A 104,267-nucleotide genomic window follows, 5' to 3' on the forward strand; every position below is an offset into this window, starting at 1 on the left:
GGAGCAGGAGTCTGCTCGAAGGGGCCCAAGCTGAGGGAAGCATCTCATTGCCATTGTGCTGCTTGTGCTGTGCAGCACGCTGAGCACCTCACACCACAAACCAGAACATAAAGACAAAAAGGTGATCTGTGAAAGGATTATTAAATTCCTAAGTGGGCTTGTCCTTTCACACACTGGTGCATATTGGCCAAATTGGAGAGGCTGAGCTCTGCTGATAACCTGTGTCCTCAGACCAAGCCCCTGCTTCTTACAGAGGTGATGAAATGAGCAAGGGAACGATTGTCTTCAGTCCATCATGAGAATTCAGAGCCCTTTTCTCCCAGCAGGCTGCTCATGGTCTCTGTTCTTTTGCTTGGCACCGTGTGCAGTGGGAACCAGAGGCGTCCTGTGGTGTCTGACCAGGTGGCACAGACATTTCCTAGACTGCTTGTGGAAAAGAGCTTTCTCCACAATGAGTACTCTGGGGCAGCCCAGGACTTCCAGTAGGAATTACCTGAGTGCTAGGGAGAGGATTTCTCAAAGCTTAGGTGGCAGTGTATTAGAGGCAGATACTAAAATACCCTCTGGCAGGGCAGAGCAAACCCCTTTGAAGGGAACGGTGCTGGCTCTGCATGGCGGGGAAGCCCAGCTCCTGCCCAGCCATGGGAAGGATCCTTCTGATTAACCCAAAGTCCAGATTTCTACATGAGGGTTCCCATAGCAACCAGGCTGCATAGATTAAATATTTAAAAATATGGAAGTGTGTGAGGCGAATGCAAGAACTTCAGGGCAAGTGGTATCTCTCTGTTCCATCCACGTGGATGGGTTGTGGCCCACGCCATTGTCCTGCAGCCCAGCTGCTGCCATCTCACCTGGCAAGGCTTCTCCAGGCTGGGAGCAGCCACTCTGCCCATCATCCTGCCCATCAGCATCGCTGCCCACAGCCTCTGTGGGACAACCCCTCTCTCCAAATGATTTTCCACACCAAAAACTTCAGGACACAAAGCCGGCCCCTTTTGGCAGCTGCTTCCTTTGCTACCAGAGCTCTTTAGAAAAGAAAGATGAAAAATGCAATTTAAGTGCTGAACAAACCTTCCCCAGGCTTCTGCCCAGTGAAACATTATTTGTGGAGAACTTCAAAGTGGTTGCCAATAATTTGGGGTGGGAGGGGAGAGAAGCAAAGAACACTGCTGATTTGCCTTCATTGTACAGCTGTTGGAAAGCACTTGCTGGTAAAAAGCAAATGCTCTATGGGAAGTGATCGGCTCAATGATATTTTGATGGAAGATTTCTAATCTACTAGAAAGAAGTAATCTGCTTTGACCTTGTTTTTTTTGTTTTCCACAAAGTGCGTGGCTCAGGTGGCACCGGCCCTGCTCACTGTGCTAAGATTATTCTGCCAGCTCCAGCAGCACCATCCTGTGCTGAACCAAAAAATACCAATCACAGCAACACAGGATTTTCTCTGGGAGTTGCACATTTCAAGCTCAGTGTAGCCATGTCTTTTCCCACTAGTCAATGTTAATTTATTGATCCAGCAATTGAGTACTAGTGGCAATAGGGAAGGAGGGCGGTGCCAGCATCGGGGCATCCGCAGGGAGGTGCAGATGGCATCTCCAGGCACGGCGGAGCCTTAACGGCACCGCAATTCCAGCTCCCATCTTTGGAAAAGAGATATCTCATCTCTGAAATGGCTGGAAAGTTAGGGAAGTTGAGTTTTTAATGGCACCCACCATACCTATATCCACTTTTAACATTTCAGCCTTGTCTCTAAGGTAAAGAAGAGTGAGGCTCATTAGAGCCCTTTTCTTAATTAGCTGCTGCAAACAGATTTTATTTTATAAATGCCTGAATGTAAAGTTATTTGTGTACCTAATTTCTTTTTTATGTTACATTTATTTTTAAGTGTTATTCACAAAGGCTTCGCATTTATAATTCTTTCAGGGGCATTACAAACAGCGATGCACATTTATTACAACCCCTTAATTTGCTGCATTTTATTTCCATATGCTTTTGAATTGCTATTGAGCTTGTTTCATGCTCTTCCCATCGTCAAATTGTATTTTTTTATTGTACATAAATGGTAAATAATTGATACCTGCCATCTGGAGCTAATCATCGTGCCAGCCCTATGTCTCCACCCTGTCCTTTCATTCCTTGCTAGCCCTCCCCACCAGTTCTTCCCCTTTCTTTCCCAATTTTCTCTGCATCTTCACCCCTTTGCTCCCTGGAGGTGCTTGCAGTGATGTAGTGCCAAGAAATGTGCTGCCCTTCATCTCTGCTCAGTCCAAATATTCCTGACACCTTTCAGGGGAGGCAGTTTCCCTAGGGATACCCAATCTGCCATCCCTGCTCAAGCTCCCCTCATCCTCACAGTCTGTCCAGTCCCATCACCCAGGGATCACTGCAGACCCCTCAGTTGGAGCCACTCTGACCCAGCAGCGCTGGGCTTTGCAGCATATCTCCTGTGGTGTCCATGCCACTGCTTCCTTGCCAGTATTTCCTCCTGCATTAGACACCCCAGAGATGAGCACTGAACTGCCAGGCTGGGTTTCTCTCAGTATAGACTGGGCTGGGTAAAAAAGCAGCCAGACATCAGAGATTAATAGCAGCAAACCTCCAGTGCTGGTGGCTTCACAGAGAAGCAGCAAGCCACGATGCTGTGACTACCTCCTGCCCTATCACAAAGTTCCTCTGACTCCAGAGATTGCTCAGCAGTGAGTTACATGGGCTCCAAAAATCACATTTGCAAAGTATCCAGTTGCCAAAGTAGGGAAAGCCCAGAGCTACCTAAAACGAGAGAGTGCTTTCCATGAGCAAAACCATTTCTTTGTCTTAGACTGAATCTTTTTAGACATAAATAAAACCTCCTTGTAGACAGATTCTTGGGATGGAGAATGTCTGTCTAAATGGTTAAGAGTTCAGCAGCCTTGTGAGTAACCAAAAGCAAGGCTTCAAGATGGGGAATACTTGGGAAAATGAGGAGCCAGCATTACTACCAGCCCAGCCGATAATAACAGCTGGCACTGTGCAGATATGTGACCATCCGTGCTGAGCTAATTGTTGATAAAATCCTAGGAGTTATAATTAGCCCCTGTGGGACTCCTCATGCCACTAAAATGAAGCACATGCCTCCCTGTTTGCAGGGGAGAGCTGCAGGGCAGGGGGTGGCCCAGCACCCTCAGGGCACGGGCACAGCCTGGCCGTGCAGACTCTGCTGGGCACTGCTGCCCCCAGGGCGGGGAAGGCTGGGGCTGTGGAAGGGCATTGGGAATAAATTAACCAGCACCTCCCACCTTTCCACAAGATGGCCAAAAAGGGCTGTTACAGGACACTCTTTCCCTTGCCAGAGCACAAGGACACAGATTTTGGGATGCTGTTCCTGTGCGCCCATGTGTGCTGGGGCTCACGGCGAGCTCTCCAAGGGGAGGGCACTGCCAGCCGTGGGTCAGTGGCAGCAGCCTCTGTCGTGATGGAAAACCAGCTGAAGGCTAAAGGCACCACTCCTGAGGGACTGATGCCTGCAGTGTATTCAGTAAAGAACCAGGCTCCTTCCATACTGCCTGTATTTTAGTGCACAGAGAACAGCCCTACTAAATGTGCCTCGAGCAACTAACACCCAGAGAGACACAGATGGGCTTTGCTCTGTCCTGAAGCCTCCTTTTTGGCAATCTCACTTCACTGGGGGACCAATCAATCAATAATTAAAACACGGGGTAATTAAAATCTCATAAAAACCTTCTCTGAGTCTTCAAAGTGAAATATATCGGTTTTCCACTAGCTATGCTGCTTGTCCTGATTTTGTGACATCCCCCACACATGGTGATCTGACCACAGTTTCTCGCTGCTGTGGAGAGCAGGACCTGACAGCCTCCAGGAGCACCAGTGGCTCCCTCCTGGGCCCTGATGCATTTCCAGCAGTGGTTGCATCATTTGCAGCGTGGCTGCGTGCAGTGTGGGGATGTGCTCATGTGTGTGGCATGCCAGCTTTTGTATGGCAAACAGGGCGGTTTTAGCTGCTACCATCTACCAGAAACCGCAAGCTCTGGGTCCCCTTGCAGCCAAGTAAAGCCCCCACCAGACCTGAACAGAGTCACTGTGGGAGCACAAAGTGAAATCCCCCCAGGACAGAGGAAGACTAAAGGTATTTTACTGCCAGGTTAAAAGGTGACCAGTCAAAGAGCTGAACTTGTAACATGGGTCTTTTTTTTATGTGTCCATAAAGCTAGTGATGGTAGTTTTCCTACAGAAGACACAGACCTTTTCCAGGCATCTAAGGGTTAAAACACATCAAGCACACTTTGAACCCTGAAAGAAAGCCCCTCTGCCCAGGGAGCTTTCCTGGGCGAATTCAGGCCTCTGACACACTCTGCTAAATGGCATTCATTAGTTCAGAGGAATTTCTTTAGACTAAAAAACCCTGTACTGGAGCCAGGTGCTACCAACGTGTGATTAATAGCAAGTGGTGGGGTCTGTGCTCGTCAGCCGAGCAGGCGAGCATGGGGGGATAGAAATCTCTTCCCAAATGTCTTTGGCACAAGCCTCAGCAGCTCTTTCTAGGCTTTTCCTGAAATGTAGCCCACTTGTGGGATTAAAAAATGCTGCTGCATGACTAGCTCTGCTCACGGGAGCAGGCGAGACACAGCACTGGCATTTCGAGGTTATCCAGGCAGGACAGTTCCTGACCGGAGCTTTGCCGGGATGCTAACGCTGCCTGCCCGGCCGCATCCCTGGATCCCGCAGGCACGCAGGGGAAGGAGCTGCGGGCTGGGGACTTGTCGCCCCCCTCCAGCCCCAAGGCCACTCCTGCGGGTCCCCCGGACAGGGTCCCTGGGGCCGGGTCTGCGTGCCCTGCAGGCTCCGCATCCCTGGGGCCGCGGGAATCTGAAGAAATGGCTGTCAGTGCCAGAGCTGCTGGTGCCCAGAGCTGGCACGGAGGCTGCTGCCACGTCCAAATCCTCCCACGCCCCCGGCGAGGCTGCGAGGCTGGCACGGTACCCGGCGCGCTCGCTCGCTCGCTCACGGGGAGGGGACGTGCCGGCTCACGGGCCTGCATTTCTCACTTGTGTCTGATGGGCTAATTATTATTGATTGACATTTCTGGAGTTTTTGGGGCACTTTGGGGAAGCGTAGAGTGTGGGAAGAGGAATATGTTGACAACTTTTTCACATAATCCTTTCCAGCCCCCTCATTTTTCAGTCAGCCATGGAACGCGTCCAAATATCTGGGATTTTAATGAAATTAAAAGCAAGTGGACCCAAAATCCCTTGAAAAATGCAACAAACCGTACACAAATTTCTGTTTCCTTCCTCTCCAGCCCCCATACCATAAGGCTGGGATGGATATCCAGGGAGGTTTGGTGGTGATCTAGGGAGGCTGCCCTGGCCCTTGCTTCCAGCTCCAAGCTGTCCTGGAGCCATGGCACTGCATGGCCACCCTACTTGAATGATCTTGTGGTCTTTCTGAGAGCATCTTCCCCTCCCTCCATGCTCTGCCACCAGGTCCTGTGTTAAGGACTGTACTATGTTTATGTGACAGTCCTGCCCACATCAAGAACCTCACAACATCCTCAATCGTGTTCCAAGGGAAGGTCCAGCACCCCTGTGTGCTGAGCTGGCTTAAGCAACGTTTCAGGAGTTACAGCTGCTGGTGTGTACTTATCCTAAGCCCTGAGTGAAACCCCACCGGGAGCTGCACCTCAGCGCACGGTGCTCAGGATCCCCAGAGGGCTTCAAGCATGTTTGTCACAGGAAAAAAACACAACTCTTGATATTAATAAGTAACAGTCTAGCTTAACTGAAGTGAAGCAAGCAATTTGTATGGCATGTGCTGTAACAAAGCAGTTAAAGGTGGTTACAAGGGACGAGCAATCCCAGGCTGCAGGCAGCAGTGTCAGCACGTGCAGCCTCCACCCCGGCTGCTGGAAATGCGTTCGCACAGGTTTGGCCACCACTGCGGGAGGCAGCTCTTGTACTGCCTTGTGAATGATGAAAACTGCTGTACAGTAAATACCTCACTGGCAAGCTGGATTTTAAACAAATTTTCCTCGGAAATGGCATCCCAAACTGCCTGCATGGCTGGGAGCATTGCTGCTTCCTCGCTGCCGTGGCTGCTGGCGCCAGGCAGAGCCAGCATGGCGACGTCTCCAGAAGATGCTCCCGTTGCGTGCTAACACTGTGAAGGTACAATCCAGACACAGCTGGAGCTCTGGCTCCTACAAGATATTCAAACCTCAGCCTGCAAACACATAGTCTTTCTATTTTCCCCGGGCAGCTTGCTTAGCCCTTAGGCTTCCTGGGTTTTGAATTGACTCTGCCTTTTGAGTGGGAGTTTTAAGAAAAAAAACAAACAGCAGGTTGAAAGCAAAGGAGCTGGCTATGCTGACTAACCTTTTTGATTTAAGGCAAATGAGGGGAATATTGAGGGGAGAAGCAAAGCCTGTGCTTTGTGAGCAGCACAACAGCAGTGCAGCATGCACTTAAAATGGATCCCCATACCTGCTGTCCTCAGCTCAACATTATTAATGTGATTTAACCTAAACAAGACTGGACAGGAGGATTTTCCCCCAGCATGGATTAGTGAGTCAGGAGAAAAACGAAATTCAGCAGAAATCCTCTTAGTCATTTTTATCAGGGGTAGATTTTCACATCTGAATCTCAGCTGCCAATTTGCATGGATAATCTCAGATTAGCTTTAGTCCATGGTTCATTTTTTTGTTTCTCCCCTAAATAAGCCCACTTTTGCAGTGACAAAGGAGGCAAGCAATTTTTTAGGAGAACGGCTGTGACATATAAATAACAATGATAAAAAAGTCCATCTAAAACCGAGCAGCTCGGCACTTTCAGCTCCCCCCTCTTCACTATGCATTATTCATGGTAGACAACAGGACCAAATGTGTATGCTCCCTGTGCAATTACCAGGAGAACATATTCAAAGACATATGCTAGTGCCTCTTAGTGAAAGGAGATGTGCAAGTACCCATTATTTACTAGGCACTGTTATAAAATCTGCAAGTTTGACTCCAAGGTTGCAGCTTAATTGACTCCCCCTGGTAGCTCTTGTCATCCATCTAATTCAAGCCATGTGAAAGCCTGGTTGTTGTTTTGTGTGTGTACAATACACTGGCTGCTTTGGCACATGCTGGTGGAAAAAATGTGGTTTGCATCAATTAACCTTTTTTATAGCAAGGAGAGTGGCTGAATGACAGGGCTTCTGAGAAGCGTGTAAAACTTCAGCGTGTCACTCACAGCAAATCGTCACTGAGGTCATCCCTGTTATCATCATGGCTGCCTTTGGCCCCGCTCCCCACCAGCACAGAAGCCTCAATAAGGATCATCTGCTTGGTTTATTGCCTTCTTGATCCAATAAATATATTTCCTGTGAGAAAACCCTTCTGTGGGATTTATTTAAATCAGCCTCCCCAAATTCATCTCTGCAAACTTCCTTCCTCTTCCTCCCACGCTGTTTCTCTCTGTGTGCTGTAAGCTTTAAGGATCTCTGCACTGATTCCTTTCCATATCCCCTTCCCAGGCAAGCAGTAACCTCTGTGCACATGGAAATAATTTTCCTCTAATCAGACATGGCAGTCCAGCTCCTTTTCATCCCACAGTGCATCCCTTGAAGATGCATGTTCCTTTAGAAATGGTGTGCTGAGGGCAGTGGGAATGGCCCAAAAGGGAAGTACGACAGTTTTGGGAAGAGACTACAATACTGTTCCTTACCCAGTCAATTTAACAGGAGAATCTGTATGGAAACCTTCATCTTAATTCTGAATAGGAACAAATTCAAATAAACAGGTGTATTTTGGAGACTATGTGTGGAATATGCACGCTTTTTCTCAGGCAGTCCCGCTCTCTGTGAGGTGAGGCATCACTCCCAGACTGGGAGCAGTGACAGAGCAGCAATCCGGTGTTCTTTCCACACTAACCCTTAATGTGGACATGCTGCATCACCGCAAAAGGGAATTGACTTCACTGCAAATGAAGCAAGGCCTTAAGTGCTTTGTTGAACAGCAGCCGAGCTCTTTGGTAATGAACAGCAGTGACAAAAGAAATAAAGAAGCAAGCCGTGATAGCCCAGTGTGGTTGCAGTGGAGTAGCTGTTGCGATGGCTGCTGGCGTGAGATGACATGTGAACACAATCTATCTCCACACGCTGCTGCAGCCTTTCACCAGAGGCTACTTTAAAAACCTTGAAGACTTGGCAATTAATAGGACCTCTAATTGAAACAGAACAACGGTAGCATTTTAATTGCCGTGCAGCTCCCCTCCAGAGCATCTTGGTCTAGTAGAAATTCAAGGTTTCCACAAGCAGGTTTAAAAGCAGGTTTTAAAAATCATATGGAAACCATGTCATGTGTGCTTTGCCTCAAGAGCCATTTGACTCCTTGGGGAAGGGATTAGTTACTCCACAACACCACACATTGGGGTAGAAAAGACACGTTGCTTCAGTGGGTGACATGTGCTCTGGAAACCTTCTTGCTGGAGGACACAGACACCAGCTGCAAGTACTAGACAATTTAAAATGCATTAAACCATGTGCTGGAGCCCAGACTGGAGCTTCCTTTAAAAAGAACACTGGCTGATAGTGATTATCAGCTGGACAGGGAAAACTCATTGGTGTCAGTGTCATGCAAACTGGGATGGTGGTATTCTGATGTGCCCTATGGGGGTGCTGCAGAAGTTCAAGTCATATAAAAAAAACCAAAACCAAAACAAGAGAACCAGAATTCTGGATATTCCTTCTCATTACCTGGATTATCCTATTGTTTGCTGGCATTGGCACCAGGCCCTTCAAGGAAGGGACATTCATTCCTCCTATAGCTGGGAAGAGAAACACTCCAGGTAGCACTTAGAATGATAATAAATGGGATTGCAGCAGCAGTCTCACCCCAGGGCAGAGTGTGGACAGGGACTCTTTAGGGAAGGAGGGAGATGCTGGAAGTGCTGGGAGCTCTGCCAGCTTCCCCTGTGGCGGGTGCCAGGGCCCGTGCTGGGCAGGAGCCGCTGGCAAGTAGAGGTTGTAATATATATTAATATACTTTTATAATTCCTTTCATTTCCAAGAGCCCCGAGACATGCCACAGCAGATAATCCTGCTGATTAGCCAAATCAAAGCTTTGTGAGCAAACCCCACACACTCTTTAGGGAGCTGTGCAACACAAAATCAATGTATTGAAGGAGCACTCTCCACAGCAAGTGCTGCTGATTCACAGCCCTCGTGTGCTTCCCGTGTCAGGGTAGGTGACATCCAAGGAATGGTCATGGTGTTGTTTTCCATTATTAATTATATGCTGGTCCTGATCTGTTGAGACGTGAAAGACACCATCCCTTTCCCAGGGAGATGAGAACCAATGCAGAGGGAAAATCAAGGCCAGGAGTGGAGGTTTCTGCTGTGCATCTGTGTGAGACACCCGACCTAGGCTGAAGCAGCAAATGTGTGTTAGGAACAAGTCTGCAAAAAGTGGTGAGCAGGTGTCTGGCACAATGAGGAGAGGAAACACAGAACAACAGATGAAGAATAAAGGTCTTTTCTCTACCCAAAAGCTGTACGAGGACTCTAAAACCAGTCAAAGCCAAACCCCTTGCTGGGAGCTGGGCATTTGCCGCTTGTTTTTCAGGAAACCCCAGTGTCAGGTGCTCCCGCCTGCAGCTGGTTCCCAGTGCTCGCTTCAAAACTTGATCTTGGTCCTCCCTGAGGGAAACAACCGTGCTGGGGGGATCAGCACCCTGCAGGTCCCTGACACAGCCCCCCTTTTCATCACACCTGGGGAGGCTACAGCAGAACCCTGTTTTCATCCCCCCCAGCCCTGGCAGCACGGAGGCAACCTGACGCTCCGCTGCGGGAAGGACCTATTAGATAATTGACTGCATCCCCTGCCAAGGCAGCAGGTAGTCTCCTGACAGAGGCTGTAACAGATATTAAACATACTGCTCTTGATCTCAGCAAAAAAAGGCCACCGGAGTAATTTTTTCTTTAACCCACTAAGTAAAAGCTTTCTAGCTCATCTTAATAGGTTTTATCTGATGAAAACGGTACATTCATCATGGAAAGGCTTTGCTTTTTTTTCTTCCCCATTAAACTTTCGAAGAAATGTTTTATTTTTTTTAAGCTGTCATTGATTTTTTGTAAGCAAAAATGGACATGTTGAAGCAGAAAAAAAATCCATTCCATTGTAAGCCAATTTTCATTTAGAGGAACATTTCAACATACAATTTCCACTTTGGTCTCATCACATCCTCCTTGTCCTGCTGTTACACAGGTCAAAACATTACCAGAGATTGATAAAAGTGCAAAAATGTGAGCTTGTTTTATCAGTAATTGGTACTTTTATACTTGTTTCCAGACAGTTTTGTCTAGCTGCTTTCCTCTTTTTCTGTCAGCCCAAGAGAATAACACCCTCAGGTAGCTGTGTGTGTTGATGCCAGGCCCATGGTGGGGAGATTTGTTTCTCTCCCATTTCTAAACAACCTCCTCAACCAGACAATGGAGTATGACCTGTATTCAGGTGAGCAGACACCAGCACACCAGCAAATGTGATGGCCAGAAAGTAATTAATTTCTCTGTTAAAATCAATGCCCTTGCTGAAACACTGCCTGTCCCACACTCCCCAAAGCCTTGGTGCCCTTGGAAGCCTTGCCCTGCTCCCACTTCCCATCTGGGGTTGTGGGGGATGAAGGGTGGGGTGGGCGGCTTCGGGGTAGATCCCTGCCAGGGTCCTGCCCCCACTGTCTCAGAAGCACGAGGTCACGAGCATGGTGAACCTGGATAACATCTTCTGCTGGGCTTCTGAACATTGCAGCAGTCCTTTGGTGCTGGCAAATGCCAGCAGCGGTGCCAGTGCTGCACCTTTGAGCCCTGTGCACCTTGTGGCCTCATCAGCCCCAAATTATGTCCAGCCAGGGACATGAACAAGCCAATCTCCAGCAGCCAGGGCTTCCTGTTGCCATCTCAGCACCTCTGCCTGCAGCCTCTGACACATTCTGCAGTCGTGTCCGTTCATTACCGACTGAAGGCAAAGAGGGAAAAGGTGAAAAGCAAGGAAACGGCTCCCGCATTGTTCATCTCCAAAGGAGGGAGGGAAGCTGCTGCTACAGCCCGCAGGGGCACCATCTGTCGTGAGTCAGCAACCAGCCAGATTTACTGCCAATTGATTAAATTAACATTTGTTATAAGCCAGGGAAGGGAGGAAGGGGGGAAGAAATCCTCTTCACTGCTCTTGAATTATTTATGCCCTGGAAGCCTCCATGCCATGCTCTGGGCAGGCAGCAGGGACATGAGCTGCAAGTCCCCGTGCAGAGGGACAGCCTGGGCTACTGCAGGTCCTCCTGACCTCTGACAAATTATAGCAACCCAGGGTGGTGTGAGTTGTGCAGGAGGTGCCATTCCAGAGGGTGTTTTCCTCCCGTTGTTTTGGGCACAAGCTTTATTTTCCCAGTAATGGTGTGAGGGATGCTGTCCGTGCCGCCACGCTCCTCATGCCTGCGCTGTCTTTGTGGACTGGTGCAAGAGCAAGGGCAGGTTTGTTTGGGCAGGACAGGCTGGGTGGCTTCACTCCACACCCCTGGTAGGTGTGAGAGAAAAAAAACAAGCTGAATTCCCACCAATTTGATGTGGTATTTTTTTCCTGGGTGCTGAGAGTGAATCTGGATGGAGTGGACTGGGTGCTCTTAGGTCTCATTGAAACAGAAACATATTGCCTCCATGTGCAGCGTGAGGCTGAATTCAGGAAAGGCTCCTGCTGCTCTGCAGGGGCTGTCTGGGCTTGCCATGTGCCTGGCCAGGAGGGGGAGAAAACGTGGTGGAACTGCTGAGAGATGAGTTACAAGAGCCGTGCCTGAGCGGGAGGGACCTGCCAGGAGAAAACATCTGTGCAAACCTGGGCACACAAGCTGCCGAGCCAGCGAGGAACAGGGACTGCAGCTCTTCTGTTTTTGTGGCTCTGAAACGGTGGGTTTCAGAGCCAGCCTGCCCCAATGCAAGGCCACAGCCCTGACCATGTCTCTGCAGAGCTGGCAGCCAGCCTGCGTGAGAAATAAGGCAACTCTTCCCTTCCTCCCGCAGACGAATATCCTCTGCAAACACAGCAAGGATGCGCTTTATTTCTGTTGGCCGGCCTGTTGTACGGGGATGAACAGGCCCTTGTGCCCCCACAGGGTGATGGGTGAGAAGCATGCTCCCCACAGGGATTGGGACACTGAGGACAGGGGAGCTGAGGAGGGAAAGGAAGAGTTGCCAAGGGGTGAAGGCAGCAACAGGGATGACCGTGGGAGCAGTGCCACCTCCTGTCCTCACCAAGCCTTCCTAAAGCCCAGTCACTGCCCGAGCCTTTGCAAGGTCTCACCCCACAGCCCATGCTGGCATGTGAGTTCTCCTTGAGCCCCCAAGGTCCTGCACAGCCTCCCCAGACCTCCCAAATCCCAGGCTGCCACACAACTCCCTGGCTGGGATCAGGGCAGCCAGTGTGCCTGTACCAGAGAATGAATTTAGGTATTTAAACTTCTTTTTACAGTCAGCCATCAAATATTCATAGTAACAAATAAACGAGGAGAGGAGGGGCAAGCCTATTGCAAAAGGGCTGAAAAGGGAAATAACTTTTTACAGCCAGACCATTAAGTTATAAATCTGGATACATCCAGGATTTATTTACGGTGCTCTCTGGATGTAAGCACGCAGAAGCTGCAGCTGCAAGCGAGGGCAGGAGGTGTGTGTGGAGTGTCCAGCCCTAGGATGAGACTCAGAGAGGGTGGGAGGAGGAGGGGAGGCCAAAGAGGAGAGGAGGCTGCTGTTGGGGGTACAGGCAGAAAGTGAGGAAATCAAGGAAAGGCATCCCTGCACAGCCTGCAAGGGGACATGGGGGTGCATGGCAGTGGGGGGTGGCTGAAGGACAGATGTCCACTGATCTGGGGCTCCAGGCAGGTCTCTCCCCTCTCACTGCCCTGCTTTCTCCAAGTTCAGGATGGTATAGTCCTACCTGCTGGGATTTAAGCTGAGGGCTCTGGTTGCTACTGCAGCACAGAGGAAGGTAGAAAAAGCTGAGACAGAGGTGCAGGCCACCAAACACCTCCCACAGGTTCCTAAAGAGCCATTGCCCATGGACCATTTCCCACCACTCTCCCCTGGGAGGGAAAAGACCTTTCTTCCCAATTCCTGCTGCAAGAAACAGCCCTTCTATCCTGGTTTGTAATGGTGCATCTTGAAATATTGTATTGAAAAAGCCATGTTCTTGACATGAAGAGATAAAACATGGCACCAGGGAGGGACCACATCTACTGTCACCAGCCACAAGATGCCCAGGTAGCCCCTCCAGGCCCACAGGAGTGGTTTGGGTTTCCAAGCAGCTGCTCAGCCTGAGCTCACCCCCCAGTGCCTGGAGAGGCACCATCACAACCTGTTTAGCAGAGTTCCTGTTACCAGGGAGAGGGCAGTATAGGAGAGAGCTGCCTGCTCCCTGCCCTTGGGAGCCACGGGCATGCCCAGGTGCCCAGCAGGTACACAGCAGCCCCAGCAGTCACCAGCAGACTTTTCCCCATCACTGACAGAAGAAGGAGCAGGTGGTGTGGGCAGGCTGCTCTCTTACCACACACCCCTTCCCCTGAGCCCTCTCCCTGTCCTCGCTTCCCCCAAGGACAGCGCTCACCATGGGGGCACTGGTTGGTCCAGGAACCTCGCAACAAAGTGGGGGCTTTGCAAGGCTTATTTGTGCCCAAGGATTTTCCCTCAGCCAGGCCAGGATTTCCTAACCCTGCAAGGCCCTTGGCTGTAAAGGTCAGGGCGTATCTGAGCAGCGCAGTGCATCCGGCACGGTGAGCGGTGAGCGGATGCCGGAGCCCGCTCCCGGTGGCCGCTCTGCATTCCTGGACAATGCTGCTCCGTGAAGCTCCAGGCCCCAGGGAGCAGAGCCAGCAGGGAGGGTCAGAGGCAGGCCAGGGGGAGTTCAGTCCCTGATGAAGTTTCCAGTCATATCCTATTTTAATGTTGAGATCCTCCATTTGTTCAGTTCTTAAAGGTGACCCACAAAGGAAAGTACAATTTGGGCCCATGCCCAGTGTTTGCTTCCCTGGCTGAATAAAAAGACCTGGAAGTAGGTATTTTTGTAAAGCTACTTTTTGGCATTAGAAATGTGGATCTTTGCTTTACCTCAATACCCTGGGGAGGCAAAAAGGCTCGCCTATGGTGTGGTTACAGAAGTGATAATGATGTGAGCTGAGCTGCTGTGGCATGACTGGAGCAGGCTGTTTGCTGTCCAGTGTTTCTGTTTGTTTTGTTATTAACATCACTTAATTTCAATGACCAGCTGACATTTTGGATAAAAAGCCTTTGTTGAAGCCTCAGCATCCTGCCTTCTCCTACATTTTCCATGGGTTATCCATTTTCCATGGGCTTACCCTCCATCTGCTTCAGCAAAACTTATCTACTGTCAGTTCCAGCAGCTAAACCAACAAATGGGAAACATCTTTAATAGCTTTTTCCCTCCAGGACTTTTGTCATACAGAGAAGATACCTAAACCCAAATAAGAAAAATCCAGTCTCAGGCCCCAGGCCTGCCCTGGCTGTGCAGGGCTCTTTGCTCTTCCATGAGCTGCAGGCAAAGGCTCTTTGCTCTTCCATGAGCACAGCACAGCCACCTCCTGCACCTCATTTTGAGGCAGAATTTATGGCTGTTCTGCCATCAGAGTCTGCTCATATGAAGCCTGTATAACTCCACACAGGCCTTTGTCTTGATCTGTGTGTGTGTCCTTGGGAGCTGTATCCCTGTCACTCCTGCATGGATGCATGGACACCCCCTCTGCTCTCCTCTCACCTTTCTCTTACTTCCAGACCCACTGTTAAGGGCTGGGGTCACTTCTGAGCCTGGGTGTATGCCTATACAGTTTACAGCAAAAGCACTTAGGGAATCTAATCACTCACAGAAACCCAGTTCCCATGGGGCTGACACCACTCTGATGCATTGAGGTTTTCCTTGCCATGGCCCCACCTTTTCCAGTCCTTGCCCCGGGCCCAGGCTGCTGCCAGCCCCCGGTGCCTGCCCTGGGTGGGTCATGCCAGGCAGGCTGCAGGCGGGATGGTGGCACTGGTGCAGGGCTGGGGACGCTGCTGCGGCTCTGCCTGTGCTGAGTCACACCCACCGGATGCTCCTGCATATCCCTGCTGGAAAGGTACCAAGAGCATTAGCATTGCAAGCCCAACCTCTGCAAAGTAAGACAGCCTGATCGTTGCAGTAGCTCCTGTTACAGCCCGTGGCTCCCTGCCCTGTGTCCTCCAGCCATCCGTCCTGGCCGGGTCAGGCAGCCTCCCTTTGGTGTGTGCTGCCTGCCTGATGTTCAAAGCTACATGCTTGGGTCCTCTCCAAAGAAAGCCTACAGACCTGCTCAGCTGCTGCAATAGCTTATTTACAGACTGCTGTTCTCCTCCCGTGCTCCAGCCCCCCAGCACAGTGATGGCTCCTGCCTTTTTGCTCCATCCCGTGGTTCTGCCTAACTGCGGGCATCTCTGCATCTGTGCAAGCACCAGACAGACACCAAAGAGGCTTCAGCAGCACCAGAGACAGGGAGGTTGGCCTTTTGTCAGCCCTTGCAAGCACAGGCGAGGCTGGGAGGGACTGGCCTGCGCCCCAGAAGGCTCACAGCCCACGAGCTCTCCTTTCCTTCAGCCACAGGCAAGTGATTTATGGCTGTATGTCTCCATTTCCTTGCCTGGGACCCAGACAAGCATCCCTCCCTCTCAAGGCTGCTGTGATGATGGCTGTGTTTAAACCCGAGGTTCCCGGGCACTATAGCAACGTGGCCATACAAACACTTCGGGCTGAGCCACTCTTTGTTTGGCATTCCTGGAGCTCTGCTATGACTGATGAGCTCTCATCAGACCAAAACCATCTCGAGCAGGCTCTGCTGGGGCCAGGCGCTGCTCTTGACGTCAGTGGGTTTTGGAGCCAGGCCCATCTTTCAGAGCAGGAGCAGCCAAAGCTGCTTTTCAATGGTGCTGCTTCTGCCACGGCAGGGAGGACAGAGGAGCAGCAATGGCACATCCTCCAGGGATGGAGCTTGAGCAAATCCTCTCATTGAGTTGGCTGACCCTTCCCACCACCTTGCCCCCAAGGCCCTGGGACTCCTGGTGTGGGCAGCAGACCTGGCACAATCCCTGCCCTGAGATCTCCAGCTGTTTCTTAGGCAGACACGGCTTCCTCTGCCCAGCTCCTCAAGCATCATCCATCAACTCTCCATGTTTTCCTTTCCAGCAAGGTGTCCTGAGGAGACAAGGTTACTGTCACCAAACTCTGCTGACAGCTGGGGGACTGAAAAGCTGCAGGATGAGCTCTGCTTGGCATTCACACTGTGGGAGACAGTGGAGAGACAAATTGCAAGGTGCCACAATCCCAAAAATGTCTCTAAGGCAATACTGCAAATGCCAAATAACCAGTAGTTCAGGCTGTTCCAGAGGGTCTTCCCTTCCTGTTGGGTACCTAAGTGTCTCCCTCCCAGTCTGAGTCCTTATTACAGTGTCAGAGACAAGGAGAAGGTCTGCAGACAGAAAGCAATCTATTGCCCATGGCATCTCCTCCCCAGCTTGCCCTTCCCATGCCCAGGGCTCCTGGCTCTGGCTCCTGCTCCCCCATTTTTGGTCTACACGGGGCCACCATCTCTGTGCTCTCCACACCCCGAGGCTCCTGGGGCTGCCAAGCCACCAGCCCATTTCCCCAGCTGCCAGAGGGACAGTGGGTGTCCAGGGGGGTTCTGACTGACACGGCACAAAGGAAGGGGAAGGCAGGGGTGCCATCCATGGAACACCTGCCAGGATTCATCCCAGACATTCACACAGAGCCAGGCTTCAGGCTCCATGCTCCACATGCCCAGGACAGACACACAGAGCCTTTGCTGATGCTCCAACCCCAGTGCTCCAGGTGCTCTGGATGAACTGGTGTTTGCCAATGGTGGTGCTCCTCTGGGCACGGCTTCCTAGCACCTGCTGCCCAGGCTGCTCCTTTGGCTCTGGGCCTGCCACGTGCCCGGGCTCCTGCTCCAGGCTGGGGTTGCTGGGCAGGATGGAGTGTAATTAACTGCAAATCTTCCTCCTCTCCAGATTTGTTCAGCTCCACTAGGTCTCCCTGCCGCTGTTTCCAGGCACTCTGTTTTCTCCTGGCTTCTGCCTGCTCACCTTCTTCCATCCCAGGGCTGCTCTTTGAATCCACCAAAGCTGCTACATAGGTCTTACACTAATTTTAACAAAGGCTCTTGTTTACCCTGGGGATTTTGTTAGTGTCTCTGTCAAAGCTGCCTTTGAAAGCTTTGCTATTCATGCTCACTAATAATTTAGTGTTTGGCTTCTGCATGGCTTCCTACTGTTCTTCTGGCTCCACCAGTCTCCCTCCTGCTTCACTCATCTTTTTCCTCATGCAGGTTGGGAGCAGGAACCAGTTAATATTTGATTTCCCCTCTTGACTGCCATGTCTGGAAGGCATCAGGGGATCAGCACAGCCGCCCAAGGAGGGAGCAGCAGCCCCCCAGAGCTATTTTCAGCCCTCTCAGATGTCTGACTTTGCTGCCTTTGTGCCCCTTGATGCCTCATCGTCCCCTCTTCCCTCCCCACACCCACCCTCCCAAGGTCTGTTCTCCCTGTTGATAATCCATTATCTACATTTAATGCCTCTCTAAAGTCCTCCCCTTTGTCTGATGGTGAAACCCTGACCAGATGTGAAACCTCTTCTGTTACTAATGGCAAATCCTTTTGCAATAGCTGGTTAGAAAACGGGAAACCTTTTAAACAAAATAAAAATTGAATCACCAGGCTAATTTTCATTCTGTGGGTCTCATCAAGGAGCAGTGTTTTTTTAGCATTATTTTTATCTTTTTACAGAAAATCACTTTTTAGAAGTGTGGCTCAGAAGATGGGTTTGTGTTGTCAGTATGCACACCACTAAATATTTCTTTTGTCGTGCTGGTGTAGATATTATTGCTCTCATGGTCCACTCAGCTCTGGAAAAAAAACCAAGAAAGGAAACAAGAGGTGGAAGGAAAAAAAAAGCCAATACTCTGCTATGGGTTCAGACTTCAGAAAACTGAGGCTACCAGTAGCATTTCCAGAAACAAGACTGCCCTCTGTGCCTGCTGAGCACACCCAGATGGATGCACAGATAGGCTCCAGGAAGGGGGTGAAGTGTGGCTTAAAGGAGGGTCTCCACTTAACCTTCAAACTGTGTTTTTATTTGGCATAATTTCCAGAGTCCTTTTGCAAACCTGCTTGCTGCTATAAGGTGTTAGGCTGTCTCACAGTGCCATGCAAATGACCATTAGAATACAGCAGAGGCAGGTGCTGTGCAGCAGCAGAGCTTTGCAGCACCAGCAGCAGAGCTGCAGTACCCACACAGCCCCTGAGAGCCCACAGACACAGCCCTGCCACAGGGGCCAGCATTTGAATGGAGACCCCAAAGCTGGGGGGATAAAATAAATAAAATGTCAGCACGTGACTCTTTCTGGCAGCCAGCACTAGCACAACATTTTGGCCTTGCATTTGGGCTGCATGTGCTTGGATCTGCATCATTTTTTGCTGAGACACGTGGTAAGAGGAGATCCTGGACCACAGAAACCATGAGCACTGCCAGCAAGCTGGGACAGAGCTGTCCTCCTGACCAAATGCTTATTCCCTTTACTGCACATGTGCCTAGCTATGTTTTTCCTTCAGATGCAAGCACTCATTTTTGCATGTAGTTAGAAATGCACTGACAAATGCCAGCCTGAAATCCCAAAATGTTTCATCTCCAGCTCAATGAACTGTCACTGAACCAAAAAAAAAAAAGAAAAAAATTCACAAGGACATGCCTGCACTCCTTGTGGGTCTGCCCAGAGCCAGGATTTGAGAACTCCCCAAACTCACTTACAACATTCTTCCTCTTGGGAGAAGTCTAGCTAGTTAGCTAGTTTTTAGGTTTCTGTCTAATTCAGAAAGAATTTTTGCTTTTAATTTCTGGATACAGTGGCACATTCTGTGAACTGTAAAGCTTGTGTACTAGCAAAACTGTGTGCTAGATCTGTGGAGGTTCCTGTGTCCTATCACTTGGGATAAAGAAGTTGATGAACTCATCTGATACCCCAAAGAGCTGAAACAATAAGCAAAATATGCACAGCACAGACACACAAGGAAAACCCTGAGAAATCCAGTGGGAGCTGGTGCAACAAAGGTGCTTGGCTGTGACTGTGAAGATGTCCTGGAGCAAGAAAAGCAGGCAGACAGGAAAGCTGTGAGGAATGGCTGTGAGGAAGTGCAAGAGCAAGCTGGCAAAGGAGTCTGACGAGAGAAGAGAAGGAGAGGTGCAGGACCACACACCAGTAAAACCAGCCCTGGAGTTGCGAGCAAAGACATTTTTCCCCACGTGATTTTTCCCTGGCGCAAAGAAGTATTTTTTTGTGAAGGTAGAGGTTGGCAGCAGAAGTGTTTCCTCTCGCCATTGTTTCCCCTTTCCAAGGCCCAGAGCTTGCCAGCCACTGCCTCTTCTCTTCCCCACCATCACCAAGGAAAGGCAGACATACAGAAAATGACTGACTTAGTGAAACCATGGCTCACTGAACCACCCAGCTAAAGGTGGTTTTGGCCAGAAGGAAAAAAACCATGGAAGGAAAAAAAACCTGGAAGGAAAAACCCTTGGTACTGGTGACAGAATCTTTGCTTGGCTTTTACCCTGAAGTTGAAAGCAGTGATAGGAACACAGGACAGCCCTACCTGGGCACGCCATCCTTCAGTCCCTTCAGCGTGGCCCATGGCTGGCTGTGTTTTGCCCTTAACAGCAGGGCTGGGGGATCTCACAGGGTGAGATGGGCACTGCTGGCTGCAGGGTGTCAGCAGGAGAAATTCTTTGTTCCCCTTGCTTTTTGCATTTCCATGTTTGATTTTTTCCTCCTGGAAACTTTAGCTGCTGAGATGCCCTGTCCGTCAGCAGCAGAGCTATCCTGCACGAACAGTGCCACCAGCACAAGGCACACACTGGGCATTGCTCCACCACTGCGGAGCGAAGAAAAGTAGGTCAGGAAAGTAGGTTTGACAGAGCCAAGGACCGGACTTGTCACCTCAGCTGCCATTGGCGTGGGAATTGAGGAGCGGCAGTGCCGGCCAGCGGGCGGAGCGGAGCAGGCAGCACCTGGGCAGAGCGGGGAGCGCTGCCCCTCCCAAAGCACGGCACTGCACGCTGCCCCACTGCCAGCTGCCAACAGCAAAGGTGAACATCATCCCCGTGCTGCACTGCCTGACTGGTAATTGAACTACACTCCTGAGCCCGGAGAGAAGGTGCTAATTGCGAATATCTACTGCTTCTCTCAGAAGGAGTGGCAGGACAGCACTCTGCAGGCTGGTGTGTCACTCCTCAAGGGAAGGGTCTGCCACTGGTCACTGACAGGAGAACAGAAATCACTGCATGGGGCCCCCAATGCCCCATTGGTGGGTCAGAAAATCACCCACCACACTGCTGCCCGCTGCTTTGGAAGGTGCGCTCCTTTGTTTAACACACTTTGTAATGGATGTGCTGCAGTCAGCTCATGTATCTCTGTGATGCCCACTCCAAAGGTCCTCTGAACATTTGGGGACCCCAGTACACTGGGCTCTGGGCTGGGACTGGGCTGTGCTGGTCAGGGCAGCAGAGAGGATTTCTTATCCCTGAGACAGATGGGTTGGTGTTAGCACACAGCAACTTCCTGAGAACAGAAGTTACCTGTGATAAACCCCACATAAGGCAGAGAAGAATCAGGCCTTGTGATCTCCAGAGCAACTCAGTGCGGACACAAGGGTTGTATTTTGGCAGGCAGGACCCTTCTGCCTGAGGTGGGGTGGCAGCGGCAGGCAGCTCAAGAAAGACAGTGCCTATGGAAGCCCCTGTCACAGGCTGCCCCCCTCTCTGCAGCTGCCTGTGCAACTTTTGGGGGCTGTACCCAGCGTCGCTCCCCCCTCGCTGCTGGCCAATTGCTTTGATGCGCTCAGAGCTCGCAGCCGGCTCATCGCTCACGGACAGGCTGGAGCCCCGAGCCGCGCCCCGCTGGCTGTCACACCGCGGGTGGCTGATGTGGGGTGGCTGGCTGTCACCGAGAAGGGTGACATCACTTCTGTGTCGGAGCCAGGCACGCGGGGCCCGGCAAAAGGCTTAGCCCACTTATCTTCCGATGTACACCTACAATTTTCCCTTTCAATCTCCTTCCAATCTGGCTACTCCCACGTGAGTTACTAATATAGGACACGCAACGGGGCTTCTCCCTGCCTGGCCTATCCTCATCTATTTGACTAATTAGCTTGGTTTCGCTGGGGGGGGTGTGGGGGTAGAGAGGGGGAGAAGAGATGAAAGGGAAGTCTTGTCCAAAATCCACCCTTCTGCTCCATCTTCCCTAACGCCTACCCTGGTCAAGCTGAGCACAGCTCTGCTAATACTGTCCATCAGGACCCACTGCAGTGCTCAGTAGCTCTAATGCCATATATCCAGTGCAAAACTGGGGGGGTACATTGGTCCCTTTGCACTCACCCTGCCAAAACACCTGCCCGAGCAGCCCTGCAGGTGCTGGGGCGATACTGCCTCTGCTCTGGGGAAATTACAGCCCCCAGCTGGCCATCAGGGCAGGGGAGAAGGAGAGAGGGGCAAACAACAGATGGGTAGAAATTTGTTTTCCTCCTACCCCTCCTGCAGCTTGTTCCTGAAGCAGGTCTGGGACAAACAAGAGTCTTAGGGACATGTCCCCCTGGGAGGGTGTCCCTGACCTCCCAGCATTGGTCTCATCAGCACCAAAACTACCTGGAACCGGACCTGTGGCATCTGAGAAGCTTTATGAGTTGTTCGGCAGGGAATGAGTGGTAATTACCATGTGCCACTGCTGTTAACCTCTGCAAATAAGTCTAATTATCACAGATTAATGAACAGAGCGCAGGCACATCCGAGGAGCTGTCGCTGAGGGTCTTTCTGGGGCCACATTTCATTATTTTTCTGAATGCTGCTATCCTGTCTCCCACCCTGCCCCCCCAGCCACACATCCTACTGATGCTCCAGCTGCTCCCTGAGAGATCTGGCCCCACAACTCCTGCATGGTCACAGCACCGGAGAGATCCCAGGGGTGGCACAAAATCAGGGTCTGGGACAGCTGCCAGGGCTCATCCCACAGACATCAGTGTGGCCCTACAAGGGTGCTTGCACATCAGGGCCATCTCCTTGCATGGTGTTATGGGGAGCCCCATGATGTTTGGGTTGTGCATAGCCCAGAGATCCTAGCTTTTGTGGGTAAATAATCAGATGACATCTTCCTGTCTCATCTGGGAAAGAAAAAAAAAAATACAAAATCTAAAGCATGTCATTAGCTCTTGTGGTTGCAGGGAAAAGCTCAAGTGAATCTCCCAGGCTGAGAAAGCAGACAAAGAGAAAACAGATCGTGGTTATTGATTTTTTGTTTCTAAAAGTCCACTCTGCCCCAACTGCTGCCTTACAAGAGCCTGTGGCTGGGAAGAGGGGGATCCTGGCACCTGCTGAGGATGGGCAGCAGCCTGGGTAGGTGGCAGGGCACAGCTGTGGGACCAGGCTGAAGACGCCAGGAATGGCAGAAGGCTGGGGATGGTACATGATGTAGCCTCAAAGCAAGGAGCATTAATAAATGATCAGATTTTACGATCATGACAGGAAAGCTTACACTTCCAGCATTAAAATAAATAATGAAACATTTTTTTTTTTTAGCTATTCTGGCTTATTTTCAGCACTTGCTGAATGGCTGATGCTTTCTTATGGTTGCTTACCCAGCACTCAGGAGCATCCTTTCAGATTTGGACCAATTAGCCCACACTCACTTTGACAAGCACTGCTACAACACAGGCACACGACTGCTGTACTGAGGCTCCCGTGCCAGCAAATCGATGGAGCCTTTTTTTGTTACCCTTGGGAAGCTGATAGCTCCATCTTTACGTGTCTGACACCAGGAAGGGTTTGCCAGTGGAGAAAGGAGATCCACACCTGGGCACGTGCTGCCTTTGCAAGCAGCATCTGAGTGGCCCTGCAGAGTAACCCTGCTGGCCTTGACTGTGCTGGGCTCGATGGTGTTCCTTCCATCACCTCCCTCGTGGCAGCTTTGCAGCTGAGCAGCACAAATGTGTCCCAGCTTCGACATACTGTCACGGGGAGGAAACCAGCAGATGCAAAGGAAGCTGAATGGGCAAATGAATGTTAAAATAATTGGAGCCACCATTTCAGACTTGATGAATATGTTGCTCAAATTACAGCTCTGCCTTGAAAACAAAACAAAACAAAAGCCCTGATGAATGTAACATTAATTTAATAATAGTGAAACTTGTAAATAATGTAACGCTCATTTAAATGGTTGCTCTTGCAATATCTCTTGAGAGGAGAGTAAGAGACTTTAAAATGTTGGGGCTGGGATGACACATGTTCTGTAAGATGTGATCTTTTATTCATCAGCTCCCCCAAGAGCTGGCAGGGCAGTGGGTCAGGGCTGAGGCACTCACCAGCAGCCCCCAGCCCTGCCACTGGCCACGCTGGTGCCCCCTTCCCCTCGCCAGTCCCTTGGGTTCCCCCAGCACTGTCCTTCCTTGTGCCTGGGCACTGGCATCTTCTCCAGGGCTCCCTCATCCTGGTGCCTGTCTGCCCCCTCCAGTAGACATCAGCGACACCCACACATCTCAGACTTCTCTCCTCCCTTTGCCAAAGCATTTATTTAAATGTTTCTCTTATCCTTCACCTTCAACTATGAGGCAGAATTAAATTCACAGAAAAGCAAAAAATGCAGTTCACGGCCAAGTCAATAAACACCATCAAACCCAAAAAAAATCAGAGCAGAGATACCCTGTTCCACTCTTTGTCCCTTCAATTTTTTTTAGTTGCCCTTTTTATTTCTCTTTTACTGCTGTAAGAGCCTATTACCAGCATCTACAACTTCCTTTCACCAAGGACCTCTGGGTTTTTCCTTGCCTGCTTCCTCTGCTTTATTTATTGACATATTCAATAATTTAGAGAAATCTTATTTTAAATGCACAGGGCAGAACTCACCCCCAGGTTTAAAAAACAAATCCTGTCACATTTGGCAAACAGCTGCACACAGAAGGCAGACATCAAATATAAATATATCCAAATATGTAAATTCAAAGAATCAATAGATATGGTGTATTATTTTAATTTTTCATCCAGAAATAAAAGCTTATTGCTGTATTGATTTCCTTGCGGTAAGGATCATCCTACAAGATGTGATAAGCTTTCCTCCTGGATTGAAGGTCAGCCTGCTGCCATGAGGACTATTCTTACATGACCAAAAATGCTTGATCAAGAGCTAATTTGCGAGGCTGGGCTCTAACCTAGTGTGACCAGCCTTCCTCCTCCTCCTCTTCCTCAGTGCAGGGTGCACCTCAGTGCCAGACACGGGAAGCCCTTACGCATGGGGCTCTCAGTGTGAGCCCCGTGGCACTCAGTGTTCCCCCAGCAAATACTGGGGCCTGAGCTGGTCACACAGGGGCTGAGCCTGCAGATTGGCACCACCATTCATGCGTCCCCCAGTCTATACTGATGCTGCACACTAAATTTATTCTCCGGTATGCTACTTGGAAGGCTCCCTCTCCTCTTTTATAGCCTGCAGTACACATTTTTTCACCTCTCTGGTGCCCACCATGTTACACAACCTCACAGCTGATCAGCGCTCTCCAGTCAACACCTGCCATCAAACTGCCCCGGTTTATTTGCACATAATTGAGACATAAATGTAAATGCATCAGGATGATGAAGATATACCCAGGTGGTGTCACCAGAAACAGGAAAAAAGAGTGAGCATTCAGTGCATTTGAGAGTGCAGCCTGTGCTGCTTTGTACTGACTCACCCCGGACCGTCAGCATCCAGACCATGCCAAAGGCAAAGAGGCTGCCTTGCAAAACCACCGGGCTGTGCCTCTGGGATTTCTTCATGCATTATCATTTTCATCTTGCTGCTGTTGGCTATAAAATAAATGTGTACATCAATACAGCAGTGGAAAGCAAGCGTCTGTTTTGAAGAGATGTTGGCATTGTTTTATAAATGTCAGCAGCTGAACAGCAGTGGGCTCTGTCACCTGCTACTGCTTCTATCACTTCCCTTCTATTAAAAATACATATTGACAATAAAAGCTCTGGCAAAAAAAAAAGGTCCCTCCCTCCCCAGAAGAAAAACCTTACTCTGCTCTTCTTGGAAAATCTTTAAACATGTGCCCTGTGAAATGACCTTACACATCTTCTCCCCTCCTGTGAATGCCATTGAAGTATCTCTTTTAAACCAGGCAGTAAAAAGTGGGGCTCCTGTAAGTGGTTTAATAGCAGTGCTTCTCACAGCTGCAGCAGCAGCAGCAAATGTCTGAGCTTTCTACAACACTGTATTTTGTCCAGCCCTGGCCAGGCTGTGCTGTGTCTGTTGGTGCACACAGCCCCTGACCCTCCCCACGGGTGCTCTGTGCCACTGGGCACAGACAGGGCTTGTGCCACAGGCAGCAGGCATGGACAGGAGGTGAATTATCACATGTGACCAAGGCACTGCGGGTGGCACTGTTATTGTTTTACAATGGTACCAGTTTAAATTATTTTTTCCTTTTTGGTAGGTAGGTTAAATTTTAATTGAAAATTATTTTCAAAAGCATTTATTTCCTTTCTAGTTAATACAGGAGAGAGAATTTAGAAAAGCATCCCATGAAAACCAATGGATTTCATTTCAGCAGTCCCTGCCTAACACCTCACTATTTGAGTTTCTGTCTCTTCTTTACTGCTTTCCTTCAGCAGGAGTCTTGAGGAAAGAAGGCCAGCAATGTTTACAGCACACAGCCCACTGGCTAATCCAGACTGTCACACATCTCTCGGGTTTGCAGTGGACATGCTGTAAAACACAATGGTCATGCCTGCAGTTTGCATTCCTTTACATCTCTGCATAGGGAACTGGAAAGCAGCAAGTCCCAATGCCTTCACAGAAATCCCAAAGAAAGTACTTTGTTCAGGAACTGAGCACATGAACACTGCCATATAAATGTCAATCACCATGAATCCTACACATTGGCCATTTGTAAACTATCTGACTGCAAGTCAAATTGTTTTATGGTTAGAGGAGCATTTAATATACTATCAACAGTTTAAAGTTAACATTTCATACTCAGAGTGATTAATGGCACCATATTGTATTTCAATTGCTACGCGATACTGCCCCGTAATAAACGATGACAATAATATTCACATTAAGTCAATAAAAAGCATCTCCAAAGTGTGATGTATACATGCCATTACCACAGCCCAATGTGCAAGCATCATACAAGTTACAACAGTGATAACAGAAACCCCAGCACCCAAAGCAAGCCAGATGTCTGTGCCAGGCAGAGGCACTGCCCTCTACCTCAGGAGTCTGCACCACCTTCTCCATGGCTTCTGGGCACAACTTCATAAGTGCCAGCCTGGCAGCTGCTCAGATGGTGCAGCAAGCATGGACATCCTACAGTCATTTCCTAAGCACTGCCACTGCTACACAACAGGTCACACCAAAGCCTTTCATCCTCTCTTTCTTCTTTCACGTGAAGCCTCATTAACTGAAAAGGGAGATGATTTTTTCTCATACTCTTTTTAACCTGCTTGCTTGCTTTTTAATTGCCAGCTCTGATTTGACTGCCCAAGAGCACACTGACTGAAAACAGGCGATTTCCACAGTCTCACACCTAGAATATAGCTTCCCATCATGAAGTGGAAAACTTAAAAAAAACCCCCCAAAGTAAAACAAACCCCCCTCAAATTAACAAAAAAACAAAAACAAAAAACCAACCAAACACCCTCCCCAAAACAACAACAAAAACAACCAAAGAAAAACGCCAAATCTCTCTAAAAACAAAGAAAATTTTTAGTTTCAATAAACATTGAATTGCTTTGCCTTGGAATTTAAACTTAATTTTGTTTCATTTGACTAAAATAAAAAGACACTTGGCTTAGATGTCAAAACATGACAGCATATATAAAAGAACAGATATGATATTAAATAATATGTAGAAAAAGATAGAGATAAATTACTAACTGTTTTGAACAGTGTGTTTATAGTTAGCAAAAAATGTAGTAAAATGAGAAGGTGGGAATAAATTTTTTTTTTCATCATGGAAATCAAAACAAGACATTTCGCCATTATCAAAACAAGAGAAAAACCCAAATAATTCACTTTGACTTTCCTGTGGAAAATTATGTCCAGATTGGCACACTCTCATAAAATGCTTCAATTAGAAAAAACCCTGCGTGTTCTTCAGATGAACATTTCCTTCTGCTGGGGACCTTTACAGCCACTGCTGGTGAAGGGCTCGGGAGAACAGGTATCTCTCATCACACCTGGCACCTTTGTCCCTCCAATTAAGGGTTTGCATCCCCTGCCTGAGACCCACACAGTCCTTCTGCTCAGTGGGGGATCACCTCAACAGGCCCCCCGTTTCTAAGGTAAAATATCAGCAAGTTTGTCTCCCATTCTGTAAAAAGCAAGGCTCACCCTTTGGTGCAACCCTAAGAAGCAATGAGCAATGCACCAATAACAGTAGTATTTCATAAAACTCTACAAGGAATTTTAAAAAATAATAGAAAAAGACAAAGGCGAGAGACAAAGAGAAAAACATTTTTCTTTGTAGGTCAGCTTTAATGCACCTGGTATGAGGATTGCAGGAGTGAGAAAATCTCAGAGGGAGTCATTATCTGTAGATCACTGCCTGGGCAGACCCTAATGGCCTCTCCCAAGCTGTTAGAGGCAATTATTTCAATAAGCATTTGTCCTGCAGTGAATGGCAAGACACATGGCGATGCCTGTCCAGCCTCCCTGCTGGTCTAGTGGGGAGGACATGGCCACCGGCCATGGGTCCCGAGGGGAAAGGAGTCCCTGGCCTCCTCAGGATGGAGCCCCTGGCCTCCTCAGGATGGAGCCCCTGGCCTCCTCAGGATGGAGCCCCTGGCCTCCTCAGGATGCCCTGGCTGGTGAGGACTGTGCTGGTGCCTGTTGCACAGGGGGGGTCTCGCCCTGCAGGGCTTCCCATGCAGCTGCACCCGTGGTGGCCAGTGTCCTTCTGAGACTGGGCAGCTGCCAGCCATGGGCATGTCCCTTCTGCAGTCCTGCTCTCCACCAATGTGCTCTGCAAAGCACGGCTGAGCTGCCCCACACCCTGCACAGCCACAGCCCCACACTACAGACTGTGCTGTTTTATAAATCCCTGACCAGCGGCTTTTACTAAGAAGGCCTGGCTAGAGCTCCCAGCACTGCCTCCTCATGCTGCAGCAGCCAAGGTCTGCCCGGGTCCTGCACAGACACACAGGGTGACCATGTGGACTAGGCTGGGGATCACAGTTGCTCTGAAACCCTCCCACAGTGCCAGCTTCTCTGGGGGCTCGGGGACTTCAGCCACTTTCCTGCAGCCAGCAAGAGCTGAGTCTGGGGACATGCACCATGTCAGCCCTAAGGATCAACTCATCACAGCAACAGCAACAGCAACGTCATTTTATTAACTTTACTCTGCTCTGAAGAAGAAAATAGCAGCTGCTTCAACAAGCCTCTATTAAGGGATTTCTTTCCAAAAACCTCCTTTATTTGTACTCCTAGACTTTTCTACCAGCTCGTCTAAAGCAGGAACAAAATACGTGTGACAAATACAGAGGCCATAAGGCCGGACACACACTCTGTCCAAGTCCAGTTTAAAGTGGAAATTACTGGTGGAAAACAAAGAAACCTCCATAGTTTATCAGTTCTAATCCCATTAATGTTAATAAAATAGGTTACTAATAATAGTATGCAGCTCTCTTTGACACAAATCAAACTTGTACAGCTTAATGTACGGCTGAGAGATGGAGGCAGATGTAGCAGTAAAACTCAAGTTGAGTCTCCAGGTCAAACCAGGCCATGTCCTGATCACGCCACCCCTTGCTTTTCAAGTTCCACATTATTAATTTCTTGAAACACATGTTCCTACTTAAGCCAATGGGAAATTTGCCATTGACTTCAAACGGACCCAGAGTGAGCTCCTGCAGCAGTTGCCTTTCTTAAGGAGAAGGGCTGTGCATCCCCACTTTTGGCAAGGCATGAACAATCCTGCTGGCTTATAAAATCATACTTAACACCACAAGTGCTAGGTGAAAGTTTTTTCAGGAATACTCTGCTAACCTTCATCATGGCAACTTAATGAAAACCACTCCTGAATTTGTGCAGAATTCAGCAAACAGGTTAATAAAAATTATTTTAAAATGTATATACGCATGCTGTAGTAACTCTGCCCAGAAAGGGATTTGTCATGGTTTCTCAGGCCACTCTCTGCAGCAGAACTACATGCTGAAAAATGCAAGAGGGCAGAGGTTCAGCCCCCACAGTTGGTCTCCCTGGGTGGCCCCTGGTGAACTGGAGGGTGGAGGAGCCAAAGAGTGGAAAGTTTGTGGCCGGTGCTTTTCCTTCTTACCCGAACAGGAGAGGGGTCATTTGCCACCAGAATGGTACTGACAGCAAGGGCATGGCAGCTTTGTATGTCACCCATCCAGGCCACGAAAGCTCTTGAGACACCCCTGTCAAAAACTCAGTGATGTCTTTGTGTGTTACCACAGAGAAAAAGTGATGTCAGAGGCTGGGGCAGCCACTGAGACAGATCACCTGTTCCAAGAGTCTGTAAGAGTTTCTGGAGAGACATGTCTCCCTCACCCTTTGCTCCTCCAAAGCTCTGTATCTCTGTCTCTCAACTCCACTCCTGGTTTTAGAAATCAGCAGGGATCCATCTGGCATGAAAGGCACCTGTCTTCTGCTTGGCAAAGCTCTGGAGAGAATGATGAGACCCAGCATCTCTAGGCTTGGCCACCCACAGACCACCTCTCAAGGCAGAGTGTTGCACAACAAGACCCAGATTTTCTTGGCTACCACTTTATAACCTCTTAATTTCTTTCCTCAGAACAAGTTCTCAGCTCAGCTTCTGCAGGCAATTTCCACTTTACAAAATTATTTCCCCCACTCCTTATAAAATAATCTCGTAACATTCCCTGTGGCTTTACCAGTAAGAACAGTTACACACTGTCAGCAGGATTTGCTATGGGTGCAAAGGGCAGGAATGACAAACTGCTTGCCCCCTGTTGAGCACTGTCCCTGAAGAAAGGGCAGGCCAACAGAGCTTCCTCAACTACCAAATCAAGCTGGGCAGCCAGGAATGTTCCCCAGCCAGAGAGCTCAGAGGGAATCAGGTACGATAGCCACTCTGCATTAATCTGCAATTTGAGAGGATATAGGTCACTTTCTGGGTTCTGATGATTTGTCACTTTGGACTAAGCTTTGTCTCACTCGTGTTTAACCTGTGAACTCTGGTGTTCTGCAACCAACACCCCAGGAATAATGGAGTGCTCCTGGAGTTACTGCCTTTTTTCCAGCAGACAGGTATCTGTCTCATACAGCAATGCAGTATTCCACAGGCTGAATGAGTATGAGATGATCTGTTAAGTGCTGCTCATGCTATAGACAGAGCCATGTAGACCCTCAAGGGAAATCAAAGCCAAGAAACAAAGATTGTAGTGGGAGAGAAGCCCAAAGACTGACTCTCCCTCTTGAACAATATCTGTTTTCCTTTCAGCAGTTCACAGTTGCCCAGCAGACAAGGACTGAGCCCCCAGGAGAGTTCATTTGTGAGGAAATTTTTTTTACGGGTTATGTGTTGCAAAGCCTTGTTCAAAGGTCCCTCTTCAAGCAGGATGGGAGTGCAGAGAGGGAGAAACCCTGAAGATGCAGCTGCTGTTGGGATAGGAAGAGGCTGCCCAAGGGAAAAGATGTTTCCATCTTTTTTCATAACAGGAGTCCCCAGTGAGGTGCTCTTTAGAGGGGGAAATGCTGTAGTAGCCAGGTGATGCTCCCGTGGCATGCCAGCAGAGCCGGCAAAGCCCAACCCATAAAGCAGAGCCAGCAAAGCTCAACTCATAAACCAGAGCCAGCAAAGCCCAACCCATAAAGCAGAGCAGAGTTTGACTGCAGTATCTTTGTGTGAATCCTGGACACTGCTGTGCCAAGCCAGGTACTTTACTCTTCATGCACCTCTGTTGGGGAGCATAACAAGCTGGCCAGGGGCGAGCAGCATGGGCTTGCTTCCCTGCATGCCAACATTTCCTCATTAATGCACACATCCGCACTTGACTGTGAGAGCCACACCTTCAGCAGCTTCTCGTAGGAACAGGACTCAAGGGAAACCCCAAGAGGATGTGAAAACAGAACTTGGAGTCTTGCAGCTTCCAGCCAAAGACAGGCTTTGTTCTTAATGCATTGCATCTCCTTCCTCTGAAAGAAGTCTAGAGAGAAACCCCCAGTGACGCTGCTCTAAGCTTGTTTCCAGAGAACCTTCTTCTTCCACAGGCCCGCCATGCTGTGGGTGTTTTCTGCAGTGCCACAGGAGAGCTGTGCACAGCAGGCCTCCTCTTGCTGTGTATGCCACCTCTGCTGCAATTTCAGCTCTTTTTAACAGGGCTCTTGCTGCTAAAGCCAAGTCAAACCAGCATTTGTCCAGAGTAATACCTGTAATAACATAAGCCAGTCCCCAGTTACCATCTACTGAACCATGCCAATGTTCTCATATATTATGGTAAGACTTCCTATAACCTACCAAAGTGTGATGTGACCCCTTCACTAAAAGGGCACCACTCAGAGATGCAGCACCCAAGTGTGTCTGCTGACAGCTGCACAGCATCTCCCAAGGCTTCTCGGACCCCCAGCCCAGGCCGCTCTCCAGCAGCACCACTGCACGGCAACAGCAGCCCAGGTCTGCAGAGTGGACATCTTACATGGAAGCTGTAGGAGTCCAGCCTGAACTTGAGACTCAGAGGGCTTCTTTGCAGCTCATTATTATTTATTATTTGTACTGTAGAAGCACCTGAGAGCTTACTAATATGATCAGAGACTGTTTATGTCAAGTGCTGAACACCAACAGCATAGCAATGATAACTGCCCTTGCAAGAGGTTCAGAAACATACAGATCACTTTGGGCAGAAGGGAGGACTTTAAAGACAGCAGAGAGAGTTGCTAGATACAGCTGGGTTCTGAGCTCTTGGTGGGACACAAAGGAAATTGCATTTCCCACTGGTTCCACTGGGGTTGCACCTCTGCCTCTGGAAGCTTTGCCCCACCATCATACACACACAACCACAGTGCTCTTCTTCAGCATGGTTTTCTGTCCTGGATTTGAAAACTGGGAAACAGAGACTGGTCCTAATGCAAACAGCCACAGCCATAAGGTTAAAGTTATTACAAGAAATACAAAAACCCTAGAGCATGTGAACAAACCACAGCAGATGAAGACTCCTTCCCCACAGTGGAAACTCAATCTTGTTACATGCTGAGCATACTCATTGCCTTTCAGGACTGAGGGGGTCAAAAAAATCCATGACAGATCTGGATCAGACCCATTCAACTATGATTTCTAAATTTCCCTTTAAGCATCAGGGTTTGGTTTTTTTTTTCCTTTCTTTCTTTTTCCTCAGCCCAGAGAATTCAGCTGGATAGTGTTTCTGCTTCAGGATGGCATGTCGTGTTTTCCCATCAAGCATCTTCTGCATTTGGCAAGTGATCAACTTGCAAAGTCCACTGAGACTTTTGGGTATCCTAAGCTATGATTTTGGGTTAGACCCATTCCATCTCTAATCCTGGAGAGCGCTCATTAGCCGCCCTGCAATTAAGCCCATTGCAATGTCCACAGGGCACTGATTTGAAAGAGAAGGTGCGTGTTTTCCAGAAGGAGGGGAGGCACAGGAACCTGCTGTGTCATACTCTCGTGTCCCCTTTTGTTGCTGAACATCTGGGGAACAGGTTGTGACTCACTAGAGACCAGGAGGAACCTCCACCCATTCATGCCCAGCACAGAGATGCCACCACCCTGCCTCAGTGTGTCCCATCCAGGCAGAGTCAAGTGCCACTGATGGCTGCAAGCTACAGCCATGCTGCTCCCCAGCATGGAGACAGGAAGGGCAACAACCTCTGTTCCCTGTGTCTTGGGCTGCACCTGCCAGAAGGAACAATGAAATACTGAACAGCCCTCCACATCACTGAAATGTTGCTGTGCAGGCATGGGGCCAACAGCACTGACCTTTCTCCAGGAACATGAGGTCTGAAGGAGATGAGAGGTTTGGAAGGAGTGAGGTATCCAGCTGGAGGAGGAACCAGGGATTTCTGGGGTCTACATGAGAGAGAGACATGTTTCACTGTAGGAATAGAAGTTGTCTCCCTTTTTGCTGCCTCATGCTTGTTTGGATTTTGTTTCTCATCACATGTGGACATGGATACAGATGCACAGACACATTGGAGTATTGGGAAGGGGCAACACTGAACAGCAAAGTCACCTTTGAGCTCTTCCACTGTGCCTCTGACAGCCACCTGGCCATAAACCACCACCACAAACCCTCTAATTCCCCAGTAGCAGCTTTCTGCATCCACTTCTGGAGAGGCTGAACTGCGAATCCAAGCATGCTCCAGTGCATTTCTCAGTACTTTCCCCCCTCTTTGATCTTTGCAAGGCTTTACAACCAGTGGCAACCTCAACCCTACCAACCTGCAGGCACAACCTCTTCCTCTCCAGGAGGGACAGAGCCTGAAGAATCAACACCTCTAAACAACACTGTCACAGGCTCTAAGCACAGTGAAGCTGTATTAGCTCAGTCTGAGATGGAGGAGAGGAAGAGATGCAGCTGGCAGCCTAAATGCAAATGTGATGGTAGAAAGAACTGGTAGCCTGGACACCTGGGCCAATTTGTCCCTGCAGGAGAAAGTGCTTCAGCACTTCTGTTGACTATGCAGAAGGCCAAAGGGTTTACAATTGCATCATGAGCTGGGTACAGAGTTATCCAGTGTAGCTGTTGAAACATCATTGGTACCAAAGGAGGTGTATTCAGTGAAATGTTTACAGTATGAATTGATATACTCCCTGATTGCTTTATGGTATCTTGTCTCTGCCCAAGCCAAAGCAAAGAAACACAAAATCAACATCTGAAAATCACCTGCAAATCAGTGTTCTCTGGTGGGTCCCCACAAAGCATCCCTTGCCATTACTTCTGGGGCAGTAGAGACACAAATATCACAAGGGAAAGCAATCAGGGCAACCAAAATTGTGCTTCTGTGCACACCAGTGCCTTGCAGGGACCCAGCAAAGTTCTGGGAGTGATTTTACACTCCTTACTTGGAGAGGATAGAAAACATTGTTGCCAGAGGACCTATGGCAGACTGTGATAAATTCAAGCTTCTCAGAGGAAACAGTTAAGATACCTTTCCTCTTGGAGAGCAGAAGAAGCAGGGAAGTATTTTCTTTATTTTCACTAGGACTAACTACTCTCATTGCCCCTTAATGTAAAAAATATAACCACTTCCCCTTTCCAGGTGCCAAAGAGCACTGGTGCTATAGCACAAACAGCCATATCACTTCCCTGCATCTTCCTGACATTTTAGCAAATCACAGGAATGATGAAGTCTTCTTCTCGTGCAAGTTATTTTCTTTGCCTGTTATGTGACAAACCTGTGCTCTGGCTGAAATGCCCATCCTCACTCCCTGCAGGTCCAGCCTGCTCCCTTTGCCTGAATTTTTGTGTAGTCCTCTATGCCCTTGAGCCCAGCTGTGCAGCAGTGAGGAGATATGGCTCCTCCTCCACATCTGATTGCGTTGCTCTCCGTTATGGGTGGCGTGGTGGGCCAGGGCAGAGAAAGTGGCCATCTGCCAGGAGAAAGGTCAGTACAGCCTGGGAAACCAGAGCTTGGCAGAAATCGCCCTCTGCTACCTCTGGGTTAGCACAGGTAGATGCCACCTCTGGTGCTGGACTAACAGCTTTATACCCAGCGTACCACACATTCTTTTTTTGTCTAGGCTTTTCTGCTTCTGCCAAGTGACAACCCCATTCTGCTTTCTCGACTGACCTCCAAAGCAGAGTATCTGAGACAATAAAAATGCAATGTCTGCCTGGAAACCACCCAGGCAAGCGGCCAGATCTGTAGCCCAGCTCTTCACCTCAAGGCTCACAGCCAAAATCCTGCCCTCAGACACAATTCCTCCTGAAGCCAGCCAGAGAAGCAGAGCAGCATCTGCTCATCAGATCTGGCCACCAGTTACAGTGCAGCCTGGGCACAGTCTGGGCTCTTTGCTGGTGTAGAGCAGCTGAGCTCCACAACTGAGAACAACCTCCTCCATGAGGGTGGAAAGCCGGCAGTTCCTACAGGGCATGCTTTCAGCAGAAAGTTCAGGATCAGATAGACAACTAGAAAGATTTTAATTGATTCAAATGAGAGCTTCTCAGTGGCAAGCAGAGGTGACTATCAAGCAGAGAAGACTCCTGGGCTGCCTGTACATCAAGCTTTGCAGTAAACCAAAGCATGAGCAACCCATAGCTTGCAAAGGCCAAGCTAGAGGAGAGCTTGGATATCAGACCACTAACATTTCTACATATTAAAATTGTAGTTATGCTAAACAAGGTCAGAAATAAAGCACCAAAATGTTTTTCAGCTATGGGAATTACCGAATTCAAAGACAAAAAAGCTGAAGACATTTAGATATTTAGGTAGCTGAGAGTATCAACATTCACTGCTTTTGTCCTTTATTTCTCTGCCTAGGTCAGAAAAGCCTCTGCATATGCATTCGGCCTTGTTCTGACAAGCTGTTAAGGATAAATGCTTACAGACAGCTTTTTCTGAAACAGGTATTTCTTGTGTAACCCTCTCAGTACAGGAGTGTGTTATGACACCGAAGTGCTGCTTCTTTCCACAGCTGACCACCTTTGTCAAGTTCTCTCCTCTAGAGTCTTTAAAAGTTTTCCCTTCCCAAGGTGCCCAGGGAAGGTGTTGCTTTGCCAGATTGAGGCATGCTTGGAATGGGTAACGATGGTCCGCAAGACCTCTCCAGCAGTGCTTGCTGCACTAACCTTCCCTCTCATCTTCCCACTACCACATACATTTACACATTTATGGGTATATTTATGAGAAAGAGTGGTTTATTATTCATGTCCAGCCTCACACACAGCTTCTCTGCTAAGCTAAAGATGCCAGGAATGGTCCCGTTTGAGACAACCGATGGCTCCCCAGGTGAAGGCTGGGGATGGCATCGTTTTCACAAGCAGCTCACAGGAGACATTCAACTTCAAGGGAGCTGCCCCTGGACCATCCAGACCTACAGCCTCAGGTCAGCATCTGAGCAACAGCTCCTGCAAGTCATCCTGCTGTTTCTTCAATGCAACCACGGAGTGTTTTTGTAGTGGTGAGATCATTTATTTGATAAAATTGCCTATGTCCGGTTCTTTCCTGATTACTGCAGTTCTTCACTAACAGCCTCATTTCCCCTTTTCCCTCTACATGTTGACTCCTCAGACTAGAGAGGTGCTAACTTTGCTTCATTCTTCACAGCATCTACAAGAACTTGGGATTGGTGCAGCCATTATCTGCGCTTTCTATAGAGGTTTATTCTGACAAGCCTTCTTCAAAATTGTTGACATAGACCCAGTTTTGGAAAAGGCAATTTGTCTTCATTGCCAAGAAACAAAACATACCATGAACTAATCAGCACTGACGAATTCTGTGGCCTCATACTTTCACATCAGTCTGACTGGGACAGCTGGGAAGAGATGTGTCTGTGCTAGTGGCATTTCCCCAATTAACACCAGCCAAAGCCTGGCCCTGGCACATTCATCCAGGTGCAAAGGGAAGAGGAATGCAAGAAGAGATATTTTAGTCATGGCAAGGCAAGTGTGATGCAACTGCTGCACAGAGATAGTTTAGCAATCCCTGGCAGCATCTGCTTGCCCTAGTACCCAGTCCAACTTAGTGTGCTGACAACCTACCATCAAAGGACACCAGAGGGACCCTCATCCTGCAGCCTAGCGGCCAGATACAACCCTGGCAATGCAACCGATGGGACCATAGGGCCCTCTGAATTTGAGAGCAACAAAGAGAACATATTTCTTTTATTACTGGAAGCCCCTCCCCACCCCCATCATCTTCAAATGAGCACTCAGTTCTGCAATCCTTCTAAAAGCAGAAATGCAACTGTGCCCGGTGCCAGAGTGATTTTGGGGAAGCACCGCGCCACACTAACCATTTAAGGTCAAACAGCTCATTAGCCAGCCCAGACAAGAACTCAGAGAGGGCTCAGCTCACATCTCAGCCTGATTAAATGCCATGATAGATGCCTTAGTAAGCACACGTGCATTTCGGGGGACGGCCTGGCTGGATCAGCACTCAGGGGCCGGGCTCCTGCGGTCTGCCCACACGGGCACCGTGCACGTGCTCCTGAGGCCGGCGGGCGTGTATTCGCACTCCTACTCCTTCCAACACCCTCATGAGCCACACATCTTTCTCAGGCTATCCTGAGCCCCAGGAACTCGAGCACTAGAGGCTGGGTAGAGGTGCACACGGTGCGGGAAAGGCAGCTGGGGGGGGTGTCCGGCAGGCACCGCCTGCGGGGCAGCCCCGGGCCGGGTCGCGGCTCGGCCGGCGCCCACAGCCCGAACATGAGCGCCCCGCACCACCCCTCAGCGCGCCGCACTTTGCCACCACCACGCGCCTCGCCGCCCTCTTATATAGCGCCCTAAAAATAGCTCGCCGCGCGCCGCCTCGCGAGCCTCGGGGAAGGGGCGGGAGCAGCGCTCCTGGCCAATCGCCGCCGGCGTCTGCGTTCCGGCCCCGCCTCCCGCGCCCCTCGCGGCTCCGCCATTGGGCCGCAGCGTCTTCAGGCGCGCGGCGGGCCCGCCCCTCCCGCCCCGCCGTTTACCCTACATGGCCACGCGCTGCCTGAGCGGGGCCGCGCGGCTGCGCGCGCGGGGGGGCCGGGCCGGGCTTGCTGAGGGAGGGTGAGAGGGAAGCGGGGAGGGAAGCGGGGCGAGGGGGGGCGGGATGTGGGATGTGGTGTCCCGAAAATAAAGAGGGGAGGGGGCGGCGGGGAAGGCGGTCGCGAACGCGCATGGCCGCGGCGCGGGGCTGCGCGGAGCGCGGCGGGGACGTGCCCCGGTGCGGCGGCCGCGGGGTGCTCGGTGCGCGCCGGCGCCGCTCGTCCTCCTCGGCCCGGCCCCCGAACCTCGCCGTCCCTCCGCGCTGATCCTCTTTCTCTCTCTCTTTTTTTAAAGTGTGACTGAAACAAAACAAAGCCAAAGGGACGCTGGATCTATCATTGGTTGATTTTCCTCCTCCTTTTTTTTTTTATGACCAAAAACAACCCCCCACCCGAGCAAACAAACACACACAAAAGCAGAAAGAAAGGGTCTTGCTCAGCAGCAGCATGGATGTCTTGGCTAGTTATAGTATATTCCAGGAACTCCAGCTTGTCCACGACACCGGCTACTTCTCAGCTTTGCCATCCTTGGAGGAAAACTGGCAGCAGGTGAATCATTTAAATTACTCCTGTAAATCTCTTAAGCGCAGACAGTCGATGCATTGAGGCTGCATTTCTGACTTTATTTTATTTTTGTTCTTTAATTCAGGGTTGGGTTTTTTTTGGTGGTTTTTTTTCTTTTTTTTTTTTTTTTTTTTTTTTTTGCCGCGTGGGTAGACCTTTAAATCTCTGTATTTTTTACCGTGACAAACTGAGCAGTCCATTCAAATCTGTCTGCCTTCAGTCCTTTCTGAGCACACCCGACAGTACCTGAGATCCGGTGGCATTCTTTAGGGTTTTGTTTTTTATGGTGACTACTATTTATTTTATTTTTGAGCTTAGATTTTTTTTTATTTTTCTTTGTCTTGTTCTTTTAAACAATCCTACTTGCTTCTAGCCAGTGCTGACAACTGGCAGCTGGTGGAAATGGAATAGATCGTTCTTATTTTCAGGTAATTAGTATATGTCAATAAAAATCGTAGCTTAAGTCGGAGGTGGAGGGTGGGCAGGTGCCTGGAAGCACTAGCAGAAGCTTCAAGGCTAAGTTCAGTAACTAGGAATGTGACTTATTTTTCTTTTTCTTTTTTTTCCTTTTTTTTTTTCCCTTGGAAGATGAGTAGAAACGCACACTTCTCGCTGTCTTGAAACAATGACGCCTTAGGCTGGTTCCAGTAAACCAGTGTGTTTTGAGGCACTGTAGGGTTAATATGCAGAATAAAGAGAAAGATGGAAATCAATTCTTATGAATGCATTAAAATGATGACTGGCAGCATGAATACAAGTAAGACCAAGGGGAAGAGTAGGTTACAGAGAAGAGCTGTATAAAATACACGATGCACCCAGTTGTTAACTGTAAATAGTTATCAGCTGGGATATTGAGAGAAAAGGAAAAACAGCATTTCTATTTACAACCAAATCTTGTGAGGTAGTCCTGTTTCTTGATGTGGTTTTCTGGCAGAGGTGATACACCAGGTGAAATTCTGGAAACTGGTGTCTCTTTAAAAGAAAAAAAACATCTGGTGGGTAGAAATAGTGGAGTGTGGCTGGGATGACATGTGGTGCTATTGCAGCGCACGGACCGTGGCACTATCAGTGTGAGAATAATGAGCCACAGGATTTCATCTTGCGAGCCTTCACCTGCGTCTTGGCTAGTGTAAGGGTAGCCTGTCAGTTTTGGGATGTTCATTTAATTTTTCCTCAGAAGTGTGCATGGGTGGAAGCGTGGATGGCAGAGCTGCTGGGGAGTACTCGGGCTGTAGCTTTGTCAGCCAGCTGGACGGGGCTGGATCTTCAAAGCTTTACCCATAGTAGAATCATTCTGGCTTCAGCTTTGTATGAGTGTGCACACAAAGCAGAGCTTCATTGTCAGCTACAGGGTGAACACATTCAGGGTTTATTTTGCAAAATGACCGAACCAACTTTGCTTTATCCTCCAAGGGGGAGGGGATGCTTTTTGTTATTAATATTCAGCGCACACATCCATGATGGTCACATCTGCTTTCCTTTTATATTTTTAACATGCTAATTAAACTGAAGAGGTTAATATAATTTAATTTAAAAAATATTTCATAGGATCGTTGCTGGATCGGTTGCATATTACTAACTGTCCAAGCAGTCCAAAGCGACATAGTGTGTTGACATAGCCAGCATGCTTCAGGCAGTGCTGCGAGTGATACTCTGTCTCCTTCTGCCTTCTTTTATGTGTGGAAGAGCAGCAGTTTGTTTTATACAGTAGCATGTACCTACTCAATCCCACGGTTACCATTGCAGAATTTAAAGTCCTGCTCCTGGTTAAACCCCATTGATTCTCCACGTGTGTTAAAAAGAGAAGCTGGAAATAATTTGCAGCATTTTCCCTTATTTCCTCTGAAATCCTGCAACCAGTGCCCAATGTTTCATAATGCATCCTGTATTTACGGTTTGTTCCCCTGTTGCTGCCTGGACTCTCCTTGCAAACAACAGGCAGCAAAACTGATGTGTCAGTGGTGGGAGCAGCTGAAGCTGGCTGTGCAGACACCGTGCTGTTACACAAGCTTGGCAGACCCACTGACACAGAGACCCCAATTTAATTCTTCTGAATCACTTGCAACGTAATCAAGTATTGGGGATTTACTTATTTTAGGCAAACTGTAGCAACTTGGAGACAAAGAATGTATGTGTTTCTAAAGAATCCTTTAAAACTAAAGGCTACAGTTGAGACTCCGGGGAAGAGAGCTGACAGGGTAGTGACTGATTCCTGTGGGATGTGTCAGGAGAGAGAAACAGCAGCTTTAATTTTGAGTAAAAACACTTGAACAAGTCCTGCCTCTGCTCCAGTGGTGCTACAGAGGCTCCAGAGCAGTGCTTCTCCCAGCAGCAGAGCAGCACCCCAGGAGATTACTTCAGTCTCTTAAAAAGGCACAGGTTGAGGGGGAAAATAGATGTGTGGGTTAAGAGCAAGCTTCTTTATCACATTGTAAGCTCCAGTTTTGTGATTAGCAGCTACTAGTGTGTGATGTGCAGAGGTTGGTCAGTGCCAGGTCCTGCTCTGACAAACGATGCTTACTGTGGTACCATGAAAGATGCACCTGCCTCACTGAAAATCAGCGTGCCTTGGGGTGAAAGTGTTGACACAGTCCTGTCTTCCTTTTCTCCTGAGCCTGGAAAACAGTCTGGTAGCTGCTGGCTGAGGAATATACAGCTGGGCCAGTTGCTCGTATTTCAGATTGTGAAACACCCATTACTCACAGAGGGCACTGACAGCACAGGCAGGTTGGTAAATGCTTGCACACAGTCAGCTGATCTCCCGTTTTCCCTTCCCACTGCTAGAGGAACGTGAGCAAGTTTGGTATCTGTGCTTTTGACAATTAGCGTTGGAGTTGAATGAGTGCAACCCAGCAATATGTACAAAACAAACAGATTTTGTGGAGGAACAAATTGTCTCCTTTTGTGTAGGTTTCTGTTTTAGAAGGCAAAAATGCAAACAAAGAAACCCTTATTCCACCCTGGACATAATTTGCATTGTGGAAGTAGAAATACCTAAAGTGGAAGCTGGAAATGAACCTGTGATGCGTTTGATGTTTTTTAAAAACACAGTTTGGGAAGGGAGAGCTTGATTTTTAGGCAACAAAAGCTGAGCTCCTCTCTGATCTTTGGGTGTACTCCTTCAGGCAAAACACTTTTGAGGTGAGGAGGATTTTTCTTGGAGTGGGGATGTCAGAATCTAACAAGTAATCAATAGCACAATTTCATCAGGAGAGAGAACTTTGTTTAGTTTTTCCACAGTGCTGAGCCTCCATGGCAGTGAGGAGGGATTAAAGGAAGAGGTGGGCTGTGTGCATTGGGAAATGAGTCGTTTGCTCTAAGTCAGCTGGCTGGTACCTCGTGTTTCTGCCTGGTGCTTCATCCTGACTCTGACTGAACCGTCCTAGTTCTCTCTGTCCCTGTGAGCTGACTCTGCAGTTCAGGACAGGGCTGGGGGAGATTTCAGCACCTGGTGGCTCCTGCGCTGCTGCAGGAGGACCTCTGGCCACATATGCCATTGCTCTGGGGTGGCTGTCTTGTGTGGCATCCCTGACATTGGAACCAGACTGCTGGGAGAGGCAGCACGAGGCTGGAGGGCACCTCATTACTCTGCAGAGGAAGGAAGTGGGTAGGAGGCTGGTTTTGAGGGAGATAACTCTGAGGAGCATAGCCTGTGCAGCTGCACGTGGTCCCACTTCATGTGCCAGGCTGCAGAGAGGGGGAGAGTGGGGCTGAGAGTTTGGAAGGGGTGGACATGGGGCTTCCCTCTGTTCTTCCTGCTGGGCCTTCACAATGTCATTTATGGGATCATTGAAAGATCAGGGTGCAGAAGGCATCTTTTGTAATCAGATATGCCTCTTCCTAGGGGTGACATTTTAGATAGGCCTATTGTCCTCTGTAGGCCCCTTGGTGGACTCAGAACTCACTGTGCTGTTGTGAAACAGGGGTCTGATCAGGACATTTTGGGGCTGTCTTCATATTCATGGGGAGCATAGGGCAGTGTCTACCATTGCAGTTCCCATAATGTCAGAATATGGGAGCACAAAGAGCAGGTGGATGCACAGAGCCATCCTGTGTAGCTGATGCAGCTGTATGAAAGCAGCAGGGCTTAGGTGCCAAGCCCTGGTTTATTCCGGAGGAGATAGCCTTTCCCACGTGTCAGCAGGCAGCACAGGTCTAATTGGCTGGCAGAAGTGGAAATGGCATTATATTGTTTGCTGATAACCATTGCCTGATAACATTTCCTTTTGCCTTGGCTGACCCAGCTGCTCTCAGCTGCAGCAAACAATGATCCTTTCAAGAAAGATGCACATTTCCTGTAAAGCATAGGCTCGAGGAAGCCTTTGTTTTTCTGTTGATCCTTTCATATAGCCTTCTTTGCCTGTTTTTAATCAATTCTTCAAGCCTCAGTTTCCCTCTTTTCAAAGTGACTGACAACAGCAATGCTAAGGCCTAATGGTTTTTGTGGAGCTCAGAAGGCTGAGTTTTGACTTATCCTGGAAGAGGGCTTTGAGATCCCTGTGCTGTGTAAGAGCAGAGTATCCCAGGGTGACTAATCTAGTAGAATTCTTATATCTTAATGCTGACTTTTGTTTGGCAGACAGGGTCATTTTCAGGCCTATAGGAAAAATTTCCACTCCTACTGGAAAGGAATAAATCACACTGAAGAACATTCCTGCCTCCCCATCATCTCCATTGTTCTAGTTTAATGGCATAGTTGGCCACTACATAAACTAAACCATCTCTTTTAATATTGCTATTTCATCTTTGTTCCAGTCACAGTGTAACAGATTTCTTAAGTGCTTATAGTACATCATGCCTCTTGGGAATAACTTTCAGAAATGGTTGACTTCCAAGAATGGCCACATGTGTAATGCAGTGTATTTCAGACTCTGAACGCTGCTCCATTTATACCTGCCGTCCCTCTGCTTGTTCCATGTGCTGAAAGCATGCTCCTGTCACCTTACAGAAAGAGGTGGACAAAGAGAGGAAAGACAAGCTTGAAACTGCTGTCTCTGTTGTTACATGATTTCTTAATTATAGAATGTATTGTTAAAAGTGATTATTTTTTGGCATTCTGAAAGCATGGAGTCCTGCAATCCACGTTACAGGTCTTAAAATAGCAGATTATGTGAATGACTTGTATCAAGTGATTTTGAAATGGGGTAAATACCTTTAAGCAATGCACAATCATAATGTGGGTACTCAGCTAGAAAATATTTTCTCTTATTTGTTTGGGATGCTTAAATCTACCCTTCCCAAGCCTGTACATTTCCGTATGTCCTACTGAATAGGCAGTGCATAAATTAGAATAGGCTTCATGAAAATCATGATATATAGCTAGTCTGCAGCGTGGTACTTCCATGTAGAAATGGCAGAAGGTTTTCAGTTCCAGATAGTAATTTCATACTTAAGCTTTTCAGGGTTGAGGCAAATGGTATCTTCTGGATATTCTTAGGGGATATTTTGAGGGTTTGTCAAATGATTCTCCACTGAGAAACATCCAGCGTGTTGTTTCTCCATTCTGAGTTAGGAAACATTATAGGGAAACAAGAAGGAAGCTGCTTCTCTTTGATTGTAGCTGCATGTGAACGACCTTGATTGCAGTTGTCTTAATGAAACAAAGGGACTTTGCTCACTGACTGAGCAGTACTACTGTTTAGTACATTAAGCAATAGGTTAGTAGTACACCTTATCTCCTATCAAGTTTGTCACATTTTGCATAGGGAAGAAATATTGTAGACTTTTGATCATCATGCTCAAAACCTCACTAAAAGTTACTCTCAGGCATTGGTAATTGATGGTGGTTTTCTTTTTTGATGCTAAACCTGAATTTTTGGAGAGCTAATAAAGGTGTTTTCAAGAGTAGTCCTGAGTTCCTCTTTCTGCTTCCCTGGACTCTCAAGTGCCTCCTGTCCATTCCTTACATTTACAATGTCCCCACAGTTTCCAAACTCCTGGCAGTGCTCAGGAGCTGGGAGTGCCATTTTTGTGGTGTCTTTGAGACTGACATTGCAGGAATCACTCACCTGAATTACTGAATTTATTCTCCCAACATGGTCCTTTTTGTACTGTGGGTGCTTCTGCCCTGGTCAAAATTAGTGTGGATTCACTCAAACTGCAGAGTTCAGCGGATTCTGTAGCAAGCAAACAAAACAAACCTGCCAGCAAAAGAGCTTCCTCCCAACATTGCCACTGCAAGTTAAAAAATTGTGCCTGGTTCCCAAGACACTGAGATGGTCTTTAAAGTCACAGACCTTTTATTTTTAAATTTTATATTCTTTATACTTTCTTTGCATTTGAGCCACTGAAGACTTATTTTGTTGTCTTTTGTTATTAAAAAAAAAATCCCAAACATCCTTGGATTTCTGACTCTTCCTTGATTCCAGCAGCATTGAGAAAATGCAAGTAAGTGGCATTTATAGGTGTGTACATCAGAAAAAGCTTTGGTCACCAGGCTGTGTTTACCATTCCTGCTCTGGCAGCAGCTGGTGAGGAAGACTGCTTGGCTGCTCAGGTTGTTAGGCTGCCTGTGAGAGTAAGCTGCCTGTGAGTTCATGTTTCAGCCTTTATGCTCAAAGGTAGTTAGACATCTTGGATTTAATCAGGACACCAAACCTTTGCTTCTCAGTTCTTCAGTTACAAGATGTGTTGGCAGCTCTTGTGTTCTGATCTGCTGCTCTGGGGATTCCTGCTCTGGGCTTGTGGTGCTTAGGCACGGTGCCTGGGGCAGGGGAGGGTTGTGTGAAGCCATGGGGATGTGGGCTCCAGCCCCCCTGGAGCTGCAGGCCCAGATCCTGCCACACCAGCCACCAGGACAGCTCCTGGGCAGAGAAGCTGTTGGTGGGCTGGGGTGTTGCCTCAATGAAAAAATCAAAAGAACATTCTGGAAGGTAAGCTTAAATTCCCCTTCCCAGGGTTCTGGGTTGTCTTTGTGACAACCTGTGCGTGGCACTGATTTGACCCTTCTCAAGTCTTTAATAGGGGTTGGAGATGAGTGTAGGATGGTTGGGCAGAATGTATTTAATTTTTTTTTCTTTTAAAGGTTTAATATATCAACTGTGATTTAGTAAGCTGCTCTGAAGCTGTTAATCCTTTTGAAGTAGCTACCCATCCACTCCCTGTTCTTGTATGTGAAGGATCCTTTCCAATCCACAGCATTTCCACTCAATGCAACTGTGTATTCATTACATGTGTTACTTTTTGGAGAAGTGTTAAGAGGTGTGTAATGTACTGTACAATGCACACCAAAGAGTCCCAGTCGTTTACACAGGGATGTTTACATCATTTATGCTTGCTGAAGGCCCACCAACCATACTTAAATAAGTGTCATACTGGTTTTTTTGATCATGATGCTTACAGGCAGCATGTCACATGTCCTAATCCTCTTGTTATTTCCCAGCATTGTGGACCTGAGTGCAAAGCTGGAGTTTAAATCATACATGAGGTCAACAGCTCATACTCTGCAAGGGATAGAGAGGTAAACAGTGACACAGGCAAGCTTGGGAGACAGGGTGATTTATGGGAAAGATGTGAAGGAGAAGGACACTGGCTTGTGAGAGGCTCTTCTAAGACATTCCAATTAGAGTCTTGATTTACAAATCCTGCCCTTTAAACCTGTAGCCTCAGAAGATCATGTTAAAGGGATGCTGACATAGGGTTGATGTTTGACCATAAAGGACCTTTGCAAGGTAGCATATTCTGACAGAAACTGCAGTCAATGGAAGTATCTTCACCTAGATAATCCAAAAAGCCCTGGAGATAGGGTTTGTGTTTTTTGGACAGGATTATCTAGCCCATCTTCTGCCTTGCAGCTCTGTCACTGCAGCCTTCTTCTGGTACCACTGAAGTGACTGGGAATCACAGTGAAAATAAATGTTTATTTAGATTGTGCAGTGAGGAAACAGGCATGTGTCAGGACAAGTAAATTAGATTTAAAAAATGCTTTCATTACTAATAGGCTACTGTGGTGGTAGGCATTTGGTTTTAATCCTGATTCTTGAGTGGGCAAAGTCAACTTCCATGTATAAGGAAAGTTCTTGAGTTCTTGGGAACATTTGCAATTTTTGCTGACTTGCCTTGCTCCAGCCCAGGAGGGGAATCAGCATTGTGCTGAATTGCTTTGTGCTGGTGGGGGTGAAGTGTGGACTGCCTTTAATCACCTGCCTTTGTTTTCCACCAGGGCTAGATGGAAAACAAAGGTTCTAGTGATCAAAGGCCACGGTGAAATTTGTTCTTTGGGTGGCAGAGTTGAAGGGGGTGAGAGATGCTGCTGTCTGCTTGCTTTTTATACCCAAAACACACATCACAGCACTTAGGTGTGGGACCCAGATTTGAGTCACTGCGTGGCTTGATTCAAGTCTGCCCTTACAGATTACATCTTGGATGTATGACATTTCAGTGGATAGCATGTTGACTCCAAAATGAATATATATTCCAATAAAAGATTGGGCAAAAATGTATTTCTTTTCTGAGAATGTTTGGTAGAAATCTTTCAATGAGTTGTACTTACTAGAATTTCCTGAGGGCCTGGCACTTTTCAGTGTGAGACTCAGTTTGGGTGCCATCTTCCACTTTGTTGTCAATTTTAGCTTTTCATTTCAGGTCTTGCACCCCTAAAAGTTGATTAATTTTTCCCAGCTATTAGCAATTTGGTTAGTCAAAGGTATCCAGACTCTCTGCATCCTGTGGCTGTTGCATCTTTGGAGAACTGCATCCACAGCATTATGTGATGCCAGGAGCAATATCTGGATACTTCTGGTCTCTTACCTGGGTGTGTGCTCTCCCTTCCTCAGGGCAAGGCCTGTTGATACACAAGATGCACAAAAGCAGTGCAGTCACACTGTTCCTTGTCTCCTGGCAGCTGCTGCTCTCTCCTCTCTCCTTTGCTCAGCTGCTGCTGCTGCTGCTGAGGTGCTGTGCTGGTTTGGAGTCAGTGCAGTTGCCCTGCCTTGGCACCTCTGGCTTACTGCTGGATTCTGGATCTGAGGTGCCCCACATCCCTGGATGCAGGGTGGGCTGAGTGGCTCAGGGGCTTTGTTCTTTTCCTGTGCAGTGGTTTGAAGTGTGCCAAGCCTGCAGAGCTTGCTGCCTGCTCCAAGCTGGTGAAAAGTACTAAATAATTCTTGTTGGGGTTTTGTTTTTTCTTTTCTTTCTTTTTGCCTTCCCTGTCAGCCTGGAAATTTTGTGCTGCTTTGAAGAAAACATTTCGCTCATCTGCAACCTACTACAGCTGCTGTGTGAGTAATTAAGTATGGAAAGGAGGAATGCAGAGGGGAGAAGAAAGATGGGATCTAGTGTTTCATATGGAAAGCATCAGGCCAGAAGTGGCTTTGTTTCTGACACGTGGACGGTGGAGAGGCTGCATTTGCTGCGCAGTGGAAAATCAGTGCTAGTGGAAAAAGCCTCCCTCATTAGTGTCTACATCAGATGGGGGTGAACTTCAGTGTCTCTTGTTTTTATTTTTAAATTTGCCTACATTTTAAGGTAATAAGGGAGAAGCAAAGAGCAGTGGACTGATTTGAGAATACAGTCAGTTTGGGTAAAATACCTCTTTTCTGGCTCCACCTGATGCTGCTGTCCCAGTTCATTCTGATGGTGTCACAGTCCTCCCCCAATTGTTCATAAGCTATGCCAGCACCTCAGAGTGGTTGTGATCATCTGAAGGTTGCTGTCCATCAGATCCTTACCAAGGTATGTGTTTCTTCTATTTGTTTTTGCATTTTGATCTCTCAGAGTAGTGTTCAGTTATGTTTGTAGGCTTTCCTGGACAATCGAGGAAACTGGGAGCTTGGCTTTGGTGCTGAGAAAGGTGCTTCTGGTGTAGGCAGAAGTCTCTGAGAGTTGGGGTTCTAAGAAACCTGTGAAAGAGCAGGGGGGTTCAAGTCAAATAGAGAGAGTAAGGCATGTTTCTGTCTGGTCAGACCAGAGGAAGAAAGCATTTAGAGTTTTGGAGGTCTCCAGTATCTTGGAGGACAAGGCAGACTGCTTTAAGTGATGTGACCCAATGGAAGAGCTTGTAAGGTGCTTTTCTTTCAGGGTTGAGAATCTCAGGGTAAGTGGATGTCACCTGGAGAAGTTTCCTACGTTTGACAGGAGGAAAACAGTGTAGACTTCCTTACTGGTGCTTCTCTTACCTCTCCTGTGTTTTTAAAGGACAAAGAAAGATTCTTTTAGGCAATGTTTGAAAATGGACGGACCTGGTTTCACCTGAGGGGCTTTTTTAGAGGGAATGAGTCAGTTAAGGTCAGTGGGAGCTTTGGTGCTTGTTACATTGGTTACAGATTGAAACCTTCCACACACAGGCTAAAATACCTGTCTCCAGTGCCTCCTGGATGAAGTTGTGTGCTTAAACCCCCTCAGAATCTGGGTATTTAAAAGATAGTACGAGGGCCTTGGCACCACACTGTACTTCTGAGCTGGCTGCAGAGCTCATGCTTCTCTTCAGGCAGCCTTGATTTCCTGCTCACTCAAGACAGTTTTCTGTTTTCAGGGAGTGATTTCTTTATTAATCTTTCTTGGATGCTGGCAAATAAAGGTGCCCAGTTTAAATACTCTTTACTGACTGTGCCTAGCTTGTCTTGGGCTTTCAGAGTTCTGGGGGTTTGTTTAAAACATGAATAAACCCCAGTAGTTTGAGAGAGAACAGAAGAATTCCAGTGTGGAGTTGGTTTTTGGTGTGAGAGGCTTGGTAGACAGGTGACTGTGTGGGTGACTTCCAGCATTGTTTCTGCGGGCTGAGAATGCCAGTAGGTGCAGAGAGCTCTACAAAGCTGCACTGGGATTGCTTTTTCTCACATGAGAAATGCATTTCTTATAAGAATACATTTGAGGGAGACCAAGGGAAGCAAGGTGTGGGTGGCTTCTTACTCCCAAATACTCTAGTGTATGTGGTTCCAAGTGCTGAGTGCCCTAGCTGCACACTGAGTGGATGCTCTAGGCTGAAGGCTTCTCCTCACTGAGACTGTCTCATGTGAATTATTTCATGCAGTGAGTGCTATGCCATATACCACTCAGTTTTGTTTGAGCAAGCTGCATCTCTGGTCAGGTGATGTTCCACTATGGTGTAAGATGGGAATTTCTGTCTCATTTCAATTTCTTTAAGTAGAAAAGGTCAGGGAGACCTTTGGCATTCAGTTGTGAATAGTTTTTCTCTTTGCAAATGGAAAGAATAGTATCCACATCACATTGGGGATTTCAGATCAGTCAGTGAGTGCAGATCTGCCAAAGTTACAGTGAATTTGCACTGGCCCAGTGTCCACAAAGTCACTTGACACCTTTCAGGAGAATAGATTATACAAATCCCAGATCTTGTCAGGACTTGGACTAAATATCAGGATGTAGGCAGAAAACAGCACACCCATGTTAATGATCTGATTAAAAGAATCTTGCTGCTCCCTAGCTCTCATAAATGTATTTTCACTGGTGTTGGGGAGGAGATACTCTCAAGTGCTGTAATGAGAATGCATTTTTTAAAATATTGCACAATAGGCCACTAAATTGTGCTGTAGCTATATTGACTTACTCTGTTTTATAGTGAGCATGGCCTTAGGCATCCTATAAATACCATTTCTCCCCCGACCTTCAGCTAATAAATAATGGAAACTGTACAGAAAGAAATTTTCTTTCCATGAAGGAATGAGAGGTCCTGAGCTGCCCTCTATAAAACTGAAGGTGAAGCATGATTTGTTTTCACTGGTTTTATAAATGAAGAAAATGTGGGTGTGGGAGGGAACTAGAAAATGCCTCTAAGAGCTAAATGTGGCCTCCCCAACAGTGCAAGGTAGGATAATGTCTGGTGTAGGCACAGCTTCCCCCAGGACAGTCATACCCATCTGTGAAATGATGACAGGTGAGAGAAGTCTCTTGAAAGTCTCAGTGCATGGATAGAAGGAAGGTTCCCATTCTGATTTTTTCCCATTCTGAAGGTTCCCAGACTTTCATATCTAACAGGGGAAACCAACCTGAAAGAGGTTATAAATGAGTGTTCAAGGCAGCTCTTTGTGCACTTCAGTGAACTATGTCATCCAGAGGTGAGACTAAATTACCAGAGTGGCCTTTTTTGACATTAAAATCCACTTCTGTACACAAGTCCTTTTTGAGGCCTTTTTGCTCTGTTTTAATGATGTTGAAGTGCTGCAGTATAAACATGAGTCATGAAGGGTCCCTCTGTGTGCACACAAGGATGGCCAGACATGTTTCATTTTGAGAACCCATCACATGTGTGCTCTGTGTCAGGTTGGAAACGTGTCTCAGAGGAGAGACCAGGTTCATGGAAGTGGGGTCTTCCTCCTCCCCTGGCTGGAATCCAGCATGAGTCTGTGTCATGTTATGGTATATCATGGGGAAAAGGACACATTCACACTGCAGCTTGGTCTCTAAGGTTAGAGAAGGGTCAGAGAAGACCTTGTGTTCAGCACGTGGGTTTTACTGGCTAATTTTGAAGGCAAATGAGATTCAAGAGCAGGGTGCATATGATGAAAAGCATTTTTGGTCTGTCTTCATGCAGCAGCAATAAACTGCATATAAGCAGATCTTATCCAGAAAAAAACAACCAAATTCTGGGAATTGGCATTGTTAGCTCATGAAATTCTGCCCAGGTAGCACTTCTTAATCTATGCCTCAGTGGTGCTTTCCAATGTCCTTTGAAATCTACCTGGTGTGAAGCCTTGTATTCCTTGGAAGCCTGTGCTAAAACCTAATTTAGGGGAGGGATATCTAACAGACTCTTGTCTTTTGCTGCCCAAGTCTTTTCCCTCACATATTCTCTCTGTTCTCCATGAGCAAGTCCGTTGCTTTGTTTGGATTCACTGTGTTTATAGTTGCACAAAGCTGTGATGCTTTTTCCCATCATCATCTATATCACCTATTTAATGGATTTTTTATCTAAATGTGAAATGAGACCCCTGCTCATTGACTGGAGATTACAACTCTGACTGCAGAACAGATGTGATAAATAGTAATAAAGGTGCATGTCCCTTGGAGTTTTGTCATACTTTCCATCTCTCTGTTCCCTCCAGTTTTCCTGTGTATCAGATGCTTAGAATGTGTCCTCGAAGCTATATTGGTCTTCTCCGTGTTTTATCTGTTCTAGGACTCTTGTCAGCCTTACTGGATCTCTCCTTTGTGTTAGGGGTGCATGTTGTGTTGCTGTTTCTTCTATAAATGCACTAATTTGTGTTTTTCCAAATTCAGTCTCAAGGATTTATTTCCTGCCACTATGTGGTTTTCTTTATAAACTGCCTCTTTCTGCTGGCATCACAGAAAAATGTAGCATTTCCTCCTTAAGCCGTTTTCCCTGCTTTTCTTCACAATCAGAGCTTTTTATGAGTTTCCTTAGTTTTCCAATTTGTTTTTATTAAGCATGTTTTTATAACAAGGGCTGTGATCCATCAGAGTAAAGGGAAACAAAAAAAAAATTATGCCAAATTTGTGTTTGTTTGTTTAATGAAACAGAATTTAAATGGGATGAAGTCAAATTGGTGTTGATGACTTGACTTGATGGTAGCTGGTTCTAAGTGCTGGCTTTTGAGAGTGAGTCATGAAAGATCTCAGCATTTCAAAGCACAAATATAACTGTGGGGTGGTATTAGTATTGGGGAAAACTGTTGGGGCGGCTGTGCATTGTTGACCTTTGTTTGGGAAAAAGTATCTGTGTGTTGGTTAGTTAGTTAAACAGCACAGGCTTTGTGGTGGATAGATTTGAAACGGTGTTTAACCTGGACCATAGTTGAAGAGTAAAGGCCCCTTGAATTTGGGTGCCCATCCAGCACACCTCTACCCTTCTCTTCACAGAATGACAGAGTGGGTAAGATTGCAAGGGACCACAGTCTGTCATCTGGTTAATCCAGGGTCATCCTGGAGCACATAGCACAGGACTATGTCCAGGTGGTTCTTGAATATCTCCAGTGAGGGAGGCTCCCCAACCCCGAGCTCCCTCAGCCTTTCCTCATAATAGAGATGTTCCAGTTCCTTGATCATCTTTGTTGCCATCCTCTGGACTGGCTCCTGGAGCTCCCTGTCTCTCTTGTGCTGAGGAGCCCAGAACTGGACACAGCACTCCAGATGTGCCTCACCAGGGCTGAGCAGCGGGGCAGGATCACCTCCTGTGACCTGCTGGCAATGCTCTTCCTAATGCACCCGGGATCCCATTGGCCTTCTCAGCCACAGGGGCTCACTGATGGCTCAGGAACAGCTCATTGTCCACCAGGACCCCAAGGTCCTTTTCCACAGAGCTGCTCCAGCAGGCAGTCCCCAGCCTGTGCTGGTGCATGGGGTTGTTCCTCCCCAGGTGCAGGACCTTGCCTTTGTTGAACTTCTGATTGTTCTTCACTCATTTGAAATGCTGAGATCTTTGTTGAACTTCTGATTGTTCTCCACCTCTCCAGCCTGTCCAGGTCCTTCCAAGGGCTGCACAGCTCTTCAGAAAGGGAGTTGCTCCAATGTGGGCAGGGAGCAGCCTGCCTGAAATGCTGTGTGGTCAGTAGTGGGGTCCCACTCTTGTCCCTCTGGAGGGTCCCCCCACTCTGCCACTGTGCACTGTAGTGGCCTTGAGCAGTGTGGCTCCCAGCACCCTGGCCATGCATGTTAAAAGAGGGTTTGCCAAAGCCCCTCACATAAGGCAGAGGAGCCTGCCTGAGCCAGGGCAGGGATAGAAAGGGGACCCATGAACCTCAGCTGCTCTGGGCTGTGAGGTGCTCTCCATTTGCTTGTCGGGACACCCTGGACTCTGGGCCTTCCTGCTGTGTTTGTCAACTGTGCTGCTTAACCATCCTTTGAATCAGATTGGGCTGCTTGCATGACAAAGAAATATTTTCCTGGTGTTTCAGAACCTTCCTGGTGTTTCTTTCCTGTGTGGAGGGAAGCTGCTGACTCCATGCAGGATCTGCTGGGATTATAACAAAACAATGGGGCCTCGTCAAACAGCAGGGAGGCACACAGCTGGCTGCAGGCACCAGGGCTCTCTGGGTTCTTGGTTCTGCCTCTGTGAAAACTTTTCTCAAAAACTGTAGTCTACCTCCCCTTTATTCTAAAAGCTCTTAAGCTGCGGGTATCTGTGAGGGATTTTTGTGTGGAACATAAGGACTGTAAAAATACAGGTCCTAAGCCATGTGCCATTGCTAATGATTCTGCAGGCCTGTAAAAAGCCAAATATTTTAACAGAAATTGAGGAGTGAAAACAAAGGACCTGCTACAATGAGAGATCACATGGCACCATCCTTATGACTTGATCATGTGATTTCACTGGTCTGCATCCTGGGTATATTTTTTCATCTAATGGCTTCCTGAAAGAGTTGAATATGCAGAAAATTCACTGTCCTCCCAGATGCTAATGAGAACAAAAGTGGGAGTTCAGAAATATGAATGACAAAATTGTGGGAAAGCAGTACTCTCTGCCTAACTCTTACTTCAGTACCAGAACTGTGCTGGCAAGTTTGAGCAGTCTGTAGCAGCAAAAATCCTCAGCAGTACCCCAATAAGTCGGAGAGCCTGACACCTACAGTCTTGGAAGCAAAACTTGCAAGTTGACTTTTTAAAGATCACATTTTCCAAGAGCAATGGCAGAGCTGTTTCAGCAGAGAAAAATACATGCCCTTTCATCCAAGAGCTGGTGGTTAGAGCATTCAGATATCTGTTTGATTTGATGGCTGGGCTTTGAATAGATAGGATGCTTCACAGCCATTGTCCTCAGAAAGCAGAGAAGCTGTAGCATGCTGATTTTACAGGCTGGGAAACTAGGACACCCAAGCTCTCAGTTGTTGGAGAGATGAAGTCAAGAGCAGAGCTTGAAAAGGATACCAGCTCCCTGATATCCATTTTAATTAAATTATTTCTGCAATTGTCTTCCCTGGCAGTTTGACTGGTGGAATGTGGTCTAGCAGAGGAATTTTTGGCTGCAAAGTTTACAGGAATATTTTTCTGTGCCAGATCCTTGCCCAGTGTAAATTAAGATGACTCCACTAGCTACGATTATGGCACCAGCTATTTACTCCTCCCTCTGAGAATCTGTCCTGCTGTGCAGACAGTGGGCAGTGTCATATAAGTTGTTCTTTTTAATTTTAGTCTGTCTAGACACTTCTGCAGCACCCCTTTCTGGAAGAACTTTGTGCCAGTAGCTCTAAGCAGCACCACACTTCTCTGGTGAGAAACACTTAGCAGATACAATGTGGAGGTGCTCTGGTGTGCTCAAACTCAGCATTTTTAACCTTCATGGATCTGATGGTCTCAGTGTATTTTGGTGGAGAGGTGGCAAAGGGAAAGAACAGCAGGATTTCAGAGGGAGCGAGTCTGTTGTTTTCTGGTTTTGACAATGTGTTGTCCCAGATGAGTGCTGGAGAAAGGTGGCTGGTGCAGATGCACCATTCCTATGGCAGGTTTTTCCCAGCAGTGGGTGACACCTCTGTGGGTAAGAAGGTCTTTTTCATGGTTTTAAAGGCTATTTGCTGGCCTTTTTTTATTATTAGTCAGTTCTTCCTCCCATGCAATTTACTACCATTTAACCTTCAGCTTCTCTGATACAGTTTGAGTCACCTGGCATATGGGGGTGGTACCTCTCCAGCTTTCTGCAAACTTGTCACCAGGCACACACAGGACCTAGTTTGTACAAAATTCACAGGTTTGTTGGCTGTGGTGAAGCAGGTGATAGGCTAGGACTGTTTTTCTTTGCCTTCTCATTCTCTTGTCATTCCCAAACTACCAGAACTGTCTATAAATGTGTTTCTCAAGAGCCAAACACAGAAAGGCCATGACTCTGGCTGGGGCTCAGAAGCAGCAGCAAGACATATGTATATGTATCTATATATGTATCTATATATATAGAGATATGCCTTTTTGCTACTAATACTTCTGCTTGAATCCAAATGAACTTAATTGCTAATTCTCATAATAATTTAAAAATATTTGCTAACCATTAAGTCCTACCTTCTGTTGTTAACCACCTACATTTGTGTCTGTACCCAGCCCCCACAATGGAGGGTATTCATGGCTGCAGAAACAAAAGCCTGAAGATAGAGATCCTAAGTTGTTGAAAACAAAATTTCTTTTTGAGAAAACCATAAAGCACATACTATTTCTAGGATTCCACCCGAGCTTGATCAATACTAGTGAAGCAGAAAAGCAAAAAAAGCAGCTCCCAAAAAAGCAGCTTCCATGAAAATGGGTAAGAGATTCTTTGTGCAGGCTTAATGATTTTGAGAGAGACGTTTCCCCTGTGAATTGTTGTAGGAGTTTGCACCCCTTCCCCCACTCTCAGCAGAGGCAAGAACATATGACTATCCTCATGTAAGGCAGTGCAGTGTTAATAATGCTGCTGTATTGATCAAATTGGGCTGCTTTGTCACCAGGGACATCTGGGAGGATTTATTCTGACTCCTAAGGCTGTGCCTCCTAAAGTGCATTTTCCAGGCCTTTCACTAGGAAAGGGTGTGCTGTGCTTGTTGTCTAAGCCTGCAGGAGCAACATTTTCAAAAGATTTCATGGTGTCCCGTCATCCACTGCCTCTATCACAGGGCTCCCACCTCACTCCCACTCACAGCTGGATGTGGCTCAAGTTCAAAATTGCATTGTGGCAAGATCCAGTTGTTGTTTGCCCTTGGAGAGCCCCTGGAGGAGCAGCCACTGATTGCTGGAATGTGGATAAACACGGGGTGATGGGAACAGGAGAGGCTTCCTCTTTGCTTAGAAAGTGAGCAAAACCTCACTAAAAAAACAGCACAGAAGGGAAAACATGTGCAGGATGGTTTTATTTCTCCTCCTGTGCCCTCAGCTGATATCCATGACCTTGTTGAAAAGATCACACTGCTTCAGAGACTGCACGTGGTCATTTTTAAGTGTAGGGAGAAACCGAATGTGGCTTTTATTTTTCCATCTGATAAATTGCCAATTGCAGGTTTTACTTACAGGACACTCTTGAGTAGTCTGAGAACACAATCACCTTGATATTATATTTATGAGTAAAAATGGTATGAGACAAAGAAAGCTCTTAGCTCACATGTAAAGAGGAATTTTAATGCAGTTTTTGCTTCCAGGAATGCATCATTACTCGTGGCAGAGAAGGGACACATTAGCAAGCTTGACAGGAGGACTGAAATGCCTGGGGGTACTCAGAGGCCTGGAGGAGCAATTTGCTATCATGCTTCTTTGACAGGTGTTGGGAGCTTGATGCTGGGGAGTGATGGGACATCTGCAGAGCAGGGAAGGGTTAGAGACACTTGAAATGGAGGAAGTCCCTTGTAGATGTGGTCATGGTCAGAGCACCTCCAAGGTGTTCAGAATTGCTGCCATGTATCCTGCAGGGGCTCAGGATGACAAAAGGCGTGCCTGGAAAATTATCCTGAATGCATAGGCTGCCAGTAGTGCTGGCTATAGCTAAAGAAACACACTTTGAGAGTATTTCTGTCTCTCTCTGAGTTCCAGTTCCTGGACTGCAGGATCTGAAGCAGATCACTCCAGCAGACTAGGCCACCACAAGGCTTTCCCTTGAGCTGTAATATAATGCAGCTGCTTGGGAAGTGCAACTGCTTGGGAAGCTAAGCACTTGGGAAGCAGAGCTGTTTGGAGGCGAAGCAGTAGAGTACTCCCAGGAATGTTCCTGTGATGCAAAGACTCAGCCTGTGGTCTCACATGTGGCTCCTCTCCCACCATAAAGGCTACCTTTGTATGTTTATAACCAAAATAAAATTGCAGTTCCTGAAAGCTGTAATTTGTACTTGGAGGAACATAATGTTTATGTTTGCAACTGCAGGGATTGTACCAAAGCATGGGGACAGAGGTCTGCAGTGTTTGGGATGACAGGAGCTGGCTGCAGACTCCACCTTTGAGGGCTACCAAAAAACAGCTTTAGATACACAGTGTTAATGATAAACAAAATGCCAGGAAGCATTGGCTGTACCATGAGAGGACCCCTCTCCTGCAGCTGGATAGAGGCTGTCCTTCCTCGGTTCCCACCCATCCCCTTCCTGCAAACCATGCCAAGGAACCTGGCTGTAGTCTTCCAAGTTGTGACATTGGAGACTTCCATCACATCTCAGAAAGACAATAGAGGGAAGGAGTGATATAAAGCCAACCCACAAAGGCAGGCTTATCTTGGGAGATGCTGTATGGACTTAAGTAGACTAGAAAAAGGAAACTAGGAAAAATAGGACACTTAAGGTAAACTAGCTAAATTTTTTAAATGTCCGAGTTGGAAATAAGCCAGATAACATGTCCACTGCTGGGCTTATAATGACTACAATATGTTTCCTCTTTTCCTTGTTGCTAAGTGGGTTTTGTTTGTTTCCTTTTTTGAGTGTAGTGGGGGACTGCAGTTCCTTGCAATGCATTTTCAGTAGTGAGCTGGAGCTCACTATGGTGGTTTAGTGGGTAATGCTATAGTGCTGTGAACATGACATCTTCCAATTCCTGGCATCATCATCTGGTCCTTTTCCTCTTAGGGAAAGATGCAATGCTGAGTTTCATTCGGTTTGCTCAAGGAGGATACTTAAGGATGGGGCTGGAAAGCTGAAAGCCATACAGAGAGCCTCTCAGCTGTGTGGGTGCAGGCAGAAGGGATGCCAAGAGCCTTGCCAGTGGAGAGATGCCTTCCTGTGGTATCATTCCTGCAAGGTGTTGCTGAGTGTTGTGCTCAGTGATGCACCTGGAATTAATTTGGACCCTCCCATTTAATTTTAGGGGGAAAATTGCTAACACAAACGAGTCGGGGTCTGGTGTTTTCCACAGTATTTTTCAATACATTTCCAAGGATATTTTTCTAGGAGAAACAGAATCTTTAAAAGAGAACATGAGAGGGGACGGTGACTTGCCTTGACTATGAAACTCCTGCCCAAGTAAAGAGTGTTGTTGAGGAAATGCAGTATGAATAAACAAGGAAAGGAAAGAGTGCTGATAGGGAAAGAGAGGTTGAAAATTAAGAGTCTTTCTGAGGTCCTGGAGGCAACCAGGTTTCTGAGAAGGGCTTAAACAGGTCCTGTTCCATTCTTGTCCTTCCGGAAGAGTAGAGCTTTTCCTAACCTGTTCCTACTGATGCTTTGTAACAGCACCCAGCCTCTGCTTTTCACCAGCCTACTTAAAGTAACAAAGTACCAGCTTTTGGGCCTTTCTGCATTGTAGTCTCTGTGGACTGCTGCAGCGTGCAAGTCCTATGAAATTATGTCATGATGGCTTATCATGCAGTGACAAAAGACAGGCTTGTGAATAGGAAGATCTTGAATTAACCCTGATGGGTTCTTGGATGCTGGGAAGTCATCCTATCTTCCAGGAATGCCAAAACATTGCATTCCTTCTAGACTATTTTCTGGCTGCTTTGCTATTAATAACTTTGCCCTGAAATAGCACTTTCATATTGCAGCATATTAAAATCATAACAACTGGGTGGGTGTCCACAGTCAACAGACTGAAGCAAGTGAGCCAGAGTGCAAGCTGTGGTTGTGTCAATTGGCTCACAGAGGTGTGCTGACTCTGAGCAGCGGGGCTCTGACCTGCTGAGCTTTCTCCAGGCAGCAAATGGCAGGGCCCTCAATGGGATCTCCTGGCTTCCCGTGCCATCTGCAGCCAGTACCGTACAGCCTGCTGGGAGCTGAGCGAGGCTGAGCTGTGATCCTTCCACGGGGACTGAGCCTCGTCTGGTTCTGACAGCACACCTTGTGATGCTAGTGATATCCACAAAAGGCTGTGCCAGATCCCCTCTCTTTTTTGGATCTAATGCATTTTGGGGATACAGATCTCAGATGCCTGTGAGCGGCTGCCTGGGTTGCTGTTGAGCATTTGAGCCAATACTGGCAGGCTCTTAACCAGTGTGCTCTCACAGGTTGCTGTTAAAGAGGACCATGCTGCTTTTATCAGGGTGTGTAACAGCCTGAATCCATTGCTTGTGAGATTTCAAGGCTGATCAAAATCACTGGTGGCTAAGGGTTTTGGAACAAGAGCCTTGGCAGAACAGTGTAGAAATGAAAAGCAATGGAAAAACACCTTTGACTGTAATGTAGTATCCTTTGGAAGGTACCAGGCTTTAAAGTGAGATGCACATTTACCTGCAATGGGATATTCAAGCATGGAGGCTGTTATTTCTGTGCACAGATGATGAAAACTCTGGCCTAGAAGTGGCAGAAACCAGTTTGTGAATACCTCTTAAAGAGGACACAAACTTTAAAAAAAAGAGAGAGACAAGAAACAAATCCAAGCATCAGGATGTCTGAGAGTTGTTGTTTTTAAATTCTTCCTATTTTTCCATTTAGGTCACACTGTCCCTAATAAAGTAGACAAGATTTGTAATAGAAAATAACCATCTCCAGCCATCAAAAAACATGTTGAATTCTTTTTAATGTAAGCCACAGAGTTAAGTGGTGCTAACCAAGAGCAGCATTTCATGGATTTTGAGTGTTGGCAAGGTCCCAAGCTGATGTAAACAGGAACCATGAAATCGGGGCTGCTCTGTGCTGATTTACCCCAACTGAGAATCCGGTTGTGCTTTCCATCACTTTGTTTCTAGTCTGAATTTTTTTTTTCTTGGTGCAACAGCAAAACTCAAGTCTGTTGTCTTCTCTTTTCCTTGCCCAGATTGGCGTATTTATCACAGTAGCACACGCATCTTCTTGCTCTTGTAAGATAACAAATTGCCCAAATGATTAAAAGGAAATCAAAGAAAAAGGCAGCAAATGACTTTTTGTAAATGCACTTGGACAGTTGCTGTGCTCCCAATAAAGTCTAAACTTCAGGCAAACAGCCCACTGCTCCCCACATGGCTGGAGGCAGGCTTTAGTCCTATATGTTTATTATCATTTAGAAATGGTATAAATGCTCCTTTATTCTTTCTTGTTTGGCCCTTATTCTCCAACGCATTCCCCTCCTGCTTCCTGTTTCCCAGACAGGTCCCCACCTCTTCCTCCCCACAGCCAAAAATAATACAAAAGGGAACATACAAAAGATTTTTTGAGCCCTGAGATGTGATAATGAATGGGCAGGGTAGACACAGTAGTCCCAGCACAAAAATGTTGATCACGCAAAGTCAGTATGAGGAATTGCACGTTTGGGGTTAGGAATTCAGTGTTATGCATCCTCTTGTTTAATATATTTTTAGGTCAGAGCAGACGAGATGACTCACAACCCAGGGCTCTTAGGAAATGTGTGTGTACTGAGTGTATTGATCACATCTCCAGGTTTGGTTTAATAAGCTCATTGTGACAGACTGTGCTTATGAACATGCTGTTGTTGCCTGAGAGTGCGTGAACGCAACTGCAGTGTACGTTTGTGTCAGCTGTTGGGAAAGAAATGTTAAGATACCTCTGGATGTTAATAAAATGTCTCTAAAGAATACATTTTTTCATTCATGAACCTAACCAGAGTAATTACAAGGAATCCAATTCTGCTGTGTAACCTCCTTGCAATACTTTCTAAGGATGAATCTTAATTGAGGATCGAGACCTAAAATATTGCTCTTGCTTTGTACATTCCACAGTCGTCAGCATTTGCTCTTGCGTATCCATTTCCTGTGAGAAGTTTACCACACTCTGGGGCATGCTTTGAACCTGATCCTTTGATTTCAGTGGGAGCTAGGATTGACAATTCAAGGAACTAATTGTGGTTTTTTGCTGTTTATAATGCTAAACCAAAGCTGCTTCCAAACTGGATGACAACAGGTTAAATACAGGCTTGATGAAGTTTGGAGAAAAGTTTGCAGTGAGGGCCACTAGCCAGCTCACTGAAAGCCATCCAAGGTTGTTATATAAATAAATGCTCTCTTCAGAAACATTTTGAAACATTCTTACTTTATATATAATTTTTCAAATGGTCATTATATGGCTACTTGCTGTCTTGACTGTATGGCAGCATGCAGGGTATGTGATGGTGTGCCAGCACACATGGCTTTTATCATATTTTGATACTAGCACAATGGATTGCTTGCACTTTTGAATTCTTGATTTGGCTATCCTTAATCATTTGCTGACATTGATGCTATTTTTTATTGTTGTGACTGGTCGCAGATATTTTTTCTGTCTTTTTTAAACGATCAAAAAAACCCAACAAAAGCCCTCCAAAGCCTTGGTTCAGTGTTTGCAGATTTCTTTCATCCTTTTTTTTTTTTCCTATCTAGATGCCTATCAAATTCAGCCACGCTTAGCTGCAGTCCTTTGTTCAGTATCTCATAACCAGTGCACTGCCATTCTCTATGCTTAAGGCCCAAATACCACAGATTTTTATTGAAAAAATTCAGCTTGTCCATTCAAAAGAATATTAGTTAGATAAAGCTGCATTTCATTATCACCAAGTTAGGGAACAAAGCCTGATTTTTACTCCTTGGTCAGAGTTATGGGTTCAGACTTTTTTCCTATTTGAGACATTTGTTACCTCCCATTTCTGCTGGTGAAAATTGGTAATTTCTGGTAAAGTTGATTTTGATCTTTTGATCTTTAGAGTCTGATTAAAATCTTTGATAACCCTGGTTACATCATGCTCCAGAGCAACAGGAAAATGAGTCATGTTTATATGAAAGTAGTGATTCTGTCCTTTATATCCACATTTTTACTTTAAAATTATCTTTGCTGAATGCAGTTGAGGCTTCTGATTTCAGAATTTCTAACACACTGAAGAAGTATAAGAGGAGAAGATCCAGGGACAAAGCCATCTGGGTCATGGTAGGAGGGTTTATTGAAAGTGCTGTTGTGCATGAATAACAGTGAATGGGCTGGTTTGGCTAAATACACTTCCTTAACGGTTCATTCTTTGGGCTGAGACCAAGAGGGAAAATGGGCACAGGCCATTATTGTATTGAAGAAATTAGCACACAGAGACTTCAGTCCTGTGTAGGGGAGTCAAGAATTAATAGACTTGTCCATTTCAGACTGGTGGCTGGTGTGACCCATTCGGACAGTGTTAGGGAGGACTGGCCTGATGCCTGAGGCATATGTTGAAGTTACGACAGGAAAACAAGTCTTTCATATCATATGATCTTTCCTTGCTGACTGTGCCTGTGCCTGCTTTTTGCACTTGGCAAAAGCCTGTTTGCTGAGCATCCAGTTAACTTGATTTCCTTAGTATATACAAGGGATTAGGAACATGCATACAAAAATGTACCACAAGTGAGCTGTCAATAAGTATCTTATTGTGGTACCTGAAAAGTGGTTTTAGCTCTCTTTTTTTTCAATGAACTATACAACACATAGACAAGATGTGCTGTGAAGACATGTGACATGCAAGACATGCAAGACATGTGAATAGTTTTGTCTTAAAACGTTTGCAATAGAAATTATTTGCTATCGCCTGAAACTTTCTTATATACTTTCATTTCAGGCTGCAGTTTTCCATTTTTTCCCCAAGTGTATTTTGCAAAACTACTTATTTTAATACTAAAACTCTGTTTATTTTATTCTGTCCCAAATGTTAAGCTTCTGATGTGCTGCAGCTTTTTCATGACTAGCAACTGCCCAGTAAAAGTTGCCAAGAGGAAAAGCTGGAGGTTTTGGCAGCTGGGTGGGAACAGATGACAATCTTGGAATAGATGGGCAAGAGTACTGGGCTTTGTTGTTGTTGTTCAGGAAGTAATGAAGGCCTTTGGCAGTGGGAAGAAGATCTATCGTTCAAATCTTGTTTTAGGGTTAAGGATGAAAAATAGCTCGGCATTTCAGGGGAGGCAGGTAAGTTTTGAATCTTTTATTCCTCTTAACTTCAGGGCTGCCCCACAACATCCAGTTCAATTTCTGCCTGTGGTATCAGCAATGGAAGTGTTGGTGTCGCTCAGAGCTTTTGCTGTTTTGGTGCACAATGAAACACTGATACTGGCACTGAAGCTGGTGCCACTGTTTGCTCTGAGCCTGAGTGAACAGCAGTGGCACTGACCTTACTGTTACTGTTTTGGGTTGTCTTCAGTTGGAGACACTTTCTCCTCCAATGCAGTCTTGATATTTTCACCGTTTTTTTACAGATGAAGCCCCTTTTTTACATGCCAGTGGAAAGCAATGGGGTCATGATGGAAGTTGAAATTTGACCTTCGCTATTGCATATGTAACTCTGCTTTGCTTGTGTAAATTACAAAGAGAATCCTTTCAAGTATTGTAAACAGACCTGGTAGATCAGACTTGCTTGTCAGCCACATTAGACATTTTCATTTTCTGTCACAGCCTGATCTAAGTATCCAACTTCCTAATTAGGTTTTGGATAGCTTCCAAGTTCAGTGCTTGATGTCCAATTATATCTGCAGTAAAATGGCACTTAGAAGTAACTAGCACTTCCAGATAGGAACTTCTGATGATCTGCTAGAAAAATTCAGAAACAAGACATTATAAAATACTTCAGCATCAATAAAACAGAGGAAGCCAATGAACATATTGATACAGTGCCTTCCCTGATGTGTCTGTCCTCAAATTATTATAAGTGCTTGGCCTTTTTTTTTACCCTTGACAGAACTTTACTGTTGCTATATTGTCCTATCTTTACCTGTGCAAAGCACCCAGAAGTTTGAGTGCTTTAAAGACTTCACAACATGGGCAGGTGCTTATCAAGCGACCTGTTATTTTTCAAAAGTCTGTATGGATGGATGAAATTCCAGTACATAACATGGCTGTCAACCAAGACTAGTTCTTTGCATTTCATTGGAGCAAGTTTAGATTCATAGCCTGAGAACTAGGTGTATATTTTGGTTCATCGGGTGGAATTAGGTTTTCCAGAGCTGTCTGGACCTGAACCTAGATGCCAAATTTGTGTCCCTGCCAAAGCTCTTGGCCTTTGGGCATGTCTTTCCCCTGTCATTCTCTAAAGGGGAGATACACTGCCTTGAGACTTGGCACATTGGTAATGCTGGTGGTCCCAGCTAGAACTTTCCTTCTGGTTCCTCTCTGGGGGAGAGAGATGAAGTCAAACATCAGCATCATGAGTGGTGACTCTAGTTCCTTCATGTCTGGATTTTGAATGTTCTGGATCAACTTTAACCTGGATAGCTGATAGACATCTTAAAATGCAGACTCTGAACCAAGTCAAGTATCTGCAAGTCTGGGAGGGATGCAGAGTCTGAGGTTTGTTTTCCTTGTTGCAGTTAGTGGCAAAACAATCTTGATTTCTGCTGGCTGTAGAGTTAGGTGAGTACTAAGCTCTGCTGAAAATGGTACACATGTATCACATCTCTGCTGTCAGAGGCACACACTGGATTTCTCTTGAGTTGTATTTCATAGTGGTGAGCATACTCAATGTGTTTCATAAATAATCTTTACTTTCATTCTATGAGCTTTAGAGGTAAGAATCCAACTAGATTAGAGCTCATACCTTTCTCAATTGACAAACGTACTGAGCACTGAATTTTCCTGGACCAGTGACTGCCATCTCTGAAAGGACTAACAAGTAGGTCCTTAGCAGGCATAGGATAGCTCTACAGTGCCTGTCCTGTGTGAAGGATCTGGTACTGCACATGGAAGTGTCATGGTATGCAGTTCATGTGTATTCTGCCACTACATGTGCCCCAGAGGACTTGGATGATAGTGTAATATGGGGAGCAAAGAGATGTTTTGAATTACTGGGAGGGAACACACATTTCTTGCAGGTGATGGAAATGTTCCTTTGTTGGGGAAGTGAGACTTTTTGCAACTGTATCTGAAACTGAAAAATCAGACAAAGGCCTTGACAGGATTGTCCACATGCCAAACTGTTGGCCTTTTCTATCTGGCTTACTTCAAGTATGTGGGGTCTCACAAAGTCACATCCTATTATTTGTCAGCCATGAATCATCATTTCTTTTAACTGGTTAAACTGAGGAGCAAGGTGCAAGGAGAATGACCCTCATTAATCAGGGCAGATGGGTTGAATTAGTGGGTCACACTTTTTTATCCCTAGCCAGTGGAACTGGCTTGACAGCCAACAGTAGTCTTATGGCTCTTCCTCTTTTGTTCCTGAAGGGAGCCATTTTCTTCTTCCCTTGGCAATTTTTAGAGTCTTTATTGCTGTGTATCATACAGGCATTGGATAAAAAGTTTAATACCCACCACATTGCCTCATTGCCTGCAGTGTAGCAACTAAAGGGCAGTGGGAATGCCTGTCCTGTGTGGTGTACTCCATCCTTACACAAAGCTCCCTCGCTTGCACCACTGGTGAGGAGAAGCTGGATGTCCAGCAGAACTTTGATAAGAGCATGACAAGAGCAGCTCACTCCTGTCTGAGATATTCTTGAACTATTTTCCTACCAGGCTGGTAGTGGAAGTGGAGATCTATAGGGATTCACCATCATTCAGCAGTTTCGGTTCCTGTCTCTGTAGATAGTGGTCCTGCTCCTCCCACAAAAAAAAAAAAAAAATCCAAACCAAAACAACAGCTACAACAACAACAACAAAAAAACCCAACCCAGTAGCTTTTTATTGCTCAGTAGCAAAAAGCTTTGTGAGAATGATGACCAAAGAACTTTTCTGCCCCTCTTGCTGGTCTACCAGCCTGGAGTGGGGACCTTGGTGGTCTCAGCCTGACTGGTTTCTCTAGGTCAGTGCTCAAGACAAGGTGGTGGGCTTAGTTGGCCTAAAAATTGTCATGCCAGGGCAAGGAGTGAAGAAGGCAGGCTGGTTTCTAAACCCTTCCTCACCACTCCCTGGGAGATTGGGACCACAAGAAGAGAAGGTCACATAAGGTACTTGGAATAAGCTGGGAAGTGCATATAGGGAAAGATTCTTTGTTTCTGCCACCAAAAAAAAGGTGCAGCAGCAGGTAGGGCCCTGGCGGGAGGTGAGGGAAGGGCTGTGGCCATAGCCCCTCGCCAGGCTTTGTCTGCCATGCAGATTAGGTGCGGGGCTTTTCTGGCTCAGCAGTTGCTAGGCTCTTCACTGCTATTGACTTGGTGGAGAGGCTGAGGGGGGTGGGTGGGAGGGACTGCATTACATTGTTTCTTTGAGTTGTTTTTCTCCCCCCTTCTATGGGGAGATGGGCTTGATCCTCTGGTTTTGGATTTCAGAGGCAGAAGGCAAGACATGACCAGCTGGTGTCTTGAAATGGCACAGGTGCAGTGGCTGCGGGAGGGGGGAGCCAGGAATAATTACAGGTTTGTGAAGCATCAGGCTCTGCCTGAAAAGGGCTCATCGAGAAACCGCTCTTTATGGAAAATTAATGGTGAAGCTGGAAAAACTGTCAGGCCCACTATTGTTGTCATGGGGTAGTGATGCCTTAAAGGAGCAGCACCTCCTGCTCGCCTCCCCTCCATGGGCAGCCCAGAGCTGGCATGCAGCTTTCTGATCCCACAGCAATTGAAATTTCATGTCACTGTCATCAGATTTAATGGCCTTGAGTCCTTGTCTCTTCTCCCTGCTGCTGCCCTCCCCCTTTCCACCCCTAATTTGTGATTATGCTTGCTCTTTCCTTTGGAAGCCTTTTATTTATTTGGCCCCTAAACCTGTTTCTGCCCCATTGGATGAAGGCTAAGTGGACCAGAAAGCCCAAATTACATGATGTGAAGAACTCAAAAGCATTGCCTCTCCTGGTGGTGGGGGTTATTACTGAAAGACTATATGGCATGTTGGAAAGCTTCTCCCAAAACCCATTAGGATTTATCTGGGGAGAGACCAGACTCCCAGCTAAAGCTCTTTCTCATAGTCCCAGAAATGCACCTTATAAAGAAAACAGAAAGGTTGCTGAGGCAAGTACAATTGATTGTGTCCCACACCCAGGCCTGTGTACAGACAGTCTCATACCTCTGACTATAACATACATGCTAAAGTGTAGCATGTCTCACCTGCATATCTTCTGTTCTCTTGCTTTTTGTCCATCTCTACAGATCAGATCTATAATCAGCTATTATTTAAAAAAGAAACAACAGTGTGGCAGATATTGTGGTGAACTTGAAAGCCATCCCACCACATTGTATCTCTGCAACCAATAGTGCTGTTTGTGGGAGCTTTGAAAGTAATAATCTCAAATTACCTGCCAGTTCCTAGAGAGCTGTCAGTGGGGCCTCCTTACATTCCTGTTGATGAGACCTTTGTACTCAGAAGGCAGAAGTCTCTGTCTCTCCTCTGGTCATATGAAGCTTTTATTTCTTGATCAGATGCTGGACTCTCCAGATTGAGATGTAGTTGGGTCACCAGCTCCCATAGATTAAAAATTTTCTACTAAAACCCCTTTCTTAATATTGGTAGAAGTGTTCTCTGAGGAGTAGTTTTTAGAGGTTTCTAAAATGTATTAGTTAGAATGTCTCTTTCTCCAAGCCCTGTGAAATCACAGTGGTGGTATTAAACCAGCTATCCTTTCAAGCTGCAAGAAATGAAAAACAGTGCTAATAAACTCCATTAAAAGCTCCTGAAACTACAGCAAATGGTTCTCTATAAACAATAAAAGTTTCTAGTGTTGGCTGTGGAGGACACTGGGGCAGTGCTTTGGTGGCTGAAGGTTTTATTGGAGCAAGCTCAGGACACTTCATAATAAGACACATTCACATAGGAGGTTCATCCCATCCTTGTGCTGATGATCACTGCTGTGGAGGTGCAGGAGCACATTTTTATGTGAAAGCATCTTTGACTGCAACTTCACCTACTTTTTAATAAAGGGGTGAGTGTGTGTTTGTGTGCAAGTCTGGTGTCCTGTACACAGGAAGCTCCGTTTGACCAGATGTGCCAAAACTGACAGAAGTTAGGGGTTTTTTCTGTCACCTTTCCTTCTCTCAGGCCCTTTAAACAAGCTGTGGTCTCACTGGAAGCTTTTCTACCTCCTATCTTAAAATGTCACACTTCAGAATTGTGTTGTTCAAGGATGATTAGGTCCCAGCCAACTACACTGAGTTAAATTTGGAGAGAAAGTTAATGTTTGTGAAGGAAGAGGAAGCAGTTATTTGGAAAGGTGACTTTTTTGTTTGTAAGTGCCAAATGATGAGTCTATTAGGATAGTTTCATATGGAAGTGACAGATTATACTTTAAGTTGGGAAGGCCCTGGTGCCCATGGAACAGCATTGTACAGACTTTAATGAAAATGTAGTGGATACTTTCTGGTTGTTGATCTTCACTTCTAGTATAATACCTGCTAGCGTATGTGGTTATTCCCAGACTATCTCTGAGCAGCCTCAAAGGAGTGCCAAATCTTCATGTCTCCCAGGGTGTGACTATCTCACTGGAAGATGCTGCTGTTGATGAGTTCTGTCTTGGAATGCCTCTGGACCATGTTCTGCCCTCAGTGGCAGCTAAGCTGCAATCTCTCTCTAACAGCGATTTCTCTCCCTCCCATCTCCCTTTCCCTTCTGCAGACATGCCTGGAGTTGGAGCGATACCTTCAGACTGAGCCACGGAAGATCTCTGAGACCTTTGGTGAGGAGTTGGACTGTTTCCTTCATGCCTCCTCAGCCCCAGATGCAGAGGACAATATACGGCGGCTGGAGCCCATCCTTTTACCAGTGGAGACGAGTACATGTGACAAAAGCGCCAACATGGACATCATCTTGTCCCGTGACAAGCTGCTGTCTGAGACGTGCCTCAGCTCACAGTCCACCAGCTCTTCCACAGAAGGCTACACAGCCGTCAACCAGGCCCAGCTCAATGCAGTGACCTCATTAACCCCCCCTTCCTCTCCGGAGCTCAGCCGCCACCTCGTCAAAACCCCACAGACTCTCTCAGCGGTGGATGGCACAGTGACGTTGAAACTGGTAGCCAAGAAAACTTCACTCAGCTCTGTGAAAGTGGGTGTAGCAACAGCGACTGCGGGGACAATAAAAAGTGGGCAAAGTGACAGTGAGCAAGGAGGTGCAGGGACAGAAGCATCCCCAGAAAACAAGAAGAGGGTTCATCGCTGTCAATTTAATGGGTGCCGGAAAGTTTATACAAAGAGCTCCCACTTAAAGGCTCACCAGAGGACTCATACAGGTACTTATGCAGGATGCTTCTCTCATCTTGTCCTGTCACCTACCCGTAACCATCTCTTTTTATTCTCATTTAGAAAAGAAAAAAAAAATCTCTTCTGAAAGTCCAAGCTTTTGTCTATGAAACAGAACAGTGGAAAATATGGTAGTCCAGCAAATGTACCCATTATTCAATAGAACAGAGGAGTTCACCATCTACCATTGACCTGTTGGGGTTTCATATGTCTTATGGGGCTTGATACAGAGTAATTTTAGGATACTTAAGGGATGTAGATGTATCATTCATGTTAAAACTATGTCACTTCGGGTTTTTGGCACTCACTTCCCCAAGACAACTTTAAAAATGTAGAGTTTAGTCAAGTGTTATTTTCTTCAAATAGAAAATAGCGTGGGTAGGTTTTTGGTGCCTTTTGTATGGGAGAAAGAGAAACGTGTTTCAGATCTTAAATATGTGGTTGAGGAATAATCTGTGCATGAGGCAGCGTGTGCATATTCAGATGTGTAGGCATGCAGAGACACATACCCTTCAGACACTCATGATCTTGGACTTCTCCAGTGCTAAAATATAGTGAGAACAAATAAAAGAATGACATGGAGTTTGAATGAAATAGTGTAGGTAGAGAGGGAATGGGCGTATGGATAGATGTGAGGCTGCTATTTTGGGTAACATTTACAAATGTTATATATATATCTGTGTGTAAGCTGGTTGAAGCATACCAAATTGGCTTAGGCTGGCTGTTCAGGTTCCCTCCTCTCATTTGTTCATAGTCCCCAGCAGCTCTTCAGCTGGTATTCATTGGCATTAATAGCTATGCAGTTCACACACGTTGCTGCTTTGTTCTAAGCTTCACACGTGATGAGAGATGATAAATTCCCATTAGCACTGTCTTATCATGTGATTATTCTTGTTTCCAGAGGGATTGCTATAATCAGTTTTCTCAATTTTACTGTAAAATGTGTGGTCTCTTACAATAACTGCACATTTAGTTCACGATCTTATCATGCAGGCAGATTCCTAGAAGCAAGGTTGTTCTTGCAAGGTAGAAAATAACACGTTGGACCAACACAGTAAATCAGATAAATATGTGGGTTGTTAAGAGAGCTGCATCCATCACATACTAGGCAGCACTGTAAAAGTTACATGGTCTGAAGTATAAATCATAGTAAGACATAAAAGGCATTGATCTTTTTATATGGGCTTTCTAGTGCTTTTACTGGGGATAGCTGCCTTGCCAGGAGTGACCTCACCTGTGATTCAGTGATCTGAAAGCAGTGAAAGTAGTACAATAATTTTAAAATCAGCATCAACATGGTCAGAATGCTGGTTCCTTGTAGTGCCGATGCTGCTGTGAGGGCTTCTTCCTGCTGGGGCTGGCCAGTGGGACATCCCAGCCAAGGCCTTCCAGCAGACAATGGAGCTTCCATGAAAGCACAAATGAAGAGTGTGAGAGCTGTTGACCCAGTGATCTTGTCTCTTCAGATATGACCCGCATGTTCGTTCTCAGGCTGGAAGTGATGGGTCTTACACAGCTTTTCCTGAAGTTAGTCAGGGATATTTTACACAATAGTGTGGAAAGGGTGAACTTGTGAAGTTTTACAGGTGTAGTCATGCAAATGGGGATATGGACAAGGAATCATGAGGAGCACTTAACATAACTTCTAATCTCTCAGCACCTCAAGCCTTTGCTGTCAAAATCTTGTAAGAGTTTGCATGCTTTTGATCCCAGCCTTAGGCCTGGTTGAATTTTCTGAGGCCCAAACCTTTCCCCTCTAACATTACCATATGAAATCTTACATTTTACAATTAATCCACAATGAGAAACGTTTCTCACTGGCCCTGTGATCTTTCTGTTGAATAGCCTTGGATTGTAGGTGGTGTCATGACGTGCTGAGCCTGCCCATCCACAGCAGTGTTTCATGTGGTGAGAGAGACATGTCTGCCTTTCCTTGGCAGAGAGGGAAGACCTTTATCAGATGATGAGACTGCAGCTGCCTGGGTGCAGAGCCCAGGCCTCCCATTCCCAGCACTTCACCTGGTGGGATCAGCTAGCTCTGATATTGCCAATTAAACTGTCAGTGGTTTAAACAGCCCCAAATTATGGCAGTGTTTCTGTTTCCATTCACCATGTCCTGAGCTGATAGCTTAGGTTGTTAGGAAAGCAGGAAGGCAAAAAACAAGAGGGAATACAAGCTTGGAATTATGTCTTCTCCTCTCCTAACGGCTGTAAAACCACCCTGCCCCTACCCATGTCCTAGATGTGCAGGGCTTTGTGGAAAGCATGGTGATGAGGACTGAATGCAGCCTTGTTGTTAAAACACATTTTTGATGCAGAACCTGGGAGCAGGAAACCTGTCTCATTTTGTCTGTGGAAAGCAGGTTGTCTAAATACCTGTGAACATTTACGTCCTGGGAGCAACCTGGGTAAATTGAGGGAAGGAGTGTGATAGGCTTACCTAAACAGCTTATTTGAGTCTGGAGCACAAAGTCATTCAGACTCCTTCATACTGCTTGTGTGCTCTGTTCCCTAAAAACACACTGACTGCTGGATGCCTTAAACGAGAGCTGGTACAATCAAGACATCTAATGTGTTCACACTGACCTCTTCAGTGGGGTTCCCCACAGGCAGCTCCTGTCTCTGGTGAAAACGTGGGACAGAGAGGAGTAGCTATGGATATTTGGGACTGAATTATAAATATCAGAGCTGTGTCCTTTCCCATGCAGCCTTCAGGGCATGGGACAAGGGACAAGGAGCCCTTTTTTCCATGGGTGCTTTGTTTTTTTCACGCCTGAACTGAGTGTGCTGTGGGTTGCAAATGCACCCAGCAGTGCCAATGGCTAGTAGCCACTTGGCTTAGTCAGTGGCTGAGCCAGAGGGCCTGAAATGATTGCAAGATATTTTCCTTTGGCTGGTGGTTTGTTAGTGTGTCATGCGAGAGCAGTGTGCCAGTGTGGGCTCTGTGGAACGAGTGTGAGCGCCCCACACACAAAGAGCTCCCAGTGTGGGGCTCCCAGGCACAGAGGCAGATGTGGGCTGGTCACTCAGCTTGCACGTGCAAAGTCCACTTGCTGGATCAAAGGGATTTACTGCAGTGCATGAAAACAAGCAGCCATGGGCTGGGGAGCGGCTGAGGGGTGGAAGGCAGCGGAAGGAGGCTGCATTCCTTTCATTCATATGTAAGGCTGACCAGACAGACGCTGGCTGCTGTTCCTGCTGCTGCGGGATGAGCCAGGCTGGGCTGCAGGCAATGCGGGCTGATAGCAGCTTGCTAGGTTGGGAACAATCCTCTCTTGGGGTTTTACTTTGCTGGGAAGCCCAGGGACCATCAAACCCCACATTTCACTTGGTGCATCTTCCACGTTACTTGTCCCACATCTCATCTGCAAGAGAATCAGGACAGCACTCTAAGGCCCATCAGTGGTCGAACTGGTTATGAAACCACCTTCTGGATGACCTTTGGAGAGGGAAAAACAATCATCTGTGTGGGAGAGAATTTAATCTGGAAGGGAAAGGGAAAAACATTGTCTGTATGGAAAGGGAAATGAAAATATTTGACTGAACTCAAAGCAAGCTGGGGCATCTAAAGTTAAGGGTGTGTGAAGGAACTAAGAGCAGTGGTGGGACTGACTGTCAGAGTGCAGTAAAGAAGCCCCTCGGGGAAGAAATAGTAGCTGGGCCTATAAACAGGAAGAAAAGGTGAGCTAGAGGTTTGGGAAAACCACACTGCTAGTGTAAGGGTGCAGTAAAAATATCTAAAGAAGGAGCAACCAGGACATTAGCAACATGGTAATTCAACTCTGGCACATTCTCTCACAGTTATTCGGGGAGCAGACATCAGTGCAAACAATGGCATTTTCTCTTTTGAGAGAGGAAAATTTTCATCCTGCCTTCACACATGCATGGAGATGAATTGTCAATGTAATGGAGAGTGGAGAGGAAAGGAATTCCAATGAGCCAAACCCCATGTATAATCGTCAGTACTTCCTAAATTAGAAAACAGGATATTGCTGGAGAGTGTTGAATGCAAATAAGTCTAAGGGTGAGCTGGCCTGTGACCTATGGAAAGATTAGTCATGGGATGTGACTGTCTCCCAGATCAGAGACTGCTGGAGATTTCTATCTCCTGACAAAACCATTCCTATCAGCTTTCCTTGCAGTAATTTGCAGGGAAAGGTATAAGATGGCATGGGTACTTTGTAACTGGGGATGATGCAGCACGTAAAAACTGGCCAGGAAATCCTTAAGATTGGGACTATGATTAATAAAATTACCCTTATGGGGTTCTGCTAGGATTTGCATTTTACAAGTATCAGAAGGTTTGCTTTTTTTTTTTTTTTTCTTTATCCATCCAAAACCAGGATTGGATACAACTGGAGCTCAAGTCCGAGAAACAACAGTTGGGCACCACAGATCTGTATTTAGGTTTCTAAGGGCTAAACAAGTGGGAAATACCCATGTAAATAGATGTTACTAGTCTACATGTGATCTTAAGATAGCGCTTCTTAAGTGGGGTTTGTTTCACATTGTCAGGACATCTTATTTTAAATTATAGAGTTCTTTGATCCAAAATGCTGGGTGAGAGTAACTAAAACAAACAAATCCACCCTGCAGGAAAACAAAGTACTACATTTGCAAGAAAAAGATGAGACACAAGAGATTAGAAAGAGCATTTACCAACAGAAGGTTTTTGAGATGGCGTATCAAATAATAGAGAAGAACTTTCACCAAGTGTTGGAGATGAAAGAGAAAATATCTGGAATCTGAAAATTATTGGAGGGGACAAAGTTGAGGAGAGTAGTCTGGGTGATAGGAAAGAAGATTAATACAAAGGAAAGGAATAACAGAGAAAATAAAGACTCTGTGTCAGTGATAGCACATGAATGGGAAGCTGCATTGCTGTATTGTTTTAGTGTAGTAGCATCTGTGAACAGAAAGCCAATGAAGAGAAGGAAAAAACAAGTAGCCAAGCACAGCACCAATTCTGCAGGATTCAAGACTGAATAATGACTTAGGGAAAAGCATTTGGGAGAACAGTATTGGTGACATAGGAGAAATTAAGGCCAAAGCCCAAGGTGTTTTGTTGTACAGAGACCCATGGCTTTGTGGTGAGTCCACAGCTCTGTGTGCAGGACTGAAACCTCCAAGGGGACATGGAGGGACATGGAGGATCCTGAAGCTCCAATGGCAGCAGCTGAAGCAACAGATGAATACACTGCTGGAAGTGAGAGACAGGGAATTGAAGGAGGAAGGGTATGTGAAAGACCTTCATTCAGGGCTGCATTTCTTGGGGAGTATGGTTGCTTAGCCACTTTGGAAAGATTTGTTGTGATGTTGGACTTTTAAAAAGTTTTTTTTGGTGTAAAAACATAACAAGTCTTTATCAAAGCTGATTAAAATAAGCCCAGCTTGATCCTAAACTCCCTATAACTTTCTGATCTTGAAACCTTTTAGCCATTTGGCAAGTTTGGAGGGGAGTGTTGTGACTTTGTTGTGGAGAGTCAGAGCCTCACTTCATTATTACAGCAAGAGCTTAGACTTAAAAAATTATCTTTGAGAACCACCCAGGCAGCAGGAGGATGGCCCCTGCCAAAAGCAGCCCTTGCCATTTAAAACACCATTGGTGTTCATCCATAGGTTAGTTGTCAATACCTGAATTCTCACTCCTGTGTTTCTGCTCCATCATTTGCCAAATCAATAGCATGGGACAATCTTAGTGTTTGGGTTTGAAAATGTAAATAGGTGTTATTTGTTTGTCATGTGAGAAGATTTCTGGCACAAGGTAGACCTAGAAATTGATATTTTCTGTCTGTTCGGCTGCAGGAGGGCAAGTGCAGGTGCCTCCAAGTGTTACGGCAGTCTACCTTGGTAAGGCGCAGAGAAGCCTTCTTGAATTTGTAATTTGGTGTTTTCTTCATACTCATCCACCTGCTCCTGAGCCACTGTGAAGCACCCAGCCAGTGGGCAAATGATAGAGATCACAAAAAGAGACTCAAAGAAAAACCCACCAATTTGTCTTCTGCCAGTTTCCCTTTGTGTTGCTGCTGTCCCGCACTGGTTAGAATTGGCAAGTTAACAAGGAGAAGCTATGATTTTCTTGTCCATTTGTCCAAAAGCACTGTCATTTCTAAACTATTTGAGGTCACGCCAGGGATGAATTGGAGATGTGTCCTCAGAAATGCTGTTTTAGGCTGAGGTGGGCATGACTGGGAGACCTGAAGTGCCCTGGGCAGGAAAAGCCAAGTGTGCTACCTCTCATCTTAAAGGCAGGTGCTGGGTTAGAGGCTTTTCCTAAGCACAGTGTGGGTGTTTGAGTCTGGGTCATATCTGGGCAGATAGTAGCCAGCAGCCTGGATGGACCTCTCCCAGTGCAGAGCCTGTCTTTCCCACCCCATGTGGACACAGTCCCACACACCTGCATACCAGCAGCAGCAACTTGAAAGCAGGAGCAGATGGACTACAAGGCTTCATGGAAGCTGACCTAAATACAGCAGAAGTGTCCGTGCTTTTGCCAAGGATGACGGGGTCCCAAATAAAACCATGGGCACAATGGCATAAGCAGTGCCCACCTTACGGCAAAAAACAGCTGCAGGCAGAGAACCAGCCTGATAGGGATAGGGAATGTGAGATACCCATTCAGTCCCATGCTCTCTGGTCAGGTGTCTGTGAGGCTATTTCTGAAATAAGTTCCATTGTCTGACTCAGGTTCCATGCCACCACAGGACTTGCTTTTCAATGCCCAGGATGGTGTTCTGGGTAGTGGTGTGAGGCACAGGGTACGTCTCCAGCCATCCAGTGGTTGTGTCCACCACTGTCAGCATCTAGTGCCTGGCTTGGTGGGTTTGTGGGAGTGTGATGTAATTGATCTGCCAGGCCTCCCCATACTTATATTTCAGCCATTGTGCCCTTATCACAAGGGCTTTATGCTTGGCCTGCTTGATTGCAGCACATGTTTCATAGTTACTGTCTGTGGTTAAGTCCACCCCTTGGTCATGAGCCCACCATGTTGCATCTCTTCCCTGATGACCTGAGCCATCATGGACCCACCAAGCCAAAACTAATTCACCTTTATGTTGCCAGTCCAGATCCATCTGAGACACTTTCATCTTGGCAGCCTGATCCACCTGTTCATTGTTGCAATATTCTTCAGTAGCCTGACTCTTGGGTATGTGGACATCTGCATGGGGTACTTTTACAGGCAGCTTCTCTACCTGTGGCAGTGTCTTGCCACAATTCAGCAGCCTACATGCATGGGTTTACCTCTACGCGGCCAGTTGTCTAGGCAGTCCCACAGAACATTTGACAGGAACAAGGCATTAAAATTCCTTGGCTACAAGACATAGTTAATATTATTAATTAATTATTATTCAATCTTTTTTTGGTTAAATTATTTGTTCCTTTTGCACAGTCTTCTCCTTTTGAGTTCTTGAATCTGTGCACCGTGAGTCGATGATCATAATCTCCTTCTGCTAAAATTATCCTTTCCCTAGTTTGATGAGTTGGCATTGTTTTTTCCTTGTAATCTGGTCTTATCTTGGTTGTTTTGTCAATTGTCTTTGGTTCCTTGATTTAGAAGAGCACTTTCATGTAGAGGTGAGAGAAAAGCCTCATGGCCCTGTGGGGCAGGCTGGTTTTGGCCTCCACCCTGTAGAACAGTTTGGACCACCTCAAGGTGCTCTTTTCCCAGCAGTCTGTCCGTACTGAAGATGAGGACGTCCATCACCTTCCTTGTCCCTGAGGTTTCTTCACATTTCTCCAGATGCAGAAGGCAATACAACCCATGCTGAGCAGCCCCACAGGTTGCCAGGCTGTACAGAGCAACCAGCTCATGTCAAGGGGGAAGGTGGTTCCAAAACTGGCACAAAGGATAGGGCAGGCTGGAGGCGGCACTCTCTGGGATAATGGGCGATTGCTTCAGTCACTCAGGAGCGATGTCCAGCCTCTCCCTGACCTGGTGCTGGCATTTGCAAAGGCCAGTGGTGCTGGTCCATGCAGCAGTCATGCTCTTGGCGACAGCAGGCGGTTTCTTTGGACCCTCGGGAATGATGCCCATCCTGAACCTCACCCAGTCTGTGGGATTGCAGGGGTCTAGGCTGCTGGTGCGTTCCTTGGCCGTACATGTGGAGGCAGTGAATGACAGAGACAGCCTGTGGAGCACTATGGTCAGGAAAACCACCAGGATGAGCCTCATTCGGGTCCTTTGCAAGGGTGACACCTTGACACGTGAGCTGCCTTGGCGTGCCATGTTGGTCGCAGCTCAGGCTGTGATGTTCCAGGCTGCCCAGTCTCCATGTGCTTGCACGTGTTGGCATTGTGACATCATGGGCCGCTGGCACACAGGGCTCCATGATGTCACAACACATTTTCCGCCTGGCTGGCAGGCAATGAAAGCCAAAATGGAGCTGGGAAGCACCTGGGCAGATGGATTTGGAAGCCTGTCCCACTGCTATGATTGCTGGCAGGCACTGAGCCCAGCAGGGGAGTGGCACTGTGTCCCACAGGATTTGCACTGTGAGCTGTGCCCAGCCTCCATCCAAGCTGCATTCAGTTCTGTGCCCCAGCTGGGCAGCCATGATATGTTTCCACACAAAATCCTCTTGAGGGCAAAGTGTCAACCCATCTTAAGAGGAAAGCCAGATTTCATGCATTTTGACAAAACACCTTAACCCCTCTTGAGCAGGGTCTTGGACCAACTGACCTGTAAGAGGAATAACAGATCATTCTCAACCTGCCATTACCTTTTACCCCACAATGTCAATTGGATACAGTCTACCATATAAAATTTCAAAGGGGCTTACTCCCTTCATAACACATGTTATGATTCAGATTCTCACTAAAGCAATAGGTAACACATTTACACTCTCCTTTGTGGATTTGCCACCCAGCACCCCTTTCTGCACAGAACTGTAAATAAGTACCTTGACTCTGTGTGTGGATCAACTTCTTGCACAGTGGGTGAAGCCACCTGTTTCAGGACAATGACGGCAGAACCAAAATCTTTCCACTGGTCAGCTTTAGACATGATAAGAAGGCTTAATAAGAATCAAAGTCTTTAAAATACTGCAGGCCAGTTTGCAATCCCAGAAGTCCCCATTTGCAGATAAGCACACACATGTTGTGTTAGGTAGATTTGTTCCTGAAGATGTCTGGCTTTCAAAACTCAGAACTGAAAATTGTGGCTGCAAAAACTGAATGCTGAAAAAACATTTGCAAGCATGCTAGCTAAGCTAATGATGACAAACATGAGTTTCAAGATAAAAGCTGATGCCCAGCTGAGTTCTGAAAGAAAGGTGTACTCAACTGTATGGCCATGCACATTCAGAGGCTTAGTGGGGATTTATTCCTTCCTCCTGTACATCTGGACTCTCACCACACACAGAGAGGTCTTAATAGCTTAGTTAATATAAACTTCCATTTGTACATCTTGTTAGTCACCTGTAAAGTTTGCAAAGTCTTTCCTTCTTCAGAGTGAAATTTTCCACTTTTGGGTTTTTTCCAGTATGGTTGTTGTTTGTTATTTTAGAAATTGGAGCATGTGTGTTGGAGAGAGACAGGGAGAAAAGAACTGTGCACAGTGTAAAAAGTTTAGCTAAAAACTTGGCCCATGTGGTTGAAAATAATAGAAGACTTCTATCTGTGAATATCTGGGTAAAAATTAACTTGAATTGATTAAGCTGTGATCCGTTGTAAACTGACTTCCATATGAGTGATATTTTATCATTAATTCTTTATGAGACCGGTACAGAAGATGATTTTTTTCTTGGGCTTTGCTTGGCTTTGAATGTGTGTTAGTAAACATGTTTCATACAGAAAACCTCTTTATTTTTTGATTTTTCTCCCTGAAGACACAGTGTCACCCAGCAATGGAATGTTGTAATACATTTGTGTTCTCCTTTGGTTACTTGCACTCACCTGGCAGCATAAATGATCTGGGTGCTTTCCAGGTGGTTGCATGTAACCCCCTTTAGAGCTAAGGACAGGTAATCCTTTGTGCCTTTTCTGAAATCCAGATGGGGAATCTTCCTAGCTGGTAAAATTAATTATCTTTACTCGCTGCCTTGTGCTCTTGAGATTAGTCTGCTTGGTTCACCAAGGGCTGCCCAGCAGCTCTGCCAAGGCCTTTCTGCTGAGCCCTGCTCAGTGTGGAGCAGCTGGGTGCCCCCTGCCAGCTGTGCCCAAGGACAGAGAAAGCACCAGGAAGGGTGGGATCTCCTTCAGCCCGTGCCTGCCAGCATGTAGGTAGCTCTGCCTTGGCACCAGAGCAGCCTTTAGTGAGAGAACTTGCCAGTGTATTCTTTAAACCCAGGTACATTATTTCCCATTTGCATCTATCCTTAAATCAGATTCAGTATCTGAATGATTGAGATCCTGGATCTTTTTCCATTTTTGTTGTTGACAAAAGTGGGAAATCAGAAGGAATGTATGTTCTTTTCCCCTCGTGTTTTATTCCTGTGCTGTCTCTGCCAGTCTGCATCATCTTTTGGGCATCTTTTCTCTGATTTTCTAGTGACTAAAGGGAGAAGATGGTAAATGCTGAAAAACATCATCACTGCAATAATTTGAATAAGCAAACTCATATTCATTAGCAAAAATATGGAGCAAAACCATTAAAAATGTTAGCATCTGGAAAAGGGGAGTCTGTTCCTCTTAAATTTTTTATCATTTCTCAACACAGTCCATGGTACATGCATCTCATATTTTTCCTGGTCTATTTGCCTTTATCTATAGTCTGGAATTTCTCAGAAACTCTTGACCTAAACTATAGGTTTCCAAGGAGCACATCTTTGATACACTGCTCTGGATTATGTAAATATGCACCATGTCCCTTAAAGGCTATCTCATTGTCCACCCTCTAAGATGAGTTACAGAAAACAAAGGGAAAAGAACATGTTTCAGAGTGCTGGAAAAATCTGATCCAGTGAGCTGCTGAATTTTTTTCCTTTTTCATCTGTTCCTTCTGCCGCTGCCACCTTGCTTTGCATCTTTGAGCTTGCAGAGCTCCACAGAATCTGAAACTAGACGCCCTTATTAGAGGACATTTTAAAAAATTTCTTGCTGCTCCTCTGGGGACCGAAGTAATGGCAGCTTGAAGCAGCAGAGAATGTGTAATTAGGGCAAACAGCGGTGCCTCGCGTGATCGGGAGGAACAGGAGGAGAGGAGGGGAAGCGCAACAGCGCGGCGTGCACAGGCTGTTACTAGGAGACCCCGGCACGAAATGCAGGAGATGCGGGGCGCTAATGGGCCGGCCCCGCCGCCTGGGTACCAGCCGGACCTGCTGCACAGCTGCCTCTGCCTGCCTGTTGCCAAGCAACTCAATTCCTTTTCCTTTTCCTTTTCCTTTTCCTTTTCCTTTTCCTTTTCCTTTTCCTTTTCCTTTTCCTTTTCCTTTTCCTTTTCCTTTCCCTTTCCCTTTCCCTTTCCCTTTCCCTTTCCCTTTCCCTTTCCCTTTCCCTTCCTTCTTTTTTTTCTTTTTTAAAATTTTCCTTCCCCTCCCCACTCACTTACTCTGGAGGTTTAATTGGGTAGTGTTGCTGCTGGTGTTGCTGCCGGGTGCTTGAATGTCCCTATTGCTCTGCTTCTGTCCCCAGGGCCCGGCCCAGGGGAGGATGTGCTGGCAATTAATGGGGCACAAGCTGGGCTTGTGTGCTCAGGCTGGCACCAGCAACTGTACACCAGCCCTGCTCCCCACCATGGAGGAGCTTCTTTCAAAGAGGAGCTGTGGAGAGGGGTTTGAACGGGGAGCACATTGCGAAGGCTTTATCACTCTCAATGGGAGTCGTGCTCAGACCCAAAGAGATAAAGCCGGGCGCTCCTCCCTTCCTTCAGGGCTCAGTATGGAGGGCAATGTGTGCTTGTTAAATGCAGCCTCTTGAGTAGAAAATGGAACATTTCCATTTCTTTGAATGTTGCTACATGCTTTGCTTTTCTCTGCTTTTCAGCTAGGCAAGTGGGCTTTGTGGATGTGTGTTAGGTGCTTGTGTGTGTGTAAGACATAATGCTGCAAAAATTGGATTCTTTTTGTGTCCTGAATGGCTACATGCTGAAAACTGCTGCTGGCTTGGTAGACGAGCCTTGGCAAGGCCCTTAGGAACTAATCCGGAGCTTTGAAGTTTGTAGAAAGACTGATTGGACATTGGGTCTCCTTCTTAACCTCTTTTCCCCCATCTCTAATATAAATATAATCAGAGTCACCTCTCTATAAGGGCATTTCTGACCTTTTTGGATTAAAGGAGCTGTACATCATTCATGGAAATGTACTGCTTTTACACTTGATCATCCCTGCCCTTCTAAAAATAGGTACAACCTTCTCACATTGTGTATTTCACAATCCTGTCACATTCCTCTTCTGCCCCATACTGTCTTCTGCCAGCTTTTCTCTTGTGCTTTGTCATCCTTTCAAAGGCTTTTCCATTTTTCCAGCAGGTGGCAAAACTGAATAAAATGCCAATTTTAATTTTTTTTTCTCTTTTTTTTTGTGTAGAAAACATTGGCGGACCAGTTAAGCACTCACCATTGCCCCCTCCTTTGCATTCCTTTTAAATAATAAAAATATTAATTAGGCTTTCTATTCTCCAACAAAAATCAATTAGGAGTATATTGAGGAATGAAAGGCTCAGAAAAGTATCTGAAATTGATTTTTGTAATTAGTTTTACTGGTTGATGGGTTGCATGCGCATACACTTAGATATTAGCATTGATCTCCAGAGGATGTGTGTATTAAATAGCCTGCTCTTCCTTTTTGCTAAAGAAATGAACTTATTAATCTTAAAAAGAGGCTGATATTGTTGTGCTCTGGACTGCAGCTGCTCACCAGCTTTTTGGTAACCTCCCCAGCAGAGCAGCTGCCTGAGCCACGTGATGGTAATGTGCTGAATGTGGTGTGAAAGTGGGGAGCAGGTCTGGGGCAGCTCCTCTTCTGTGTCTCATATTTGACAAAGTGTGTATATGTAATGAGGGAAGACAGGCACTGGTGTTAAGGAGACCTGTCCTGTTAGACTTCATTTTTCAGTGGTCCTTAACCCCAAATGTCCTTCTGAGATATGTTTCTATTAAATCTCATATAGCACTTGACATGGGAAGAGAGGAGTGACCAGTAACATTTTCTGTTGTGCCATGTGCTGTGTGCTGATGTTCAGCTAATTAGAAGAATTATGGCTTGGCTTCATTGGTATGCCATGTATGCAGCTTGTAAAGCTCTCAGGGACCCTTGGAGATGAAGAGTGCTACATAAATATAAAATATTGGTAATGTGAAGTTCCACATTAGGGTTCTCATTGTGCTGAGGCAGACTTTCATCATAAACTGCAGAGCAGCTAGGAATGCCTGCCTGGCATTTCTCTGCTCTGGGAGGCTGCTTCTCCCCCAAAACCACACCAGCTTCTGGCACTTCTGAGTGACTCCTGTTTGCAGCAGCAGCATCCCCACAGGCACTGGCCTCTGAAGGATGCCTGGGTTCATCCTGCAGTGACACTGCTGCTCCTGCAACAGCATGGTCTCGCTCCCCAGCCCAGGAGCAGTAGGTCCCAAAGGAGTTTCTCAGGAAGGGTAGCAAGAAAAATCATTAAAACACTCTTAGGGTAGCATACAAAGTTATTAAAACACTCTTAAAAAGCACTTGATTCTTCACACATATCAGACCCCCAGAGCTTCCTTATAGGAAAAATACATGCAAGAAATCTTGCATTTAATCCCTTTTTTCAGTTATAATTTTATAGTTTGTCTAGTTCTCTGGGAACATCAATCTTGAAACATGTGTAGCTAAAAGTGTCTTTCAATACATACTTTTAGAAATTGAGACTTTTAGAACTAGTTTCATTTTAAATGGTTTTTAAATTACAGATTATAAAAAGGAAGGAAATATTTGTGTTTCTTTCAGACAACTTCTTCTTGGATTTTGAAACTATATATGAAAAATTCTCAGTGGATTATAACACATGCTAGTTTTTTCCTCTTGTTTTCTTAAATCCACTTTCACATGCTAGCTTTATGTAGCTGTGTAATATTAAGGAGCTCTTCAAACATAGTGCAACTAATGTTTGCTTTGAATAGCCTTCAAAATATGCATATAGGCAGAATTTGGGGGTTTCCCTTCAGTTTCTTTAAACATTTTTGGCTGAATCAAAAAGGAGTGTCAAGGGACTAAAGGAGTCCCGTGACACTACCACATTTTAGCACAGAGAAGTATCAGCAAGGATTTTGACTGTGATTCTCCTCTGAAGCTCACTGCAGGACTGGGAGCTTAAACTACTTGATTGTTTTACTAAGTGCCCTGCAGGAGAGTGCCCGGGAGGGTAAGGAAATAGATACAGATGGATGGATGGATGGATGGATGGATGGATGGATGGATGGATGGATGGATGATCATAATATCTTTGTTTCAATTCCATAAAGATACAGGGTGAAACTTGAGCCTAATGAATATTTTTCCAATGACTTGGATGGAGCCAGGGTTTCACCCCATCACACTGGAACTCTGTGATCTTATTGTGCACATCCCTAAATCTGGAGGGTTTTCTTTTTAAAGTCCCTGCTGTTGAAATTTGGGGAATAGAGAGCAAATTTCTTCCTCTGTATTTCAAAATAAATGTTCCTAGCCTGCAGGGCTGCAAAGAGAGGTTTAAAACCATGGCCCTAGGTTATCTACAAAGCAGAAGGCAAATGATGTCTGAATATTATTGTTTTCTTCTTTAAAATCTCATTATTTCTGTAGAAGAGTGCACTTGACTTTTTAACCCTTGGGACTGGCAATAAATAATGCAGCTATAAGAAGTATAATGTGCCCATTATGTGCTGTAGTTTTGTGGTTGTGTCCTCAGCTGATCTTGAGCAGGTACCTCTGTGTCCTGTAACCTAATGTTTCTACTAATCACTCTGCTGAAACAGCCTCTCTGAGATGTCTTAGCAAACACTGTCTTACTTCTTGGACAAGAAAAATCTGTCTGGGACCTAGAGGGTGCCTGTGGGATGTAGGTGGCAAGGACAGGGGGTCTCTGGATCTTGAGAAGAGACAACATCTCCATTGCTGTGTTTTGTGAGGAAATATTTGTTGGGAAGGTTTGTACAGGGTTTATAATTTAAATATGTGTTGGAGCAAAAACCTGATGTCCTCTGGTTTGTGGCTGGAGAGCAAAGATACCGGTGCACGCAGCTGAGCTGCTTGCCTGGCCCCCTGCACCATCAAAGCAGAGAAATTCACCTCCAATTCCAGACTGCCTGGGTATGATGTGTCACAGCCCACCCATGCCTTTGCCTCCCCATTAACTTGAAAAAGAATGCCATAGGTGGCAGTATCAGATGTTGGCTTTCAATATCTAGAGCTGCATGAGACAAAACTCACCAAGAATTTCTGAGGCTGGAAAACGGAGAGAGAAGGTCCAAATTCCGCTGTGGTGGTCATTAGAGAACCAGCCCTGCTATATCCATCGTGTTTTGCTGGAAACCTAGTGGGTGTTTGCCACAGGAGTGTAAATGGGATTGTGTGCTTGGCTTTTCATACTTCCAAATGATAAATATTTGGCTTTCAAGAAAAAGCTGTACCAATAATTTATTTCTGTAACTAGATGCCTAATATTTAGTCTTGCATTCATCTTAGTCACAAAAGGAACAGTGACCCGATTTCAGGGCTGCCAAAGTCTGATGGACTTTTTGTTATGATTTTATATAATTTTAGCTTCGCTATTGTGTGTTTCCCATAAATTTTCAAAGGTCTTTGTCCCCCAGTTACCAGATTGGACCAGGCTGGATGAAATAGAAGATAGAGGGCCAGACTGTACTGAAGTGTGCTTTGGGGGTACTTTAGAAGAAGAGCTCAGTTGGGTGAGGTGCCATAAACAGAAGTGGATCAGAGAGCCTACTCCCCAGGCATCCCAGTCTCAGGGTATAAAATGTACTCTAGGAACATGAAAAGGTTAAAATGAGGTATGGACCACAGGACACAGCCACAGGGAAGAGAGGCTGCTTCACAGAAGTGTGCAGTCATGATGGACTGAAACCCTAAAGTATATCTGAAGGGCTAATAGCATTTCTGTAGGACTGTTTTGGGGAGTGTGTTTGTAGAAATGTGGATTTATGGATTTGTTTAAGGACTGCATAGATTTTTGTGTTAGATAAAGGTGACTTAAGGAGTAGAGCCTCCTTCCTGGGAGTGGCTTGCAGGCACAAGTTTTGAATGTGGTTTTTAGTTTGAGAAATTAGAAAAAAGTCAGTGTGGCACAACTCCGTGATGTTCCTATTTTAATTGGATTTGCAGCTCATAATTAATTTCTTAAAAAGAGGGAGATCCTGGCCCTGTAGAAGTGAGTAGGAGTTTGCCATTCCCTTCAGCAGATTTCATCATCTATCTTTTTAGTATCACTAATCCTCTGAACAGGAGAAGAGCAGCCTAACACATGGAAAGGATCCTTCCCATTTTTCCTCCCTGCTATTGCCAGTAGTGAGGTAGGAGGACCCTCCCCCCTTTTTCATTCCTATGCTTTCTACATATGTGCACCTTGGCAAGACACACTTCCATTTCATCTTCATGTAAGGTGACAGCAGCCATTGAAGGAGCAGTTTGTTTTTAGTCTTCACATGCAGAGACAGGCAGGTCTCTCTTCTCCTTCCCTCTTGTGTTTTTGAGTAGCTGCAGGAGGGCAGGAAATTGAACCTCTTGGAGGTCTCTGGGTCAAGGAGCTGTCTGACATGGCTTTAAAGGTCACTGTGCTCCTTTGCATTTACCTTGTGCACTGGCAGCCCTGCTATGGCAGCGTGCAGTCTGCAGCCCTGAGAGGTACTGTCTGATGTTTTGCTGAACAGGGCTTGGGTTACAAAGGAGAAACAAAACTCAGCTCAGGGCTGTGCAAGGCCAAAGCTGGAACACTTGGGAGAGGAGCCCCTGCAGCAAGTAACAGAGATATGTGTCATTCTGTGGGTTCACCAGTAATCGTGCTTGGCTTTTCTGTCTCTTGTAACCTATATATATATATATATATATATATATATATATATATATATATATCACTGTCTATTTTCAAAGCTCTTGACAAATTTTAACAAGCCAAACTCCACTTCTGTCCTAGTAGCCTATATAGTTTCCCAGAAAGCCCAGGATGCTTTTTCTTCACTCTTCTGCTCTGTAGATGACTGTATCCTTCAGACAGGCTGTACCTGCCAGATTTGGCTGAGCAGTCATCTTCTGCATTTGCTTTGCAGCATGTGTGTGGCAAATGTGCTGCAAGGCAGTTTCCCTCCCTGGCTGTCTCCACTCTAAGGTAGGCACTAGAGAGCGTCAGAGAACCAAGGAACTACATTATCATCGAGGCTTGTTTACTGACAGCTTTTTAAAATAATCCATGAAATGTTCAGACAAACTGGTGCTCCATCACAGGCACAGGCCTGAGAAATCCCTTTTTTCTGAGGAGAGCAGATGCTGCTTGACAGGTAGGGTGCAAAGGGCCGGAGGAGACTGCTGCAACTGTAGCTCCAGTGCGTGGGGCCAGCACTGGTATGGTACAGTTGAGTAACCAGCCCAGAAACAAGACACCAGCACCCTGCTCACTAAGAACATTCTAACTTCTTATTTTCCTGAAGAAATCCTGTCCAAAGAATAAAGGAACAAGAGGTGAGTCTGCAGAAATGACCAAGCAGGCGCATTCTAAGTGGGGCAGTGTTATTGTTGGCTCAGTTCCTTGTCCTGTTGGGCATTTTCCCATGGGGGACTGTGACTCACAGCAGGGACATCCAGGATGGCCTTCAGGGACTGTGGGATAAATGGATATTTTGGTCTAGTCTTGCCAGTTGCTGCCCCTTCTTCACAACTTCATCCCAATGAATCCTTTAATTGAACTACTGAGCCAAATAAACTTCTCAAAGGCCAATAAAATGGCTCAACTTCAATTGAGTTCTCAGCCCATTCTGCTGTTCTTTCTGGGGCAGATGACCACTGTGCAGCAGAGCTGCCTGTGCAACACGAAGTCTGCAGAAACTCACAAACCAGAGAACAGCACTTTTTCATGTATTTTGCTGCAATTTTCTTTCCCTTTTCACTTTTCTTGCTCTTTTTGCCTCTCCAGTTAATCATCATGATATACATAGGTTTCCCATATCCAGATCTCACTCTTATACTTGCTGAATAGACACACTAAATATAGCAATCTGTGTCTTTGCTGTGGTCAACTGATTGTTTCATGTGACTGGCCTAGAGATTGCAGCCTCAGTGTGGTCTGTGGTGGGTTTTTTAAGATTACCTTCTTAGCAATTTTAAGAACAAATAAATAAGTAATAATCCACTTAAAAGCTTGGTAGCGAAAGTGATTTCTGTCTGACTTTTATCTCAACTGACTGCATGGGGAAGAGTGACATGGAGTTTCTATAGGAGGAGATGCACTGGAGCATTTCTTGTGTGGGGAGATGTTAAATTTGAATGCACACCAATGCATGCGCACTGAAAAGGAAAAGGGAGTCATGATTTGGGATTCTTCAACAGAAAGTGTTAATGACTCCACAGATGTTACACCACGCAGACTTTGATCTGCAGAGACTGATGTGCATTAGGAGATAGTTAGATATGAGCACAGAATCATGAAATATCCTGAGTTGGAAGGGACCCACAAGAATCATTGAGTCCAACTCCTACCAGCAGACTAGAATCTCTCTTGTCTTACCACTACACCATTTCACTGCCTTCAATGGTATTGTTAATATTTTAGGGCAGAATAACAGCTGATGAAGGTGTAGTGCAAGAAGCCTGAAGGACCAGCCAATTCAAAGAAATAAAAATGTATCCTCTCACATAATTTCTCGGTCCCAGGAGTAGATTTTGTTGTCAGAAGCAAGTAAAAAAGGTGCAGTCCTTGGGGACAGCAGGCATGAATGCTTGAGGGGAGCAGATGTGAGGCTGGCCACACAAGGGGTAAACAGAATCACAAGGGGTAAATAGAATCGGGGTAAAGCGTGTGATGCAGTAGTGGTGGTCACTCAGCAGTAGTGCACTCAGTCACTCAGTGTCCAGGTGTTAATACAATCACTCAAATACTGCAGTAATACATCTGACAAGGTTGGAGTGAGCTGAAAAGCTGTTTGAAAATCAAGCTTCAACCACACAGCTGCTTAGACATTTGAGGACACTCTTAAGGCTTCTTCAAAGGCCAGCTGGCTGGTTTTGTTAGAAACAAGATAAAAGGTTGTGCGAGAATTTTAGCTGTGGTAAAATCTGGACTGGAACTATCCCCAGTATACAAGCCCTAAGTTATTTGCATGCCACGCTGACCATGAATTGTGTGAAGGGCTAACTGACTCGAATGGGTTAGAGGCAGGGTGGGAGGACACGGGGCTTTGAAGTTGAGTGCTCAGTAATGCTGCTGCTGCCGCGCTGACTGTTCTCTCCTCCCCCCTGCAGGTGAGAAGCCTTACAAGTGCTCGTGGGAAGGGTGCGAGTGGCGTTTTGCACGGAGCGACGAGCTCACGAGGCATTACAGAAAGCACACGGGTGCAAAGCCCTTTAAATGCAACCATTGTGACAGGTAATGCAGCTCCTAGCATGGTGTTCAAGAAACCTGTGGACTTTTGTGACTAGCATGGAGCTGCCAGCTCCTAGTGACAAGAGACCTGGCTCCCAGCAGAGAGGCCCCTTCTGTCCCACTGCCTGGACCCCTGAACCATGGAGGAACCCTCTGCTCAGCTCCTGTCCTCTCTGCCTTAGTGGCCAGGCAGGCTGGCAGATGGGGAATTCTTCCTAAGCAGTCTAATCCCCCAGCACACAACAACATGTAGGACCAGGTGTAGGCCTGACTGAACCCTACTGGTGTCTGTTGTGGGCACAGGATTCAGTTCATAGGGCAGGTCTTGTTAATACTCTTAAAGCAGAGAAGACATCCAGAGGGCCTTAGACCATTTCAGTGATGGACCTCTCCACAAAGCATCTCCCCAGCTTTCTGTCTCCTGATCCTGTAAGCCTGCTGTGCTCACAAAGGCAAAGCTCCCTCTATTTGCTCTGCTTCAAGGACTACCCCAAGCACCACTGCTGGCTACCCACATTTTGGCAGGGTGGGCCTCACAAAAACATTGGTGTATGGCAGGAGGAATGGGGAGTGTGTGGCTGTGTGCCACAAGTGGCCCAAATCTATAAGAAACCTTTAGGGAAAAAGCATTCAGTTTCCATAACATGGTTGTCTTCTCTCAGCACTGACTCCAGGGCTCCTAAAGAAAAGACAACAAAGGGCACCATTCTCAAAAGCCCAAGAGCGATTTAGACACATTTTACCGTTCAAGTTCAGGGGGTTGTTTTGTGAAGATCAATGATCTCTGCACATTCCTGCTAATTAGTGAATCTTTTCCTACAGTTTTAAATCTCACTCTTGACATCTCTTTGAAGTGGGAGATACTCTGCACCTTCATTGTGAGAGGGCCCAGATGTGAAAGCCTGACAGGTGCACGGGCCGAGGTTCCCGAGGAGCCTGTCAGCAGCAGCAGCAGCGCTCTGGGACTCGGAAATGTGGTGTGAGCTGAGCAGCTCCTGCCAGAGCCGCCCTTGCAGCTCTCACCGCGGCTCGTTGCTGCAGCCTCACCGCTCCAGCTGCTTCAGTAAATACTGAGCTGCTCTGAAAAATCTGCTCGTCCTTGCTTGGTGCTGAGCGTTTTTGAAAGCTGGGTTCTTTCAATTTAGAAACAAAACCAAAAGAACACCCTTTTCCACATCCCCAATCCCAACTGATAAGAAATCAGGGTGGAGCAAAAGCAATTACCCCTGTAATGACTCTTGACAGCACTGACAGCATCGAACAATGAGCACTTCTCCCCCACTCACCCCCCCAGCTGAAGATTGGCAGTGCCCTGGGTGAAACCTGGATCCACTACTGAGTAATCAAATAATGTGCTTGCATCTGAACATGTTATCCAGCTAATCCTTTTTATATATATTTTTAAAAGAGGCTTAAGAAAATTACCCATCTTTTTAATGCAGCACTAAGGTTCTCGACTGTGATAAGGAAACGTTTTGTAATACAATAAAGCCTTTAGGAAGCCTGTGGGTTCACCAGACCAACAGAGAATATGCGTGGAGAGAGGATGTGTGGGACATAAACAAGGGACCCCATCCTTTTATGGGAAGGAAATTTGATCATTTTCACATCCTGTCTTTCCAAGAGCTTCATCTCCTTAAGTGCTCTTCTGCCCTTGTCTCCCCTCTTCCCGTCCCCCTTCCCCCAGGGAGGGCTTCCTCTTGGATTATCTTTTGTTTTATCCCTGGATCATCTTTTGTTTGCTTAGAATGAGGGACAGGATAAGCCAAGTAGGGACCTCTGCAGTTCTGCTTTTGTTTAAGCACTTCTGTGAATGAGAACAATTATATCCTCTGTTTTAAATGTAAAGCATTGCCTTTCTCTTTTCTTTCCTCGAGTGGCCCCACAAACACACACACACATACAGCCCTAGGGTTTCTGTGTCAGGACAAACAATATTTTTAGCAGAGATCTAGAGAAATACAGCTGGTATTTTCAACTCCTTGGTCTCTTTCAGCCATTTGTTAAGTGTTCATTATTCTCCCTCCACATATTATCCCTTTCTACCTGGCTTTTCTCTTTGGCAGCAAACTCAGTCACTGCAGTCAAGAGATATATTCCTGTAATCATCTAATGCATTTTTGCTCTTCTGCTGAATCTGTAGATGAAGGGAAAACATTATTAATAAAATTTAGAGTGCTGGGGATTGTGCACTGTTAAACGCTATGCCCGTACTATTTGTGTGTGGTGATAGGAGGCAGATTTGTCCTTATTCCCCCAGTTAATTGTTACAAGCTTTTAGAGTGACAGTGCCTGTTCTTTTACCCCACTCTGCCATACTACTGTTTTTCATTTTTTTCTCATTCTCAGGCCTCTTTGCTACCACCTACTGCAGAGGTCACCTCAAGCAAGCACTGAAACATGAGCCCAAAACTGCCTTTAGCCATTTAGGCAGGCTTTTAAAGATGTGCCTTCCTGAGCCAGGGTTCCAGCTGGAGAACAGTTTCTCTGTATTTGAACTGCTACTCTTTATTGCACTCCCTGTTATCAGCAGAAGCTGTGACCACTCTCTCAGACATGCTGCCTTGTTAGGTTTTAAGGAGCTGATTGGAGCTGTTTTAACAACACTGATGTAGCACAAATCCTGTGCCTGTTGTTCAGAGCTGAAGGCTGTATCTTGGCAAACAGAGCATGGAAGGGGTGATTCAGATAGCAGAGGGGCATGATGTTCACACAGTCTGGCTGCAGTTCCCTTCCAAGACTGTTTTTAGATGTGCTTGTGTCTCTCACCCTCTGACCAATGTCAAAGGAGTATTAATGTCCTCTGTGTATAAGTAAATTTTATAACAAAAGAGATAAGATGAGATTCTCTTCTCCTGCTGTCCCAGCCCTATCCCAACACCATGCAGCCCACAGATCACATTGTTAGTCACAGCTGGCAAACTACCACTGCTTTGAGTAACATCATATGTACTGCAAGTGGTGTGTGGCTTTGTGGCAGCAGGAGAGAACAAAGAAAAGGCTAAAGTGGTGTGGAAGGCACCCCAGGAAAGTCCTTAGTGCCTTCCAGATGCCAGGGTTATGCTGGTTGTTAGCATTCTCCAGGAATTTTGCTCTTCAGAAATGCAGGCTAGGGTTGTTCCTCACACTGTGCAAGCCCTCAGCACTTCAAGGGGAAGAGTTTGACAGGGTAGTGGCACTTGCTGGTTCTGGATAAATAGGTGTTTAGGAGACAGCAGCTTAGTGCCAGACTGTTGGGATGCATATTCTTCTCTGCATATGTGCACATGTGCTCATGGTTTCCTTGTTGATAGCAAGCTGAGAGTGCACTTAGCTGGAATGAACACATCCCACAGTGGAAAATCTACAGCTGGTAGGAAAGATGGCTGAGCAATATATTCTCTCTCATTGTACTTACCTTCCCTTTTTCCTCCTTCAGAGGCTTCAGTGCCAAGCAGTATTGTGTTGCTAAGGAGATACAGCAAAAAGAGAAAGGAAGGAATCATGTCTGGGAGCAGGGAATTTGTGTATCACACATCCCTGCATGAGTTTTATAATTAGAGTGTCTTATTCTAGCATAAACTGTTCTTTCTAGGAAGAGCTAGACTGAGGGGGGATGATAGAGAAGGCTGTGATGGGCCCACGTGTGATGTGCAGAGCTGGTCTGGAACTGAAAGAGGTGTAGAGCCAGAGGTGCAGAGCAAAGTCTCATGCCATGGGCAGGACTAGAGACCAGCAAGCCCCTGTTCCTTGATTTCTGAAGAGTAGTTTCCTTTGACAGCTTATCCTGTGGAGCCTCTTCCACTGCTGCCTCTAGTCCCAGAAAGAAAAAAAAAGAAGTGTGTCCAGTAATCAATAGGATTTTTGACAGTGTGATTTAGCTGCAAAAATTTTGTATGGACTGTTTTACAGTTGAAAATAAATATCCACATCCACCAGCCTTACCAAGAGATAGAAATAATCAAATTAGTCAGCGGGAGAATGTGAAGAATTAGTATTGTACCACTTTATTAGCTATAAACTAGCAAATATGGCACCATTTTATTACCTATAAAAATATTATGGGTGCTAATATGGTAGTTACTGATGTGAAGGAATGTACTGAATCTATAATTTTAACAGATCTGGCTGTGGTGTGACTCAGCATACACTTTCCTGGGTTGCATCTGTAAAAGAGACAACTGGAGAGGAAAAGCTGTGCTTGGGTGGGGGTCTTACGACTAGTCCTAGGCTGAAGTGCCAGCTGGTGCATGTCTTTTTGGCAGCCACTCAAGCTGTTGTTTTGTTTTGGCAGCCCTTGTAGCCAGAGCATGCTGCTTTCTCAGTTTAAGACTGATGAGAGAGACATTGGCCCAAGGATGTATTTTGTCACTCTAGGGCTAGAAAATTTTCGCTGTGCAGAGCCTGCTGTGTTGAAAGCCCAGTGTCCAGTGTCAGATTCACGAGTGCCTTGCTGTGCCTCATGTAGGACCTCGGGGGAATGCCTCCTCCATCCTATTTGAAGTCTCATTTTTGCCATTCTGAAGGTATTAACTCCCTTGTAAGCCCTGCAAGTAGAGAAGAGATGACTTGAGCAGAGCTATGCTCATTGCTCATTCACAGAAGATGAGTAAATGACTTTTCTTGTGGAAGTTGTCTTGTTTTAAGGTTTCTTTGTCTTAAAAATGTACCTCTTGATCACCCATTTCTGTATGTAGATGCTGACTGATCACATGTGCAGTGGAATACTTCAGCAGGACAGAAATGAAACTATTTAAAATAGTTTCATTTTTATAGTTCTCTTTCTCAGCCTTTCTCTGCTTAGGTTGTTTATCCTTTGGGTGTTTAGATTGACTGTTCTTTTTTTAATCTATCATTATTAGCTTTTGGGGGGGGTTGTTCACTTTGTTCTTCTGCTTCTTCTTTCTGAAAACTACAAAACACTCAACTACTGCTTTTTAAAAAATGCACTTGGTGCCCATATATGAGCTATCTTGATTCTTGCAATAAGCCATTTGGATATTCTTCAGACCATTATTGGTGGCTGCTTTATACTCTAGTTCTGTGGAGCACTGAAAAGACATGCCAGGCAAATCAGTTCTGTAAGTAGCTTTTCCTAGTGTTCTTGGAGCCTACAGAACCAGTTTACTCAAAAGCCACAGGTATATGGGGGTTGGTGTGATATTTGTAGTAAATGTTTTTAAAATAAATAAGCCAGTATCTTGTGGCTTAAGGTGGAAAGAAGGTAAGCCAGAATTTGCAGGGAACTTGAAAACCTCCTGATTTTAAATGCTCAGCTGAAGTTTCTAGTAGAAGTTTAATTTCTGAGTGTGTCTGAGTCCTGCCACTGTGACAGGCTCCATTTTAGAGCTGTGGGGTAGGAGCCAGAACCACTGCCTGCTTCTCCTGTGGTTTGCTGCCGGTGCTGTCCTATCTGAAATGGCACTGTGATGGTGGGTGTAATGGATTGGTGCTTTCAATCCCATATCTAATGGCCAGGGAGTCTATCTCATCAGGATCCAGCTATATGTTCAGAATTACAAAACATTATGTTTTATTATGAGATGGGAAAGTCTTTGTGGATAAAGAACAGAAGTTGAAATCTCAAGTCCTGGCTTTCTTTTTTTTCCTCTGGTTTTACCACACCTGTGTGATTTACAGCTTCCTTGCCTTCTCTGTCTTTCAATTGTCACTCTTATAAAATAGGCATAATATTTTCTGTCAACATCCTTCAGGGAGATAATATTCATCAGAATCCACATATTACCACCCAGATTCCCAGCTGAGAGGAAGGGAGAGATATGAACCCCGATGGATTGTTAGCCTCCAAACTCTGAGCCAGATTTCCTTCCAGTTTGGAGTTAGAAATGAGAATTCAGCTTTCAAAACTAGCATCATTCTTTGGTGCTTTTTGCAAGGAGTGGGCACTTGAGAAAGCTGGTATTCTTAAAAATGGTGTTGCTGAATTAAAGTGATTTGTTTTAATTATTTTTTTAATATGCAAACACATGCATGCTGAATATTTGGTTTTATAGTACAGCTGCATAGATGAGCACTCTTCCCTGATATCTGACTCAGTGAAAGAAGTGAGAGGGAGAGGAACAGGGAAGGTATAAAAGTAATCTCTTTAGGTGCTGAAGAGCCAGGATAGTTGCCTATCTGTGGTCACAGCGGTCAATCACACAGGTTTTGGTGGCAATCCATGGATAGCTCCAGGAATGTCTCTAAACTGGGATATGTATTTTCTCCTGTACATAACAAGGAAGAAGCAGAATCCCTGTTTTCCAGAATCCTATACTTATTTCATTTCCTGCTTGCTTTATGTTGCAGATGTTTTTCCAGGTCGGATCACCTCGCCCTCCACATGAAGAGACACATCTAAATATCAGTCAGCTTGGCATGGATGTCATCTGGGCTAAGTGTTGTGAGATGAAAGTGGAACTCAAGTTACAACGTGCTACCTTACAGGAGAAGAGAACTTGATCCCGTGTAACCCTCTGTACAGGGACCACATGCTCACAGTGTCATGTTCCCAGTTACACTTCAGTACCTACATCGGTTCTTTTATGCCTTGCCCCAGCTGGATGGGAGAAGATGCAGGCAAGGAAATGGTATAGAGGTGAAGTCAGTGAAAAAGAACAATTACTTACAGTACTTCATCCCTCTTGGATTTGTTTCCTGTTTTTGCCAGTGGAAATCAAAGAAAACAGAGGAGGCTTCCCTGCAGGTGGACGGCAGTAAGAGGGGCTTATCTAACTTGCTTCTCAGTGCAACTCAGTAGAAGAATATGTCGTCTTGAAGTTGCATATTTGTAGCACTAACTTTCTTTTTAAATAGATGGGGTGAAAACAATGACCTAGAAAACCAAATCCCAGTTTGGTAGCCAAAATTAACCTTTTGGTTTTTTTGTTCTTTCTCTGAGAATTCCTAATTTTCAGTGCATCAGACTTCTCACAGACACTTTGACCTGTCTTGGTTTTGGTTCTTCTTCCCAGAACTGAGCTGTTGAGATCCTTTTAAGTCAATACCAGTGGCCTTAATGGCAGTAGACTGTGGAGTGACACTTGTGACACAAACATCCTCTTTTTGGCCTGAGTTTATGTAGACTTCATGGAGGATTATATTTTTGTTGGTTGTTTTTATTTTATTTTTTTTTGGCAATTGCACAACATATGCACTAGGGACTCTGGAAGCTGCTGCCACGATGGCTAAGTAGCCAAGGGATAAACCCCTGAGATACAGCACCTAATATCTCTGTAAGCCTCACCTTATTGCCATAGCTAGGACTTCTTGTTTATTTTTTGAACAAAAAACTTTAAAAACTTGTTTGGAAGCTTAAACCTTTTTTCTCTTTTCTCCACAAACAAGTGATCTTCAGAACTCCTTGTCTTCACCTGGATATCAGTCTGGGACTGGCCACACAGGCATGACTACAGGATTCTTTCCACATCATGTGAGCAGATTAGCCACAACCCACAATGATTTAGTGGTGAATTATGTTGCTTTTTCTTGCAGTTCTTCTATTGACCAATTTAAAACATTAGCCTTTTGTTTCTGTAAAGAGCACCTGCAGATGTTTTAATTTAAATCTGTTTGTTGAGCATCTTACACACAAAAAACAACCCCCAAGCCAAAAATCCTACTCCAGTCTCTGAGTAGGAAATCAAGAACCTCTTCCAAGTACAATGGCTTCATTCAGCATTAGCCCGTTAAAGAAAATATCAAAGTCCTGCTTTTCTGTTCATCAAGTTGATGCTGTAGCCCACTCCTATATGAAAAAATGTAACCATGTGAGCGGTGAAGGAAGGGATTGGATTTTACATACAGCAGTGAGGCATTTCCAAATGATTGGTCCAAAGTATTACTAACCTAGAGGTCCATTTTGGCCTACGGTGTGAATCATCAAGGAGAAGTGGAGGTCTCATGCTCACCCTTCCGTCATATTGATAATTTGATTTCTTTGGCTCAAAGTGGATTAAAGTCTTCATTACAAAAGGAAAAAAAACCCTAAAAAAATGTATTGCCATAACTTGTATTTGAACCTATTTGGCACTGGCCCTGACTCCAAAGACTGCATTTAGGACCATGGAAATGGCCTATGCAAGCAGGCAGGCGGTCATTAGGTTGTATATTTTGTATATTCTCGGACCATCCCTACAAGATGTGTCTAGAAATGAAACAAAATAGCGTGTGGTCCACAAATGGTTGCTGCTCTTTTATAATGTATTAGCCAACTGCCCTTCTTTGACTGTTTTGACTCATTGACTGTTAAATATTTCCCTTAATTTATGTTTTGGGAGGTAAAATTGTACTCCAAGGGGAAAAAAGAGCAAACAAGAAACTCAATAGATGTTTTTAAGAGCCGTCACCGGGATCCTTGGCACTTGAATTCTCAGCATTTTGCAACCTTTGGTTCCAGTGAGAGATTGAATTTATTCAAAAGATGCTGGTTTTCCTCACAGTTTTCACAAAACACTGTGACTGTCAACTGAACACTTTGGGGACAGGGGGGAAATACGATGTCTGGCCCATATGGCATGAAATATGGACCAAAATCTAACCATCTTTTAGGGGCAATGATGTAATATTCATGATAAGAGCATGAGAGAGAGTGAAAGAAAGTCAGAAAGAAAGAGAGAGAAGAAAAATTTGAATTTATTCCAAAGATTTAAAACTAACTATACTCTATATGTGTATATATATATGCTTATATATATATATATATGTATACATTTAAAAATTGCAGAGCACTGCTTGCTGACAATCTCGTATTTCTCTACTTCTGTATTTGCATACTTCCTATGGCCATTCCACCCAGCTGTTCCACTGGGACTGAGGGCCCTAGAATCCAATTTGTGTTGGAACAAATAGAGCATCCTGCCAGATCACAGAACCACAGAGTGTCCTGAGTTGTAAGGGACCCACAAGGATCATCAAGTCCAACTTCTGGCCCTGTGCAGGACATCCCAAGAATCCCACCATGTGCCTGAGAGTGTTGTCCAAATGCTCCTTGAGCTCTGGCTGGCTTGGGGCTGTGACCACTTCCCTGGGGAGCCTTTTCTGGTGTCTGATCACCTTCTGGGAGAAGAACTTTTTCCTAATGTCCAGCCTGAACCTCCCCTGACACAGCTTCATCCCATTCCCTTGGATCCTGTCACTGGTCACCAGAGAGCAGAGATTAGTGCTGCACCTCTGCTGCCCCTCAGGAAGATGTCTAATGGGAACTGAAACCTCAGCTGTGTGAAACTGTAGAGCATCCAGTGAGTGCATTAGATAAAAAAAAGTATAAGAGAATCCTTGAATTTCTTTACTGTAGTGTCCTAAAATTTATGCTCTCAAATTCTCCACTAGGATATTCATTGGCTGTGAACCTGCATAAATATCCTCCTTTGCTCTCTGAACACACCTGCCTTTAGGCGTGCTATCAGTAGTATACAACCTTAATTATTAAGTGATGCTTTAAGCACCAGACTCTATTTAAATTGGAAAAAGTCAAGCAAGACTGTTTTTTAGTTCCAGTTGTCATTTACAGTCTTGTTGGCATCTTATTTAAATATACCAGAACAAGGGCCCCAAGGGAAAAAATGCTGAAATATATCTTTACTTTGTTCAAAAGGCAGGCCTACATCTAAATCCTGGATACAAATAGCCTAAAAAATGTAGAAAAAAGGGGGGTAAAAGGCAGATTTCAGGTTTCTCAGGCTTTGTAGCAGGTCTTCAACTCTGAAGCCAAAATTTGAGCTTTGAAACCACCTCTTATGTTTGAAAAGGGTGATATTTTTCAGCTGTATATATGGTGTACCCAGTCAATCTCTTGACTTTAGTTTTTGGGTGCTTATATGCAAGTGTTGTATTCATTATTAAAATTTTGAACCATAACTTCGGTATTTTATAGAAGGAGTCTCCATTTTGGAAAGGCATAAAGAGTGACACATTCCAGGATTGGGTTTTTTTTTGCAATGACAAGTTTTGTTTCTTTGCAGATATTTTAAGCTGTACACTTCAAACTTGTGTAGTCTGTTATAGCTAGTTCCTTTTTGGGCCTGTGTCTCCTTGCTAAAGTTGTACAGTTGTTCTCTCTCTGTAAATTATGAGTAGAATCAGGCTAAAGAGGAAAGGCTCTGTGTAAGGCTTCTTGAAAGCAAACCCATAAATTTGGTGACAGTTGAGGACAGTTATCCAGCTGTAGAAAGGAGAACCTTTACCTTGTTTCCTTCAATGTGAGATTTATGCCTATTTGCAAAAGAGGAGCCATTATAAGAAAATCAGATAGTAGTTTCCAAGGTTATGGAACTATAGGATGAAAAGAGATTGACCTGAAAGTCTCCCAAAATAGTGTACACAGAGGAAGCAACTAAAATAATTGTGAGTTTTTGTGATTAGCTAAATAATATTTTGGATCAGAACAGTCAATCATAGAATCCTGCATGTGGAAAGGGGCCTCCAGAGGCCATCTTAGCCAACCTCCAACTTGAGCTGGTTGCTCATGACTGTATTCAGCTGAGTTTTAAATATCCTCAAGAATGGAAATTCTGCAATCTGTCTGTCCAAGCTGTTCCAATATTTAACCACTTTCATGGTAAAAGAAAAAAAATAATTCCAAAAATCTGTGTGTCAAGTAGGAATTTTTCATGTTCAAACCTGTTTTCAGGCCTCTTCCACTGTGCACCTCCAAGAAGAGTCTGGCTTCTTCTCTACAGTCTTGGTTAGGTATTTGGAGATAGCAATAAGATCTACACTTACCCTTCTCTTCCTAAGGCTGCATCATGTCTCTCAGCCTCTCTTCATCCATCATGTGTTCCACTGCCTTCGTGGTGAATCTCTGCTAGACTTGCTCCCATATGTCAATCATTTTAGTGACTGGGGAGACCAAGACAGAATATTCCAGGTCAATATATGCTTTGTATGTGACAGTGTTGATAAAATATATTTATTCTGGATTTTTCCATTATCTGAGACAACTTAAAGTCAAGATTCTATTTTGAAAACTGACCAATAAAAATTAATTTAGGAAGCACTGTTATAAATAGTTTTCTAATCAAATTTGCCAAATCTGTGCATAAAAATATGCTTATAAAAATATACTTCTGTACCACCAGCTTGAGCCCTAGCTAGCAAGATTCAGTTTTTCTCGACATGATCATTGATGGTTCACTTTGAACTAAAAAAAATATTGTTTCATTTTTACTATATCAAATATGAAGACGTGATGCTGTATTTTAGTCACTTCTTACACTAAAACTGCACTTCAGTGCATCTTTGTTCTGTTTGGTTTTCCCCTTAGGAGATAAAGAGCAACATAAAATATCAGATATATTTTATAGAGATTGGTCTAAAAGTGGATGGCAGAATCCAGAGTATTTTTCATTATCTCTGAGTTGTTCTTTTTCAGTAGCTAGTACTCAGTCTAGACAATTACATTACCTGGCTAAACTAGCAACTGAAGTGAAATTCTAGATTCTTTCAGTGTCTTGGACGAGGCCCTGAGCAGTCTGATCTCACTAAACAAAGGATTGAATGTTGGATTTGGTGACCTCCAGAAGTACCTTCCAATTTTATTTTTTCTGTATTTCTATGATTCATTTCACAGCTTTTACTTATTAAATGTTTTCTGGTTCTATTTCTTCATAGTCTTGTGCTGATGAAACAGACTGTAGGGCAGATCTGTAGGTTTTTTCTCGAATTCTGAGAGTTTCATCCTTGTTAAACTTTATAAGGTTTCTTCATGAGGGAGACCTAGAGAGGAAGAAATCTAAAAAGAACCCAAATCCTTAGCAAATCAGTTTGAAGCAATATCCTACCTTGATATGTGTCACAGCCAGATATTATGGAAACAAGTTTGCTAGACTGGAAGACCCATGTGATGTCTCAGAAATGGTTTCCAGGACCTGAAATCTGAAAGCCAACATATTTCTACAAGGGTGAACATTTTTTTTTCATTCATTCTTCTTTTCCTCAGACTTTTTGGAATTGCTGTTTTTCTTGGGGTAGCACATTTTCACTTAATGCATGGGAAGCACTGACAAAACACAGGGAAGAAGAATCTGAATGCAAGAGGATCCCTCAGTCCTTGCTTTCGGAATTGTTTTAACTTCAGGCATAAAAAAGTAACTAATCACCAGGGTGTGTAGCTAAAATGGAGTTGATCAATATGCTTGTTGCAGTGACTGAGTATATCTTAGTTGTGACCTTTCTGATATCTACAGAATCAGGCTTTCTCCCTCATTTTTATCTGACCCTAGACAGTTTGGGGTTTGTATCTAATATAAAGGTTGCTCCTCCTATTTAACACACTATTTGTCAGTATACAAAAGAGGTGGTAATTGGTACTTTTGGCAAAGCTGATGAAGTCCAACTTCCTTAAGTGTTTCCCTTCCTCTTCTCTTAATGTATGTCAAAATCTTTAAATTAAAAAAAAAAAAGAGGAGAATTTTGTAAATAATTTAATGTTACAAGGCCAGCACTCAGTGGATCAAGGGCTTTTACTCTTGATTTCATTCAGGACTTGGCACTGTCAAGTGCAAGTCACACAATGACAATTCTGTCATTCCATCCAGTGAGACTGTTTTTGAGCTTTCATATCCTGGGCGATGCTCTAACCCAGAACTTCTGAACAACTTTTTGCTGATTTCAGATAGAATTGCACTTGTAAAAATATCTACATACCAAGAAAGAAAAACAATGCTTGACAGTAACTATTTAACTTTGTCTTGAAAAAAACAGAAATATTTTTCTCCCAACATTGACAAGTCTTGCCTGCCTTTCATTAGCATTTAAACTACACTTTAATGAATGATCTTTTCCAGATCAAGCTTGGATATTTTTCTTCCTTCTGTCACACTTGAGTCTCTTTTTATTAATAGTTTAGGGATGACTACTGCAGTCTTTCTTCTCCACAGCTCTGCGCAGCCTTCAGTGGCAAGATTTAGCATTGTGAGAACTGTAGGATCTGGCCTACCAGGTACTCAGATCTGTGTTGTAAAGCTGAGAATTTCCTCCTCCCTTAGAGTCCTCCCTTAGAGGAAGAAGTCTTGAGAATACTTGTGCTATATAAGTTATATATATAATGATATAGTTGTATATATAAATTATATACATAAAAATGTCGAGACAGGGAGTAGACTGCCTTTATCACCTCAAGAATGAGTTTCCCTACCTGAAAACTTTCAAATGCAGGCGTCATTTTAGAAACAGGGTTTTATAGTTTTCTTTAATGCTTGTTGATGGCATTTTTGGTGTAATAATTGAAGTTGCAATCTGTGATTTTCAAAATGAAAGCTTTGATTACCTTTTTTTTTAAAGTGCTTTGGTCCTAACTTCTATATACTGCCAGAAAACAGGTTCTCCACCCTATCTCTGTGTGGGTGTGGATGTACAACAGTATACTGTATATACCTACACAGAAGAGCAAACTGAGCTACTGACTTACAGTTTTTAGTAGCCAACTGTGCCTATTGCTTTCATTTAAGGAGGGCACTAGCTGTTGCCACTGCATTTTGGGAATCATGTCAGCTTCTGTAGGAAAGTTTTCAACAGTGCTGGGAAATACATGTTGCTGTGTACTGTGAATGAGTAGGCTGCAAATTTGGGGATTGGGAGGGGAGGTGGGAAGGGAGGGGGATAAGGGCTTCGCATGTACACACTAAAGGGAACTAGAATGGACAGAAACATGGGAATTTTAGCCTTTATTGTTGGGCTCTCGGGGAAATGAAAAGCTAACATGCAGTCCCTGGAAGGCCTGAATGGCTGAAGGGCTGATCTTTATGTTTTGCAACATATGTTTTACCCATCACTCTGTATTTAAATCCCCAGACCTGTCAGATTCTGGAAGTAGATCAAAACACTGGTTTAAACACTACTTTGTTACCAAGGCCATGTCTCTACCAGGGAAGCTGTCCTGCATTAAAATCAGTCTAGTAAATCACTTTGTAGCTGCACCTGTTATGTGATTGCCTGGATCAAGTTTGCATTGGCATCCTATGCAGTTAAGCTGAAGTGTAAGAAATGCTTCAACTAATTAAGATACCTCTACAGGAAGGTTCTTGCACCAGTTTAAGTACCTGGTTTTGAAATCATATAAACCATAATAGCTTTTCTCTTAGAAACAAGGCCTTAGTTTGGCATGTCTGCTCATCTAGTTGAAAAAATAATAATGCAGGCTGAGATTTTTTTTTTTTTTTTTTGCTTTTCAAAGTGATCTGTTTTCCCTTTTGTTCTTTGAAACTTTTCTTGCTCTCTACCACACATTAGATTTTTGTTTGCGGAAATTTTGTTTAACAACAAAACCAACAAAATGTATGAATGCTCCCTATTAAAAAGAAAACCAAAAAAAAAAAACAAAAACAAAAACAAAAAAACAAACAACATTGCTTGAAGGACTTTCATTTTGCACTATAATTTTTCTTTTACCAGATGTGTCTGACAAGTGCATTTTGGAGATGCCCTCGGTCACGTTCTCTCAGGCCTACTCTGGTATTTCTAATATATCACAGAAGTACCCAATCTTGTAGCCCTCAGTTCTGCCTTTTTTTGACATTTTATTTTTTTTAAGCTTTTTATATATATATATATATATATAAATATATTACTTTGTCAGTTTTTTTGCTGTACAAAAAGTCTTAAGATTTAAAAATATTATTTGTATTATATGATGGTGGTATGTTAATGTTACAAAATTATTAATGAAGAAAAAATTTATTTTTGTTACTGGTCTGTTTCATAATTCTTTTTTAAATTGGTATATTGTAAGATATCTATGCAAAAATGTTATGTGACGCATTTTTATTTAAGAATGTAATATGTGTAATAAACTGTAGAATGTGTTTGGCCCAACAGTGTTTAGTGTGCCTTGTACATTATTTCTTTATGAAAACTTCTGTGAAGAGTGAAATGGCTTTTGGAGTTAAGGCTATGGTCCTGTAAACAGTTACTGACATATAAATACAACTTCTAAGTGTGCTTTAGCCCATCAGAATAATATTTCTGGATTTAAGTAATTTATTTTTTAATGTATTTTGTAACAGTTCAAGTGTTGCTTATATTCATGCTGTTTCACATGTTGCTTTTGGAAAAGATGCTCAGGAAGGAAGTTCTTATTCTTAAAAGCTGACCGAATTTGGTTTGTAATCCTGCTTCTTTTGGAGTCAGTGATTTCTGTTATTTGATAGTTTACACTTGTTGAAGACTTCAGCCAGTATTATTTTTGTAAAAGACACAGAGAACAGTTGTGTTTTATTTTCCATGCTTAGCTTTACAACATATGTCAGTCAGTGGTCAAAACAGGTCTAGACTTTGAGGCTCCCGAGAGCTTGTGCTGCGCTCTGGTCCGTGTGTCAGGCTGTCTCCCAGGAGTGCAGCATTGTTCTCTTTCCCCGCCTCGGTCATTTAGTCTCCCTCGTTAATGTCTGCAAAATTGCAAGCACAATTGAATCCACCTGGATGCTCAAGTACTAAAAACATATTTAGGCAGTAAAACCAGTTATTTTGAGCACAATTACTTTGCAGTGTCATGACATAAAATGAAATTACTTTTTCAAGACGAGCCAATATCCCTTTAGGTTTTTGCTGCTTGTGCTCACACACTGCAGCAGTGTCAGTGGGGATGCAGCAGGACATTCTGTAGGGCCCATCTGATGCCAGCTGGCTGAGTTTCCTTTCTGGGGCAACATGCCTCACTTTCCCTGTTGGGGAACCTGCTAGGATTGCTTATGTCAGACAGACAGAGGGT

The 104,267-nt window shown here is 45.5% G+C and overlaps 1 protein-coding gene and 1 long non-coding RNA gene across 3 annotated transcripts; both read left to right on the forward strand.

The window, feature by feature from the left end:
* The first annotated feature begins 37,686 nt into the window (after positions 1–37,686).
* KLF7 (KLF transcription factor 7) lies at positions 37,687–103,372 on the forward strand. Of its 2 annotated transcripts, XM_071434704.1 has the most exons (5): positions 37,687–37,771; positions 38,045–38,298; positions 68,481–69,093; positions 88,462–88,585; positions 94,871–103,372. In XM_071434704.1, the coding sequence occupies exons 2-5, from the start codon at positions 38,197–38,199 to the stop codon at positions 94,920–94,922; spliced, it is 891 nt and encodes a 296-aa protein (XP_071290805.1). In that variant the 5' UTR covers positions 37,687–37,771; positions 38,045–38,196; the 3' UTR covers positions 94,923–103,372. The 2 variants fall into 2 exon arrangements, with proteins under 2 accessions (XP_071290805.1, XP_071290803.1); XM_071434702.1 differs by lacking the exon at positions 37,687–37,771 and having other exon boundaries at positions 37,816–38,298.
* On the forward strand, positions 38,309–44,157 carry LOC139593606 (uncharacterized). The gene is made up of 2 exons (XR_011680353.1): positions 38,309–38,741; positions 38,902–44,157. It is a non-coding gene; the product is annotated as an uncharacterized lncRNA (long non-coding RNA).
* Positions 103,373–104,267: the final 895 nt, after the last annotated feature.

This window comes from Agelaius tricolor, unplaced genomic scaffold (genome assembly GCF_023055355.1).
Source record: "Agelaius tricolor isolate 1412-34295 unplaced genomic scaffold, bAgeTri1.0.p SCAF_10, whole genome shotgun sequence".
In the NCBI taxonomy this organism is placed as follows: domain Eukaryota; kingdom Metazoa; phylum Chordata; class Aves; order Passeriformes; family Icteridae; genus Agelaius; species Agelaius tricolor.

What these genes read in the sequence shown, in the direction of transcription:
- KLF7 (XM_071434704.1), top strand. Translation starts at nt 38,197, where the DNA reads ATGGATGTCTTGGCTAGTTATAGTATATTCCAGGAACTCCAGCTTGTC. An exon ending in TGGAGGAAAACTGGCAGCAG is followed by an intron (nt 38,299 to 68,480) that starts GTGAATCATTTA and finishes TCCCTTCTGCAG; the next exon opens with ACATGCCTGGAGTTGGAGCG. An exon ending in TCACCAGAGGACTCATACAG is followed by an intron (nt 69,094 to 88,461) that starts GTACTTATGCAG and finishes TCCCCCCTGCAG; the next exon opens with GTGAGAAGCCTTACAAGTGC.